This window comes from Polypterus senegalus, chromosome 3, assembly GCF_016835505.1.
Source record: "Polypterus senegalus isolate Bchr_013 chromosome 3, ASM1683550v1, whole genome shotgun sequence".
NCBI lineage: Eukaryota > Metazoa > Chordata > Cladistia > Polypteriformes > Polypteridae > Polypterus > Polypterus senegalus.
In genome coordinates, this window is record NC_053156.1 from 52,997,633 (window position 1) to 53,141,811 (window position 144,179).

At 39.7% G+C, this 144,179-nt stretch overlaps 1 protein-coding gene across 1 annotated transcript; it reads left to right on the forward strand.

The window, feature by feature from the left end:
• Positions 1-15,686: 15,686 nt before the first annotated feature.
• Positions 15,687-81,064, forward strand: rnf167 (ring finger protein 167). The gene is made up of 11 exons (XM_039747200.1): positions 15,687-15,894; positions 28,117-28,205; positions 35,950-36,070; positions 36,401-36,484; positions 51,913-52,035; positions 52,473-52,560; positions 60,137-60,227; positions 61,179-61,284; positions 61,826-61,919; positions 78,012-78,092; positions 79,023-81,064. Exons 3-11 carry the CDS (start codon positions 35,957-35,959, stop codon positions 79,388-79,390), a joined length of 1,149 nt encoding a protein of 382 aa, XP_039603134.1. The 5' UTR covers positions 15,687-15,894; positions 28,117-28,205; positions 35,950-35,956; the 3' UTR covers positions 79,391-81,064.
• Positions 81,065-144,179: the final 63,115 nt, after the last annotated feature.

Consider the following 144,179-nt stretch of genomic DNA (forward strand, 5'->3'; position numbering starts at 1 on the left):
CAGGGAAAGTGCTGAAAGTCAGACCGTGGGCCTTCTGTGGTGGAACTGAACTTGAACACCATCTCTGGCTAGCAGAAGTTAGAGTGCAGAGGTCAGCTGGACAAGAAGAGCAGCCAGATATCTAAATATTAGAAATGAGTAGGTGTAAGGTTGTGGTGCTTTTTGTTAATTTCTTCGTACTCATTTTCTGAAGTTTAAAACTTTCATAATTATTGTTTGTTTTGAATGTATTGACTTGACTGTTTTTCTAATTGTTATTAGGGTTTCATTTTAAACCTCCACAGTGGCATTTTGTTTTTCATGGTTTTTACTATTTTGTTGCTGCAATGCATCTCTTTCCAGAGGTCTTGTCCTGGAAGCTGCATTGCATGATGTCGTCCATGTGACAGTTTATAAGCCAGCTTTACATGTCTGTAGATATCCAAGAGTGTGGATAAAACAATAAAAACTCTAATAAAAGCTTTCTTCTTTGTAGATCTAAGGTTTGGCTATGGCTTCTTTGACTCTGATATCTGATTAGATATTCAATTAGATGTTTAATTGATTTCCTGGTTTGACTTTGTGTTTGTCTGTCTTACTGCTGTTCTCACAGTCCTTTTCTCTTTTGTCTATGTGGCTTGCCATTGTGTTATATAACAGTGAAAAGGTTGTACAAGATGCTTGTGAACACTTCAGAGATCACACCATGGCAACAGGGTTCACCTTTAGGGAAGTTTTACTACTCAGACATTAATTTTTGATGGCTCATGAGAGTTAAAGGAGATTTTCATTTATGTTTCATTTAAGAATCATCTTTGTCACAGATGTTTCTCCTAAGCTCCCTTAGAAAAAATAGCTTTAGACAAAAAAGAGATGTCAGATACAACCGAGGTTAATAGGGGTCAAAACTGAGAATTTGGTTTGAAAACCATGTTGCATTTCATGAGATCTCTTTCTAGTCTTTAATCTCCAGATTTCATATTTTTACTTATTATTGGACTGATGCCTTTATCCAAGGTGGCTTGAAACATTTGATATACTGTACAATCAGGTACATTCTTTTTGTTTTTCCAGTTGGAGCACAGGCAGATGAAGTGTCTTGCTTGAGGTCACACAGTGTAAGTAGTAGGATCTGAACCACAACCTTGGGGCTTGAAACTCAAGATCTTTAACTGTATTTCACCCTGCCTGTCTTTTCTTCTTGAATGAGTATGATCTAATTAGAGCACGGCAATATACGTTAGAGCAACTAATATTGTAAATATGTATTAATCAGATGCAAGGACTACAGTTGTGTGATCACAGTAAAGTGTTTTATTACCACAAACAACTGTCCATACGTTTCACCACATATTACTGAGCACGCAATGCAAATACATTCAGAATGGAAAAATCTGAGCCCATTGTGTGGCTTATGTAAGATCTCTATTGAGACTCAAGAGGAGACACATTAGAGAATGCTGGTGTGTTTTATCTCAGGAGAAAAATCTGACAGGCAAGAGACAAAAGAAAAAGTCTCCATTTTATTTCTTTATGATCTTATTGTTGTCTGGGAGCTATCAAAAATATATTATTTAGATTTCTTTTATGATTTTTCATTCCTATGAGCAGACCTGCATAGCAAGGCCCATGTAAAAGTGAGCCTATTCAAGAAACAAAAAAACACACTGGCCAAAGGAGAGGTCCTTGTTATGCCAGTATAGTACTGTAGGTCTACTAGGCAGCAGTAGTCTGTTGTAATTTTGGAAGCTTAAAAATATTTTACTGTGGTAATACTATTTTTTAATGCACATAAAATGATTTTCGGGGTTTAGAGTAATAGGGAATACTGAATGAATAGTCATTTTCATTGTATATTTTTATGAGCAAAGTTAAAATTTGATGATGTTATGTTTTGTATTTTCCAAAATGCCATGTTGTTCTTTCTGTGGGCACCACCATATTTATGGTAGTATTTGCTAAGATCTGAGTCTAGGTTGCTAAGGCAGAACCACCAGAATTCCGACAGTACTATCTTATATATATGTGTGGAAATGTGTGTGTATGTCTGTTCGGCCTGGAAGTGCGAGGCTACAGCATGAAGCTCAAAGAAATCGATTCTGTCGCCAAAGTGAAACCGACAAGGAAATAGAAATAGAATACTAGCCAATAATACACAAGCGAGGCGAGCACTTCAACAAAACGAAACCTCTGAGGAGAAAGAAACTCGCTTAGCCGCTGATTGACAACAGAGACGAGCACGTCGGCAAAGTGAAACTGACAAGGAAAGAGAACCTTGCTTAGCTGCTAATGCACAACTGATGCAATTGATTGATTGAAGTGCCAGAATCCATGGTTTCTGGGAGCCCATTGCTTTTTACAGCACAGCCTTACACAGCTAGTATAAGATAATAGATAATCCCTGAAAGATTTTACATATGATTTCTGCTGTGTTTCACTAGTGCTTTATGATTTAGTTCACATATTAGGCTTTGTTAATTTGTTAGTAATGATATCCCAGCTTAGACCATGCTTGTTTATTTGCCCATGTAGTCATCACATGGCCTGCTATCAATTCTGCCCAGTGTGTGAAATCCCTTGGCAGAACTAGTTCTTATCATGAGTTTTGAAATAAGCATGAGTATCAGGCAAGTGATACAGCTACGGGGGTTGTTTTGAGAGGCAGAAAAAGAGAGAGACAGAGAAAGACAAGGAGTGCTGTAAACAGGAATTGAGACTTCCTGGTCAACAGATGCCACAAGTGGGCAGCTATTTAGTAGACATGGATACCCAGGAATTTTAGCACTACAGAAGCCTCAGGGTGCAGAACTACAGGGACAATGCAAGCGAGTTAAAGATACTCTAGCATACTTTTACTGTTGCCAAAGAAGGGCCACTCATAATCTCAGAAGTGACACCAAGAAAATAGAGATTCCTAATACCAGAGACTCAATTGACTCTAGAAGAAGGGAAGAAGAGACAATGTGTCTTTTGTAGAAGAAAGACAGAGAGAGAGAGAGTGAGATAGTGATGGGTGGGGAAGGGGGTATTGAAAATGAGAACACTGTTGAGCTCTCTAAATCGGAGAGACATCCCACCAGTAAGACAGGACTACACCGATCACTGTAAGAAGAGAGGGGCTTTATTTAACTTCTGTCTGTTTTCATTTTTTGTGCTTTACTGTACCATGTGAGTTTTATCATTTACTATAAACTCACCACTATCTTTGACTCTTGGCATTATTCCAGGTGTAGAGTGCCACCACAAGTACACTCTCCTTTTGCTGTACACATGCATATAAGGTAAATTCTTAAATATCCTTTGTGGTCCCCGGCCGGGCTCGCCCAGGAGGAGGAGAGGAGGGCTTGTGCCTCCTCCAGACCACAAGGGGTGTCCGTCCTGGTTATGTGGGGGGCCACGGGTACAAGGCTTGGAAGCCCAGCCCTGTAGGGACCCGTGGTCACCGCCAGGCGGTGCCCCGATGCCAGTTTACCCCGTGTGGTCTTTGGCCGGGGATGGAGCCCGGCCGGGACGCCTTGGAGGACCAGAGGAGGGCGTGTGCCTCCTCCAGACTGCGAGGGGGCGTCCGTCCTGGTTATGTGGGGGGCCACGGGTACAGGGCTTGGAAGCCCAGCTCTGTAGGGACCCGTGGCCACCGCCAGGCGGCGCCCCAGTGCCTATTTATCCCGGGAGCCCGGCACTTCCGCCACACCAGGAAGTGGCGGGGGGAAGACGACAGGGGTTACACGGACGGCTTCTGGGTGCGCAGCCGGCACTTCCGCCACACAGGGGTGTGGCCAAGACCAAGTGCCGGGGAGCAGCTGGAGCTCATCCGGGTTCCCATAAAAGGGGCCGCCTCCCTCCAGTCATTGGTGGAAGTCGGGAGGCAGAAGGACGGAGCTTGAGAGAGGACAGGAGGCGGCCAGGAACAAAGGCACAGAGACTGTGGGCCCTGGACTTTGGGGGTTGTGTGAGTGCACGTGACTTTTTATTGTAAATAGTGTAAATAAACGGTGTGTGGGTGCAAAATATGTTGTCCGTCTGTCTGTGCCAGGGCCAGCGTTCACACCTTGTAAGATCATTTTTTGAAATAACATTATTTGAACTCTACCAGAACCACCCAGCACATATCATAATTGTCTTAATATCTAAAAGGGCTCAGAGGCCCCAAGAACCTTTTTCATCTGATGGGTTTTTCTCTTGCCAAACTGGTATGCAGGCAGAGACCTGTCAAAGAAGATTCTGACATTTGACTGCCATGACTGTTATCACTAAAATGATTGAAAACCTCACCCATAGAAGAAATGCAGCAAGTTATCCATGGAACCAATCCTGAGTTGTGTGTAATCTAGGAAACAGCTGTTGGGCTATTAACCTCATTTCAGTGATGTTTCATTTATTCATTCATCCATTCAGTGAATGTTTGTACTGTACATGGTCCTGGAAAAGTAATCACTAGGTTTGACTATCAAACCAGAATTCTAAATCAGGCCAATCTCCCTCCTACCCTGGCTTAACACAGCAGGGGATGCCCTTAGTGGATGCAAAATATCTTACAAATCATTACCAGCATTACATACAATGGGAAAGAACTACTTTGGACTGAAAAGTGCCAATAAGGAGGCACACTAATATGCATGTCCATGGTCAACCAGATTAGATGTCTTTAAACTAGAAAACTAGACTCCATGAAGGAAATGCATATGATATATGTATTAATTGATTACCATTGTTGATTAAAAGAGTTCTGCATTTAAATACTCTGATCAAGACCATCTTCTTGTAGACACTCAATTAATTTTTACTACACAGAGTACAATATTACAAAGAGCTGTTGGAAGGTAACAAGGAATCAATTCAAAGTCATGTGATTACAAGTATAATGATTTCGCAAAAATGAACTTGTGATCATGCAAAGCATTTTGAGAAAATAATATTCTGGTGACTGTATGAGGAAATTAAAAAATGAACTGGGTACTAGTAGAAGTAGCAGTAGTAGCAGCAGTAGTAGCAAGTAGTAGTAGTCTCGTATGAACAGAGTAGAGTGAAATTCTCACTTGCACGTCCAACTAACATTCAAGACATTCATCTCCAGCACTATGAAAAACAGGAATGTTTTAAAATAGATAATTTCATTTTATTGTCACGATTACCAGAGGGTGATCTGGCTTGCAGGATCCTCATTATTGAGGACCCAAGCAGCTGGACCAGGCAAAACGGGCGCCCACGTAACACCTGGCTGCGGTAGGTAGATAGTAATTTCAAGTGGGTGGGACTAGACTGAATGTGTGCCTGGGAGGCTGCCAACAAGGACCCTGAGCTGTTTCATCGTGTGGTGGGTGCAGCAATGCACTGTAACAATGCATGCTACCCAGCCTGACATGATCTAGCACTGCATGCTCAAGCCACTTCCTGGCAGTAGACCATTAATCTAATGTGTCTATTAAAAAATATATAATGAATAATTCATTTACCACAAGGAAAAATGATTAAATTTAATATTATAATGAGAAATAAAATGAAAGGTGAATGAAAACTGGTATAGCAAGAGTGGATGAGGCTTCAGAAGCATCAGGTGTGATGGAATGTGGAAAGCCATGCAAAATGTCTCACTGAAAACAACAGAAGAAGTCTGCAGTTGGATAAGGAGCTGCAGAAGCACAAGGAAGAATGGTAGGGATGGCAATTGAGGAACAGTGTTGCAGAAAATTGCAGAAAACAAAGACAGAATTTGATGAGCAAATCGATAGGAAAATAAAGAAAAGTGCAAGAACCCAAAAGAAAAGTGAGCTGCAGAAAAAGGTAAGAAAGAGAAATGTGTTTAGGATTGCAAAGCAGATGGCAAAAAATCAAATGTGTCAAGTGTGAAGTGCCTAAAAAAATTCTACAGGGAACATCATGATTGTAATGGTATTCATTTTTTTATATGTTGCATAACCTATGTAGTTCATAGTGAAAGCCAAGAAAAAAAATTATTTCATGTTTTCATTCCAAATGATAGAAAAAAGTGTATGATATAATAGAAGCCAATAGTGACCAATTCTATACAATGGCAAACAATGTGAAAAACGACCGTGCAAAACAGAACAAATTCTAATGTTTCTTATGTCGATGTCGCAAAATCGAGCAAAATCGACATGTCTGTTAATCAGTTATATCCTCCAAATGTGTAAAACATATACATTTTTGGTAAAATATTATTAATAGCTACTTCTCTAAAAATCAGTGCACATCGTAGACAGGGAAATGCATTCCCATAATACTGTGTTTTTAACCAATGAAGGAGGGGGATAGGTAGAGCATTATAGAAATGCCTTTCCAGTTTATGATATTCTGTAATTTTTCAGAATGGATTATGTATTTATAGACCTTGAGATTATAGGTTTATAGATCTTGAGAAGGCATTTGAAAGGATACCACAAGAGGTAATGAGGTGGGCATTGAGAAAGTTAAATGTAAATGAAAGTTTGTGTCTGCGGTAATGTGGATGTATGGTGAAGCAAAAACAGAGCAGCAGATGGAGATAGTGAGAGGTTTGAGGTGAGGGTGGGGATACACCAGACATCCATTCTGTACCCATTGGTTTTTGTTTGTGATAGTGATGAGGTGACCAGAGAATTAAATAAAGGACTGCAATGGGAGCTTCTGTATGTGGATTATATCATATTGATGGTAAAATATTAAGCAGAATTGAAGGAGGAGATACTGAAATGGAAAGCTAGATTGGAAACAAAAGGCCTCAAGGAACAATCAAAGTGAAGGGGAAGGAGGTGTGAAAGATTTGGGTGTTTGGCTGTGTTGTTTGTATGGTAGAGATGATGGAAAAACCTCAGCCAGATAATCAAATGCATGAGTTGTCAGAAGTTGGTGTAAAGAGAATGTAGTGGTAAGTGGAACTGTTTTCAGAAAGTGTGTGAGGGGGCTGATGCTGCAAACTTAAATTTAGATCTCAGCAATGGAGTTGCTTTGGAGAAAGTAGGGATGTTCTGCTATATAGGTGACATGCATCGATGATGGGAAGGTGTGTGCGAGTAATTCAAAGAGCTGTTCCTCTTTCTCTCTTCTAAAAGCATTGAAGGTAAGGGCCAATGCCACCATTAAAACTCAGCCACACTGGTTAGCTACAAAATAGTTGGTGGGCACACTAATAGGTTTGGCCTAAGGCTCAAAATAACTTAGCACCGGCACTGGGTATGGTTTATAAAGATTGTGTGAGGAGTAGTAGGGTCTATAGCAATGAGACATGGCTGATGAAAGTGGAACATAATGTAAAGCCAGAAAGAACAGAGATGAGAAAAATGAGATGGATGTGCAGAGTGTTTTAAAGTGAGAGAGCGACGAATGCTGAATTAAAGGAAATATTTGGCATGTTGGCCATAGCTGTTGTGTTGAGGAGAAACAGACTAAGGTGGTTTTATTATGAGGGGCAAAAGGCATAGGATACTTGGTTAAAGAGATGAACCAAGATGGGGGCAGAGGGGCTGAGGCCTAGAGCAAAGTCAAAGAAAAAGTGATTGAACGTTGTTTCAGATGATATGAAAAAAATTCTAAAATATACCCAGGACCACAGAGAAATGCTGAAACATTTTTGGGGCTAACCATCTAATCTGGAAAATACAAATTAAATCATTGATGGAGATGGCTTATTTTTTAGCATTGCCTTATGAACAGTACTGCCACTTGACAACACCAGAAATTAATAGTTTGTGTATGCAAGTTCACCCTTTTCTCTGGGCACTCCTGTTAATACCCACATCCCAAGTCCCAAACATACTAGGTCAACTGCTATGCTCTGCAATGAAGGTCTCACATGACATCTGTCTTGTTTAAAGAATTGTAAAGAAAGAACTGTTATTCTGTGATAGTAAAAGGAAAAATATAAAAGTTCAAAGTTATGCTCAAAAATAGTCAAAGTGCAATTGTCAGAATGTGGTTGAGGTTACATCCCTGGACTCCTCTGTTGACATGTGACATTGATTGGGTGATAGTCATGTGATGGGAGGGACAATGGAGTTAGGCAGCAGCACATCTCTCTAACATTGTGCAATCTGTTTTTGTCAAGGTTTCCTCTCTAGTTCCTTCTCTGATTTTTGAAGTATATTGGTATTTAGTGCCTACTTTTTTGAGATTCTCCTTATGTCATCATTCAAAGAAAACCAATAATGATATAAACAGCCTATCCAGGCAGCATTGGTATGTATTTGCATGGAAAGACCATCTACTGGAAGGAAGCATTCCTTATTTGACCCTTTATAAAATTTTGATGACTACACTTACATTTGAAAATGGATTAAAACTGATGGGTAAATATGAATACATCAAAGAAGCTGTTTCTCATTTTGATGTTGTAGATTTTGTAAAGAGGCATACTTGGGAAGATTGAAATCAAATGTTCAACAGTTTTCAGTTCATCAAGGTGTAATGGTTAATATTGTTAGCTTCAGAGTCCTGGGATCAAAACCCATCCTGGTTACTGTCTGTAAGAACTTTGCACTTTCTTTCTGTTCCTGCCTGGTTTTTCCTACCACATTCCAAACTGCCTATGTATGAATAAGTGTGAGTATGTACATTAATGTGCCTCAAAATAGACTGCCACAATGTCCAAAAGATTTTCCTGCTTTACAATAGGGAATGTCAGAATAGGGACCAGCATGGAAGGACAGATGGATGGCTAATTTGACCATTTCCAATTGCTCTGCCTTTGCTTCAAGAGTTTTAGCACTTTAAACCAGTGATATGCATGGACCCTTTGGTAAGCAGTGGCTTAAAAGGAAATAAGGGGAACCTTACAGGAGAGGACACAAATTTTAATTCTGTGTGTTTTAAATTCACTGGAAATTTGGATGTAACTTTAGGGTCAATATAATATTCACAACCTTGGCAAAAAATATAAGTCCATGATTGCTAATTACAATTTTAAGAAAAGACACTACATCACCTCTACTAAACATATAACTTATCTTAACAAGACATTATTTAAATTAAAGAATTTCCATTTCACAACATGAAATAAGAAATGGACCTTAACAGCAAGTGTTCACATTAGAGCATGTTAAATCAAACTTTATTCACTACATAAAATGCCAATTGAGGGTCAAATATTCAAAATGGTACTAGCACTGATCCACTGGTGCTATACATCATCATTTTGTGCATCAGCAAGGAAAAGGAAAAATTATTATGATCCAAAACCATAAACTATAATGTAAATTGATTTTATATATACAATATGTATTAAGATGTCTCAGCAAGAAAACAAAAACAAACCAATAATAATAATAGTTTTTTTGCTTTCTAGGTGTTTTCAGTTTTTGTTTATTTTAATATCTCTTCCTTTTGGATTCCACGTTTTGGTAGATTGTAATGACTTCATATGTGTTAATATTGATTCCTTTCTCTATCAACAAACTCAGAAGGTCCGGAAGCCATTCTTGCCAATACAATTTTTTGATTTTGGACTTAATTGGAGTGAGCTCGGAAAGGCTTTGTTCAGCAGTTGCTGCTAATACAGGCAATGTGACAGATTTTCAGAAATGGAAACAATTAAATAGCATGAAACTGTTTGCATTTACCTTGTTAGTACTTTTGGCACTATTCTTTGAGCAGGTGTATGCAGAATGAAATACTATCAGCTCTGTTAGTAGATCTGACACAACTGAGCTTGAATGAAAATGAAGAAATCCTAAACTCAAAATTGGCTACACCATTTTCCATTTTAGAGCATGTAGACACGTATGCAAACACTGAAACGCATTGTCACAGACACCTGAAAATTTACAATGATTTGCTTGATTGCAGTGTGTTTGAATTTATAGGGAGATTTATAAATTTCTGAAATCTTCTGAAAGTAAGAAGTGACGCATAAGTTAACTGGAAAAGCTATCTGGTTGACTAGAAAATCAAAGTAAATATGTGCAGCTTGTGCAAATACATTATATCTACTTTCCATGTCATAATCAACCTTAATAAACCTTAATAAAAGGATAAGTGTCTGTGTGTCTCCATTGGGTTGCTATGTCTCTGTCATTCCCATAGATCACAAACACTAATACTGCTCTTCCAATACCATGTCAAATGGCACATAACAGAGACGCATGCATTGCATGGTATACCGCAAACGTTAACACTGAGGTCTACATTGATTATTTAGATTTCAACCTGTCCTAGATGGGTGGCACAGCTAGTGTAATATAAACCAACACAACCAGCACAAAAATATCTATTTCTAAATTCTTAGCCAATGACAATGATTATGATAAACCACATTTTATTTCCATGTGTAATAGTAAACAATAGGCTACCTAAATTTAACAAGGCATGTTGCTTAGCGCTGTTTTTTCTCATTTTTATAATGAAAAATAGTTTGTTCATGGAAGCAATCATTTAGATCCTAATGGGAGAAAAGGGTACTTGGGGCAATAAAGGAAAAAGGGGCAGAAGCCTGAGCCACTGTACTAACCCCTCTGTGCTCTAAGCTAAATTTATAAAACCACATACAGAACAAGGGTTTCCATCATTGCAGGATTGCCTAATGTTAGTGCAATTCCGTGAATTTCAGTGAAAGTCCTATTTTCTAAGATACAAAGAGGAGCCATAAAACACACTATGCCAGTAATAATTCAGATCAACTACAAGTGAACAGGTGATCAATAAGTCAGTAGACACAGGGCCATCCAGCAATAAGCTGGTCTAAAGCATATAGACTTTTGTTTTTTATTTTTTAACTATAGTTTCTGTATTGCCCACGGGAGAAGAAATCAGGGTTCTGCCCTGACCATAGAGGAAGGGATCAGCTTGAGGTATTGTGGGAATTTAAAGGAAGAGTTATTCTAACATTGCAGAAAAAAAGGAAAAAAGATTAGACACACACTATTTCAACTGTATATAGTATGTATCAACAAATGAGGGCTATATATAGATATTTTGTAATGTTTTGACAGTTTTTTTCAGCATGGAAATAATTTTTACCTGTGTTTTCTCTTTTGCAGACAATAAACCAGTCATGGGAAAGTGCAAATCCTGTATAAACAGTTTTGCCTGTGTTATCTGACTCCTTTTAAGATGTCTTGTTTACCATCCTCGTCATTTTTTTTTCATGTCTTATCAGTGCACATCTGAGGCTGGACAAATATTCAGTATGGTTACCTAAAAGATGCACTTGTGTTGTTTGATTATGACATGGTCCTTTAGACTTCATAGGACAGCAAATGCTGGTGCACACTGGAGTTGTTCATGGTCAGTCATGATGGTGATCAGCACCTCCAAATGTAAGATCATGCGTCATTCCTTGACAAAGAGTGACTGGGTTTATAAATATGACATAGAAGTAAATGGCATAGTTTAGTTTCTTTGAGATCATATTTATGACTTAGTGTTGAAGAGACTGTGAGTGTGAAAAAATGAATTTGTCAAACAGTATCTGAGCAGACCAGTAAGCAAAATACTATATGGTGATTGAGAGCATCTGGACATTTTGTACACTGCCTTTGATCTACCAGTCAGTCTTCATTCTCATTGTTAATTTCAAGCTAAGAGTACTGATTGAAACAATGAAATTGTGATTACCTGTGGTCCAAAAGGAGGTTACTTGTATAACATTTGGGAACCAATTGCAAGTGACTGGATAGTTTCTGAGGCTCTCGGGGTTGAAGTGCTCCTCTGTAATAAGGTGAGGTAAATTAAGTGGTTTTAACAGCTAGACCGACTATTCATAAGAGCAAAGCACTGTGGATGAAGTAAGTTATTATGCAGAGCTCTGCCTCTAGATAGTTTGCCATTATACATGTATTTATTAATATTTGGCTCACAACAGCTCCTTCTGCTTTATCATTAATTTCTGTTGCTGCCCCAATTAGCTCTGCGATTCGTCATAATATACAGCAAATTTTTTAAAGACAGATCTGAAGTGTTGTCATTTGCAGTCAGCTCATCTTATGGATTGATCTTTTTTGTGTAGGTGTGACAAAGAGTTACACCTCTCAATTAACCTGAGAGCATCTGAGATTTCCAAGTTAATAACTGAAGATTCCTGGTGGGAACAGAGAAATCTGGTCTGGCCCATTCAACCTTTATTAGGACAACATAACATAATATTCTCAAACCTATTTAATATAACTTTAGTTGAATGGAGGCCAGTGCATATCCTACCAACAACGGGCATAAAGCAGGAATCAGACCTATGTAGGAAGACAGTCTAGAGCACAGGCCCCTCATCTTTACTAAGAGAAGTGGCAAGAAATGCACCTCACCATCGAGGGTGTGCTTCTGTGGGGAGACAGTGTAAAAGAACTCAAATGGAGTGAGCTCACTACAAAGAAGAGACCCCTTTCACAGGCCAGAACCCAAATAGTTATTTGAGCCAATTGAGCTTGATCTTGAGCTAAGTGCCTTTAGTCTAGCATACTCTGTTTAGAGCTGTTGATTAGCTGTGCTTATGATATTTCCATTTGTTAACTAATAGTACAACAATGGTACATTCTTTATTCTATTTTTCTGCTCAGTATCCTGTTGGGAAACTTGACGCCATTGTTCTTCCAAACAATTTTCATGCTCATGAGAAAGATAAAAGAGATACTAGGAAACCTAGAATACAAGGACTAAAGGACTTTGTTATCGTTTTACATGGCCTAGCACAAACCTATACTGTAGAATAGACAGGAGGGTATTGGTGGTCAGTTGGCCTAGGTCTTCAGAACTGTTACTTCATCTAACCTTTTTTATGGCATAACATTATATCCAGCTGTGGAGGTTTCTTTTCTCCATGGATGCCACCAGCTGAGTTTTATGTTTTCCTTCTCCTGTCAACTGGCCATATGTCAACAATACTATTAATGAACATATACTATTAGAATCCTTTGACATCAATCAGTCTGAAATTGCATTTTTTCTACTGTCTGTATAAATTATTCGGTATTTTTATATTTATTATATGAAACCATTACCTGGATTTTTAAACTTCCTGATAGACAGATCACAGGAGGTTTGAGTGGGTGGCCACACTTTGTCATACAATACTCTGAAAACTCAGGGCTGTGTTCTGTGTCTTCTACTGTACTCCCTCTACACAGTAGACTGCATGGCTGCACTTGATTCTAATATCATTATCAAGTTTGCTGATGATACAACTGTGGTAAGCCTGATCTATAACAGCAATGAGCAGGCTTACCTGGATGAAGAGAGTTTGTTGCACTGGTCTAGGGATAATAGTTAGATGAAATACAAGCAAACGTTTTACATATGTGTTTTGGAGCATTTAGATCCTCACCTGTCTACACAGTACAGGTGAAAATGGGCAAAATAGATAGACAGATAAAGAGAAGTGTGTTTGTCTACAGGGTGAACTTTGCTTTTTACAGACGCTCTTTTGGTATAGAAGACACTGGAGAAATCAAAAAACATAATCCTAACAGTCCTGCCAGCTTTGTCCATGTTAGAATAAGCCTTGTGGAGCAGATAGACAACTGCATCCTCCACTCCTGTCTTTGTCTGAGAGGAAAACTGCAGTGGGTCCAGGTGGTCTACCACAAGAGGACTCATATAGTCCAGGACCAGTCTCTCAAAGGTCTTCATGATGTGGGACTTAAATTCTACTTGTCTGTGGTCATTAGGTTAAGAGTGCCTACTTTCTTTGAAACAAGCACAATGCAGGATGTTTCCCATAGCAGTGGCACTTCCTGAAGCCTTAGGGACAGACTGAACAGGTGACAGAGAACACCACAAAAGATGGTCAGCAAGGATAGATAGATAGATAGATAGATAGATAGATAGATAGATAGATAGATAGATAGATAGATAGATAGATAGATAGATAGATACTTTATTAATCCCAAGGGAAAATTCACACCCAAGGGGAAATTCACTTTGGGGAGACTGGAAAAAAGTGGCAGTGGGAGTGAAAATCTATTCAAAAATTGGTTCAAGGTGTTCACTTTGTCCACATCCTCATCTAGCACCTGAGCCCTGGATTGCTTCAGTCCCGTAATTATATGTAGTCCATTCCAGGCTTCCTTCATGTTATTGTGAGTGAGTTTGTTTTCTATTTTAGCTTTGAAAATTTCCTTTCCTTCACTCAGGTTTTTTTTAGCACTACATCCTTCAAAGCCTCTTTTTCACCATGTTTGAATGCTCTCTTTTGCTCTCATTCAGGAGACCATTTAGATCCTTAGTAATCCAATGTTTGTTCATTAGAAAGCAACACATTGTCTTTGATGGTACCAACTGTGTCAACACAGAAGTTAATATACTCTGTGATGTAGTGACAGAGTCCCTCAATATTGCCCCCTGTGACTTGCACAACATTTCCCAGTCTGTCATTTGGAAGCAGTCATTCAGAGTCATTTCAGCCTCCATACTCTACTTCTTCGCTATTCTGGAGGTAACAGATTGCTGTCTAATAACAGGCTTATAGCTGGGAATAAAATAAATCAGGTTATAATTGTTCACACAGGATTAAATAATTAAATAAAATAATACTTTACTTAAAAATGAAAAAGCATAATACTGGGATGTGAAGACATTGTTGTCATCAGGGAACTGTAGAAAACATACCGCTGAGATGTAAAGCATATGAAAAAGAGAAGAAGGAAGTTGATGGGACAGAATAGCATCACATTGAGTACTTTATTGCTATATGGGCAAGGACATAAATAATATCATAAGGTAGTTTGTAATTGCTTTAAATCAATAGGTTTATATTATATAACTCAAAGTTAGATGTATAGAGGATATGGTTCTTATATTATCTCCTCTTCACAGTTTAGTAGGTGGCAGCAATGGTCCTTGCAACCGGTCTGCCAACCACCAGATATTGGAATAGTAGAAGAAGAAGAACAAGGGTTTTCTCTTCCAATTAAGGAAAATTATCTTTAACTGCATATCTGTATATATTACAGAAATAGTGGCCATAGTGTTAGCTTTGCAGTGGATAGAAGATGTAAGGCTAGACACAGCAGAAATGATTTAATAATAGAGATTCATCAGGCAATGTTTAGAATAAGGTATTTAGGAATATATGCAAGTGTCATTATGTGTTCCAGCACATAAAAGTGTTCGTGGAAATGAGGTAATAGACTTTCTCTTTAAAAAGACTCAGAAAAACACCGAAATCTGAAATAGAACTTCTACTAAGAGGTGTTAGTGAAATCCAGAATCACTAAAATTTGCCAAGAAATGAGGGATAAAGATTGTTAAGGGAGACATCTTTACAAGATTCAGAATATTGTTGGGTTAGTATGAGTGAAGTAGGAAAACAGGGGAAAAAAGGGAGAAAATAGGAGAAAAGAAATCGTTTTCACAAGATTGAGGTTAGAACACACAATTCTTAACTCTTACTAGGTAAACAAAATCAGGAATGTGCAGATATTATAATAAAATGCAAACAGTTGACCAAGTATTGCTGCACTGTAAAAGTTATAGATAACTTTGGAAACAACTCCAAGATAATTAGAATTCATTGGGGGTAACACGCTTCACGCTGAGGAACTTATTAAGGTACGAAACTATGAATTCCCGAATTCATAAGAGTGCATTGCAGTATTTACACCTGACAGTGCTGAATCCAGTAATGTGAAAAGTGAAGTGACTTTTTTTCGTCCTACATATTTTGCATCACACTCCAGTCCAGTTGGTGGCGGTAATGCACCTTACGTTAGTGTGTCAACCACCATAATAATAATGAAGAAAACGAAAAGAATAAAGAAAAAAGGCGTTAATCTCGCGCGTTCTCGCGAGACTACTGCTGACTGCCATATTAGTTTGTGACATATTCGTCGTAAACACTGGGCGAGCAGAGGTGTGGTTGATATGCTACTGTGAATCTGTGGATGTATTGCAAGGCGAATCCGAAAAAATTGCCGAGCGTAAGGAGCCGGTAGTCCACTGTTTTACTTTTCGTCCCGGGAAAGGACTTCACGTATCTGCCAAAGGAACAGTCGGCGGGTAAGTGACGAAGGAGTGAAATCCTAGATTTGTGTGTCGATAAGTCAGTGTTGCTCTCGAGTAAGATTTAATCAAGGCCCATGTTTGTTTAAGTGTGTGCGTATTTTAGCGTTGTTGGTGAAAATTACAAATTGTATGTTTAAGCTTGGATATAGTGTACGCTGGTGTCAACAGCTTCGCTTTTGCCACTCTCGGTATTCACACATACGGGGGAAATGTTGAACACATACACTTGATTCTTCTCAATCTTATCAAAAAATGTGTCTCTCTTTTTTGAAGTTTGTTGTACGTTTGTTTTCCAGTCGTAACCACAGTACACCGCTGTCTGCCTCGAGTGTGTTGACACGTGTACCGGTTCATTTTTTTTATGTTTGTTGAAATCTAGAATACACCGTGCCAAAGGTTGTATGTTGGTACGTAACAAGTTCGATGGACTTTGATCTGTGGTTGAATTTCTGTAAAGAATGCGGTTACTTTTGTTTTTCCTGACCACTGAATATCCCAAATGCTTTTTTTGGCATTATGTCAAAATCAAGACCTTTATTACAGTGTGGGTTATTGGTCACTGCCAAGTGACACTTAATGCCGACTGACATACAGCATCCAAATATGGCAAGGAGCTGATTAACATTTGTATTTTTTGGTGTGTTTCCTAAATACACCTTGGTAAGGACATGGGTGCAGAGTTAAGTCGAGATGCCCAACTCAAATTTAATGCCACTCGTTAAAACTGTCAGAGAAAACGTACATTTTTAACATCAGAAGTGTAGTGGCTTTATCAAATGGTAAAATATCAGGCATATAGACAGTAGTCCGTGCTGTCTCTTGAGCAAGTACGGGATATACTTTGAAAATAATAGTTTTACGGGTAAATGGCACGGCGACATTATCCAAGTTTAGTTTGTGAGTATGTAGACTGAACAACTCATTTTACAGCGGCGGTAATATCCTTTTGTTTTGAGATTCTTTTTGTTATTAATTTAATTTTGGGAAATGCAGCTTCAAACTAATGCATTGCCGAAGTTTTTGTTTCCCAAAAATCCAGACATTTGATTTTAAGAAATTTCGTTGCAAAAATTTGTCTTCAGTTCCCTCTAGTTTTTCTCTTTTGGAAATCGTCTTCAAAACTGATTACTATTATTTTTTTTTTCTTTCTGTCAAACTCTGACGCGAATACACTCAGTAGTCTATTGCTGCCATCTGCAGGGTGGAGTTTCACTACTTTTATTTAAGTAAACTAATTCTTTGGCTTTATTAAGTACTGAATAAAGTTTTACATTTTATTTATATAATTTTTTTCTTATGCCTTATTGAATATTGCAGTTTAAAACTTATGCTCACTTTTATTATTTTAGTCGTAACAGTAAGCCACTCAAAGGTAAGTCCCCTTTTTCCAACTAAATTTCAAATGAGAGCTCTTCTTCTGGAATGCAGATTTAGGTTTTTTATATAATACAGGGCCGTACTGACTTCTTACTTTGTGACACTGACATTTAATGCATCTTCAAATATAGTTGGTGTTGGTACTTATTTAACCCACAATATATTTTCAGCTAGGTGATGATGTCCCTTTTTAAACAAAATAAATATTTAGATATGTTTCTAACTTGATTATACAGTATCTCCATTCTTATTAGTGTTTAAGAGCGTTTTCTTTGAAAATCCCATTTTAGTTGGTCATTCTTATCCATGGGCACAGAGATAGATAGAACTTTGTTTGTCTCAAGGGGCAAATTTGGCTTTTCACAAAAGCTTTTAAAAAATAAATACATAAATAGGTAAATAACTAACTAAATAAATATAGATACACACACACTTTGATCTGAATACACAGCAGAATGACTATAAAACAAGTAAATTAAAAAGAGAGAAAACTTCTGACTTCGCTGTCACAGTGAGCCATTATGCAGATATATTGCTGTTGGTATAAAGGAGCCCCAGCAGAAGTTTTGATACACTTCTGAATAATTTGTTGGCTGAAAGTGCACAGTGTTAGTGTGTCACAGTGAGGATGTGCAGTATTGTTCATAATGGCACTCAGTTTTGTTTTAATACCCTCCTTCACTACTACCTCTAGGTGGTCCAGAGTGTGTCCTATAACTGAGCTTGCCCTTTTAATTAACTTGTTGATTTGGCGAGCCTCTCTTAAAGTGCTGTTACCAGCCCAGCACACCACAATGTATAAAATTGCACTGGCTTTTACAGATTAATGGCGAAAGTCAATAACCAGCTCCTTAGTTTTGCTGATTTGACGATGCAGACAGTTCTCTTTGCACCAAGAAACAAAGTTCACCAATCTGACTCCTATACTTTGTCTCATCCCCTTTGTCAGTACACTCCATAAGTACAGAATCATCTGAGAATTTCTGCAAGTGACATGACCTGGTGTTATATTTGTATTTGGAGGTGTAAGGAGAAAAGGAGACAGTAGTGTCCCTTGTGGAGTTCCAGTGTTGCTTACATCTGTATCAGAAACATAGTTCTTGAGTCTCACAAACTGTAATTTGCCTGGTAGTCCATTACCCAATACATTGTAGGCTCATCCACCTGCATATCTCTGAGTTTACCCCTTAACCAGGGATGGCTGGAGAAATCAAAAGACATAATCCTCACAGTGTTGCCGGTTTTGTCCAGGTGAGAATAAGCCTTGTGGAGCAGATGGATAATTGCATCCACTATTCCAGTCTTTGTCCGATAAGCAAACTACAATGGGTCCAGGTGGTTTACCACAAGAGGGTTCTTGTACAATAGTCCAAGACCAGTCTGTCAAAGGCCTTTGCTATGTGAGACATAATGTTCAGTGGCACTTAACATCTCACGGGCCATTGTGTGCTTAGTGGACAGCTGGCTTAAACCTGATAACACCTGACACTGTTTTAATGCTGGACTGACTTGCAAATGCATAATTTGCTCTTTTATCTGTTTCCTGAATTAATTTGTATGTTGAAATCCAGAACATATTTTTCTATTACTTTAACAATAAAGCATATTACCATGTGTTTTGTTTCAATGGAAAAAGCTATTCCAAATTCTGAGGCTAAGAAAGGTGCAAAATAGGTCCACATAATCATACTTTTTTACTTTGCACCTCATTGAGAGGCTAAATGATTGTCTTTACTTCAGTTGAAGAGACAGTGAATCTTAAAGTTTCATTGAATTTCATTATCATAATATTACATGTTGTTAAACAGCAGTAGACTAAATACATTAATATTTAGTCACAGATAACAGATGTTACGTCTGCGATTACTCCTTCCCTACCTTCCCTAGTCTTAGTCTGATGTCTTCTGACAGAAATTTTTTGTAGCAAACATTCTTCAATTTTCTAGCCCACAGAAACAAAAAGTATGCATTAAAATGTACAAATGTATCTGATGATTATTTTTTTAGATTAGTTGAATTGTTAAAAAAAAATATTTGCAATTAAGAATGAAGTGGAACTTTTCACCAGATAAACAGGTTTGTATAACATTTTCAGAAATGTATTTAAAAAAATTAACTAATTGTGGATATTTTAAACAAACTTTAGTTTTTTTATGTAACATTTCTATAATAATACATTGAAAATAAATAGAAATAAAAAACTTTGTAGCCTTCACTCCTGGTTGTTTTTTTTTTGTAAATCTGCAGTAAAGGTTTGAAAGTAGTTCAGCACAATAATCACCATTGTCAGAGTAAAGTGGTCCCAAACTCTGGAAGTCTTAGATCGCACTCGTCTTTTTTGGCACTTGCTTACTATCTGCCTTTTTTCAGATATGTTCAAAACTCAATAAAGAAGTGACACAATTGCGCAGCACAACATACCGCGCTTAATGACATAATTAACTAGTAAGTGAAAGTTATTGTTGCAAACATTTTTAACAACCAGTTGTTATTGATTACGATGATTAGTTTTTGCAGCCTTTCAGCCCTACGGATATGTTACCTATTTTTTGTTTAAGGAATTGACCAGGGACACGCTAACATTTACAAAGAAATGTACATTCCTTCATCACTGTAGTTGCATTGTTACACTTAACAGAAAAAGCAAACATCTTGTTTGTTTTGATTGTTAATTATTGTGCATTTAATTATGTGGAACATTATGATATTTCGATAGTAGGTTAGCTGTGTTTGGTGTAAATAATACATACACAAATAATACACAGCATGATGCTGCCACCGCCATGCTTCACTGTAGGGACTATATTGGACGAGTGATGAGCAGACATTTCCACCCTTCATTTGGGGGGAAAAAAAGTGCGTCTTATGGAGCGAAAAATAAAGTAATCAAGATTGTGATAACAGCTGCCATGTTATTCTAATTGTGAAAAGTGGTGATTACTGTTATACTAGCAAAATACCCGCGCTTTGCAGCGGCGAAGTACTGCCCTAAAAGTTTTATTAAGAAGAAAATTAAACCTTTTTAAACTGAAGGAAAATATACCAATAATTATTTGTTAAGGATCTCTTTGTATACCACATTTTGAGTTCGGCCCTCCGGTTATAATTTGAACAAGCTGTGTGCTGAGCTTACTCTTAAGCATGCAATGTACAGTTGGCCATGTGAAAAGCAATCTTGTCTCAAATCTCACAGCTTGGATTGCTGCTTTAATAATCGGTTTGAGTTTCATGGTTTGTTTCAATTACGACAGTATTTGTAGGACTCGTGTTGAAGTGACATTCAGCATCTGTCAAATGTTGTAAGTATACAGCCAGTTTCATTGATAACTTCACATCCAGCTTTTGAGAGTTTAAACATTCATAAACATCAAAGTGTCCACTACTGAAATCATCACCTGTGAATCTAAGATGTTTAAGAGGCATTGGCGGTTGTCCAAAGGTGTAAAATATTTGGCCATTTCGGTACACTTGAAAGCGATAACCAAACAATTTAGCGGCAGCCATCAACTCACATGCAGATGCATAGGTGAATCTTATAGTGCTCCTGTGTAGTATAATTATCTCCTGTACCATCAGTCCACACCTTGAACCTGTCCCAGTCATTCAATACATAAGACGTAATGTTCCTCCAGATATCAAGAGTGAACCTGATATGGCCGTGCAATATGTACCAAAGAGAATGGAAAAGGTAGGTGCCATCTCCGGGCATGAAAATCACTCGGTAAATGACAGTTGTTTGATCGATGATGATCACCTTGATAGACATGTTAATGCGGGTACGGTTGGAATGATAAAGGAAATGGGTATCTGAACAATGTACAGTAAGTCTAAAATACCTACACAATAACTATAATCGTAATAAATGAACAATAAAACAGCGGAGAAGCCGTGGATTAAATAAAAAGGCTGTAGTTATCAGCAGGGAGGCGTGAATCCCGTAGCGAAGCAAGGAAGGGAATGTAGAGGCTGGAGTGACGGACTGCCTTATATAGGAAGGCAGCCAACAACGTGGGAGGCGTTGGGATGAGGGACCCAATGCCGCCTCACACGGTGACCGAGCTGCAGGCTATGGACGTATATATGTACGTAAGTAGGATTCAGTTAGCGTTGGGAACCCGCGTACCAAATTTCTTGAAGTTGGGCCCATAAGTAACAAAGACTGTTGAAAAGTTCAATATGGCGGCCGACAGTGGCATCATTCCACCGAATTAAGTACCAAATTTCAGCCTTCTACCTATATGGGAAGTTGGAGAATTAGTGACGTTGGAAAATTCAATATGGCGGCTGACAGTGGCGTCATACCACTGAAAAAAGTATGTACATCGGTTTCAGTTAGCGCAGGGAAGCAGGAAGCAAATTTCATGAAGATGGGGCCATGAATAAGAAAGTTCAACATGGCGGACATTGTCGACCGTTATGACCGTTGCGTGTAGAATTACGAAATGAAACCTTCTTAACTTTTTTAAGTAAGCTGTAAGGAAGAAGCCTGCCAAATTTCAGCCTTCTACCTACAAGGGAAGTTGGAGAATTAGTGATGAGTCAGTGAGTCAGTCAGTCAGTGAGGGCTTTGCCTTTTATTAGTATAGATTTAGTAATCCCTCTCAGTAAAGAGAGCAAGTTTTCCCAGTTACAGATAGGTTTAAACAGCAAATGAATGTTGTATTTTGCAAATATGATTAAAAATGCATGAATGAATTTTTAGGAGTCTGTTCCCTAACAACATAATTTAAAAGATGTGATTTTTTTTTTTTTCCTGTACACGCAGCAGCCTTCATAAAAATGAGAAGTATAAGGAACATTGACCCTAAATTGCATGGTGCTTATTTAAATGTTTTAGCAAAATGAATATGTTTTCAGTACTGATGTTGAGCACAGATGCTTATCTACACAAACATACAATGTATACAGCCATCAAAAATTCAGCCACATTGTCCAGTATGTGAATAAAAGCTAGGCAAGCAGCAACATGCCCTAGTAACACTATGGTCCACGACACAGATAACAATTACCTGTTTAAACTATAACATATGTCTGTCTCCAGCAGGCTATCAAAAGCAAAGTCAGATAATCCAAGTAATTGTGTTTTATTTATCAAAAAAACAAGTTTCTTGTTAAAACTATGTGCAACAAAGGACTCTCTATTATGCGATGAGATGTGATCTGAAAGAAAGACAGAGAAACACTTTCACTTCCTGCGACACGATCAAGTCACATCATACTAACATCTGTTGGAAGCATGTTCAGTGCAGTGTATCAAAAGTCTTCTTTAAATAATCCATTAAAACAAGTGAATTAGTGAAGGTTAAAATCCATTAGTAAAAAAACAAGTCTTTTAAAAACAACGCAAACAAGGTTAAAACAATGGCTGGAAGCAGTCTCTTAAAATGCAAAGCATGGTGCCTTCTTCTTTCTACCTGGCGACTCCCCTGCTTCTTCCATCGGGCTTTGCAACAGGGGAGTCACCCTAGCTGCAGGTGCAGCTGCCTTCCACACTGGTCCGGTAGCCCTCCGATCCCTGGCTACATCGGGCTCCATCCGGACCGAGACTTGGGTTCTTTCTCCAGCGGCCAGGGTGCTCACACTTGTGCTAAACCAGCCCAAAACCTCCATAACTGCCGCTGCCTTTAGATGGCCAGTCGTCTTCAATACCGGTCACTCCAGCTCTGTGATCGTTCAGCTGGAGCAACCCATTTCTTCATCATCACGAATTCCCCAGAAAAGATTGGCCACACGTACCACGCCCCCTCGCTAAGCAGCAAGTGTGCCAATTATTTATTTAAAAAGTGGCCTTTTTGACTTGCGCTGTGGACCCACTACACCACACTGTTCAGTCGTTGTACGAGAAAAAAAAACAGTGTGCGATGAAGCCTTGTGGATATGGTTTCTTCAGGAATGTCAAAGAGGTACAGTACATACCTTAGAAATATTTTTCTACATGAAAATGGGTATGCGTCAGATTAACCAGCCAAAACAGCAACCGGGCATGGGTCTAGTCATGAGGTGGCCGGTTAAGAGGGATTGTACTGTACTACAATTCGAAGATGTCCGACAACAGAGTACAGATCATATTCGTGCAAACGGAAATTATTACTAGGGGAAATAACGGAATAGCAAAAAGATCAAATATATGATATAGGTGATATGTCAGAAGACTTGTAGATCGTCTAATTCGTGTTGCCATCAGGGAAAAGTACCATACGCTATGAGAATCAATTACAATTACGACAAGTTTAATTTCGAAAAAACCACAAATTGGTCGGGTGTATATTTATGATCATGGAGAAACGATGCAACATAAATGCGAAAGAGTTAAACGATCTGACGTAATAGTAATTATACAGTAATTAATGGATACAAATCCATACATCCAAAAGTATCGCACTTAACATGAAAGTTATCAACAAAACATGGACAAAGTAGTTATCTTGGATGTCTGAATCTGAAAGATCAGTCACATTTATAATAAACCCACATGTGAGGAATTGTCAGCGATACTTTCAAAAAATGGAGATATCAAAGACAGAGTAGATATTCGTGTATATACAAAGGCAAAGCATGATTCATCTTGTATGTCAAATACATCGCCACATGCTGACCCTGTACTCTTTTTTCCTTTGCTTTTCCCAGATGGCGAAACAGGATGGTCATACAATATGATACAAACACATTCAGAAAAACAAATAACACTCACATAATATTTCGGCTAAAAGTCGCACCAAATCGTCTCTTGTTTATTAAATTGAATCACGCTAAACTTAGAACGGAACATATGCAAGGTCTCATTGATCACGTTCACAATTCAAATATCAATAGGTCTGACCAATTCAAAATAGGTAAAGCAATCCTGTTACCACCATCATCATCATTGTTGTATCATGATGCAGCCAGAACTATCAGTCGGCCAGATTTCTTTAGTACAATGATGTGCAATCTACAATCGCTAGAAATCCGCAGCTTCTTGAGAACAATGCTGCCGGCTACATCGGCTCTGGATATTCCCACTTTTGTAAGTAGATTGTTTTATCAGAAAGTCTTAGTTATATTGAATGAACTCGAAACGGGAATATGCCATTCGTATTAAAACGTTCACACTTTCCTGTGAGTGGCTTTTGCAATGACAATTAACAAGTCACAAGGACAAACATTTGAAAATGTCAGTTTATTTAAAAGAGACAAAGGAACGATATTCACTCACGGCCAGTTATACGTTGCATTATCACACTGTAAGACACTAAGTTCTAAACTAAAAACTGAACATAATGCGTATGTAACAATTCGCATTAAAAAAATACACACTTTAAATTGTATTTCCACAGGACCAAACCCGGGGGTTGGTGAGTGAAGCTTTGGAATTAGTTCAGAAACAGATTTTTGTATGCTTCGAGAGTGATATAATCATACCTGTCAAAAGAATGGAAGATTTGTGTTCATTCCCTGTAATGGGAACTTCTTCAGATGTTTGTCAGTCTTGGCATACATCCATTTTCTAACCAGCATGAACAAGTCATTGTCATGGGCTGAGGTGTCAAGGAGGGGGTCTTGGTTGTTCACCCTGCTCTCATTCACAACTAAGCATATCGGATGGTGGGATCTCGAAGACCTGTCAGTGCTAACAATAGTTGTAGTAAGAAAACTTTGAGAGCAAGATTTAGACAAAGTGGGTGTTTGGCTTTCTTACATTGGTTGCTCCATTTGTTAGTACCAAAATAAAATATATCTAGTGTTTCAGTGCTTTGAAGAACAAGGCACATACATCTCCTTATAAATATGACATATACTGTGTTAACAGAGACATATACACTCATCTGCCACTTTATTAGGTACACCTGTTCATCTACTTGTTAACACAAATATCTAATCAGACTATCACATGGCAGCAACACAGTGCATTTAGGCATGTAGCCATTGTCAAGATGACCTGCTAAAGTTCAAACAGAACATCAGAATGGAGAAGAAAGGTGATTTAAGTGACTTTGAACGTGGCATGGCTGTTGGTGCCAGACAGGCTGGTCTGAGTATTTCAGAAACTGCCGATCTTCTGGGATTTCCATGCACAGCAGTCTCTAGGGTTTAGAGAGAACAGTCTGAAACAGGGAAAATATGCAGTGAGTTGCTGATCTCTGTGTGAAAATTCCTTCTTGAGGTCAGAGGGGAATGGCCAGACTTTTTCGAGCTGATAGAAAGGCAACAGTAACTTAAATAACCACTTGTTACACCGGAGATCTGCAGAGGAGCATCTTTGAACGTGCAACACTTCGAACCTTTAAGCAGATGGGCCACATCAGCAGGAGACCAACCTGGGTCAGCTAAGAACAGGCAACTGAGGCTATAGTTTGCACAGTCTCACCAAAATTGGACAATAGAAGATTAAACAAAAATGTTGCCTGGTCTGAGGAGTCTTGATTTCTGCTGCATCATTCTGCTGCTGGGGTCAGAATTTGGCAACAACACCATGAAAGCATGGACCTAGTGCTGGGCGGTATGACCGAAATTTTATATCACAGTATTTTTTCAAAATTATACCAGTTTCACGGTATTAACTGTATTTTTTTCCTATGAATGAGTGGATGTTAACCAGATTTTCCACTGCAGTAGACTGGCTAAGAATAACCTATTACACTGTCATGAGAATTGTACAAAAAACATTTTAATGTGCACAAAAGTATTAATACAAGTTTGCATGGCCCCATAAATTAATAGTTTTTAAGGAGGGGGGCACTAATGAAGAGAAGGAATTGCATTGCTTGACAGTTGCAGTCAAAATATAGAACCTTTTTATTGAACAAATTTTGCAAACAACTTAAACTCAAATTTTGACAACATATTGGCAACCATCCAAAGAGGCATTTAGACTTAGTAAAATATCCAAAAGTGCTTGTCAAAAGTTGTATTGCGCTGAACATGTCTTAGAAAAGGAATAAATAGTAAATATTTTTTGTAAACCAACTACACTTTCTGTTTATGTTAACAATCTCTGTTCACTGACACGTTAAAGTGACTTTTTAAACAACTTTACCATCATTAAACTGTAAAATATTTAAACTAATAAATGATAATAAAATAAATAGTAGTGCAACCTTCAGTAATAATAATATTACTTCAAAACGAGATTGCACGACCACAAGAGAGTTGATTGGGGTGAGCCGCACCCGATCGTTCTCTATTGCTTCATTGGCTTACTGCGGCATGTGAATAAGGCGCTGCTCCCATGGAAATGTATATTTATGGGCCGGCAGGATAGGGGGAAGCAAAACAGAAAAGATAGAACACAAGGAGGTTAAAGAAGGGAAAAGGCAGTCATAGGAGACGATACAGACACCAGGAAGGTGAAGGCAGCACGAGCTGGGGCTCCTTGAGGGAGAACAGGCTGAGGTGATCTAGGGGCTATTTCATCCCACAGACTAAGCGTGTAGAGTGGGGCGAGTGAAATATAAGACCTCCCAGTGGATCTGAGGAGCGACTGAGTGAGCGCGAAGGAAGACGGGAGGTGTGCCGACCTCGGACGGTCTGGCTGCGCAGTATGGCGGCAGCCAAGACGGGAGTTGGCAGAAAGCAGTTTGTGCCAGCAACGCCCGTAAAGGATGAGCCATGAAGAAAGAAGGTGGTGTGCTGCGATCAGGCGAGGAGAGAGACCGCATTTAAACATCTATTTTAAAAGATTTATTTAATATGGATTTTATCCCCACGTTTCACTGGTTTTATGGATTTGCTATTTATTTGGGTACTGTATTTTTCTGAACACTGCACAATAGACACTTTTGGTTTTACTTTTGACTTTTTTTAACAAAATCACTTGAGCACTATCCTCTATCCCCTGGCTTCAGTGAGATTTCTCAGCTCATCTCGGTCATAACTATCAACGGTGTTGGTTCAACAGACTCCCAAGTGGGAAGAGGGAGTCTGTAGGGGACCGGCATCGTCGCACTATAACACAGTAACCAGGTACATTACACAGTATTGAAAAAAAAATAAAACAAGTACAACTTGGCTTGCAGTATTCTCCAGTAGTATAGAAACAGTATTCACACATTTGAACATAATGGTCCACATCCCAACTTTTAAAACCAAAGTATCTTCAGACAACAGACACTGCACCTTTTTTCGTCAAAAGTTCTTCTGTGTCATCATGTTCAACTTTATCGTCTGCTACATCTTCCGTTTAGGAATGTTATCTGTCAATTCTTACTGCTCAGTACCTCCACTAACGCATGTACTCAGTTGCATGCCTGTTTAGCAGTACAGCAGTGAAAAAGGTCCCCACTTAAACAGTTTCCTGCTGCGCCACATTCCGAATGTTGTTTAGGCTATTTAAACCGGTGTTCCGGTATAAGAAAAATCCATATCATAACAAAAATAAAAAACGATTTTTGGTATGAACCGGTATACCTCCCAGCACTATCGCATATATGTTTTCTAGAAAAGATCTTTAACAAACTGTATATGGTTCCCAGATTTTGATAAATTCATATGTGTTGTTCTCAAATCTTGCACAGTAGCTGATGAAGGGAACAACAGTGTTTGCCTTGTGTGTTTGTTTTCCAGAATACCACAAGAAACATTTGCATCTAAATATGCAGCCAGTGTAGCCTTCAAACTAATAAAATACACTTAAATAAGGTTGTTTTAAAGACTTGTACAATTTTTTACTTTACTCTTAGACACAGAAATACCTTGATTTGCTGTGGTATTTACTTTGAAACATGATAAATAATATGGATGACTTATTCATTGTTATGAGTAATTTAAAGTAATATAACAAAAGCATGGTGGCGTTATAAGAATATTCCTTAAGTTCATTGAAACCAATTGCCATATTTTCTCTTCTTTCTTATTATGCAGTGGTTCGCTTGAAGTCTAGCAGACATTTGGCACCATTGCCAGACAGATGACCAAGCATCTGGAACATCAACTCAGTGTCTGCATTTGAGGTAAAATGTGTTTTATGCCCAACTACAGCTGGGAAGCATGTGCAGTAACAAATGCTAGTGGCTTTATAGTGTGAATATCCAAACCAGATTTTATTTAGGGGTGTGCTATGCTAAACAAAGGACTCTAGTCTTGATTTAAATGCTGAGACAAATGAGGCATTATCTAAAATTGCAAGTGGGTTAAAGTTTGAGACCCTTAGTGCTAAAGATGTCCAAGTTTTAAATTAATTTGAATGTTTATTATTTTACAGAATAAAGTACACTATACAAACTTCTTCAGTCAGTACTGTAAACATGTAAACTGTAAACATTTTAAAATCTTTCGTTCATTCACCACTTCCAAGCGCCATCTTTTTTATTATTTTTGATTGGATAATCTATTAATATTGTCAGTGACCATACAGTCCAGTGGAATGACAAGAGTATAATTTTCCTTAATAAAAGCAGTTTCGACCAGTTAGTTTACCTTTCAGTCTGAGAAAACGGCCAGTGAGCGAGTCTCTTGTATCTACAGTGGATTCAGACCCCTTCACTTTCTACACATTTTATTGTGTTGCAGATTTAATTTTAAATCAATAAATGTGACAATTTTGTCTATTAGTCTACACTATAATAATGACAAAGTGAAACTTGTTCTCAGAAAGTTTTGCAAATTTATTAAAAATCAAAAACTGAAATCTTTCCTTTATGTATATGCTGTGGTACTCCAAATTGTGGTCAGGTGCATCCTGTTTGCTTTAATTATCTTTGATGTGCCTTGCAATTGATTGGAGTCCACAAGTAGCAAACTGAATAGAGTCAACTTCATTTAGAAAGACACACACTTATGTATATAATATCCCACAATTCACACTGCATGCTTGGTTAAAACCAAACCACAAAGTCCCAGGAACTGTCTTTAGATCTCAATAATCAAATTGTGCTGAGGCATAAGTGGAGGCAAGGGTATAAAACCATTTGTAAAGCTATGAGTGTTCGCAGTAGCTCAATGGCCTTGATAATTGTGAAATAATCAGGGTTTTATTGTAGAGCAGCCACTATTGAGTAAAAAGCGTTTAACAGCTAGAGCTGTGCTGATGTCTTAAAGTTTCATATCCTCATTTGAAGGCATCAGCAATGTAGGATACCATTCCAAATCATTATGTCATATGGCCATGAAACTCTTAAAAGGAGATCTGCCTCATCATACGATTCATTTTTTTTTTTTTTAAAGTTGAAATTGCTAATTACATTTACTTACTCAAACGTAACATCCTCAGTTGTTCTCTTTACGCCATCTTCTCAGCAAAAAAGCGTCTCAGCGTGCATTATAGAGAAAAGTGTACCTATCTGTGGCTTGGCTATAGTGCATATTTCCTTTTCTTCTCAAAACAGGCCATAAACCTGAGTGCTGGTTGGTTTTGCAAGCTTGTAGTATGTACAATATGCATGCAGGAAGATGGCACTGAATTAAAAAAAAAAAAATGTGAAGCATTTATATATAATGTAATCAGCTTATTTTTGACTTATTATTTCATGTACAGTACACACTACAATTGCATTCCTATTGTAGTGATCCTCTGTGTGGCTGGAGGAGCTAGAGGAGAAAGCAGGATGGCATGCATTATGGAAATAATAAAAAAGAGATTTATTCTTTAAGATTGCAATAAAGATTAAAAAAAGAATAGTGTCTTTAAGCAATGTTACAGTAAGAAGACAAATGAGCTGTAAGTGTTTACACCGCTGACTGCCACTTGTTCATTCTTATGGTCATGAAGAATGCCCAGAATGCAGCTCTAGTGTTTCATTTGGCCCTAAAGCACAAGGTCCCACAATCATGATTTGCAAACTTTTGCTCGTTTCAGTCCTGTTCATTACTCATTGACCTTTCCAACTCCCGCAACCTTCTCTGACTTCCATCATTGGTTGCAGGGAGTCTAAATGAGCTCAGCCCTCCGTTTCTTTCAGCGGTGCAATGCTGCAAATATACGTGCATATACTCTCTCCATTCAAACTTTGTGCATGACACACTAATCGGGTTGCCTCGCCTCCACTACAGTGCACTCCTGCTAACTAGCTAAGTATAGAAATCTCGAGCAACTCCTACTGCGACTATGAGTGCCTAATAAATTTCCAGAGAGGTTTGCAAGATTACAAAAAAAGCAGCAGCTGCAGTTTAGCACTTGAAGGAAATTCCTGCAAATATTTAAAGCCAATCAACAATGTGTATTTACATTCACGACATGTCTGGCCAATCAGCAATGGATGAGCATGGACCATTAGCTCACCCTTAATGACAAACCCTGATTTGTCTTTGCCAAACAGCATTTAAAGTAAGAGGAAAAAGATTCTCTGGTCTGATGAGACAAAAATCCTTCTTTTTTGGGAAGAACTCTAGACACTAACTGGCGAAGACCAGGCACTACTCATCAACTACCTGATTACCATCTCTACAGTGAAGCATGGTAGTGGCAGCATCATGAAGGTGCTTCTCAACAGCAAGGACAAAGAGACTGGTTTAGACTCGCATGAAGGGTGAATGCAGCCAAATACAGAGAGGTCATTGAAGAAAGCCTCCCCCAGAGAGCAAGTAACCTCAGACTAGAGACAGTTCACATTTCGGCACAACAGTGCTCTGAAGTATACAACCAGCCAAAATTATAACTGATATTTAAGTATACCTGCCGTAATTTTCACTTGATGCTAATGGAGTTCACTCCTGCTCTCTGCACCGATTAAAACTGACTTATGAGGATTCAAGAAGTGAATGGCTAGTTGGAAAATTGAAGCATGCAAAGCCACGCAACATATTTAAAAGTGGGGTCTTTACAAATAACACGGGAATTACTGTTAAGCCATCAGCATGTGCTAACAATCTGCAACAAGCTAGAAAATGTATGCATGGCATTACATTCAAGTGTGTTAGGTGACTAAGTTAACTGATATGAATGTTTGAGCATTTCACTTTTTTTTTTTTACTTCATCCTGCAATCAGTTATCAATTTTTTTTATTTGTTAAATATTTTTGTTAAAATGAGCCGTATTTAAAAATAACAGTGATAATAGATTGCAATTATGTGTTTAGTACACTATATTAAATATGTGCTTTTTATCAGTACTTTACAATACCTTGAAGTTAAAAACATATAACGTTATACAGTTTTCTTAAAAATAACATTTTTGAAAGTGTACACAATATAGTGGTACTCAAAAATTAACTAAAAGAGAAAAATGAATACAAAATGACCAAATATTCTTTTTTTTTTTATTTATTAATTTTATTACAATCAATACATAGCAATCAAGTTTTACAAAAAAGAATTATGCTAAGAACAGATCGATCCCCACCCTTGAGAGAAAGAGCAAGCCAAACGGTGTAAAATTTAAGGCTTGTAAAAAATACCTAAATCAACAAATTCTCTGTGCTTTATAAACTCATTTCAAAATATTACTGATTAGATCCTGCCATGTTTTGAAAAAAGTCTGCACAGATCCTCTAACTGAGTATTTGATTTTTTCCAATTTCAAATAGTATAACACATCGGTTTCCCACTGACTTAAAAGAGGAGAGTTTGGGTTCTTCCAGTTTATCAGAATAAGTCTGCGTGCCAACAGTGTAGTGAATGCAATCACAATTTGTTTGTCTTTCTCCACTTTAAGCCCCTCTGGAACAACCCCAAACACAGCTGTTAATGGGTTAGGAGGGATTGTGAGTCCAAGGCTGTCTGAGAGGTAATTAAAATTTTTTGTCCAGAATAATGTTAATTTGGTGCAGGCCCAGAACATGTGACCTAGTGAGGCTGGGGCTTGGTTGCAACGTTCGCAGGTTGGATCATGCCCTGGAAACATTTTGGAGAGTTTTAGTCGAGACAGATGTGCTCGATATATAATTTTGAGTTGTATAATTGTATGCTTTGCGCATATGGAGCTTGAGTGAATTCTCTGCATTGCTACTTTCCACTCCTTTTCTGATATATTAATTGAGAGGTCATTTTCCCAGTGTCCTCTTGGATCTTTAAAAGGAAGGGATTGTAAAAGGATTTTATATATTGTAGAGATGGAGTCTAACTCCTTGAAATTGAGCAATAATTTTTCCAGCGTGGATGAGGGTGCAAGATGAGGAAAATCTGGAAGGTTCTGTTTAACAAAGTTCCTGATTTGAAGATAGTGAAAGAAATTTGTAGCTGGAATGTTAAATTTGGACTGTAATTGTTCATAGGATGCAAAGACGTTGTCTATATAAAGATCTCTAAGCAAGTTAATTCCAAATTTTTTCCAGATATTAAAAACTGCATATGTTTGTGAGGGTTGAAAGAGGTGGTTCTTTTGCAATGACCAAATATTCTAATAAACTCATTATCGATAGTATCCTTTGAAAGGAGAAAAGCAACTCAGAAAATCAGCCAGCCCACCTGGCGAAACAAACAGCAGCATTGCACAATATTCTTTCCCTGTTTATAACCAGCGTTGAAAACCTAACCATCCCCCAGCCTCGTCCGGTATCATGGCAGTATTTTCCATCTGTTTTTAATCGTGTTTGTTTCACAAGAGGAGACTGCTACACCAGCCCTGCTCTTCTAATTATGCTCTTTACACCACCAGCCCATGGGTCAACAGTGAAATTGAAAAGGTGGAACTGGGTCCCAAAGTAATAAAGGTTGAAAAACACTAATTTAAATAACTAAGAACTTGGAAAGGAACTAATTTATTGTGTAACAGATAACAGTTAAGATATTAATTATAGTCTGAAACTGCACATAAAAAAGCAGGTATAGATAAAAACCATAATGCACGTTCAGTCTGTTGTACATTACACAGTACCACTAAGAAACTCTGTGTGGAGCAAACTTTAGTCTTGCTCTGTCCTTGAGGTTTGTGGCACAGTCTACCTCTTCGTGCACTACAGAAACTATATAGCACTCCATGGTCCCTGTTGCATGCTCAGTAGCAGATCAGCAACAGTTCACTTTCTAAACTTATACAATATTTGTATCATTTTTATTTCACTTTGGGGAGCTGCGCCTTTCCCTTCTATTTAATTAGTTCACACACCTTCAGTGTAGGTTGATGTCTTTTAAATAATATGCAATAGAGCTGTGCAATGTCTTAAAATATTCATATCATTATTTCAAAATATCAATAATTGCCTGTGCGGTTGGGGGTGTGGTTTAATTCACTCATACCTCCTGCTGTGAAGATTGGTGTTTTCATAACTAGTTCACCAAATATTTTTTAACTTTGGTACGAATTCCATGAAAGTCCAGTTCGTTCGTAAATATAAAGATGCCAGTCGCACCCTAGTGTGGACCAAAGCAACCATACTGAGGCTCTTTAAAAAGATTGGTGTTGGTGTAGCACCAAGTTACACCCTGGAGTGATTTGCATGAGGTAAGAATTTGGTTATAATCTTAAATACATGAAATACTGTGCATCATGGATGAAATTGTGCACGCTATGGTAGTCACTCTTAGGCGTTTGTTGTCAGTAATACAGAATCTTATGCACAGAATAATGAGTACAAGTACATGTGTAACACAATTCATGTAAACAATTCACTGAATAACCAGTCAATCAGAGCAAGCCAAGCACCTAATCAGGCTCATCAGTCTTTCAACACATGCAATCAGACTGCAGTTCTAAATTTACTGAAGATCGGGTCTATCAAAACACATGCTGAGGTTGTAAGAGACTAGATCTGTGATTTGACTTAATTGAGGTTATGTTCATGTGGTGGCTACTGGAAAGTAAATTTGTAACTTCATACATTTAAATGAAGCTTACGGGCTACATAAAACTGAAGTACATGCCCTTGGTATTGCTGGCTTTCTTTTCTACATGCACCCATTTCAAACGTGTCCTTTTCATAGGATAGTAGTGCATAATTTTCATTTTGTCTTCCACTTTGTTAATAATAGGTGTTTTGCTTTAGATAAGTAAACCAGATATTTAGGGAAAATAAAACTGTTCACAAACACAGTTGTTAGTGACCTTGGAGGAAAAAATTGTTTCTGCCAATGAAAGAAGCTCACAAAACAACCACTGGATGTTAATATACTTAGTTCACTAAGACTATAATGCACAGTTACTGTTCATCTGCTAAAGTTTACAGGTTACAGAGGATAAAATGGTGACTGTGGCATAGACGGATATTTAATTAAGCAGCCTTATATGGATTTATTTGGGAAAGTCTCAAAAGCCTAATTGCCTTGTTGGGCTTTAAATTAAGCACGTGAAGATAATAAATGGGTGGAATAAATCTAACCCTGCTAATTTTGGAGGATAATGTGCCTAGTTTCCAAAATCCTGTTTTTTATCATAAACTGGAAATGGTTATAAAAGAATATCAAAATTCTTCCATCTTGCAGTTTCTACTGCTGTGAACATCAAGTTCCTGTTAATTTACCATTCTTAGTGATGCCAAGTCAATATCTAGTAGACGTGGAGAAATCACCGATAGAATTGTTTGTAACATACAAAACTGAACACACTTCACTGCTGTTAGGCTGAAGAAAGATTAAGCTAACACTGGAATACTGGTCGACAGGTTCACTATACAGAGCTTTTTGTACAAAATGATCTTTGTATAACAGTTGTGAGAAGCAATTTAAAATGCTGTCAACTGAGGAAACAAAAATTGAATGCAGTTTAATGTAAAAAATGTGCAAAGTCATACATGGGCAAAAGGAATAAATACATGAGGAGGCGCACTGTCCTAAAGGAAGCAACTTTGGAAAAGCATTTAAGGATTTATGTTGACGCAGCATTTTCATCAGGTAAAAAATGCACAAGGAAGCTATTTAAAAATAGTTGTACATACATTATGCTTAGGCTATAATAATGAACTAGCGAGGCCGCATCTGGGATATCGTAGAACTCAAGGACATGTCATACTCTGTTATTCATAGAATTAAGGCAGTTTAGTCTTGATCAAAGGAGACTGTATAGAGGCCCGCTTCAGGTCTTCAGAATTTTAAAGGCATTGATAAAGTGGATCCAGCAGAATTATTTCAAATTAAGAGTGATTCACGAACTCAAGGACTCCAGTGAAGGTTAAGGGCAAGTGCATTTAGGACTGAAGCCAGAAAGATCTTGTTTATGCCAAGAGTTGTGGGATTCTGAAATAAACTACCAAGATGCATAGTTGAGGCAGAAACCTTGATAACCTTTAAGAAGTATCTGTATGAGATTTTGGGACAGCTTAGATATTATTAGCTAAATAAACAAACCCTGTTTGTCAAATGTCTAATGCTCTTACGAACATTCCAACAAAAAGGGTAACATTTGGAGAAAAACAGGCATTGTATTTAAAGAAACTGAATCTGACAAATACTGGATATTTTAGCCACACCATAATCTAAATTTCAGTTATAAGGCCTGAAATATTTCAGATTAATTTGTAGGTGAACTCACAAGACCCAAGAATATTTCTGTAACAAGTGTTTTGGAAGGTGAAGTGGAGGGAAATTTTTTAAGGCAAGAATACAAGGACTCTTAGTTACAAGAAAGCAGCTGTGATTTGTAGCATGGTGACTTTTATAATTGGTTAAATACCTCAATTAAATGGTCATTTTGAAGAAAAAACATTATTTTTAAGTATGTGTCTTCCAATGATTGTATTAACCCCTTTTTACATATAGATTCAATGTTCATTGTGTAATTATTTGATGGAAACTTTTAAACCAGACTGATTATTTTTGGTTGTTACAAGCAGTATTTTTTTTTTTGTTTTGTTGTCACATTAATTTTTACACATTCTCTTTGGAAGGTCACCGATGTCCCCAGGGATAATGCAGTCTTTGGCAGCTCTCAGTGTCTATCTATGCAGTGTTTTCTTGGTTCCATGCTTGCTGGGACCTCTCCCTTATGTTGGAGCTTTTATCTATGCAGTAAGTATTTTCTCACTCTTAATTCATGAGAATTTTTATTTGTAAGCGCTTGACAAATGAATAGCTTTGTATTCAGCTTAAGTTTTCAAGTGATTGTATTTTTGCTTTTTCATCATTGCAGTGTACGTGTGGTATCAGCCATTAGATATACTTTTAATTGTGACAAGCTTCTTTATTGAATGTAATATTCAAACAGACTGAACACGCTTAATAAGGTCTTAACAAAATGAAGGCCTTATTGATAACTTTTTCAAAAATGAACTAAGTGGTCATTAGTTTAAAATTTGAGCTGTCCCTGGCCACTTTTGACTGGAATCTTTTCTTTTGCAGTATTCCAACAACAACAATACCACAATGATATTTGACGACTTGCCTGCTATGTTTGGGAATCAGCTGCCAAAGGATGGCTTAAAAGTAGGCTATAACATTTAATCGAATTATTCACTAGAATGTTGTCATGCTAAGAGAAGAGTTGTAATTTTCCTTGCTCCTGCTAGTGTTGGTGCATTTTAGCTTTCTTAGTATAGAATAGTTTATGAAATTGTACAATAGTCATTTTTTTTAAGCTCACTAAAAGAATGAATGCATCACAATTGTTAAGTAGTGCACAGAAGAGGTAGATGAGGACTCTTCTCCATTATGTTGCTTGATCCTAGCTATCTATACCATTATTTCACTGAACTAACACAATTCTTACATTTGTGTTGAGCAAGACCTTTAGACGTGTATAGTGCAATCTGTGCCTTCTAATTTAAAATTAGATTTAAAAAATGTGCATTGCACATAACTGCAAAATTGGTTTATAGACTGTGTTCTTGAAGACTGTTGAATTTGATATTTAGTATAATACTAATTGTACATTGGGATGTTGTCCCCAGCATCTAAAAAATAATTAATTTGCATTTTCTTAAACCATCTGAAAATTTATACAGAAATATAGACAAAGTGCGAAATGCATGGTGTGATGGGATCTGTGTGCCCTCATAATAAAAGCTGTGCGATGTCTTAAAAGTCCATATCAGTATTGTGGGACCTTGCTGGAGAATAAAAGTACTGGCTTTATATAAAAAAAAACCAATGCCAGGCACCGGTTTAATATATCGTGTAATCACTATTTTTTAGATTTATTATCTCATCTAAACAGTGCAATTACATTTGTCTTTTCCCACAAGCAGTGCTTGAAGTGAAACCAAATTACTGGTAGTATTCCGTTTAATCAGGTCTTGTTCCTTGTTACTTTTATGTAAAGGTCAGTGAGTGAGGGCAGGTGCAGGGGTCTCCTCCTTGGAGGTCCAAGCACTTGTATATTAGTATTTGAAATTGGGTGGGTGGAGAGGGTCCCCAATTCAGGGACTGCTGACAAGGCCAAACAAGAATCACCATGCTGTCCCTTTCCTTGTCTTGCATCTGAATCTTACTGCATAGGTTATAGAAAATATAATACCCAACGGGTAGACTCCAGCTGCCCCGTGACCCTGCCCAGGATAAGCATGTTAGGAAAATGGATGATGAATGAAAAATATTGTACCCACAGTTTCCATCATGCAAATGAGTGCTTCAGGGGATCACATTTAAAAGGAGTGCACCTGCCAAAGTAACACAAGAATTCCAACTTGTGTGGCCACAGTGAGCGATTATTTTAAGGATAATGAGCTACTTAAAACGTCAATGAAAAGAGCGAGAAATCCTGGGCATTCGGAGTCTTTCAGTACTGCAGTGGCAGTTTACCAAAATTATATCTGCTGTGTGTGACACAGTGACCAGACTGCCTTCTCTCAACTTTCACAGTGCACTACTCCTAAACCCAGTAACATCCAACTGCAGAGAGCACAGCCAAATTTCTCCATAGTGTTTCAACCAAATGTCACCACATGTGACCGCAGTTTTTGTACAGAAGTTAAGGTCAGCAGTTAGTATGGATAGCAAAGGAGTCACTTAATGTTAGGGGTTAGTGATTTTAAGGTTAGGGTTCGGTGGTGTTAGCATGTCAATCAATTTGGTTTGTGCCGAATTATAAACTTCTATCACCAATTTGCTAGTTTAGACTTGCTCTCTTCTTCATCTTCCGGTTTGAGTGAATGCTGGCGGGACTGGTCGCCATTGCTCACCGATAACTAGACTGTTGATTTTAGCTATGACTGGTGATTTTGATGGTGATATTGCCATTATTGCTGATATCCGTGCATGGCTGTGTATGCATTAGCTTCAGCCTATCCCCATTTCGAAACTTACCTGGTTTGTTCTCTGGATGCCTGAGCTGCTTGTGGCCTCGCCTACAATCTGGACTGGTAGGATGTTCACCTAGTTTATGTTTGGTGTCTCCTGTCGCTCGCTATCCAACCTGTGACGGGCCTGCTCCAGTACTCGGCTGCTGAGCTTCTTCGATTGCGTCTCCACCAGTCTGTGCCTCTGCTGTCTGTGTTGCATTTCAACCTGGACATCACATTTCTCCCTCGTTGGAGATTTCAAATGGACACCTCGAAAGGAACTAACTCCTTCTGGTCCAGCTCTCGGCACCCTCCACGTAACACAGATTGGAATGCTGACAACAGCGTGTTGCCCAGCCTAACTCGGTTGGCTACCACTGCTGCCAAAGGCGACAGCATCACTGTCAATTTCGGTCCACTGAACATCCGCTCACTCAAGAGCAAGGGGCATCTGATCCAGTATCTCCTCATTGACAGTAAGTTGGACTTTTTTTGTTTAACTTAGACATGGCAGCAACCTCAAGACTTTTCTCAAATTAACACTAGAATTACCAGAGCCTATGAAAAAACTTGTAAATCCGTCCCACCTTAAATCGCTTCTTAAATCCCTTCATACCTCTCCGCCAGCGTCCTTTGTCCTCTAAATGTGCTGATAAAGAGGAGCTAGAAGCAGCCGGCTATTCCATCCTCCCACCAACTTAGAACGTGCACAGACTTCTCTCAGCTCATGCCTTGATTGAGTATCTGGGAGTGAAGTGGAGTTTTAGAGTGGAAATAATAGATCGTTATTTGGAACACACGCATTTCATGTCTGTTCCGTTTCTACAGTAATCTGTGTAAACACATTGTTAAAACAGAAACGTTTTTTATATTCTAGTAGTAGATGACAAAATGTAGGCATAAACTATATATTGTATGAAGCCTGAAGTCCAAATATCAAAGAAACATTTTCACAAAAGGTACAAATATAACACAACAATTGCACTTTTATTCAAAAATATAACTGCAGAAACAAAAAGCCGCCTTAACATGCGACATTGACACCAATTTATTATGACTGCCTCCGTGGCGCAATAGAATCAGTTGCCGACTGGGAATCAAAAGGTTGCGAGTTCGAACCTGCACCACTCCGTTTTGAGAAATAAACTGCTCTTAGTCTTACTATTTTAGAATAAAAGCATACATTTGATTTCAGTCTGTAACAGCCGGTGTAATTTATGATCCTTGTAAAGGTTAGCTCTGTTTTTTTTGTTTTTTTTTTTAAATTCACTTTTCATTCTCTCAGTCGCGTTCAGAATCAATCCATACAACCCCATCAGACACGGCTGTTTTCACATAAAGACGCGCTATAGCTCTGCAGTGTACCACGATGCATACTAATGAACCCCAAAGGGTTCTGACACACAAATGCTGGCGAAGCTGCCTTCTTCGTATCTCACCGTCACTTGATTTTCTTTTTATTCAGTTTTATTGAGTGTTCCTGCCAGTCCCCGCATGTTGCTGTATGCTGTTTCTTATATATACATACTGTGTGTGTGTGTGTGTGTGTGTGTGTATATATATATATATATATATATATATATACACATACATACATACATACAGTGGAACCTCGGTTTAAGAGTGTTCTGCAAGACGAGCAAAAATTTTTAATACATTTTGACTTGATAAACGAGCGATGTCTTGCAATACGAGTAGTATGGATACACTTTGTCTGCTGAGCGTTATGTGATCACAACTGAGCTGATGGTTCTTCTCTTTCTTCTTATCTCGCTCGCTCGCCCAGCGCATCTCTCTCTCTCTCTCTCTCTCTCTCTCTCTCTCTCTCTCTCTCTCATCTCACTTGCCCAGCGCGTCTCTCGCTCGTCCAGCATGTCTGTCTCTCTCTCTCCTTATCTCGCTTGCTCGCCCAGAGAGCTCTCTCTCTCTCTCTCTCTCTCCTTATCTCGCTCGCCCAGCGCATCTCTCTCACTCTCCTTATCTATCTCGCTCGCCCGTCCAGCGTGTCTCTCTCTTTCTCTCTCTCTCTGGCAATAGTCTACTGTTCTCCATCTGAGTCTGTGTGCCTCACTCATATAGTCACATCTGTTTACTACAGCATTGTGACTGTGTGTGTGTGTGTGCGCGCTGTGAAGTGCGAGTCTCCGTCTTGCTCCCCAAAACACGAAGCACGAAAGTCTCAGTACTTTAACACCAGCTTTATTCAGCTTGAGACCGCAACAGCGATGTTATTTATCGTACCAGGATCTTTATAATGTTCCTTGTATGACCCATTGACGACAGGCGCTTATAGCATGTCTGTGATCTTTTTGGATGCGCTTATACAGCGAACTGCTACAGCGCTGGGAGACTGCGATTGCTTTGGGACGCTCTTCCGCGTGTTGTCCCGTTGGGTGGAATCCCACATGAGTTTAGAAACTCACACCAGCCATGATTCTTTACGGTAAAGTGCAGGTTAATTTGTATTATGTATTTTACTTTATATTTTGTATTAATCATTTTTATATGAATAGTTTTGGGTTGTGGAATGAATCATCTGAGTTTCCATTATTTCTTATGGGGAAATTTGCTTTGATATACGAGTGCTTTGGATTGCAAGCATGTTTCCAGAACGAATTATGCTCACAAACCGAGGTTCCACTGTACTAGCAAAATAACCGCGCTTCGCAGCAGAGAAGAAGTAGTGTGTTAAAGAAGTAATGAAAAAGAAAAGGAAACATTTTTGACATTGTCATTAGTGTTGCTGTCATACAGTATATATGCCTGCCTGAATAAGTCACCCTCGCTTCGCTCTTACTTTTTTACCGCTCATTTAATCATGGCTAGTGGCAGATAAATTATAAAATGGAAGGAGGATTACACTGAGTATGGCTTTACCAAAACAATTATTGATGGCAAATCGATTATTCATAAAGCTTGAATTGGTGATCTGTTTTTCTGTGTTAACCTCATATTTTTTCATACTTCTTCTCAAACCAAGGGGGTGCGAGGGTAAAATGAATCGGGAAGCGCTGATCAATGTAATCGGTGTACCAGGAAATCATGCATTGACAAAAGTTCCCCTTTGCTTGTAATGCAAAGAGTGATTAAATGCATTATTTAACGCGTTATGGAGCACATGCATCGAAGCTTCTCAGCTGTGCTTGTGCTAAGAAAAGAAAACATTTTAAAAATAACGTAACACGATTGTCAATTTAACCTTTTGTAAGTAGTGCCTGGAGGATTCAGTGTGGAGAAACTGTAGAGACAGCGTGTGTATTAACTTGTGGATTTTTCTGTGAGTATTTGGTGGCAGTGTGACGAAGTTGCTTCGTAAGATGGCGTTAGCCGCGGAGCTCAGCTCAGAGCGAAATGAGGTGAATGGGAGGGGAGATGATGACGTCACTCCTCCACCCGCCTTAACTGTCAATCCCCCCACAAACACAGTCTCTCGGAATTTGCATAAGCACAGCCTTTGACCAGCAATTTGAACTTAGTTAGAAATTGATCAAAACTGTCGTTTATACCCTGCGTCCTCTCATTAAACTTGTATTCCGCATTGCCGTGGGCATGACAAACGCCAGTGGCAGCCTGTCTATGAACTTAATTTAAACTTTAGGTTTACACCGTGCTTTGTTTCCGAAGTAGCTGCAGGCATGAATATGCTTGTACAGTATGTGTCACTCACTCGCTTCTTATTGTTTCGCTGCCTTCTCAATTGTATAATGCATTTTTTGGTAGGCGGCTTCCCTGCGCTAACCGAAACCAATGTACATACTTATTTCGGTGGTATGACACCACTGTCGGCCGACATATTGAACTTTCCAACGTCTGTGTGTGTGTGTATATATATATATATATATATATATACATACTGCTCAAAAGAATTAAAGGAACACTTTTTAATCAGAGTATAGCATAAAGTCAATGAAACTTATGGGATATTAATCTGGTCAGTTAAGTAGCAGAGGGGTTGTTAATCAGTTTCAGCTGCTGTGGTGTTAATGAAATTAACAACAGATGCACTAGAGAGGCAACAATGAGATGACCCCCAAAACAGGAATGGTTTAACAGGTGGAGGCCACTGACATTTTTCCCTCCTCATCTTTTCTGACTGTTTCTTCACTAGTTTTGCATTTGGCTACAGTCAGTGTCACTACTGGTAGCATGAGGCGATACCTGGACCCTACAGAGGTTGCACAGGTAGTCCAACTTCTCCAGGATGGCACATCAATACGTGTCATTGCCAGAAGGTTTGCTGTGTCTCCCTGCACAGTCTCAAGGGCATGGAGGAGATTCTAGGAGACAAGCAGTTACTCTAGGAGAGCTGGAGAGGGCCATAGAAGGTCCATAACCCATCTGCAGGACCAGTATCTGCTCCTTTGGGCAAGGAGGAACAGGATGAGCACTGCCAGAGCCCTACAAAATGTCCTCCAGCAGGCCACTGGTGTGAATGTCTCTGACCAAACAACCAGAAAGACTTCATGAGGGTGACCCAAGGGCCCCATGTCCTCTAATGGGCCCTGAACTCACTGCCCAGCAGCATGCAGCTCGATTGGCATTCGCCATAGAATACCAGAATTGGCAGATGCACCACTGGTGCCCTGTGCTTTTTACAGATGAGAGCAGGTTCACCCTGAGCACGTGACAGAAGTGAAAGGGTCTGGAGAAGCCATGGAGAACATTATGCTGCCTGTAACATCATTCAGCATGAGCAGTTTGGTGGTGGGTTAATGATTATGGATACCAGCAATATGCTGATGTTCCCACCCATTGTAAAGGACATATCTTGGACATGATCTGCTGCTTTGGTGTTGTCCCTCTCGATCTTACAGCAGATGAACTGACTATAACTGATCATTTTCTCCTTTCATTTAATGCTAAACTTACTTTTTCTATTACTAATCTCCCCCATTTCATATCTTTTCGTAATATTAACTTGAATTTTCTGTCTTCTAGAATTGTTTCCCAAATGGACTTTTATAATTTATCCCCTCCCGAAGAATTGGTCTCCTATTATAACACTGGACTCAATGATATTCAGAATTTTCTCGCTCCGTTAAAAACCAGATCTGTTTATTTTTCTTTTTCTGCCCTCTGGTTTACGCCTGAACTTCGGCTTCTGAAAGCCAAGGGCAGGCAACTAGAATGGTTATATGATAAAACTGGACTCTTTGTTCACAAAGAGATGCATAAAAATCATGTACTTTGTTATAAGGACTGTATAGCTCAAACCAAATCCAACTATTACACTCTGTTAATTTATTGTAATAAAGGTAACACCAAGTCTTTGTTTTCATTACTTAATAATATTGCACAACCTCCAGACACTTTACCATCTCACCTTTACTTGACTGCTTTTTGTAATTCTCTTATGTCCTTTTTTAATGAGAAAATCCAGAGGATACATCAGCACCTCGGTCCATATTCTCTCTGTATTTCCTTTGAACTACACTCGCCTATTCACTCATTTTCCTCTTTCCAGCTTCCCACTTCCTCAGAAATCTCAGATCTCATCTGCAAATCCGAGCCATCCACTTGTCAGCTTGACCCCCTCCCTACAGTTCTGGCAATATCCTAAATATAACATTAGTTTTCACTGTTATGCTGATGACACCCAGCTCTACTTTGCTAGTAAACCCATCTCTTCTTTTCCACCATCTTCACTTATTGACTGCATTGCTGAAATTAAATCCTGGTTTCCTTCAAATTTTATTAAATTAAATAGTAACCTCACCCCTCCATATCTGTCCAACCTCCTTCATGTTGCAATTCCCTCCCGTAACCTTAGATCCTCTTCCTCCATCCATCTGACCGTCCTTCTCTCCCATCTAACCACCATGGGGAGCAGAGTATTCAGCCATTCTGCTCCTAAGCTTTGGCATTTACCACCTACTGAGCATAGAAATATTAAATCATTGTCATCCTTCAAATGTAAACTTAAAACCTATCTGTTTAAAATGGCTTTTTCGCTGTGATTACAGTGGCTTTGTTTGGTTTTAATTTTTATATTTTCTGATGTTTTAAGTTTTGTTTATAATGTGTTTTTTTATTTATTTGTTTGGTATCCTTGAGTTATTAGACAGGTGCCTTGTGTAAATAAAATGTATTATTATTGTGAGGCATGCAAGATTTTAGGGGAAAAAAGTGACTGCTGCATTTTGGCACTTTACGGAAATTTCTACTATTGTTTGGAGCAAATCGAATGTTTATTTACATGGATGATGTGCTTAGCAAATCAGCTATGGGTGACATCATTCACCAGTGGCTCAACCCTAATTATGAATAAACTGGTGTCCTTATTGGGTTTGTGAGAAAATAGTCTCAAATACAAATTCAGATGATTCTGTTTTGCATGCTCTTAGAACTCAAGCTTGTGCTGTGGAAAGGTGACTTTGATGATGATTTGTTAAGCATAACTAAATACTAAAATGAAGGGAAAAAAACTATTTTTTCTTCTTGTAAACAAGTTAGTTGTTCTAAGAAATTTCATCCAAACATTTAACTGCCACTGAAACAAGCATCAACGCAGCTACAAAGAATGAATTGCCAGCTTCTGCTCTCCTGCATAGAAGTGCATGTATTTTGTGAAAGTGACCATTGTATACAATGTTAGTAAAAAGTAAAAGAGGGTATTAAGATTTTTATTTGTAGATTACTCATCTTTATCTAATGTGCTTATCCAATTTAAGATATAAATACTGAGTGATAGTATCCTCAATAGTTTATTGAATATTCTACAGTAGAAGAGTAAGATTTCAGTGTTAAGCCAACACTGATGCAGTGCCAGGACCCCTTGATTACCAGTGGGCATTGTGCAAAGTACGTGCTAAGCATGGATGAGTTAGAAGTAATTAATTTTATTGAAACTTTTTATCTCTATTTCAAGGATGGCACTATTCAGTAAGTGTACATTTTTTAAAAATCATATACAGGTAAAATTCCACTACAACAAACTGCCAGGGACCTAAAAAATATTTTGTTGTAATGAGATTCTGTGTTTGTTTGCTATAGTGCTTTCTTTAACTTGCGTCCAGGTGTTTGCAATCATTTCAGTAGCTTCTTTCGCTTAATTTTAATCTTCTCCTGTCTACAAGTTATGCTGACGAGAATCTTTCTCAGTATTTCCTTGCGATAATACACTTTCAGGGTGCGAATGATGCTCAAATCCAATGGGTGAAGCAATGCTCTGCAATTGAGTGTGAGCAATTCAAAGCGAACATTATCTAAATGCGGAAGCATGTTGTGGGCAGCACAGTTATCAATCAGAAGCCGAATCATCCTTTTCTTCTTCTTCTTCATATTGTGAGGTTTACGAACTCTTTTGGGATCCCCCACCCAACGGCAATGTCACACTGAAGTGTGTACCGAAGAGCAATTGATGCGTCTGTGTAGGATTGTTTGTCCGATGCCGGGGCAGGGCAACAGTGCTGCAGTGAAGTGCCACTGAAGCGAATCCTAAAAGATTGTGGTCGCGCTATAAGTCCTTGTCTTACACCCCAAAACATGAGGCTGAGTCTCAGTACTTTAGCAAAACCAGTTTGTAGCGGGATCTGCCACTCTCCTATAAACAGACACAGCAGTCAGACAGGGATGTGACCAGGTTAGTTGCCAAGTAATACTGTTCCCTGCATTTACAATGTTCTTTGCATCACCCATTGAGATCTTCTCTGTTTGGTTCAGTGAAGAGCTGCAGCAGAGCTGTGAGCCTGCTGTTGCCCCAGCAATGGATAAACAGTTTTCCACAGACGCGGTGATCGCACTTCGGGAAGCTCTTCGGTGTGTTGTCCAGTTGGGGAAGGTCCCAAGAGAGTTTAGAAACCTCACATTTTCATGAATGAGTGCCGCATTAATAGGAATGTTTCTTGAACAAGCATCACTGAACCACATAAAAACTGCTTTTTCGGCGTCTTCAAATGCAGCAGTTCACATACATTTGCAACCCGAGATTTTTCTTCTTTTTTTGCTCGGTCTTTCGAGAAACTTGACAGTGACGATTGCGAAATTCCATATTCACTGGCAACATCTTTTTTTCTTTTTGCTGCAATTGAGACCTGCAAAAATTTAAAGTTTTTTTTTTCCCCTAATATGAACTGTTATCATTTTTTCGTGTCTGCCATTTCTATAGGAGGGTGACATTGAGTTAAATTCCAATGGATGTTTTTCAAATGTTGACAAGCAATAAGCAAAAGGTATCACTGAAAACCGCAATAAAATAATACAAGGAAAGTTTGAAGAAAGAAATTTTTTTTTTACAATATTTCTGTTTGGGGATCATTGTGCAAATGTACACAACTGAGCTGCAACCACATAACTAACTGCTCTGGATGATTCATTCAAGCATTTCAAAGTCACTTCGTTGTAATGAAAGTATCTGATGAATGTACTTCATAGTAACGAGATTTCTATAGACTCGTGTCATATGGGGAAACTGTCGGAACTATAAAAGTACTTTTGTTGTAATGAAAATTTCTTTATAAAGATATTTGTTGTAACAGAATTTTACCTGTACTTTGAAGTCCCAAAACAACTTGGGCATTAATGCACAGCCGTACAGTATTTCAAAGTTGTGTACGTTTCAGTAAACTGTTAAGTCAGTCAGAAGCAATACTGGTACAGTGGGATGCAAAAGTTTGGGCAACCTTGTTAATAGTCATTATTTTCTTGTATAAATCGTTGGTTGTTACGATAAAAAATGTCAGTTAAATATATCATATAGGAGACACACACAGTGATATTTGAGAAGTGAAATGAAGTTTATTGGATTTACAGAAAGTGTGCAATAATTGTTCAAACAAAATCAGGCAGGTGCATAAATTTGGGCACCGTTGTCATTTTATTGATTCCAAAACTTTTAGAACTAATTATTGGGACTCAAATTGGCTTGGTAAGCTCAGTGACCCCTGACCTACATACACAGGTGAATCCTATAATGAGAAAGAATATTTAAGGGGGTTTTTTTATTCACTTTTCATTTTCTCAGTCGTGTTCAGGATCCTTCCCTACCCCCCGCTCATCTGAAAATACTGTTTTGTGCTTTAGTTCTGCAGCGTACTTGTGACTGCATTCTCGTACCAATGCTTGCGAACTGAAGTGCCTGCGTGCACTTTTCGTGGCATTACACGTCTCTTTTTTTGAGCATGCCCGTGTCGCTCAAAACATATGAACATATGTTGGTGTACAAGTATAACAAAACAAGTGCACTTTTATTCTAGACTATAAGTGAAGAAAAAATAAAGCAAGTTACAGTAGGCGGTTGATACGACAGCTTGCGTGGTGCAATGCTAAGAACTGCTGATTTCCGATCCGTGCTTTATAAAATCATCACATTCGAATATTAACAATTCCCACACACCCTTCCTACATTTACGGCATGTGTACTTGTTGCAGTGTACACATCTCTCTGTGCTATGGTTCATATGGACATTGTACATTCTTCCCTATATAAATAACATTGGAGTATAGCGCGTCTCCAAATAAATCACATTGGAGTATAGCGCGTCTCCAAATAAATCACATTTGAGTTATAGCGCGTCTTTATGTGAAAACAGCATTGTCAGATTTTGGGATCGTGAACGCGACTGAGAGAATGGAACTGAATTAAAAAAAAAAAGCTAACCTTTACAATTATCATGCATTTACACTGGCTCTTACAGACTGACTGAAATCAAATGTATTTTTTTTTTTTTCTAAAATAGTTCAGTACTTGCAATATTATTTAAAAACGAACAGCGTCAGATCAGGTTTGAATACACGCTGACGCTGTTACAGAAGGAGTCAGCTTATTCAGTGCAGCAGTTTCAAGCGATAGTACATGCAATATTATTTGAAAACGAACAGCGTCAGATCGGGCGCATATTCAAACCCGATCTGATGCTGTTTGTTTTCAAATAATATTGCATTAGTGCGATGATGTTTTTACAAATATTGTCTCTTTCATTCATCTTGCGGTTTGTAATCAGTGACCACGTGTTTTTTCCCCGATCTTGCCAGTTCGCACATGTTGCTGTATGGTGGTGTTTCTTTTGTACTCCAGGACATGCAGAGGACAGAATAGTACAAAGCAGTAAGTTCAGTGCTATATGCAATCAGACAGACAGACGGACAGGCAGAGAAGGCACTAGATATATAAATAAACAGGGAAGGCACTGTATAATAGATATATAAAAAAACAGCTAAGGGGATAGATATATAGATAGGTAGGAAGGAAAGGCACTCTATGATAGGCAGACAGGGAAGCTCCTATATAATAATAAAATTACTGTTATTACTATATAGATAGACAGGGAGTTCAGGCAGGCAGAACAGCGAAGGTTAAAAATAAATAAATTTTCTCCCCAGCGGGGAATCAAACTCAGATCTCTTGAAGAACAGCAAGTCTGCTGCTCTCTAAGTGACTAAATCTTACCAGTACACCATGGAAGCTGTTGTAAAATTCTTGAACCTTTTATGAAAGTGTTTATTTGCTCTTTGGCTGTCAGGCTTCACACATTTTATAGTTTATGTCTACATTTTGTAACATTTATTACTAAAATATGAAAAAGTTTCTGTTTTAACATTGTGTTTACACAGATCACTGTAGAAACGGAACACACATGAAATGCGTGTGTTCCAAATAACAATCTATTATTTCCACTCTAAAACTCCACTTCACTCCCTGATGATCGAGGCATGAGCTTGGAGAAGTTCGTGCACGTTCTGAGTCGGTGGGGGGATGGAATAGCCGGCTGCTTGCAGTTGTTTTTATCGGCACATTTACAGGACAAAGGAGGCTGGCGGAGAGGTGAGAATGGTTTTAAGAAGCGATTTAAGGTGGGACAGATGTACGAGTTTTTTCGTAGGCTCTGGTAATTCTAGTGTTAAGATGAATGCAATATTACCGTAAAATGATTCTTCCACAACATCTAAACTTGGCAAAATAATAGTTGAAAGATTAGGGTACAAAAGAGAATTTATTTCAGGGTTGTCCATCATGAAATGTCTTATACTGTAAAATCAATTTTTTGGAGAGAAATCTCTAAAGCGCCACATTTTTGTTGTTTTATTTTATATAGTTGACATTAGTGTAACAAATGTTTTTATTTATATACTTTGTACTCACTACTCCACAGCTAGTTGCAGCTCCTTTATTACATGAGCAGAGTAGTAGCTGGTATTTAATTTGGGAACAATAATGCCAAAGAACAATTAGTGACAACAGCTGTTCAAATGAGAATGTTCCCTCTAGTACTAGTTTTTTTTTTCTCCTGAGAGAGTGCTGGAGGCTGCAAAGTATTTTTTTTTGTAAGCTAACCACCTCTTGGAATCATCACCTTGTGCATTTTCATCCAGTGCAGTTTTTGTTGCTGTCTGCTACTGCATTCTGCTAATTGCTCATTTGATATTGACCGTTTTTTTTTTAGTTGAAAGACTTGGTCCTGAATTTTAGTGTCTGTTCACTTTGATGCCCATACACTGTATACATTACAAGTTGGACAACCACTTCTTCAATTTATAAAACATCTGCTTTATCAACTCTGGTGAAACAGAAAATTAAATAAGGATAAGATGCATAAATATCTACAAGCTTAGTTTAATTTAACTGGTGGTAGGCCCACAAAATCATTAGCCCTTTTACCATCCATCCATTATCCAACCCACTATATCCTAACTACAGGGTCACGGGGGTCTGCTGGATGACACATACACACACCAAGCAAATACTAGGGACAATTTAAGATCGCCCTTGTACCGAACCTGCATGTCTTTGGACTGTGGGAGGAAACCAGAGCACCCAGAGGAAACGCACGCAGACATGGGGGAACATGCAAACTCCACACAGGGAGGACCTGGGAAGAGAACCCAGGTCTTCTGACTGCGAGGCAGTAGCGCTACCACTGTGCCACTCGATCTCTTGTACAAAATTTGTTTAGACTCTGGAAATTGCATAAACCATTTCTTACACAAAAGTTGTGATTTATAAAACTGAAACTTGGCTTAAATTTACAAAAAGTTTTGACCACCCATAAGTCCTACACAGGCTTTCTTGGTATTGGCTTTTTAGTTACTTCAGGTGGCAGATTAATGAAGTGAACAGAAAATCTTGTTTAATTGCATATTTCAATGTGTCAGTCACATTCATGTCCGAACATCCATCCTCTAAACCTGTAGTGGAACAAGGATTGCATAATTTGTACATGATGGTTTCTGTAATGTAGGCTCAAATTCAGCACATAACCCCAAGAGATTGGTTGTGGAATGTCTCAGTTATGTCACGTGAATTGATGTACAAAACACTAATAGTATTTAAATGACAGATAATGTGTTTTTGAATTTGTTTGTCTTCATATTTTAATTATGACAAAATAGAAATGTGCCTGTTTTAAAAGGTTAAGAGAATGTATGCATTCCTCATAAAGTTTCATAAATGAATAATAAGAATGGTCTTATTTGCCACTATGCCATTATAAACTCTCATTAACCAGACACAATCAGGGTGATGTTTACCAGAGGTTGTGCCGTTCCAACGTCTAACCACTGTAGTGCTTACTACTGATTAACCTGTTTTGCCAACAGTGTCTTTCAAGCATGTTAAGGAGGATTGTAATGTATAGATAACATTCAAGTTGAAATAAGCTCTGACAAGCTAAATTAGAAACCGTGAAGTAACCTGTAATTGAAACTGTACAGAGTATTTCAGTGGCCTGAGTTTTTGGCGATGTGCACATTCGAGTTGCTTTGAACACGACGGATTATACTATTCATTGATCCATTCATCCACTAAACCCGCTTATCCAGGGCAAGAGCAGCTGGAGCCTACCCTAGCAAGCCTTGGGTGTAGGCAGGGACTACCCTTGGACTGGGCACAAGCACATCTCAGGGTGTGTGTTTTTTTTTTTGTACGCTGTTTATTTAAGTATAGAATCTAAGCAAGGTTTTATACATATTCCAGTAAAACTGCCAACTTATACATGGTAATCTACTTCATCTGAGCTATAATTAAAGATAGTCATTGTGGAAAGCAATGTACTGTTAGTGTGTACTGCTCATTCATCTTGAGCCTACAGCTTTTTCACATTTCAGCCAGAATTTTTTGTTTTACATCTTTTGTTTTGTTGCCGCTTGTTTGGTACATAAAGTATTGCAGGTTGATTTTGTATTGGTACATATGCACATATATAGGGCTATTGGTTTATGCATGTTAATATTTCATTTGATGCCTGCTGTATATTGTACTGCATTCTTAATTGTCACTGCATATTGAATGTTTCAGCCAACAGGGAATTTAATCCATCGTACTGTGCTTGAGTAAAGTGATAGTGAAATGAATTAAATTGCAACGTCTGTTTCCATAGAAAAAATGTTGCTTTCATTGTGGAGCTATGCACCATTTTTGGACAAAGCAAGGCTATTACAGCATTCTAAAGTGTCCCATCTGTCATATTTGCTATTATATAATGTTTTTATCTTGTTTTCTAATGGACGTATCCCAACTACTTTTCTATTCCTTTATATTCTTTCAACCAATAGTATTACTATTTTGTGGTTCAATCTGCAGATATATAAATTCAATTTTTAGATTTAATGCTATGGCATCTGTAGTCAGAAACACTGCACCAAATTTTGTTACAGATCATACATGTCATTATTTCTGTTTATTTGTATATTTTCATACAGGGTTATCTTGTGGATGCGAAACCACTGAATGCTTGTGCACAACTGCATCCACCCCCTACCAGTAATGACACAAGCAAATTTATCGTTCTTATCCAGAGAAATGAATGCAACTTTGACATCAAGGTAAATTCTTGGATTCTGTGGTAATCTCTGTCTTAATCCACGAGTCAAACAAGTAAAAATGCTTAATTTCAATATTCTGGTAAGAATTTATATTTTGACTTTTTCATGTCTTTGATTTAATCAAAAACATCCTCACTACTTTTTTTTAATACAAATGTTGTACATTGCATACATATTTTATCCTAGATTTGTTTAAAAAAAAAAAGTGTAATTCAAGAGACCTTTTTTTTCATGATTTGAGTTAAGTATTTTGTTTTGAGACCAATACATAATTAAAACCATTAAATTATTTTCTTATGCTTTTTAGAGAATGTGAATAAACCTGAATCAAATTTATTTATGTATGTTGTGTAACATTAAAAGAAAATAATTCATTAAACAAACATGCACATCATTTTCATATATGTTTGTCTGTCTTGATTTCTCTATCTTAATAGGTACTGCATGCACAGCAGGCTGGCTACAGCGCAGCCATTGTCTATAATACAGGTTCAGACAAATTATTAACTATGGGGTTCAGTGATGGTAAGTTCTTAGTAATAGTAATTCTCAAATATTTTTACTTCTTATACATTTAGTGATAATTTTGTCTTGCATTATGCAATCTTCTTTTGGTATTTAAATTGATCGTAGAACTGTTTGTAGATAGTCTTTGCTGCTTTAAAATCATGAAAAGATTTATCAATTTCCATTAAGTTTTTCTTCTTCTTTTCCCTGATACCTGTTGTGAATGAATGCGATGGATAAAATATACTGTTTTTAAATTAGTTGGGCACTGACCTTGCTGTAGTACTGATTGCCAATATATTGTTTTTTCAGTACAATTAAGTTATTAAAACTTCATTTATTTATGAATTAAAACATCTCAACAAGTAAAACATTCAAAGTTCAACCAACATTCAGAAAAAGTTTGGATGGCAAGGAAAAAGCATTTACTTTGACTTTTATTTCATTGCAAACAGTATGAACCCAAAATATTTCATGTTTTGTCTGGTCAACTTAATTTCATTTGTTAATATACATTCCTGCATTTCAGGCCTGCAACACACTCCAAAAACTCCAAAAAAAGTTGGGACAATAAAGCATTCACCACTTTGTAATGTCAATGAAATTAAGTTGACCAGGCAAAACATGAAATATTTTGGGTTCCAACTGTCTGCAAATTTATTAATTTGTTTTGTTTGTTTTGCCTTGACCATATCATGCCGACTTTCTGTCCATAAAATTAATATTTAGTATGTTCACCACTTAACATCACATCCCTGCCAAGTTCACAGAGCCATAGAAACCAAAAATAATCCATTATGAGAGCTTTTTATTTTCTAAAGGTGTAAAAATTTTGATACAATAAAAATGAATATCAGACTACCTATGTAGGTGGTCTTCATTATCATATAGATTTGTTTTCATCAGTCATTTGCTATATACTGAGTGAATACATTTTATTTATAAACGAGTTTACTTGTTTAAATTAAGTATACCCATATGGGTAAGTATAAGCATACATATTTGTGCATATTGTAGTGTGAGGATGGACAAGTAATGTGAACCTCCAAGAAAGACAGATGGTATTTAAATCAATAATGTAGCATCAAGATATATGTATACAAAAAAATTAAAATATATTCTCTCAAAAGCAAGGATGTACATAGATTTACAACAAAACAGACTATTGTAGGAATGGAAGAAAACAACCTTCTTTGCCACTCTACCTATCAGTGGGCATCCTGAAAAAAAATCCTGCTGATTCAGTTCTCAAATGTATTACACAAAACCCAAGAGTTAAGGTAAACATCTACATGAATCTCTTGCACTTGGAATCTTTTCTGTGTCATCAGTCTATAAAGAGAAAATATTAAATAAGAGTGGGTTCATGGAAGGCTGGCATATAGAAAACTGCTGCTTTACAAAAAAAGACTGCAGCACATTTCCAGTTTCCAAATAACTACCTGGATGTGCTGTTACTGTATGAAAAAGTTTAACATTGAGAATACAGGTGAACATTTTGAACTAAAGAAGAGCAAGGAAGATGGTAATTGTGTTGAGAATTTTTTGGACCTTTTGCAGACTGCCACACAAGCAACCTGTTAAAGTTAGTGAATTAGTCAGCAGTAGCATTGGCAAGGGATCTAGTTGGACTCTATACATACATACCATGTGTATAATGGCACATCCGTCATCCAGAAAGTGTTACATCTGTTTTTAAAATGCATCCTTGTCTAGAATTGCATAAATAGTTTGCAACCACAAGTTCTCTGGGTAAATAGTGTAAGCTTTAATGTCGTTTTTTGTAAGCAGTCTGCAGTTTTAAATAGGTTACATGTTTGAATTCATATGTGTTCTTATTAGCTTCATGTAATTTTGCTGTGGATATTCAGAATTGGATTGCAAGGTAGTCCTGGTTTTTTGTGCTGGTTGCTACTGGATAAGTCATTCAAGCATCTGGAATTTAAAATGCACTGAACTGTACGAAACCTAGAAAACTGACTGTATTTTTTTTCCTTCTTTCTAAGCCAGATACGTTCATAGAAATACAATGACACTTTTCTACAAGCTAGTGTGTGGTTTTTTTTTTTTTTCAATCTTTTGCTTTGCAGTATGTTACATCAGTTTCAGCAGAGGTCAAGAAGCAGCATGAGGGAGTGGTGTGTGGCACTCCTAACCTAAGAGGATGTCCTCACCTCACTTTACTGTAATTTTCCAGAAGTGGATCATTACTTAGTTTTGTCAAAACTATAACTAACAGATTTTGTAACAGTGCTTTACCAAGGACGCAGTCACATAACCATCTTAGAATGTTCAGTGCTTATTTCAAAAACAGTATTTTTTGCTTTTTTTGTTTGCTTTTATTTTCCTCAACGTTAGAATTACTTTTCTCTTATTCTTCTATTGTAAACTCATAAACCCGGCCGACCTTAAATCCGTTCGCACCTTCTCCATTCAGCATCTTTTGTGTTGTAAATGTGTCGATAAGCCCAAGCAGCCAGCAGCCTGCTATCCCATCCTCCCACCACCGCAGAAACAGCGAAAAAACCTCTCCCAGCTCAAGCCTTGTACAGTCATATGAAAAAGTTTGGGAACCCCTCTTAATTCTTTGGATTTTTGTTTATCATTGGCTGAGCTTTCAAAGTAGCAGCTTCCTTTTAATATATGACATGCCTTATGGAAACAGTAGTATTTCAGCAGTGACATTAAGTTAATTGGATTAACAGAAAGTATGCAATATGCATCATAACAAAATTAGGTGCATAAATTTGGGCACCCCAACAGATATTACATAAATACTTTGCTGAGCCTCCTATTGTGAATATAACAGCCTCTAGACGTCTCCTATAGCCTTTGATGAGTGTCTGGATTCTGGATGGAGATATTTTTGACCATCCTTCCATACAAAATCTCTCTAGTTCAGTTAAATTTGATGGCTGCTGAGCATGGACAGCCTGCTTCAAATCATCCCATAGATTTTCGATGATATTGAAGTCAGGGGTCTGTGACGGCCATTCCAGAACATTGTACTTCTCCCTCTGCATATATGCCTTTGTAGATTTCAAACTGTGCTTTCGGTCATTGTCTTGTTGGAATATCCATCCCCTGTGTAACTTCAACTTTGTGACTGATGCTTGAACATTATCCTGAAGAGTTTGTTGATATTGGGTTGAATTATTCCGACCCTCGACTTGAACAAGGACCCCTTTCCCTAAACTAGCCATACAGCCCCACAGCATGATGGAACCTCCACCAAATTTGACAATAGGTAGCAGGTGTTTTTCTTGGAATATAGTGTTGTTCTTCCACCATACAAAGCGCTTTATGACCAAATAACTCAATTTTTGACTCATCAGTCCAAAGCACTTAGTTCCAAAATTAATCTGGCTTGTCTAAATGAGCATTTGCATACAACAAGCGACTCCGTTTGTGGCATGAGTGCAGAAAGGGCTTCTTACTCATCACCCTGCCATACAGATGTTCTTTGTGCAAATTGCACTGAATTGTAGAACGATGTACAGATACACCATCTGCAGCAAGATGTTCTTGCAGGTCTTTGGAGGTGATCTGTGGGTTGTTTGTAACCATTCTCACAATCCTGCGCATATGCCGCTCCTGTATTTTTCTTGGCCTGCCAGACCTGTGTTTAACAGCAACTGTGCCTGTGGCCTTCCATTTCCTAAATACATTCCTTACAGTTGAAACCGACAGTTTTAAACCTCTGAGAGAGCTTTTTGTAGCCTTCCCCTAAACCATGATACTGAACAATCTTTGTTTTCAGATCTTTTGAGAGTTGCTTTGAGGATCCCATGCTGTCACTCTTCAGAGGAGAGCCAAATGGAAGCACAACTTGCAATTGACCACCTTAAATACCTTTTCTCATGATTGGACACACCTGTCTATGAAGTTCAAGGCTTAATGAGCTAATCCAACCAATTTGGTGTTGCAAGTAATAGTTACATGCATTCAAATCAGCAAAATTACAAAGGGCCCAAATTTTTGCACAGCCAGTTTTTCACATTTGATTTAATTTCATAGGACTAAATACTGCTTCATTAAAAATCTTTGTTTGGAAAATACCCAAGTACTCAGATGTTCCTAGAAAATGAAAGACATACCACTGTTATCTTTTTCGTTGAAAGTAGAGTAAATTATTATGCAGACTGAGAGGGGTTCCCAAACTTTTTCATGTGACTGTATATCAGGGAGTGAGGTACCTGGAGCTGTATAGGCTAAAAAAAATATCATTATTTGGAACACATGCATTTCATGTGTGTTCAGTGTCTACAAAGATCTGTGTAAGTGTAGGATGACGGGAAATGCAAGAAGAAATGTTGAACACATACCTAAAAGACAAACTTTTTTCATGTTTTAGTTCTAACAACAAAATTTTGGCATGAAGTGTATAATGTGTGAAGACTGAAGTCCAAATATCAAATAAGCACTTTCACAAAAGGTACAAATATAACAGAACAAGTGTGCTTTTATTCAAGAGTATACGCGAAGAAAAACAAATCTGCTTAGTGTACTTGGTTGTCGTGACTTCTTTGGTAGTACGGTAAGAACTGCAGATTCCTATTCAAAAGGTCGTGGGTTCAAGCCTTCCCTGTCACAGAATAGGTTTTGAGTAGTGAGCTGCTCTTATTGTTACTTTTATACAATAAAAACATACATTTGATTTGAGTCTGTAACAGACAATGTAAATGTATGATACTTGTAAAGGTTACTGTTTTTTTTTATTCAGTTTTATTCTCCCAGTCGCATTCACGCTCTTCTCCCATCTGAAAATGCAGCTTTCAAATAAAGATATGCTATAGCAGAGGTGAACTCAGATGAGGATGAGGGTTCTACTGTACATCGGAGAAAGAGAACAGAAGCCCTCCCCGCATGAAACATCCTCTCGCATATAAGAATAACGCAGCTGCACCAGCTCTCTATTATAATTATAATATCCCTCTATTATAAAAGGAAGTCCTGGGACGAGACTTTCTTGGAGGTAATTTCAACTCCCTACTGAACTTCCAGCCATGGAAGTAATCAATCAGCTATTGTTCTTGCTATTGCCAATCGGCACAAGGCTACAAAGGACTAATGAAGATCCTTTTACAGTCTTCTTCTGATAAAAAATTTGGAAACACAGCAACAGGCTTCAGTGCAGCATTCACAGACTCAAATATGCTGATATCTTGACGTATGTGAGCCTGTTATCAGCTGTAACGCACCTTATGGCTGATGTCTGTTCTAGAACACCATAACTTTCTAACCTAACACGATCTTGTCATCGCTAAACCATCAAAACTGAACAACAATGCAAAGATTTTCAGCTTTGTTCTCCTTTTTCTTAATCTAATTTTGTTTAAATTTGCAGGCTTTCATGTTTTGTCTTGCTTAAAATAAAAAAAACGGGAAAAACTGACCGATTTTCTTCTTTGGCCAGATTTAAATAACTGGCTAGTAGATTAATAGTTCCTAGTCATTGTGTTAATGGTGCCAAGATCTAGAATTTGTTTATTGCAACCTCAAATATATAAAATTAAAATTGGTTGGAAATGATTGGAGTCATTAGAGGGCATCTTGCAGGAATCAGCCTTGTTTAAACCAAAGACATTTACTTTGATCTTTGTTTTTAAAATGTTTATTACCATGTTAGAAATTTAATAGAACTCCAGACAATTGGAAATAAACTATTGCATTGCAAAAGATCATCTACAACTGGAGAAGATTTCAAACATCTGGCAAAGCCACCCCAGCAAAGTCAGCCCAAAAGCAGAATGCGTGATGTTGAAAGAATGCTCTAACAACCCCAGCATTTCATCGTAGGATGCACAGTTAGCTCTTGCCACTGTTGATGTCAAAGTGCATGAGTCCATTATGTTCAAAGAGGCTGCAAAAATGAAATCTTTGTATGAGGTGTACCAGGCGGAAACCCTTGCTGTCCTGGAAGAACATTGGTACAAGACTGAAGTTTGTCCATGAACACTGTAGACCAGCCCGGCCACAGACGGACAGACAACGAATGTCCCGAATACACATGCTTTATTTTATAGCACAAACCCACAGTGCACAATTAGCAACAATAATGCTCTCAGTCCCTTCTCTCTCTCTCTCTCTCTTTTTCCTCTTCAACCACCTCCTCCTCCTGACTCAGGCTCCTGTCTTCTCCTTCCTAGACTCTGGCCCTGAGTGGAGTGTGGCGGCCTTCTTTATGCTGCACCTGGAAGTGATCCAGGTGCTTCTTGATTAACATTCGGCAGCATTTCCGGGTGTGGCGGAAGTGCTGCATATGGGTTCAGCTCCTCTTCTGGCAGTACTTTCTGTTGTGGCGGAAGTGCTGTCGACCACTGTTCTGGAGCTGTCCAGGCGGTGGCCACGTCCCCCCACAGGGTTGAGCATCCCGGCTTTGTGGGCCCCATGCAACCCAGGAAGGCTGCCCTCTCATGTTCTGGGGGAAAATACTGCCCCTCTCCTGGTCCCTCCCTTCTCCCAGCATCCCGGTGAGGCAATGTTCCCTTACATCTGTCACAACACTTAAGAAAATAACAAAACTTTTGTAACAATGTGCTCAGGACAGACTAGGCAAAGACGAAGTTCTTTGGCCATAGTGCCAGAAGACATGTTTGGCAAAAACCAAACACAGCATTTGACCAAAAAAGCCTGATACTATCTGTAAAGCAGAATAGTGCAAATTTTATGGTTTGGAGCTGCTTTGTTCTATTTTTTTTTTTTTTATTTCTGTTGACGCATATAAATATTGTGATAAATAATATTGGCAAGTTAAACCAATCACATTTCACTAGGGGAAATTCATGTGCACAAATATAATAACTTGGCTAAAGGTTAAGGGATTTTCTGCCTTCATCTGTATCTGTCATTTTTTGTTTTTCCTTTTATTTTTTTATTACACTCCTCTGTTTCCATGCTCTTTGAAATAATTTAAATTATATTCTGAAGTCTATGGTGATGTCACACTAACTTGATGGGCAAAGATTTTGTGTATCTCAAAATAATTGCATTTTTTATAACAATATACATGTGATATAGCGAGTCAGGATACAACCTACAAGTTTAGTTTTGTGCAGTGACAATAACCATAGTCTAGGTGAACGTTAATGGGAAATTCGGTTGATTATTTACATTACAATTTAATAATGGAAAAAATATCATGTACATAGTAAGGTCTAAAAAAAGGCTCAGTGGGAAAACAGAATATTCTTTACAGTTTTTGCTCACTTGTTCTCTATTAAAGGTCTTTTTCTGAAGATATACATAATCTGTGTTGTGTTTACTTTGTATTGCTAAATTTTATCAATTGCTAAATTTGTATAATAGAACTTAAGATGCATTGGATGTGTAGGAATTGATCGTGTGTGTGTTTTTTTCAAGGTCTGCATAGAAGTGTTTAATAGGTTAGTTAATTGAGAACATTTTACGTTTGTTTAAACAAGTTTAATATAGATAAACTGTTTTTTTTTTCCATATGTAAATTTTTCTAATGTATAAAATCTGACCATGCTGCCTTAATCTTTATTTATACAAGATTTAAAAATATCTAAAATTAATGTTGACCTTGGCTTCAATTTAGAAATATTAATGAACACATTCTTTTTTTGTTTAGAGGATATTGTTAAGCAGATTGAAATCCCTTCAGTCTTCATAGGTGCCACTGCAGCAGAATATTTACAACTGTACTTCCTCTACGACAAAGCGTAAGTACCTATACATATGCAAATAAAGCAATGAAAATCAAGCCTGCCTTGTGCATCTTCCTACTTTAAAAATATTTTAAGCACATCATGTTAGTCATTGATCTTTTCCTAGTTTTGCCCTTTAAAATTGAGACTTGACAGTACTATGTGTGTGAAACCCTTTTTATGACATTTACCTACTGCCCTAGAGCCAAAACACCTCTGAAGTGGTAATTAGACATATATAAATGAAAGACCTGTGTGTGTATGGATCGGTGTGCTCTGCTCATGCTCAGCCACAGCCACTAGATGGCACATGCATGCACTTTTAACTTTTTTTGGCATTTGCGTGCACCTCACTTCTCACTACAAAAGACCTGTGCGTGACAAATTCCACCACGTAGCAATGAAGTTGTGCTGATGTCAAAGATGAAGGGAGACAACGTCGAAACAAAGCAAAAACCACTGCTCAATAAAGTAAGTGCAAGTGAAACACCTCAGCAACGGAGGGCAAGGCTTATAGTTTTCACTAAAAGCATTTTCTATCTGGAGGTAATTTCTCCAGGCAAAGGTTAATAGCACTCCTACAGCGAAGATATGGTATCTCCACTGTCGTCTTGCATAAGCCATTTGGGCAGCAAGCACAGTTTGGTCCACTCCTGTGCCCTGGGTAATTCTTAAGAGTTAGCTGACTCCTCTCCATGTTCACAAATATTTGTAAAACTGCCAGGGAGTCTTGGGTTTTTTTTGTTTTGTTTTAGAATTAGCTCTCCCCAATGAATAAATGTATCCATCTTGAATATTCATCTGTGGCCAAGTGTAAATTTAATAATAACGCTGTGACTGCTAAAAGACCAGAGACAACTGACAAATCAATAAAAGCTTTCTTTGCAGATTAACAGTTAAGAATGTTATGGTGTTCTTCATTGAGTGGATCTGCTAAGCAAGTTTGTTTTTGTTTTTTTGGCATAGTGCTCACATTGTTTTGCTTCCGGATTACGCCTTTCCTCTTGGCTTCTACCTCATCCCTTTTACTGGTGTGGTTGCCATCATCATCATCGTCATGTTATCAGTTATGGTTAGTTTCAGATCATCTTTCTTACAATGTTTTCACTACCTGCAAATTCTATGCAACTGCTTGTTTTCTGTACATTTTGAGACTGGTTATAATCACTACTTTTTTATATATGTGAATATAATAAACACCACTGTTTTATATAATCATACTTGTATATCTCATACTTGTGCTTCATAGCAATTAAAGAAATACATCTTTAGTATGTTTTCACAATATACATGTTTATTCCATAATTCCAGTTTTTGTAGTAGTGTAGGTATTTCTGAAACCTTTGCTTTTTGTGCTATAGATACCTGTTCTTTGAAAATGCCATGATTATTGCTTTCTACAAAGTAAAAACATATTCTGACATACCCAGATTTACTCCTTTGTTTTAGCTAACTAAGATGTACTGAAAAAGAGATCCATGGAAATATTTGAATTATGAAATTAAAAATGGCCTTGGTGGGGTGGAGATTGTTTAGGATTTTCATTGTTCTGATGACTGTTGTGTAATACAGTGGGGGTTTGTTTATTTATTTTTTTATAACCTCCTTTGTAGATTGTACGGTGTGTACAGTACCGCAGGAGGCTGAGGAGGAACAGGCTTACTAAAGACCAGCTGAAGAAGATCCCTGTTCATAAATTTAAGAAGGGTATGTAGCTGTTTTAAGTCTGAGACATTTGTCTTTTCTTGTTATTGAAAGGTACAATTGTAATGAGGCATACTAAGAGAAATATTAAATCTTCTATTCATTCGTTTTTAAAGCCAAAGTAATATTTAATGGTAATTTACAGGAATGAATGAGATTTAGTCTCTAGCTAGGTGTCTGATCACTTGTGTCAGGAACTTTGAAAATGGCAAAATGAAGGTTGTTCTACCGGATTTCTGAAATAATAATTTTAAATTGACAACTTTAATTTCGGAAAGGTAGCCTTAAATTAGGGACAAATCAGAAAAAAGGAGTTAGTAATTCAGAAAAATGAAAGTGTCTATTTTAGTGGATATTTGAATTAAAATACAATTAAATTGTCCATTAAGCATTACCTTTATAAATATATCTTCTCTATATACTGTTGCTGCTGCCACTAAAACTAAAACCCCCATTCAGCCCTGTAGTTTGTCCATATTTGAGGGTGTAGGGGGTTTGCACATGACCTTAAGAGGCAATTTCCTACCATCTTTTCACAGTACCAGCTTCCTAACCAGGAAAAGAAAAAGCATCCGTTTGCAGTCAGGTTGCCCAGCCATTACGATGGGCTGTGGAATATCACATACCCAATTTTAAATTAAGTAACATAATACAATAAATAATTTACTAACATTCTGTTCTGTTCATGTTCTGTTTTATGTATTCATTCTAGCTACATCGTTGATTGGATTACATTGTTAATTTACTTTAATAGTAGCCAGGTGTAAACAATGATGTTGTTACTCTTTTTATATATAAAAAAAAAAAAAAGCAACCTGTTATGACTTTGTCTGTAGTTTAAATACAACATAGTGAAAGTCTTATCATTCATGTGCCTTTGAGAAAACAAAACATTCCACTGGGTATTATTTAGAACAATTAGTTTCTCTCAGGTCCACCAGAGGGAGCCTTTCACCACACTTATTTTTTTGTTCTATGGTGCACCCACCAATTGTGCTTCCTGCCCCACCTGTAGATACAACTCTTTTTGTGTTTTTGTAAAGACAAGCAGCAAAGCTAAATCTCTTCTTGTAAGTATGTTTTGAAATATGCTCACAGATAAAACCTGGAATTTAACTATTAGTTTTGTAACACAAATATTTCAGCGCATGGGCTGATTGAGTAATTGGGTAAACAGCTAAAACAATGTTCTGCATGCACTGGAACATTTCACAGCCAAGACTGGTGATGTTGAAATGATCGTTTACACTTCCATATTTAAGGTTGTGGTCCTTAAACTGAAGAGCTATAGCATTTTTCATGTAGGTACATCATTTTGACCTGGTAATTTTAAAAGTAGCTTGCAAGCCGAAAAAGTGTGGGCATCCGTGACATAGATCATTGTAGACACAGAACACACATGAAATGCATGTGTTCCAAATAACGATATAGTATTTATAAAAGGTGTCATTTTGCTTGACTTCTCACTCTATACAACTCTAAGCAACTGACACGCAGGTAAACCAACTTGAGCTGAGAAACGTTTGCGCCGGTGGGGGATGTGATAGCAGACTGCTTGCTGCTTATCAACACATTTAAAGGACAAAAGATGCTGATGGATAGGTGAGAAGCGATTTAAGGTGAGACGGATCTACGAGTTTTTTCGTAGGCTCTGGTAATTCTAGTGTTAACCTGACAGTGAAAATTAAAATATTAAAATGTATTAATAGAAGTAAATCTACTTTCATAGGGCTCAAAATTCATTTTTGAAATTTGGATTCCCTCCTTAAATTTAACACAAAGGGGAGTGTGGGTTGCGTGGGTCATGTTGGGTAGTGAAAGTGTGTTCTGGGGAGGATTTCAACATCCCACAGTTTAAAATGCACTGGGATTTTAATATTTCATGCATTTTTTTATGTCAGTTTATTATTTCTGATGTTTACAGTAATATAGTGCAGTTTATAGAATAGCATAAAGTTGAGTAGTCAAAGCTGTCAGCAAGTCATTCATATAACTTGTTGTTTTTGCAGTTTTATTCTTAAATTTTGCATGTAGAGATTTCCATTCACAATACAGACTTGCTATTGCATTATTAGAGTAATATAAAAAAATCTAAAAATTTAAAGCAGGTTGTGAAAAATAAGTATTTTATATTATATGTATATATATATAACATTTCTGCAGCTTTAAGAGAGCTGAGCAGTCAGCAGAAGGTTGTATGTGTGAAAGAAATTGAAGGTATTTGGTCAAAATATAATTAAAACACTTTTAGCACGCAAGCTTAAGTGGCACAGTAGTACAGACCGATTAACACTGCCACTTTACGGATCCAGTATACTAGGTTTAAATCCAGCATGTGACTGTGTGTGTGTGTGGAGTTCGCATGTTCTCCTTGTTCTTCTTTACTATTTTTATGAATTGGAGTAAGTGGGTTTGAGAAGGACAATTCTATTATTATTATGCCAGTAAACATGTTTGCTTTGAGGTTGCTGTGGACTGTTGCAACAGAGAATGTAAAGAAGAATTGTAGCATAATAGAAAAAGGTGTCTTACAAAGTCCTAATTTTTCTGCTGGATTGTCCTTCTTGACAGAGGTAGAGGGGTGGCAGCCTTCTACAGCTAATGTTCATATTATAGCCGTTGTTCATAATGTTCAAGTGATAAGTACTTTTCAGATTCTGGTTTAAAGCCAGTGAGTCCACTATAAACATTTTAAAGAACTGATAATTGTATGTTTCCTGAAATTTCTCAACACGGACGTAAATCGGCAGGTGCCAGTTTGTCAAATAAAAAAGAGCAAAAAAAATATGATTTCACTGAACAATCCATGTCCGTTTCCCGAATTTATATATTGCTGGTATGCAAAAATATACTACAGCCTGTTTTAAGCCTTCAGTTTAACATAAGTTAAGTTCTAACCCTATTTTAATGAGATTAGTTTTGCACCAGGAAGTGCGGTAAATTATTATCAGAGGACATCTGTAATTTTAGTCCCATCTGAATCTTCGTATCAGTAATATTTGGATTGCATGTTCACATCTCAGTAAAAATTTAGGACACATTTACCTTGTATATAAAGTCTGTAGAAAAATAACCCTCAGTTAATTGGACTAAAATTACAGAGGCCCTTTGGTGATAATCATTACACTCCTTTTTGTACAAGTTAAATAACCAGGGTTGAGGATTGCAGTTGGGTTGGCTAGGTGTTATCCCCTTGAAAGGCAGGCTATAACCAATTTATATTAAAATGCAAGACAATAAGGCTGTTCCCCTTGGAGATCCAGACAGACATTTTGGTTATTGTGGTCTGAACTGATGATACACATACATTAACTTCAGAGAACGAGGAAATACCTGTGCAGAGTACCTGTGTCACTATCCCATTTCAACCCCTTTCTGTTGTAAAACTAATCTTGTTGGATGGTCTGAATTATAAAGGGAAGTTTAAACAAAGGACTCATAAGCCCCATAACTTCATCTTCTGCTGCACACTTGGACAATTTCGCCGAAGTTGCTATATTCCACTACTGCGTGTTCTGGCCCAGAGCAATGGCTCAACAGGAAGGTGACATCCTACATTTTAACAAAAAGTAAAACAGTGGGGAAAAAAAGAAGAAACTGATGTTGATTGCGCCTACAATAAGTACTACCAAATAAAAATGTGCTGGAAATCTCTTCATTAAAATTTAGAATTTGCAGGAATTACCAAGTGTCTGCCCGATACATGCAATCCCACGCTACATTTTAAGCACTAAATCATTTACTGAGTCTTGGCTTGAAGTACCATTGCTAACAATCATACTACTAAATTAAATTATTCCTAAATTGCTGCTGTCGTTCATTCAGTGTTTACTATATTCTGGTCCGACCACTAAATAGTATTTAACCATAATTTTGATATGAAAGTGAACAGCATATTTTAAAGTTAAATGCTTAGACGTTCAATGTACATATACTGCTCAAAAGAATTAAAGGAACACTTTTTAATTAGAGTATAGCATAAAGTCAATGAAACTTATGGGATATTAATCTGGTCAGTTAAGTAGCAGAGGGGGTTGTTAATCAGTTTCAGCTGCTATGGTGTTAATGAAATTAACAACAGATGCACTAGAGGGGCAACAATGAGATGACCCCCAAAACAGGAATGGTTTAACAGGTGGAGGCCACTGACATTTTTCCCTCCTCATCTTATCTGACTGTTTCTTCACTAGTTTTGCATTTGGCTACAGTCAGTGTCACTACTGGTAGCATGAGGCGATACCTGGACCCTACAGAGGTTGCACAGGTAGTCCAACTTCTCCAGGATGGCACATCAATACGTGTCATTGCCAGAAGGTTTGCTGTGTCTCCCTGCACAGTCTCAAGGGCATGGAGGAGATTCTAGGAGACAAGCAGTTACTCTAGGAGAGCTGGAGAGGGCCATAGAAGGTCCATAACCCATCAGCAGGACCAGTATCTGCTCCTTTGGGCAAGGAGGAACAGGATGAGCACTGCCAGAGCCCTACAAAATGACCTCCAGCAGGCCACTGGTGTGAATGTCTCTGACCAAACAACCAGAAAGACTTCATGAGGGTGACCCAAGGGCCCCATGTCCTCTAATGGGCCCTGAGCTCACTGCCCAGCAGCATGCAGCTCGATTGGCATTCGCCATAGAATACCAGAATTGGCAGATGCACCACTGGTGCCCTGTGCTTTTTACAGATGAGAGCAGGTTCACCTTGAGCACGTGACAGAAGTGAAAGGGTCTGGAGAAGCCATGGAGAACTTTATGCTGCCTGTAACATCATTCAGCATGAGCAGTTTGGTGGTGGGTTAATGATTGTCTGGGGAGGCATATCCATGGAGGGTCACACAGACCGCTACAGGCTTGAGAAAGGCACCTTGGCTGCCATTAGGTATCAGGATGAAATCCTTGGACCCATTGTCAGACCCTATGCTGGTACAGTGGCTCCTGGTGCACGACAATTCCTGGCCTCATGTGGTGAGAGTATGCAGGCAGTTCCTGGAGGATGAAGGAATTGATACCATTGACTGGCCACCACACTTTCCTGACCTAAATCCAATAGAACACCTCTGGGACATTATGTTTTGGTCCATCCAATGCCACCAGGTTGCACCTCAGACTGTCCAGGAGCTCAGTGATGTCCTGGTTCCAGATCTGGGAGGAGATCCCCCACAACACCATCTGTCATCTCAGTAGAAGCATGCACCGATGTTGTCAGGCATGTATACAAGAACACAGGGGCCATACAAAGTGCTGCGTACAATTTTGAGTTGCTGCAATTAAATTTTGGCAAAATGGACTAGCCTGCCACATAATTTTTTCACTCTGATTTTTGGGGCGTCTTTGAATTCAGGGCTCTGTAGGTTGATCATTTTCATTTCCATCAAACGATGTGGCATCCTTTCGTTCCTAACACATTACCCAGTCTATATCAGTATAGATATCCAGGAGGATTTCTTTTTCCCATTGAGATCTGATGTGTTTTCAAAGTGTTCCTTTAATTTTTTTGACAGTTTACATGCAAAATTGATAGTAAATTCTCTTAAGATCACTATCCCAAACAATGTTGGGTGATATTAATCCTGATAATATCAGATTGTTTGGAAAATTAAATAAAGGGTGTACCTTTTTATTGTCAAGAAATAAAATTCTACAGTACCAGTTTATATAGTGCAGTTATGGAATTTCTGGATAAGAATGCTGGATACTGCTTTGCTTGTCAATTTCAGCTTCATATAAAATGTTTTCTTTTTGGAACAAGCGGTTATTAAACAAAGATTAAAAAGTTGTACAAGTTCTCCTTTGGTAATAGGGTCTGTTAGAGTGTTAAATTATCTCAAACTCAGTGTTAATTATATATTTTAGTGACACCATTAATAGCAGTTCATCATGAAATATTTTCACAATGCCTCATTTGTATTGGTATACTTTCTGAAGGTAAAAAACTAACTTCTTTACAGAAGTCTTTTTTTATCTAAAATAGTATCTCATTAGTCAGTTAATAAACAGTTACTCATGGGTCTCCATGTCAATACAGCAACAGGAAATTTTTTTATGATACTATAAATGCAGTAACATTATTTTACCACAGTCTATTCACCATACTGTAGCTTTTGTTGTTGAAAGAAAAACATAGACTATTGTCTTATTGACATTTTTTTTTAATTCAGCCTTAAATTGCAGCCTTTCTAAGGGCCACCTTTAAATGAAAAATTGTATAAACAGTTTGTGGTACTAAATTTAACTGTTTATGAAGTGTTTGAGCAGTATACATTACTGTTTCAGTCCTTTCTGTTGAGTATGTCAAAAGTGGGTACACATGGAAAGTGAAATCTAGGAGCATAAAATACAAAAACATGTTTTTTTTTTGTTTTTTTTTTGCATACTGTTGTCATTTTTAATTTTCGATGCACTCTAGTCATTGTTACTTACAGTATAAATAATGCAAGCCTCTTCAGGTCCTGCACTACACACCAGCTGTTTGTACTGACGTTGAATTGTATCCTAGATTTTTTTTTTTTTTTGGTCTCTGTGCACTACAGAATATTTAAAACATAAGAACAACAGGGGGAATAGTTTTTATAAAAAACTAAAAAAAAGGTTAGGGTTACAGATGTAGACTATCAATTTACAGAGTACATTTTAAATAGGCAAGTGTGCTAGCAGTATATGGTTCAGTAAGAGCAAATTCTTTTCTGTTGTCAACAGTTGATTCAGAGGCAGAATTTCTTTCATTGCCAATATGAGTGCTTTCATAGGTTAATTCATGTTTTGACTTGTCTATCCTAAAGGAAACATTTGGTATTTTCACAGTCATGGGATACATTCATTTGGCACGTGAAATTGTTCTCTTAAGTGAAACTTTATTTTTCCATTCATTAAATTTAATCTTGATAATTTTGTATGTTGTGTTTTAAGTGAAATTCATTATCAAGAAACATCTCCCTTATAAAATGGGATCGTCCCCATTCCTGTATTGGAATTTAAAATGCTGCATACTGCATTGAATCAGTAAGGGACATGGTTTCTTGTATTTTCAAACATGTCGTTTCATATATACAGTACTCTTCAAAGTGCAGAGAATAACATGAGAACAAATTAAAATCATAATGGCATCTCCAATTCTGTTTCATAGTTCAACCTTTGCAAACTATGCATTGCGAGGTTGTTATGAAGCTCAAGGTGGATGATCAACTTTATTGATCATCAATTTTTCCCTGGTGACATTTGCAAATGGCAAAGTAAATAAGCGTAACATTGACCAATTATATGAGACTTTTGGGGGCTGTAATAAATCTAACCAGACCCGTGTCATAAAAAAGTGAATGTGTTATTACTGGTACTGGCTTGGATATTAGCTTTCTTTGCTTTTGGAGAATCACCTTGCTTCCTTTGTTTCAGTTGGGTCTCTCAGTTATAATGCTACATCAGGATTTCATCTCCATTTTAATATTTCCTTAGTTTCTCCCAGTACAAATTATTTAGCTTGAGATTCTCCTTGGAACTTTTAGTGCAGTGTTTCATCACTTTCTGGGCACCCATTGTGCATAGGCCTTGCTCATATTTAATTGGCCTTGAAGAATTAATACAGAATGCAGATAACTAATCTATATTGTATCTCATATCTCATGCACATCCATTCTTAAACACTGACAAAAGAAAATGTTGCCACCATAGACAAACTGTAATGGAGAATTGAAGTTAGGTGGTCTTTGAGAGTGAGATGTCCTCACCATGATAGAATTCTTTAATCCATCTCTTGACTTTGGCATGTGAAGGGGATCTAGTACATATTGACTAGGCAGGAATAAATACCCAAAAATGTATTTTTCTCCTATATTACAAATTCAATAAGACAATATGTTCTTTTATGTTTGTTCTGAAACCAAAAACACACAATAAACATCTAATGTTATAAATTTGTAAATCAAATATTTTAGTGCACAGGAGATCATTTGTAGCTATTAATAAAATCATCAGTGTGGAACACTTTTTTCAGGTTCATATTTAGAAGTTTTTGAGCATGGTTTATATTTTTTGAAGTTTTGGAAGGTTCTACCTAAAATACATATTTTAATATCATTGGGGTACATGTTATTCCAAGAGCTTGACTTAGCATTGCAGCAGAGTTTAGTAACAGAAACCAAAGTGCTAAACATCTACCAAATGTCTACATGGTGAGGATAGGGTGAAAAAAGTGTGAAATGTGAGAATTTCAACATGATCGGAGGTGAAAAGCATTTGGTCATTGAAAGCCTAATTAAAACATACAGTTTATATTAATATAGTTTTACATTTTAATTAGTCATCTTTAAAAGGTACTTGTCACTTAAATGGATCTTTCATTTGTGTGCTATTATTACTAGAGACTTTTAATAGTGAATAATACCGAAAGATGGCTGTATGCTTTATGACTCAGCTAGAAAGAAGCAACAGCCTAAGAGATTAGCAAACCAGTGGCTTCCTCCTTAATGTGCATTACCTTGTTTGGATTAAAAGAGCATTTATTGAGTTAAGTTTTATACTCATCTTTTCCATCACAAATAGTCACTGCATTTATAAACTGTAGCTGTGCTTATCCTTGGTAAATTTTAAATTTTGATTAATTTCTATATCTGAATATGAGCTTTTATTTGCAGTGGTTAACCATGTAATTCTGCATTCAGGAGATATGTGCCACTTTAAACTTCCTGGACATAACTTTTCTAGTTAAGTATATTAGATACGTACAGTAATTTAAGGCAAGAAGTACTAGGCAAAAATGAACTAAAGACCGAAAAACAGTAATATTGTTCCAGTCGTTGTCTTGATATTATCACAAGCAAAAGGTATCCTTCAGTGTCTCTTTTCTTGTAAGTAGCTATATTTATTTTCCACATGTTAGTTCTAAAGTGTAGTCATATTTTTATGCTTAGATTCTAGATAATGTAACATAATTTGGAAAGCTACATGTACTTTATAATTTAGTGAACCATTGAGCTGTTTAATAATTGATTTTAGACTGACCTTTGACGTGAGCATTATGGTTTGTTTTTTTATGTAAAATATACAAAAAAAGTGAGTCAAGAACAGTAAGGCACATTTAAGTAAGAGTGTGTGTTGCGTGGCTCATCACATTAATATTTTTGGGGAAGGTTACGTCAGGAGGGGCATCCGGTGTAAAATTTTGCCAAATCAATATACAGACAACAATACAAATTTCCTACCGGATCGGTCGAGCCCCGGGTTAACAACCACCACCACCACCAGTAGCCAACAGGGTGCTGGCGGAAATTGGGCTACCGTTAGTCAAAGAAGAAGATGAAGAAAGGGGAGACATGGCTGGAGGAGAGGATGAATATAAAGAGAGTGGAACTGAGGGTAGGAACTTTGAATGTTGGCAATATGACTGGTAAGGGGAGAGAGTTAGCAGATATGATGGAATGAAGGAAAGTTGATATATTGTGCTTGCAAGAGTCTAAATGGAAGGGGAGTAAGGCCAGGTGGATCGGAGGTGGATATAATGGTGTGGATAGGAGGAGAAATGGGGTAGGAGTTATTCTGAAGGAACAGTATGTCAAGGGTGTTTTGGAGGTGAAAAGAGTGTCAGGCAGAGTAATAATTATGACGCTGGAAATTTGAGGTGTGATGATGAATGATGTCAGTGGATATGCATCCCAAGTTGGGTGTGAAATAGGTGAGAAAGAACATTTTTGGAGTGAGTTGGATTAAGTGATGACCAGTGTACCCAAGGGACAGAAAGTGGTGATTGGAGTGGATTTCAGTGGGCATGTTGGTGAAGGGAACAGTGGAAATGAGGAGGTGATGGGTAGGTATGGTGTCAAGGAGAGGGAATGAAGGAGGACAGAGGATAGTGGATTTTGCCAAAAGGATGAACATGGCTTTGCTGAATATGTATTTTAAGAAGAAGGAGGAACATAGAGGGACGTACAAGAATGGAGGAAGTTGCACACAAGATCAATTACATCCTATGCAGAAGAGTTTATCTGAAGGAGATTGAAGACTGCAAAATGATGGTAGGGGAAAGTGTAGTTAAGCAGCATAGGATGCTGGTCTGTAGGATGACATTGAGAGATCAAGAAGAGGAAGAGAGTAAGGGCAGAGCCAAGGATCAAATGGTGGAAGTTGAAAAAGGAAGACTGCAAGGTTGAGTTTAGGGAGAAGGAGAGATAGGCATTGGATGGCAGTGAAGAGTTACCAGACAGCTGGGAAACTACAGCAGATGTAGTAAGGGTGACAGCAAGAAGGGTGCTTGGCATGACATCTGGACAGAGAAAGGAGGAAAAGGAAACCTGGTGGTGGAATGAGGAAATACAGGAGAGTATACAGAGGAAGAGGATGGCAAAGAAAAAGTGGGATAGTCAGAGAGATGCAGAAAGTAGACAAGAGTACAAGGAGATAAGGCGCAAGGTGAAGAGAGAGGTGGCGAAGGCTAAAGAAAAGGCGTATGATGAGTTGTATGAGAGGTTGGACACTAAGGAGGGAGAAAAGGACCTGTACCGATTGGCTAGACAGAGGGACCAAGCTGGGAAAGATGTGCAGCAGGTTAAGGTGATAAAGGATAAAGATGGAAACATACTCACAAGCGAGGAGAGTGTGTTGAGCAAATGGAAAGAATACTTTGAGAGGCTGATGAATGAAGAGAAAGAGAGAGAGAGAAGAGGTTGGATGATGTGGAGATAATGAATCAGGAAGTGCAATGGATTAGCAAGGAGGAAGTAAGGACAGCTATGAAGAGGATGAAAATGGAAAGGCCGTTGGTCCAGATGACATACCTGTGGAAGCATGGAGGTGTTTAGGAGAGATGGCAGTGGAGTTTTTAACCAGATTGTTTAATGGAATCTTGGAAAGTGAGAGGATGCCTGAGGAGTGGAGAAGTGTACTGGTGCTGATATTTAAGAATAAGGGGATGTGCAGGACTGTAGTAACTACAGGGGAATAAAATTGATGAGCCACAGCATGAAGTTATGGGAAAGAGTAGTGGAAGCTAGGTTAAGAAGTGAGGTGATGATTAGTGAGCAGCAGTATGGTTTCATGCCAAGAAAGAGCACCACAGATGCAATGTTTGCTCTGAGGATGTTGATGGAGAAGTTTAGAGAAGGCCAGAAGGAGTTGCATTGCATCTTTGTGGACCTGGAGGAAGCATATGATAGGGTGACAAGAGAGGAATTGTGGTATTGTATGAGGAAGTTGGGAGTGGCAGAGAAGTATGTAAGAGTTGTACAGGATATGTACGAGGGAAGTGTGACTGTGGTGAGGTCTGCGGTAGGAGCGATGGATGCATTCAAGGTGGAGGTGGGATTACATCAGTGATCGGCTCTCAGCCCTTTCTTATTTGCAATGGTGATGGACTGGTTGACAGACGAGATTAGACAGGAGTCCCCGTGGACTATGATGTTTGCTGATGACATTGTGATTTGTAGCGATAGTAGGGAGCATGTTGAGGAGACCCTGGAGAGGTGGAGATATGCTCTAGAGAGGAGAGGAATGAAGTAGGAACAAGACGGAATACGTGTGTAAATGAGAGGGAGGTCAGTAGAATGGTGAGGATGCAGTTAGTAGAGTTGGCGAAGGTGGATGAGTTTAAATACCTGGGATCAACAGTACAGAGTAATGGGGATTGTGGCAGAGAGGTGAAAAAGAGTGTGCAGGCAGTGTGGAATGGGTGGAGAAGAGTTTCAGGAGTAATTTGTGACAGACGGGTATCAGCAAGAGTGAAAGGGAAGGTCTACAGGACGGTAGTGAGACCAGCTATGTTATATGGGTTGGAGACGGTGGCACTGACCAGAAAGCAGGAGACAGAGCTGGAGGTGTCATAGTTAAAGATGCTGAGATTTGCACTGGGTGTGATTAGGATGAATAGGATTAGAAATGAGTACATTAGAGGGTCAGCTCAAGTTGGACGGTTGGGAAACAGTCAGAGAAATGATATTGCGTTGGTTTGGACATGTGCAGAGGAGAGATGCTGGGTATATTGGGAGAAGGATGCTAAGGATAGAGCTGCCAGGAAAGAGGTAAGGAGGAAGGCCTAAGAGAAGGTTTATGGATGTGGTGAGAGAGGACATGCAGGTGATGGGTGTAACAGAACAAGATGCAGAAAGATATGGAAGATGATGATCCGTTGTGGCAACCCCTAACGGGAGCAGCCGAAAGAGGAAGAAGAAGATAAAAAAAAAAAAATTGAATTATTGTGTTGTGTGCATTGTTTCAGTTTTTCTCATTTTCTTAGGATGAATCTATCTAAAAATGTTGATATTCTAACAGTGTTTGTTCTACAATGGCATAATAGCAAAAATTTTTGCATGCTTCAATTGCATTTTTTTAAGTAAGACAATTGTATTGTCAGATAATGTAAAAGAAATGTGAAATTTGACAGTTTACATTTTGCTTTCGTGCAGTTGCTCTTTGACCTTTTTCATGTTGTGTGTCTTAACTTTCATTACTACAGTTTCTGTTTTGAATTGGGTCACCTGTTTATTTTTTAGCTGGAGAAATTGCATGGTGGTGTTCAATGCAAGTGTATTGAATGATTATGACTTATATATTCAGTCATAGCAACATGATGAGGAGATGTAAGTGTAATACCTAACATCACTGATCCTGGAGGTTCACAGTGGTTGCAGGTTTTTGCTTTAACCAAATTTTTAATTAGAACCCATTTATTTATTACTAAAGTACTGTGTTTTTGGGCCTAGTTTTAGTTACCTTGTTTGTTACAATTCAGAGCCCTTATTTGCCTGTTTTAGTTTTAAGCAGCTGTGTTAAGGTTTTAATTGTTGCCTGTTTTCTTAACCAGCCTTCAGTTAATAATGAGGGTGTAAATGACAAAGGAGCCACAAGCTCTTCAGCTAGCATGCTTCCATTTAGCTGTGTACATGCATTATGAAGTGTCTGTGTCAATATAAATATTCCAGATAATTATATACCAAGTTTCATTGTCTGCAAGTTCTGGCTTCTAATTATTAAACTAGTTGTAATGAAAAACTTCACTGACTGCAGACCTCCAGGACTGGAGTTGAATACCCTGGTCAAGTATATTCTTTGGAAAGAAAGAAACGTCCCTTTTTCAGGACTGTGTATTTCAACAATAATGTTTTAAAAATCCAAATAACTTTACAGATCTTCATTGTAAAGGGTTTAAACAATGTTTTCCATGCATGTTCAATTAACCATAATCAATTAATTAACATGTACCTGTGGAATGGTCGTTAAGACCTTAACAGCTTACAGAAAGTAGGCATTTAAGGCCACAGTTCTAAAAACACAGGACACTAAAGAGACTTGTCTACCGACTGTGAAAAACACCCAAAGAAAGATGCCCAGGGTCCCTGCTCATCTGCGTGAACGTGCATTAGGCATGCTGCAGGGAGGCATGAGGACTGCTGATGTGGCTAGGGCAATAAATTGCCATGTCCTCACTGTGAGACGCCTAAGACAGCGCTACAGGGAGTCAGGAAGGACAGCTGATCATCCTCGCAGTGGAAGAGCCCGGATCTCAATCCCATTGAGCAAGTCTGGGACCTGTTGTATCGCAGGGTGAGGGCTAGGGCCATTCCCCCCAGAAATGTCTATGAACTTCTAGGTGCCTTGGTGGAAGAGTGGGGTAACATCGCACAGCAAGAACTGACAAATCTGGTCCAGTCCATGTGGAGGAGATGCACTGCAGTACTTCAAGCAGCTGGTGGCCACACCAGATACTGACTGGTACTTTTGATTTTGAGCCTCCCTTCATTCAGGGACACATTGTGAAACATTTTTAGTTTATGTCTTATGGTGTTGACTCTTTTAGTGTTCATACAAATATTTACACATTAAGTTTACTGAAAGTAAAAACAGTTGAAAGTCAAAGGACGTTTCTTTTTTTGCTGAGTATATATACACATTATATATAGCCCAATGCATAAGACATTTTCACTGTAGTATCTTCATTTGTTTCTGACCCTGTGCTATTGATGTATGGCTTGCTCAGCTGAGTGTGCTGATCTGGCTTCAGTTATACTATAATTAAACACTGAATAATTATGATTTCATAAAGCCTTTTTATTCTCCGTCCAAAAATCAATACTAAAAACATTAATATATTTAATCAGATTTTTTCAGCTTTAAATACAGTAGTTTGCTCCAAAAATTCTTAGTCTGACAAAAAATAAGAATTTAAACTAAATGTTCACAAATAAGAAGGCTGTTAAAAATACAGGAAATTTTACAGATGTGAGGAGAATATTCTATCAGTCAAGCTAATTTGATTAGGTAATAGATGCCCCAGTATCTCATCTAGATACTTTTAGGAAGCTGACAAGTGCTCTGCTTTAATTTAACAATGTAACAATATAACTTGTAATACTAGGGTGTTGTACCGTGTTCGCTATTATGAATGTAGTGAAAAGTCAAGCAAAATGACACCCTTTATTGGCTAACTAAAAAGTTTACAATATGCAAGCTTTCGAGACAACTCAGGCCCCTTCTTTAGGTAAGAAGTAAACATGATAACATCTTGTCTAAAGTTGCCTTCAAAGCTTGCATATTGTAATCTTTTTAGTTGGCCAATAAAAGGTCTCTCTTTTTTTTTTTTTGGCTTGACTTTTCTCTACAATATAACTTAGTAATTCTTTTCAGATAGCTAATTGTCATATCTGTGGCACCAACTGATTTGCTCACACCTGGAAATAAGGAGGAGGAGGAGGAAGCTGAAAAAATGTGCATGCTGCCACTCAGTGAAGTTGATTTAGTGCCTTATAGCTTCTTACATGAATCTCTGTGAAATTTCACAACCTTTAACAGATCATTTGTTAATGATTACTTTTAGTTCTACATTGATAGACAGTGAGCAGATTAATAATAAAGTTGCCTTTTTCTCGTTTCCTCTTTTTTCTTAGTCTTATGTTTCCACTAGACCTTATATCATATATATTTTTTCAGACTTTTTCCATTTTTGTTTATGTATGCATTTATATGCGTGTGTATATAAAAACAAGCTTACTTTGCTTTGTTCTTCTTTTACTTTAAATGTTTATGAGCAAATAGTTAACAGGATCTTGACTATTTTGCGATTAGGATATTTAAAGAGATAGAGTGTGACCATCATCTCTTTAAAACAACTTGATTTGTATTAGTGTTTTTAATGATTAGAGCTGTGAACTTTTGTTTTACCACCACTTAGTTTGTGGCTTTCTGATAACGTGTGTGCAAGTCTGCCGTGATGCTTTTCATCTTGTTACCCTCCTCACTACTCTTTCATGACCTTAAAAGGCAATCGCAAGCCTTGTGCAAAATCTATGCACTAACTGGTGCTTGCTGTACCTTGAGCTCCTCTTTTGCAGAATGTTAGTTTTAACCACTTCCTTTTTTCAAAGTCACTAGCAGTTTAACTTCCTGTTTTAATGTTCTTTGTGAATGGGTGTGGTTTAACTTTTTTCTCTGCCTTTTCTGTAATAGAAGCTAAAATTTTAAACTTTAGAGACTTTGGCTCAAAACATGTCAATGGCTTGTGAAAGGAAATCAAATTGGCAGCTCTGAATTGCCTCAATTTGGATATGTGTGCATATGCCATATAGTTTGCTGTCTTAAGCCCTTGTGAGTCTAACAAGAAAAATTTAGATCTGAACATTATTGAATGGTGATCCTTTTTTTTTTCCAAGTAATGCATTGGATATGTTACATGTAATAATTCTTTATACTTTTTCTTATAATGGCAAATAAAATGAATACACACCTTTTCTTGCAATATTAAAGTCACTGTACTACATATTGTAGACTGTCTTTAAGATAGTTTTTCAGACAATGCTTTTAATAGAACTTCTTTTTTTTTTATAGATTCATTATGTGGCACAATATTTTGTATCTTTTTTTTTCCATCACAAGCCCCCAGGTTTTCATTGTAATGCCTTGCCACTAAAATAATTTGGCTGAAACTGTGAAACAGTTTTAATTTGATTTCAAAAGCCTGTGTAATCAGTATGTTTAATCAGTCTTTTGGCAGAGTAACTTTGTGATGAAGTTTTTGTTTTAAGGTTTTGCTTTAAACAAAATGTCTAAATTCAAAAGCAGTACACTTTTAGCATATTGGTTATAAATTATACATGTACTGAATATGGTTTATACTTCCACTGCAGGTGACATATATGATGTTTGTGCCATCTGCTTAGAGGAATATGAAGAAGCTGATAAACTGAGAATTCTTCCCTGCTCTCATGGTAAAATCGGTTTATCTGCATGTACTTACTAATTTTGGGCACTTCAGGGTTGCATTGTGGGACTGTAACCAATGAGGAAGGACAGTATACTGTACATCTCAATCATTTTTTTCTGTATTATTCTTGTGAATTTCACTATATCATTATGTTTCATATAGTCTTTTTGGCATGTTTAAGTTTTTTTGTTTCCCTAAACCTTTTTTGGAGAATAAAGAAAAGTCATAGTATTTAATTACACTTCCCTATTTGTAATTATTATCCTCTGTATCATGTTGATCAGAGGATTCCTCCAGACCTTTCTGTCCGTTTTCAGCTTGTTGTGGGATGTTTGGACCATATAGCAAAGTTGGTCGAAGGTTGCCGGTTCGAATCCCCATCACTGCCAAAAAAGATCCTACTCTGCTGGTCCCTTGAGCAAGGCTCTTAACCTTCAATTGCTCCAGGGGCGCTGTACAATAGCTGACCCCAAGGGGTAGGCAAAAAAAAAAGTAATTTCCTTTGGGATTAATAATAATAATAACACTAATAAGCAAGTTAAAACATTAACGTATTGCTGACTTTTTAATGATTGTGTGTGTGTATATAATATAAACAGAGCAATTTTCTTCAGCCTGCAATATGTGATTTTTGTCACTTGTGTAAGGTAACTGTTTATGCCTGCAGTCTGCTGTATAAACAGACTGCCCTGTTCATTCAGTATCCATCCATTAAGTTACCATCCAGTAAGGTGCAGCCTATAAGTTTAATCAAAAGCAATCACATCACATTCCTGTTTTTATGCTTTTATTTACACTGCCAGTTATACTTTTGAGAGTATTTTTTGATATTGTTGCTCTTATAACAGATAATAGATGTCTTTTCTTTGATGTTGTGCTTTGTAATTCAAACTACCTTATTTATTGGTTGTGCTACTTTTTCCTCATTCTGCAGCTTATCATTGCAAGTGTGTGGACCCTTGGCTCACACAGACAAAGAAAACTTGCCCTGTGTGTAAGCAACGTCCTTTCCGCTCAGATGACGATTCTGAATCTGAGGTAGAAGAGGAAAACAGCCCAGAAGTTGGTGGAAGCTCTGAGCGTACTCCTTTGTTAAGCCCGTCCAACCCACCCCTGGGTGGTGGTGTCCATTCCTTTGGCTCCATGGAGGAATCAGATGGTATCATTCCCCAAGATGACTACTATGCATCTGAAAATGAGGACGATTCTGATGGCCAATGCAGCCAGTCAGAAGGAGACACCGTTCAACTTCTAAACCCCTCAGCCAATGAGGAACTATCTAGAAGCCCAATAAACATCTGATGATCACATATATTCTGTTTTAGTACAACTTTTGACTATTGCTTCTACAAATACAACAGTGTGTTTTATGCTTTTCTATTTTTAACAAAAAGCAAAGTGACTCCACTACTTATTACAGCTGCAATAACTACCTTGATGGGTTTTCTAATCTGCTGTATGATCAACTGTAGAAATCTATACTTAGCATCAATATGGTCTTTTGTAATGTACGGATTGTTTACAGGTGTTTTTTTGGGGGGGGGGGGTTGTTAAAGTTTTTTTTTTTAATTCTTAATGTTAATGAAATTTTGTGCTTTAAGTATTTTGTTCTTCACTTTGTAAACAGTTAATGGAATGAGTGGACTAATAGTCTAGAAGGAAGATGCACTTTACCATAAAAAACTAATAATGCAGAAATGTGATAATGCTTAATCTTTATATTTCTTTATTTCTCATTTTTCCAAAGTCAGTTTACCTGATCATGGTCACATTTGTAATGTGATCAAAAGGGATATCTTTAGCTTAATCCAAGCACACACAATTGTTGTGCTATAAATGATAATTTTTAATTTCACAGATAAAATGGATAATTTACCTGTAATTAGTAGACTCCTCAAAGAAAGTCTTTTCAGCTGGTCTGTAGCACCATAGGAAAATTGGATATGTGACTGTTTGATACAGAGAAGGTAGTTTTATTTTTTATTTTTTGTTCCTGTTAATGTATTACTTTTAAAACAGTTTTGCAGGCCCAGAGATATTTTACAGTCCACAAACTATGAATCAGTGCCACCACTAACCAGATATACATGGCAATGAAGAAACTGTTTCAGTATGATTTCAATGACAAATTCCAGTAGATCAGTGTATTTATATAGATCTTTAACTGAAATTTAAATACAGAAACACCTTAACCCTCAAGAGTTTTTAACCCCGGGTAAAGTAAATTTAAAGTAAAAGTGCTCTGTGTTAGCCAGTGAAAATCTGCCTTTAATAATATGATCAGTATTCTTCTTTCTTGTTGAGCTAAGAGTGTTTTTCAGTTGCCTATAAGACATTCAGTTCTTGAAATATAATAACCAAATGTCTTTGCTTTGTCCCCAGATTACTGTACACTACATATATGGGCTCAGTAAAACAATTTCTGGGATTCTTTCCATTAACCTAATTGACAGGTGGTATTTTATTCTTCACCAGTTTGTCCTTTGAGAAACTGACAGTTTTTATGTTTTTGAGTAAAAGCGTTTAATTATTAGCTTTATTAAACAAAACAGTGAAGTGCTGTTAGAAACCCTTATGGTAAATATAAAATTGGGGGTAATCCAAAAAGAAATGAACCACATTGATACTGATGCATATCATGCCTTGCTGTAGGACTATTTTATATGTACATGTATACTGTATATTATCAAAATGGCTATTGTTTTCTCATTCTATTTTTACCTTTGCATACTATTTGGAGAGGGCGGTGTCAGTTGGACCAAATGATTGTACTGTACTGTATCTTGTGCTTTTAGGAGACTTTTTCCCATGCATTCTTATTATATAAAACATTACCAGTTTCTAGCCTGAAACACAGTTTCTCCGTATTTCTGTGTAAGATTTTTTTAAATGGGTCTGTACTACTGTTTCTTTAAAAATTAATGAGATGTCTTATTGTCTGTGCCATGAACGAATAAAATTCTAATTTTACTAGAATTACCCATTCTGTAAAGCATTTTTATAGGCTTTTTTTCCCATTTGTTATTTAAAGATAAGTCCAAATTATCTTTTTGATTGTGTTCTACATTGTACACATTCTGATGATTGTTTAGTTTTTTGTTTTACATGATAATTTCCCTAATACATTTATATTTGTTTAAAATTTTTATTTGTGATTGTAATGTTTCTTCTTTTTATTACAAACTTCTAAATCATAAAAGATTTCTGAATGCTTAATTTATAGTTATAAGCAGTGGAAGAACAAAAGAATCATTGGCTTAACTGATTTTTTGTGACATGGTTTGATAATATCAGTATACATTTTTGATTATTGCTCACCAAATTATACCTATAAACAATATATTATGATACAGGCTATATATTATTACCACGTTTATATTGTAGCATATCAACAGATATCAAAAATATCTCATTTCTGAGTAGAACCGTCTAAGGACAGTTTTGAACAAGTGTAGCAGGACAGGTTACATAAGTTTTCTCCACAAGTGAAGAGCTAGAAAGGTAGCATAACAAAAATATCAATTAGCAGTATGACAGATTTACACAGAGTAGAGGTTTTCATTAACAATTAGACATATTCCCGGAACAGCAGGGTTTTCAATCACTTCTTAAACATGGTGGCATAACTAGAACCTTAGTGGATGAGAATTAGTGTAGCACCTCACCAGTGTCTCCATATACACAGGTGCTTACCCATTGATTACTCTCTTGGTAAACATCAAGGACTGGTACTTGATGTGTGCTGCTTACTGGGAGCCAGTGTAGTGAACTGAACAGTGAAATGATATAAATTTTTCTTAGCTTATTAAATACAAGACGGGCCTTGGCATTTTGGTCCATCTTTACTGACTTGATGGCACATGTCACATTTGGATTACCGCAATTCACTATTAGCAGGAGGACTGACAAGACCAAAGGCTGGACCAGATGTTGTTCTGCATACTAAGTCAGATAAGATCTGATTTTTTTGGATGTTATATAGAGTTAATCTGCACAAATAAGAGACTATTGAAATGTGGTCACAGAAAGATATAGCAGCTGCTCATCAATCACCACCCCAAAGTTACATAGTGACTTGAATTGTGTTAGTAACAGTGAGCCTGGCTGTACAGTGATGAGAAGTTGAGCAGACTAGCTTGCCAGGGTAACAAGAAACTCCATTTTTGCCAGCTTGACCTATAGATGATGGTCCTTCATCCAGGTGGAAACATAACCAAGATACAGAGAATCTAGCTAATACTGTGCTGTCTTCAGGATGAAAAGACTGGTACAGGCTGATATCATCAGCAAAGCACTGATAGGAGAAACTATAGGATTGGATGGTGGGGCCCAGTGAGGTAGTGAAGGAAGAGAAAAGTAGAGAACCCAGCACTAATCTTTAGGGCACCGTTGACATCTATCCATATAAGTACATACTGTATGGTGTGATCTGCCCAAGATGTGGGACTGAAATCTGAGAGCAGTCTCAGTGATGCCAAGGTCAAAGAGGATGGCAAGAAGGATCTCATGGTTGACTGTGTCAAAGACTGAGGAGAGATCTAGAAGGATCAGGACTGATGGCATGTAGGTAGCTGTCGATATACTATAGTAATTACTTCTACTCTCAATACCCATTGAATGTATGTACAGTACATGTACTGTAAAGAATTCAAGTTTCTCTAAATACTGACTTTTGCTTTCCTGTACGACTATTGTGTTTTGTAGGTTTTTCTTCACTTTCCCTTATGCAACAAAGTTATTGTAGTAAATGTTTTGGGGTTTGTTAATGTAAGGTGTTTCCTTTCCATTTAATTTGTTACAGATTTTAACCTTAATGTGATTATTGCAGCAATTGTTTTTACATTTTTTTCAAAAAATAATTTTAGATTTGTTATATATACAGTATGTTTGGTTGTACGTTAAAAATGTGCTTTTTTATAGTCCAGTATATGCACTGTATTTAAAAAAAAAAGTCTGTGGACACCAGACCGTTAACACCTATATGAGCTTGTTTTTACATCCCATTCTAAAACCATTAATACAGAGTTGCAGCAACTGCCCACACACATTTATGGCAATAACAGCCTCCACTCTTCTGGGAAGGCTTTCCAAAAGATTTTGGAAGTGTTCCTATGGGAATTTGTGCCCTTTCTTACAAAAAAGCATTTGTATGATCAGATTCTGCTGTTGGATGAGAAGAGCTAACTTGCGGTCTCAATTCCTGTTCATCACAAGTGTTCTTTAAGGTTGAGGTCAGGGTTCTATGCTACAGTACATTATAGGCTGCTTGAGTTCCTCCATGTCTTTATGAACCTGTTCCTGGACACTGGGGCACATGTCATGATGTAGCAGAAAAGAGGCTTCCCCTAACTGCTGCCTCAAAGTTTGAAATGTACAATTGTTTAAAATGACTTTGTATTCGGTAGCATTAACAGTAGCCCTCACTGGAACCAAGGGGCCCAGCCAACCCTAAGCTACAGCCCTAGACCCTCCATCCCTCCACTATGCAATCCAGAAGGTAGTGTTCTCCTGGCATCTGCCAAATAGTGAAGTGTAATTTATCACTCAAGAGCCCTTTGTTGGGGTGCTTTAAAGCGACCAGCCAACACTTGTCATTATTAAGCCTAGTGGTCTTGCGCATGGAAACCCATTTCATGAAGTTCTCAACTCACTGTTCTTGTGCTGATGTTGCTTCCTCAGACAGTTTGAACTCTGTTGTGAGAGATGGAACAGAGTAGAGGCAATGTTTACACTCCATGTGTTTAAGCGTTTGGCGGCCTCACTTTTGAGTTCATGTGGAGTGTTGTGTGGCTGAGCTGGTGTTGCTCCTATACACTTCCACTTCACAATAACAGTACTTACATCTGACTAGGGCAAGATCTAGCAGATCAGAAATTTCATGCACTGACTTCTAACAAAGGTGGCATAATATGTGTGACCCTTTGTACTGCCAGTGTTTGTGTATGGCTCTATGTTTGATTTTATGCACCTGTTAACAATGGGTGCAGCTGAAATGCCCAAACACCGTCATTTGGAGTTGTGTCCATGCAGTTTTGACCATATAGTGTTTCAGTTTAATCTCATACAATTTACATTATCTAAACAGTCGTCTTCAGCTTTCGGCTGCTCCCATTAGGGGTTGCCACAGTGGATCATCTTTTTCCATATCTTCCTGTTGCTCTGTTACACCCATCACCTGCACGTCTCCTCTTACCACATCCATAAACCTTCTCTTAGACCTTTCGCTTTTCCTCTTGCCTGGCAGCTCTATCCTTCACATCATTTTCCCGGTATACCCAGCATCTCTCCTCTGTACATGTCCAAACCAACACAGTCTCACTTTTCTGTCTCCCAACTGTCCAACCTGAGCTGACCTTCTAATGTACTCGTTTCTAATCTTATCCATCTTCGTCACACCCAGTGCAACTCTTAGCATCTTTAACTGCCACCTCTAGCTCTGTCTCCTGCTTTCTGGTCAGTGCCACAGTGTCCAGCCCACATAACAAAGCTGGTCTCACTACTTTCCTGTAAACCCTCCCTTTCACTCTTGCTGATACCCATCTATCACAAATCACTCCTGACACTCTTCTCTACCCATTCCACCCTGCCTGCACTCTTTTTCACCTCTCCTCCACAATCCCCATTACTCTGTACTGTTGATCCTAAGTATTTAAACTCATCCACCTTCGCCAACTCTACTCCCTGCATCCTCACCATTCCACTGACCTCCCTCTCATTCACACACACACACACACGCGTATTCTGTCTTGGTCCCACTGGCCTTCATTCCTCTCCTCTCTAGAGCATATCTCCACTTCTCCAGGATCTCATCAACCAGCTCCCTACTCTCTCTACAGATCACAATGTCATCAGCAAGCATCATAGTTCACGGGGACACCTGTCTAATCTTATGTGTCAACCTGTCCATCACCATTGCAAATAAGAAAGGGCTCAGAGCCGATCCCTGATGTAATCCCACCTCCACCTTGAATGCATTCGTCACTCCTGCCGCGGACCTCACCACAGTCACACTTCCCTCGTACATATCCTGTACGATAATACTTCTTGCCATTACTGACTTCCTCGTACAGTACCACAGCTCCTCTCTTGTCACCCTGTCATATGCTTTCTCCTGGTCCACAAAGACGCAATGCAACTCCTTCTGGCCTTCTCTGTATTCCTCCATCAACACCCGCAGAGCAAACACTGTATCTGTGGTTCTCTTTCTTGTCATGAAAACATACTGCTGCTCACTAATCATCACCTCACTTCTTAACCTAGCTTCCACTTCTTTCCCAAAACGTCATGCTGTGGCTCATCAGTTTTATCCCCTGTAGTTACTCCAGTTCTGCTTATCCCCCTTATTCTTAAAAATCTGTTACCAATAAACTTCTTCTCCACTCCTCAGGCATCCTCTCACTTTCCAAGATTCCATTAAACAATCTGGTTAAAAATACCACTGCTATCTCTCCTAAACACCTCCATGCTTCCACAGGTATGTCATCTGTACTTCCTCCTTGCTAATACGTTGCACTTCCTGATTCACTATCGGCACATCATCCAACCTTCTCTCTCTGTCATTCTCTTCATTCATCAGCCTCTCAAAGTACTCTTTCCATCTGCTCAACATACCTTGCTTGTGAGTACATTTCCATCTTTATTCTTTATCACCCTAACCTGCTGCACATCTTTCCCAGCTTGGTCCCTTCTGTCTAGCCAATCGGTACAGGTCCTTTTCTCCCTCCTTAGTGTCCAACCTCTCATACAACTTATATGTCTTTTGTTTAGCCTTCGCCACCTCTCTCTTCACCTTGTGCCTTATCTCATTGTGCTCCTGTCTACTTTCTGCATCTCTCTGACTATCCCACTTCTTCACCATTCTCTTTCTCTGTATACTCTCCTGTATTTCCTCATTCCACCACCAGGTCTCCTTTTCCTCCTTCCTCTGTCCAGGTTTCACGTCAAGCACACTTCTTGGTGTCACCCTTACTACTTCTGCTGTAGTTCCCCAGCTGTCTGGTAACTCTTCACTGCCACCCAGTGCCTGTCTCGCCTTGTCTTTAAACTCAACCTTGCAGTCTGTCTTTTTCAACTTCCACCATTTGATCCTTGGCTCTGCCCTCACTCTCCACCTCTTCTTGATCTTCAAAGTCATCCTACACACTGCCATCCTATGCTGCCTAACTACACTTTTCCCTGCCACTACGTTGCAGTCTTCAATCTCCTTCAGATCAACTCTCCTACATAGGATGTAATCTACCTGTGTGCATCTTCCTCCACTCTTGTACGTCACCCTATGTTCCTCCCTCTTCTTAAAATACATATTCACCACAGCCATGTCCATCCTTTTGGCAAAATCCACTATCCTTGGACCTTCTTCATTCCTCATAACTACTCATCATCTCCTCATTTCCTCTGTTCCCTTCACCAACATATCCATTGAAATCTGCTCCATTCACCACTTTCGGTTTCTTGGCTACTCTGTCCATAACTTCATACAACTCACTCTAGAAATCTTCTTTCTCATCCATCACACACCCAACTTGCGGTTCATATGCACTAACATCATTCACCATCAGACCTCCGATTTCCAGCTTCATGATCATTACTCTGTCTGACACTCTCTTCACCTCCAAAACATTCTTGACATACTGTTCCTTCAGAATAACTCCTACCCCACTTCTCCCATCCATACCTTGACAGAACAATTTGAATCCTCCTCCGATCCACCTGACCTTACTCCCCTTCCATTTTGTCTCTTACACGCACAGTATATCAACCTTCCTTCTCTCCATTATATCAGCTGTCTCCCCTTACCAGTCATACTGCCAACATTCAAAGTTTCTACCCTCAGTTCCACTCTCTTTACCTTCCACCTCTCCTCCTGCCTCCGGACACATCTCCCTCCCTCTTCTTTTTCTCCTTCTTCTTTGGCCAACAGTAGCCCAATTTCCACCAGTGCTCTGTTGGCTAATGGTACTGGTGGCGGTCGTGTTAACCCTGGGCTCGACCGATCCGGTATGGAAATCTGTATTGTCTGCATATTGATTTGGCAAAATTTTACACCAGATGTCCTTCCTGACGTAATCCTCCCCATTTATCTGGGCTTGGGACTGGCATGAAGAAACACAATGGATTCTGCATCCCCTGTGGCTGGGTTACAGTATCTAAACAGTAAACAGTAAAAAACATTAAGTTCAGGCAGGATGAACTGATTCTCTTAAGGCTGGTATGTTCAAAATCAGACCTTCACTCTAGTGTTTTGCTTAATGTCTAGTCCCCACTGCCTGATAATATATATATTTACTTTTTTCATATAATTATAGGCCTAATATATTTTCTTTTTTCCTTTACCTGATTGTTTTTTTTTATTTTATTTAATGTTTCCCTTATTTTGGATGTTATTTGTAAGTAATCTCACAACAAGTAGGGGACATTTGTGTTTTTACATATTATGTGTCTTAGCACTTCTTAGAAATGAATTGTTTTAATTTGTTTTAACTGCCAGCAATGCCAGTACATAAAGAAACTTTTGTTAATAATACTGCAAAGCATCAGTTGAAAATGGCCATTAGCTGCAATAGTGACAGATCTTCCTTTTGTTTCAGTAAAGTGTGGCCTTGTTACCCGTTACTGGCACAGTTGTCTATTGCCTCCTCAGCTTCCTTTGTCTTAAAAGACTCTTTGCCACATGCACTGCATCTTTACAAAAAAAAGCTGGACAAGTTTACTGCACTTAGCTAATATATTGTGTCTTAGTCTTCCATTCTGCCTGTTGGAAACCAAATGAAGTTCAAAGAGCTTTTTGAATGTTAGCCTTTACATGCTGGTTGGCAGCTGGGCAGCCCCAGGTACAGGCCATTGATAAGTGTCATTTCTCAGTTGATGTGAAGAATGGATTTCCAGTTGTTTTGTTTTGTTTAACTTTGAAATGAAAAAAGACATGGTCTGCTTTAAATTTAGTGATACTATAAAGTAGTAAAGGGCAATCAACCGCAACGTTAAAACCTCTGACTGGTGGTATGAATAACATCCCATTTACTCTGGCACCTGGCCAGGTGTGGGATACATTAGGCACCAGGTGAAAAGTCAGTCCTCAAAGGTGATAGGATCTGAGCGACTTTGACAAGGGCCAGATGGTGATGGCTAGACTTCTGGGTCAGAGCATCTCCAAAGTGGCAGTGGTTGATACCAACCTCAGGTGATCCAAGGAAGAACAACTGGTGAACCAACAACAGGATCATGGGTTCCCAAGACTCACTGAGCAAAGGCTAGCCCATCTGGTCCAATCCCACAGAAGAGCTACTATGGCACAAATTGCTGAAAAACTTAATGCTGCCCATGAGAGAAAGGTGTCAGAATGCACAGTGCACCACAGTTTACTGCATATGGGCCTGCATAGCCGTAGACTGGTCAGTGTGTCCATGCTGACTCCAGTCCACTGGCAAAAGAGCCTACAATAGGCATGTGAGCATCAGAACTGGACCATGGAGCAATGGAAGAAGGTAGCTTGGTCTGATAAATCACATTTTTGTTGACAGCTGGGTGCATCATTTACCTGGAGAAAAATGTCAGCAGAATGCACAATGGGAGGAAAGCAAGCCAGCACAGGCAGTGTGATGCTTTGGACAAGGTACTGCTGGGAAACCTTGGCTACTGGCTATCATATGAATGTTACTTTGACATGTTCCACCTACCTAAAGATTGTGGCAGACCATGTACAGCCCTTCATGGGAGCAGTATCCTCTGATGGCAGTGGCCTCTTTCAGCAGGATGATTTACCCGGCCCGCACTGCAAAAATGGTTTAAGGAAACATCACAAAGACTACAAAGTGTTGAATCAGCCTTCAGATTCCCACATCTCGATCCGATTGAGCATCTGTGGGATGTGCTGGAAAAACCAGTTCAATCCATGGAGGCCCCACCTCACAACCTGTAGGACTTAAAGGATCTGCTGCTGACATCTTGGTGTCAGATACCAAAGGACACCTTCAGAGGTCTTGTGGATTCTAATCCTCGACAGGTCAGCACTGGTTTGGGGGGCACAAAGGGTACCTGCACAATATTACACAAGTGGTTTTAATGCTGTGGCTAATCAGTGTATATCACACTGCGCTTAGATTTGAAGAGTAACACGTCTTTCCAAATGTCTTTATTTCAGCTAATACTCAGTTTGCAGCGTTAGGATGAAAAAATGAAAGAAGTTAAAGCTCAACTCCATCCATCTTCCAGGAGAGAATGAAAAGAAAAATCCCAGCCAGGCTGATGTACGTATATATCAAACTACTTTTGTAATTTTAAGAGTATATTTCAGTTATGATAAGTCCAGATCCAGATCCGGTAGGATTAATCTCTTCTGAGAGGTTCCATTCACACTGGCAGTGTTTCTGTCACAGGCCATCCCCACTAGGCTTCTAGGGGACATGACTTCTGGCCCTCACTTTATCGACAAAAAACCATTTTATCCAATTGAGCCCGTGGAGGACACTCTCAGCTCATGTTACTAATAAGGCTTCTGACTTTTTCTCCTTAGTAAGTTAATTGAACGTAAGCATTCTGTCACATACAGTATGTTATGTGACACTGCAGCTGATTATGAGAAGAGAGAGAGAAAGATGATTGGGACATCTTTTCGCAAGTATTTATGTGGTAACGAGTGTAACCAGTGTAACAGAATTACCAAGAAATGCCTGACAATACTAAAATGTGCCAAAGTTTCTTCTGAAATTTCTACACCTGCCTGAGTTGCATAAAGTGTGTACAACAAGGTGCTAGTTTAAGCAGTGTGTGTTGATTACATTGCTCGTGAAGCAAGCAGCCTTGTAGTTGTCTTTCACGCACAGCTTTTTTGGCCCCATGGAGGTGCTAGTAATGTCAGAAAATGGGTCACACACTTTAAAGTTCGCAGACATTGCCAGTCATTGCTAAATTAACTAAAACAACCCAGAGAACATGTCAACTAGAGTAATGGCAGCATCCCGCTGTTAATTCAGGGCTGCAGGAGATTTTTAGACTTCTGGGACGGCCGTGTTAATGCTTCCATCAAAGATGTGTCAATTAGACTGGCATGCAGTAATCTCCCAATCATTTTTTATGGAATGTACGATATGCTGATTACTTTTGGTACAACCCTCGTTAAATTTAATCAGACATTTTCTTCGACCTTTGGCTATTTAAGCAAAATATTCATCAAAAGTGGAAGCATAAAAACAGCCTTGTGCTGAATCAGCAGTGGTTTTTACACTTGCAAATAAGGATGTAAATTAAACATTTAGAGAAAAAGTACAAGCAGCACACTTAACACCAGCTAACTATTTTGATTAAAACTGCACAAAATGGAGTAATGATACAGCCCCACAGAAAGCAAACTCTCTGCCATTTCAGATTTTATTCCAATGCTTTTATAAATGAAACGTGAGACTAAAAGAAATGTAGAAGAACATGTGAGTTATGAGTGGTCCTGAGGCAATGCCTGGTCTAATTCACCAAATTTGCAGCTATATGGCACATTACCCAATAGATTTTGCCCACTTTGGGGAAACTTAATGAAGAGTGTTTTATGTTCAAACTTAAATTAATGATCTTAAATTCTTTATTCAGCACATATGAACTAATTGAAAACCTTAGGGCATGCATACATCATATTGCAGCTGTTCATACTTGTGAGCCTTCAGGCAGCACAAGTAAAATATATGGCTTAAGCCTTCTTGTATAAATAGCATTTCTCTTGGTTTTTCATTTCATTTCTTGTAGGTACAGTACAGCAATTACAAATATTTCAGTATATGCCGGTGTCTGAACATGTAGGCATAGTGCCGGTTTGTGATGCACATAAGCCCCCTTATGTGACTTGTGCTGTGTGTTTCAGTTGTTTCTGATCTCAGTTGGGCCGTGTCAATGCTGTTTGCATGTTCTCATGTTTGCTGTGTACCCTGTGATGGACTGGCACTTCATCTGAGGCAGGAGAGAAAGCTTTCTGTCCTGCTTGATCCTGAACCAGACCAGGTGGGAAAGGAAATGGACAAGTGCTGCTGTCAGTTAGTCATTGTCCAGCCCGCTATATCCTAACACAGGGTCACAGGGGTCTGCTGGAGCCAATCAACACAGGGCACAAGGTAGGAACAAATCCCGGGCTGGGTGCCTACCCACCACAGGGCACACCCACACACCAAGCACACACTTGGGACAATATAGAATCCCCAATGCACCTAACCTGCATGTCTTTGGACTGTGGGAGGAAACCCACGCAGATACGGAAAGAACATGCAAACTCCACTCAGGGAGGACCCGGGAAGCAAACCCAGGGACAAGTGCTGCTGTTTGCTGATAAATATGAAGGTAAAGATCTGGTAAGTATGAGCTAGAAAGCTGCATGGAGCTCTCACCAGGAACAATCTGGCTTTCAAGATTAAAGGATGTAAAATTGTTGATCACACATAAATATGGAAATGCATAGCCATACACTCAGTTTTATTTACACCTTCTGTATTTAATGGTGCAGTGTTCACTCATTTATCCCAGAATTGCCTTCATTTGTTAAGTCTTGGTGTTAACAATGTCCCCGAGTTGCAGCGTCATGATGCTCCACCATGCTGGGTCTGAAGTGTAGGTGTAACTTGGCACCTGGTGTTCTATAGGCACTGTGAGGATTATGTTTTTTAATATCTCCAGTGCCTTCAGTACCATCCAGCCATCCCTGTTAAGGGGTAAACTCAGAGATATTTATGTTGGTGAGCTTATGGTGTCCTGGATGATGGACTATCTGTCAGGTAGACCACAATTTGTGAGACTCATGATCTGTGTCTCTGATATTGATGTGAGCAACACTGGAGCACCACAAGAACAGCCTTGTCACCTTTTCTCTAAACTTTGTACACCTCAGACTATAAATATAATATCAGGCTGTGTCATTTGCAGATATTCTTAGATGATTCTTTTTGATAAAGGGGGTAAGACAGAATACAGAGGTCAGGTGGACAAGTTTGTTTCTTAGTGCGAAGAGAATTTTCTGCATCTTAACATCAGCAAAACCAAGGAACTGGTTATTGACTTTCAACACATCAAAGAGTCTCTATGTCCAGTCACTATTCAAGGAGTGGAAATGGAGATGGTCCACTCCTATAAGTACTTGGGGTCCCCATTAATGACAGGTTGGACTGGTCTCAGATCACAGAGGAACTTTAGAAGAAAGGGCAGAGCAGAATACTGCATTCCTTTAATGTTAGTAATGACTACCTTCTATAATTCTGTGATAACCAGTGTGATATTCTACACCAGGGGATGTCAATGGTGGTCCTGGAGGGCCGTAGTAGCTTCAGGTTTTTGTTCCAATTCAGTTTCTTAATGAGAAGTCAATTATTGCTTGTGACATTTTGATGCTTCATTTTAGTGGTCTCACTTGTTAAGGGTCCCCGCCCTTAATTGCTTATTGCAGTCATAAACAGTTGCCTTCACTGTTTGTAATGAATCTTTATTAGCAATAAAATGCAAAGAACTAAGGAGGCAGCAGTTCTCCATCTAACTTCTTTCTGTATACGCCTGTGTGGATTCATCATCCACTATTTGGCTTAATAAAATATTTAAGAGAAAAATGTGACAGACTGAAAATTGTCCAATTGTCCAAGGAAAAAATCTATGAGAAGAACCTAACATTGCAGAGTGAAAAACTATAAAATTAAAATAGGTCTGAGATTGACCAGGGTTGGTTTCTAATTAAGCAATTGGGTTGAAACAAAATCCTGCAACCGCAGTGGCCCTCCAAGAACGACTTTGCCCACCCTATTCTACACAGTGTTGTAAACACCCCCCACAACATTATACCATCTTCTCCAACCTTCATTGTTAACACCTCACTAGATGGAATAATGGTCTGAGGGTTTTCCCCACGTCCTGCTGCTCCCATTTATCACAATTCACCACGTTGTTCTGGTCCTTCGGTGTTTGTCTTCTGTTCTCAGCTACCTCACTTTTCTATTTATTTGGCCACTGTAGCTCATTGACTGACATTCGTTATCCATGACAGTACAAGAGGCTGTGCATTCTAATAGGCCACGTTTGATCTTGACTGATACTTGACCCAAGTTATGGTGGTCTCTGATGGCCTGTTACATCAAGGGTCTGTCTCCAGCTCCAGGCCTTTATATTGGTAGTTGGATACTTCTTAAGTTGAGTCCCTTTCTTGGTAAACACAAGATTCTGTCATGCATGAAAAGCCCAGCCTTGGTGCCATTCAGGATACACTCATGGTCATCAAACCACATTAATTCTCCTCCAGGTTGTAAAAAGTTGGCACAATATTTCAGAAAACTACACATTTATGTTGATGAACTGAATTTACGTAACTAAGATCAGCAGCACAATCTCAAAAAGAAGAGGGTAACACATAAAAAGCAACGTGTGTTAAGCAATCTGATTACTTTTTAAAGTAAGCAGTAAACTAACGCAATGCTTATTTTATTGTAGAGAAAATACTGCCGTTATTATTATTATCCCAGCAGCCTTAGGTGCAAGACAAGTAGCATACATACTGGCAAGCCGGTCGTTTGCAGAGCTCAAAGTCACAACCATGCAGAAGAGTGTGCTGCATGCAGACTGGTAACAGAAACCTATTTATAGGCTTTAATCCAACCATTTGCTCTAAAGACTGTGTGTGGTGCAGCAGACAATGTTCATACCGCATATCATCGGGGGCTCAATTCAAGGAGGAGAAAAGGGGATGAAAGTTTACTTCAGAGCACATGATGGACTAAGCATACTGTATTTATAAAACACAAGAAAATCGATGATTATGTGTAACTCTTAGAATGGTTTAATGACGTTGGAGCGTTTTGCCAAAGGAGATTATTTTATATGTAAACGTTGCTATTTAAGAAAGTGAGTTTCTGCCTTAATGGGGTTATTCACCCTCTCTTGGTTATGAGGTGGCTCTGTGGCTAAGGATCTGTGCTGGTATCTGGAGGGGTGCTGATTTAAAATCCCCTTAATGCTGAACAGGATCTTACACCGTTGGGCAGTTAAGAGAGGATCTTAACCTGAAAATTGCTCCAGGAGTGCAGTGCTGGTCTGGCCTGCCCATCTTTTTATGTTGTCACTGTTGGCTATCACTAGGTAAACTATACATCTGGAGGTTTTTATAAATATCATTACATACTATTTATTATTACTGTTGATTATAATAGCTGCAGATTTTATTTTGCTGTATCTTGACAGATATTTCAGTCTCTCTTTGAATTTGAAACAGGTCCAGATTTGAAACCACAATGTTGTTTGTTCAGTTTCCATTGTGTGTAAACCTGAGCAAGTCACTTAACCTGCTTACTATAAAACAGTTGTAATAAATTGTAAAGTCAGTCACATTCACTATAATAACGCTCTGTGTGAAATAAAGGGGAGTTCACACACAGACTAAACAAATGGATAACACCTAGTGCTGATCAGCAAAATTTGCCATATTGTTTTCATTCAGAATGCACTGTGTTCATTGGTGAACTTGTTCCCCAAATATTTTCCTAGAAATTCGCCATACTGCCAGCTGATAGTTTGCTAGTCCAGCACAACATCACTGAACTGTACCTGCCATGTGCAAAACTTTCATGCATGCGTACTTTACAATCATTACCAACATGACCCACCAGCCAGTCAGTCATTGTCCAACCCGCTACCTCCTAACTACAGGGTCACGGGGGTCTGCTGAAGTCAATCCCAACCAACACAGGGCGCACGGCAGGAACAAATCCCAGGCAGGGCGCCGGCACACACACACACACACACACACACACACACACACACACACACTAGGGACAATTTAGGATCGCCAATGCACCTAACCTGCATGTCTTTGGACTGTGGGAGGAAGCCCATGCAGACACGAGGAGAACATGCAAACTCCACGCAGGGAGGACTCAGAAAGCGAACCTGGGTATCCTCACTGTGAGGCAGCAGCGCTACCACTTCGCCACCCTGACTCACCAGGAAAAAAAATATGAGGTTTAAGTTACTGAGATGCACTGAAACTAAAGCCTCCCCCCAACCCCATCAAAAGCTTGACAGTGTTGTAAAATGTTTTTCTCAACAGCACTCCTTTCTTCCATTTCCATCCTTTCAAGCCTCAGGGCTTTTTTGATTTCCATATTGGGGGTCTTATTGAACGTGAAAAGGTGAAAATGTGTCCCGAAAGGCACAACAGTTGGTAAGCACTGCCAGATTTCCATCCCGCATGCATTTAAAAAAAAAAGAAAAAATCCTGCAGTGGTAAGAGTAACTTAGTGCCACATGGCTAATTATGCATTCAAAATAGCCATGTACCCAGCAAGGATTGCAAAACAAGCCTTAAAGGAGAAAACACAGGACATGCTGTGAAATAATAACAAACAAAAGATTTATTACTATTTACAAAGATCCTCTTTCATTTTAATGGAAGAAGAAAGTGTGAAGCATCTGCAAAGACCTTCAGCTCTGCCCAGAGCTGTGACCACAAACAATGGAAGGAGCCAATCCCACGCGGCCGCAATGTGTGCCTCAGGAATGGAACTCTGTGAGCGCAGTGATCTTTATTTTATTCACTTATTGCTAGCTTGTGGCCGATTGTTGCATTTTGTTTGTGGTATTTGTTCTGTCTGCTTGTTGTTTGAGTCATGGTGAGTACGTCACTTCTCAGATCACATACAGTATTTGTTCACAATAATCAGTTCAGCATAATTGACGGACCTTTCCTTAGTTCTCAAGAACACTTAAAAGGCTGCACCTTTATAATCCACTCAAAACTAGTTCAGGTCTTCCTTAACTTCAATGCATTTTGCAGGCTGAGTTCAGCGAAGTACACCCACATTTCCTGGATTTTGCTCAACTTGAGGTGAAATAAATTCAGAGAGGGTTCGTTTCTCACTAGACAACACAAACTCTTATGTATATGTACTCATAGCTATGGAGTTCTTTATTAAATTAAGGTTTTCACTGACTAGGCCTCACAGGCGTGCCTCTTCACATAGTTAAGTCCAATACTCCACATTTCAGTGTTCTTTAATAATAAAACTGGAGTACAAAGTCAAACTGATGGGAGTTTCTTCATTCCATAGTGGATGATGGAGGCACACGTGTGTCAAAGGTCTACATTGTGGCAAGTTAGGTGGGGATGGCTAGATTTTATGTTTCATATGTAGGTTGCACACAAAGTGCCTGATGTGGACTGCCGGGACTTGAATAACTATACGTGTCAATTAAAAAGATGAAATGAAGCAATAACTACAGCAGGAAGTCTCCCCAAATCAGCCTGCTCCTCTACAGTGCCTTTAGAGGAAGCACACCCAGCCCATCCTGCAGCCCCTGCACCTTATTTCCTTTTTACCAGACGCCTGCAACAACGGAGGTGCCACCTTGAAGACATGACTTCAGATGGCTTTAGCTCAAACAACAGTCCCTGTCACAAGCCAAAACATCACTCGTATGTTGGCATTCCCTCATATTGTGTTGTTCTTGATATTGTTTGTAGCTGAAGGACTCTCATGCCAGTGCTACATCCTTAATCCTCCATTTATTGCACTCATTATGAGTAATTTACAAAGTTTGTAAATGCATTTTACTTGTGAATGTGTTACAGCACTCTGAGGCTGCACTCAGTGAAGAGTGCTATACACAAATACACCAAATTGAACTGAATGATGCCAGTCAGAGCAGCTGGTAAGCACAGTGATATGAATCAGACCAGAGCAGCATTTCCTAATGGCTGAGCTGGATGGTTGTTGAAGGCAAACCATGAAAAGCCTGGTTTAATAATTAGCAGGGCTACATAAGACACTAATAGCATGATATGGTGGGCTCTCCACCATGAGGCATGTGCACCATTCAGCAAGTCTCCCCTGCTGCTCCTAACCCAGCAGAGCCATGATTTCAGAGTTATGCGTGCCGAGGCTATGGAGATTATAGGAAGTGAGAAAAGTTTGGGGGGCAGTTTTCTTTTCTGGGCCAGCTCTGTGAATTCACCTCGTGTTCAGTTCCACCTACACTCTTCACAGAATCACCATTCATTCGGCCAACGCTTGCTTTCTTTACTAACCTAAACTGTAACTTCTACTGTAAGTCATTTCAAAAAAACACATAAAAAAGAGGATGCAAAAAGGCAAGAAAAGCAAACTTGGACGATGACCCCATGCATGGGAATAAAATAAACTTCCCTTTCATGAGAGCCAGTAAATAAGGGAACTGTGGTCATTTAAAGAAATGCACACAGATTCAAAGTGGCCCGCTGTGATTACGAATGTTCTCTCCGGGCTCGGCTCCGGTCCTGATGCTGCCAGTGTTGGCTCCAGATGCCTGCAACCGAAAAAACTGAACAGGGCAGACTTGGTTATCTTGAAATGTTTTTCTTTTCCTTAATCAATGTACTTCAATTAGCAGCAGTTTATAAATGTTCCTTTAAGTAAAAGCTTCATTATGATCAATAGATGTTAAAAAGAAAGAGCTGACAATTAACAATGGCATAAAACTAAAAACCACGCACATAAGACCCATTAACATTTTATTTTTCTTTGCTCACAGTCATCAGTTACTTTTACATTTATATTCCTATCCTATTTATTCTACTATGGTTCAGTCTCAAGATTTTTGCTATATTAGCATATGTCTTAAATCACAGTATATTTTGCTTTCTGATGTAATTGATGACATAAATATCCTCACATAAATATTTTATATATCCTATATTATTAAAATCATAATCTGTTTGTTTGTCTGTTTTCTGATCATGCAGAAACTGTTGAACTGATTTTCACCAAAATGTTGTATGTACGTTACTGTTGATCCAGCTACAAATACAGGCTATATAGCATGTCAAGGAGAAGGGTTTTAACAGACAGGGGGCACCCCAAAAACCAGTGCAGCTGTGGGGGCTACAATTCCTATCAGGCAGCAGCAATGTACTGGGGATGATGGGAGGACACTGTTTGGAAGCAAAGTTTTTGTAAAGGCCAAAGTGTGATCTCATCTTAGAGATGATAGATCAATGTTATGAAAGGCACTATATTAGATAGATAGATAGATAGATCTCTAAAACATCAGATTACAGGTGATGTCTCCTGTAATAATATGGAGACCTGCCGCCCATTCTGTTCAACCCATTTCACATTTATATGTGAAACCAGTGTGAACCAGGAAATACAAAGACATAAAATTCATGATTCCAACACAGCAAGTAGTTACCACAATTATGGAATCCAATCATAACACACAAAGAGCAAATGCTCAGCTCCCCCCACTACATATCAGTGACTTTTCTGATGAAAAGGTCAGCAGCACAAAATTCTTTGGTTGTCTACATAAGTGAGGATCTCTCCTGGACTTTCAATACCACACATTAGGTCAAGAAAGCTCAGCAGAGGTTGCAATTCCTTAGGAGGCTGAAGCGAGTGAGAATCCCTTCTCCCATCCTCACTACCTTCTAACAGGATACTTTTGATAGTGTCCTGATGAGCTGCAGCACATCCAGGATCAGAAACTGCAGTGTGTCTGATAAGAAGACTCCATGCGGTGGGGATGGCTGAGAGGGTTATTGGGGTCTCTCTCCCTTTCACTGAGGGCATTTTTAAGGACAGATGCAAAAAGAAAGCCCTCTGCATTGTGAGAGACCCCTCATACCCCTCTCATGAACTGTTCGATCTCTTGTTGCTATCTGGTAGGAGATATTTCTTCATGAAATCAAGAACAGCCATAATGCTCATTAGCTTCTTTCAGCAGGCAATATGACTGCTAAACTCTTGTTAATATGCACATAACCAGCCATTGTATTTAACTGACAATTTTACATAAGTATTGGTTGGACTTTGTGAATTTTGTGTATTGGTTTACTTTTTAAATTTTTTTTCCTTTCCTTTTTTGCAGTTCTTCCGCACATTGGTCTTACTGTATTTTAGATATGCCTGGAATAACTAATAAAATAATAAAAACTTGAACTTGACTCTTGTTGGTAGGAAGGCAGTGGAGATGATGGATGGAATGCCTGTATTTCAGCCAGTAGCGACAGAAAGGTATTTTTTTTTTCTTACCTCTATACAAATATACCGGGGCAACACCGAGTATGCTGTAATATGGAAGAGCTCCATTAGTAGTCTATGATTCTCATGATAAACACAGGGTTTAAATCCTGGTTACTGGTCCCATTAAGGAGCCACCATGCCACAGTCAAGGTAGGTAGGTACTACACCTACACGTAGGTGTAGTACAATATAAATGTGAACATTTTATGTAAGGTATGGTAACTTATCACTGCCTTTCAAGTTTAAAACACACCTTGGCAAAAATTTCAAAATGCCACCTTAATGAAGTTTTATTTGCATTTTCACACGGCTGGTCCCAGAATTAGAGAAATTGTGATGAGAACAGGCTATTCACCCCAACAAGCTCCTTCATCCTGTTCATCTACATCAGGGGTTCTCAAAGTCGACCCCTGTGGCTGGTTTTTGTTCCAGCAAGCTTGTGTTTTTAATTGAACTCCTGAGCTAATTAAGTGAACTGTTATTTCCCAGAATAAAGAAATTAGAAAACTAAGTTTGGTAAAAATAAATAAATAAAGCAATATATGGGAATAACTATGGTGGGTTGGTGCCCTGCCCAGGGTTTGTTTCCTGCCTTGCGCCCTGTGTTGGCTGGGATTGGCTCCAGTGGACCACCGTGACCCTGTAGTTAGGATATAGCGGGTTGGATAATGGATGGATGGATATATGGGAATAATGTTTTTTTTTTCTTTTTAACAATATTTTCCTCTTGATTTTCATTCTAATTTTCCAGGCATTCTAATTGTTTCATTAATTTACTAAGTAGTGGGTCTGACGCTAAAGTAGTTGCAGCCATTGATTATTCAGTGTGTTGTTTCCCTGGGTGTCTGCTCTGCTCATTTTTAATTGTCATTAATAAGATACAACTAAGGGGGAAAACTGCACAGAGAAAGGGCAAAGTATAATGAAATCAACAAAAGATAGTTGAGCATTTAAGTCAATAGCAAAAGCAGAAATATTTATAAATGTCTTATGTATGTAAAAATCCTGCTGCTGTGTTCTTCTGAAAGTAGAATAAGAGAAGAGGAAAAAAAGTTTGATACTTGTGTGCTAAATGGACGGCATGACAAAGGAAAACAGAAGTGTTTTGACGAATTCATAACATATTTATTGGGATAAAAAAAATTATATGTTATATGGGTTGGAGAGGGTGGCACTGACCAGAAATGAGAAATGAGTACATCAGAGGGTCAGCTCAAGTTGGATGGTTGGGAGACATAGTCAGAGAGGTGAGATTGGGTTGGTTTGGACATGTGCAGAGGAGAGATGCTGGGTATATTAGGAGAAGGATGCTAAGGATAGAGCTGCCAGGCAAGAGAAAAAGAGGAAGGCCTAAGAGAAGGTTTCTGGATGTGGTGAGAGAGGACATGAAGGTGATGGGTGTAACAGAACAAGATGCAGAGGACAGAAAGATATGGAAGAAGATGATCCGCTGTGGCAACCCCTTAAAGGAGCTGCAAAAGAAGAAGAAGAAGAATGGATGAGCACAGTGGATCCAGGCCAGTTGTTACGTTGTTGTGTAATTTGCTTTGCACATTTGCTCCATATCTTTTTCTCCAGGATTCCACCACTTTGGCTTTCCTCGCATGTCTGAAGCACTTGTACATTAAGATTAAATGACAATTTGTGAGTGAGCCTCACAAATGAATTGATGCTCCGTCCACGGTTGAGTCCTTCATTGGACTTAGTGCTGCATTGATTGGCTTGAGCAGCAGCTCTTTTCACAATTTTTATTAAATGAAGAAGATTTGAAAATAATAATAATAATAATAATAATAATTTAATTATTGAGAGAAACAGTCACTTTCTAACCAGCTTAATCTTGAACAGAGTTGTGAGGGTCTGCTGGAGCCTATCCCAGCTAGCATAGGACACAAAGCAGGAATGAACCCTGGACAGGCCGCCAGTCCATCGTAGGGCAAACACACACACACACACATACACCAGCTGCACACTAGGAGAACATGCAAAATCCTTCTAGGAAGGACGCTAACCCTGGTCTCCTTATCGCGAGGCAGCCGCACCACACCCTTTGATAAAAACAGATATTTTTCAAAACAACAGACAGCTGAATGCATTTTGAATAGATTTTATGATGAGATTTTGGGAAATGTGACAGAACCTGCTTTACAGAATACCTCCAGTAATGATGGGCAACATTGACAGAGAAAGACCTCATCAGCCAAAGGGTGATTTTGTGAGCAAGAAGTAATGGGCTTGCACCAGTAGAGCGGCGTTACGCATGCAGGAGCAGGTCGAAATAGTAGCATAAGGACATGTTTAAGTGTGTATGATTTTAGGGAGGTTATGAAGGTTTTGCACAATGAGAATGTTACCAAAGCAGTATTTAGGCCAGGCAGTAGCTTTAAAAACAGAACCTTTGGAGATTTTGTATGGAAATTATCAAGCCACAGCTAAACATACAGAGCTGAGATGCCCTGCATCCCTCACAGATTGTCCTGAGGTGGACTGGCACGTTATCTAGTGCTATCAAGGTGGACTTTGGCTCTGTACAAATCACATGTTACAATGACAACCCAAAAAATGGGCAACATGTTTGCATTTTAGAAAAACAAATATTCCTGGAAGAATAGAAGAATCAAAAAGTTTTGCACAGCCCATGAATCTTGCAGTGGAGAACCATCCACTGAAAAGAGTAACATGGCAGATAGATGAGTGTGTTTGCTTTACTGCTAGTAGTAAATCTGTTTTGTCACCACTGAACAATGACCAATTCTAGATGTCACAAGGCTTGAAAGCTGGATCAAAATGCCCTGTTGAGCTATTTTCTTGATGCTTTGTCACTTTCTTACATATTCTTGTTTGTATTTTTATCATCACTCCTTCTCTGCAGCAGTGGAGGTCTTTATAAGTTTGCACAGCCTTCCTCTTTTTGGATTTGTCTTGTGCAATTTCCTCCAAGCTGGCATTGCTGATATAACTTTTTTTAAGAGCTGTCTCTTGATATATTTCCTTTATGGTGTCAGTTTCCTTTCCCTCCAGGCACAAACACCTTATTTTTTTAATTGTCAAATGTATGATGTGCTTTGAAAAGATGGGAATCATGCATGCTGACTTTATGACCAGTCCATCCAAGCTGAGGGTGGTGACCATGTTATGGCATTGGTCTTGATTCAGTTCCCAGCTTCAAGTGGCCTTCATTACAGGAAGGTGTCAGCAAACATGAAACGGGCTGCAGAACTCTGTGGGCTGTGTGGTCTGATGGATAAAGGCACTGGACCTAAACCACCAGCTGCTGAACTTAACAGATGGCACTGGCCTGCTTGTGATCAAATTGTAATTCCATCCATCCATCCATTGTCTAACCCGCTGAATCCGAATACAGGGTCACGGGGGTCTGCTGGAGCCAATCCCAGCCAACACAGGGCAGGAACCAATCCTGGGCAGGGTGCCAACCCACCGCAGGACACACACCCACACACCAAGCACACACCAGGGCCAATTTAGAATCACCAATCCACCTAACCTGCATGTCTTTGGATTGTGGGAGGAAACCGGAGTGCCGGAGGAAACCCACGCAGACACGGGGAGAACATGCAAACTCCACGCAGGGAGGACCCAGGAAGCGAACCCGGGTCTCCTAACTGCGAGGCAGCAGCGCTACCACTGCGCCACCGTGCCGCCCTCAAATTGTAATTAATATATGTAAACTGTTTCAACGTATCCCAATCTTGTAATGAGTCTGCTCGACACAAATCCTAAACAGTACAATTTACCTGCTCTATAACAATGGCATTTGTATGTTTATCATTTCTATTTCAGTCCTGGGGGACCCCTGTGGCTGCAGGTTTTTGTTACCTATGTGTGCATAATTAGCCATGTGGAGATAAAAATCAAACCTTGAAGGATCCTGACACACTACCCCACTCCCCCAAAAGACAAGAGATTCTATGAAATAATAATAACTAGTCAAAGCCCACCGTAGCATATGGCGGTGTAAGAATAAGAACGGAAAACGGTGAGAAAGAAATTCAGTATAACAAAGGCTTTGGAAACCACCATCGCAGTATAACAAAAATAGAAAGGAGCGAAACCAATGCCAATGGTCGAGAGAGTACCTTCCTCTCTAGCAGGCTACGAAAAACATAGACATATATAGATAGACGTCGCATTCACTGTGTTGCCCTGTCGACACGATAAGTCAGCGCGTCCGTCATACTGCGAGTGGTAAAAGTGCCACTTAAACTAATACAGGTAGACGTGGAAACCGGGTTTTCTGATGAAAAAACAATAACGTTTTAAACAGTATCGTTTACATGCAACAGATTTTGGCGAATCGTTTACATGCAATTATTTATATCCATTTATACACTAAATGCGTGCGTATCCCATAGTCTTAGAGTTGGTGGGTGGGGCTCTGTGAGTTGGCGATCGTGGCTCTCTGCCTTGCGTGTGGTGTAAAGTCAACGTGGCTCAGAGGTGCATGTGGACTTTTGCACAGACCAAAGCGACTGAGGCTGTGTTTGGTGAGTTGTTGCGTGCCTCGAGAGCAACGCTGGACTCGGGAGGACGGTTACAGTTGGTGTGCGTGGCTCTGTCGTGCATATCACGCGAGGCGGTAGGAGGGTTAGAGTTGACAGGTGGTCATGGTCTTAGAGTTGGCGGGTGGGGCTCTGCCTTGCTTGCGCTCAGTGTCTTGCGTGCCCTTAGTGAAGTATATACTGTATATACAGTAGATAATAATAACAAAAGATTTATTACTATGTACAAATCATTTTTATATTTTTGAATAAAGAAAAAGTTCAAAGTATCAGCACAGACAGTTTATAGCCTTCAGCGCGACTTCAAAAAATAGAACAAGCCAGCGGTTTCAATCATGGCACGCCACTTTGAATGTTCTGCCTATAAAAGACCGACATATTTTTTCTGACTTTTGACTACAATTTCTACATTTCCGCTTTGTGTTGACGAAATATATGATTGCACATCTCTGACTGTGTTCTTTCTTCTTTCATCTGCATGGTGGTGCAGCTTTTGGCACTGCTGCCACACAGCTCATGTCACCTTTTTGGCCACAATATTCGGCCCAGTATAGTTTGTAGACATTTTTCCAGCCCTCAGGGACATTTTAAAGATGATTGCACCATTATAATCCAGTCAAATCTAAACAAATGGATTTTGCCAAGTTCAACGATATTCACGAACACTTCAGTGATTTCTCCAAACTCAAGGCGAAGCGAACACCGTGGATTCACTCATCACTAGTGACGACCCTAGTGGGTTGAACATTGAAGTATCTGCAGTCTTTCAATATTCTGTGTCATTTGCCCCTATGTCTGCTCTGCTTGTAATGGTCACTAGTACAACATAACTAAGGGAGCAAACTCCATAGCTAAAGGACAATGGCATACATGTGCGATTAGGGAACAACTTCAGGGCCTGGCTGACTGTATTGCACTCCAAATCAGGGGCTGGTGCTGTCAGTTAATATCTACAGATAGGATGACTGACAGACCCATCACTGATGATGTCACTTCCAGTTTCTGGCAACCTGAACCCACCTCTTTCACTCCTCCGCCATCTTGAGGCCGTCAGTTCTTGACTGGCGTCTGGAAAGGACTACTTGCATTTGTTTTCTGTGTTGTACTTTGCTCTTAGATCTTGTAGTTTTACAGGGATCATTTCAGTGCCACAACCCTTCACTATGAAAAAAATATTTCTACATTTCTTATGAACATTAATCTCATACAATTGCTATTTTCTAAGTGCAGAATGACAGACATTAAACAAGTAAGTGTGGAAGAATAATGTTAGAGTGACATAGCATTCATCTTAAACAAATAGCATGAAGGGTTAATAAATGTCACAAAGCTGTTCAGGCACACCAGGAAACCAGATAAAGGTCAAGTGAAGAATTAAATGCACAATGAAATATAAGAATTGGTTTAGGAAAAATACTGAGATGGTCAAGTAAATAAAGAATGTACCAGAAGAAAGGCTGATGTAATATACAAAATGTACTGAAGGATGAGTAAGAAATCAGCAGATTTCCTATAAACAAGAATGGACAATTGTTACTGTATATGCATAGAAATTTCAAGGGTGGTAACTCAACTTAAAAGGTATAAGAAGAACCAGAAAATAATATAATAGATTTATCTTATATATAAACATCTACACGTGGAAGTGTGTGTGTCTGTCTGGCCCGGAAGTGAGAGGTGGAGTCGGGGTAAGGGCTCCACCTTCGAGGATAGGCCAGTGAGACCAGCATGTCGGTAAAACAAAACCTCCGAAGAAAGTCACTTGCTTAGCCGCTAATACAGGAGTGAGGCGAGCACATCGGCAAAACGGTATCCCTTTCACTTTTCCTCCTGCCACTAATACACAAGTGAGGGGAGCACATTAGCAAAAGGAAACCTCCTAAGAAAGACAAAGTCGCTTAGCCGCTAATACACAACCAATGTGAAAATGGGCAACTCGGCAAAACAAATCCTCCTAGGAGAGAGATGTCCAGAGTAGTTCCTTTTAATTACCTGACATCTCTACATTTCAATTTTTTTTCTGACGATTTCAATAGTTTCTAGGACCCTGGGCTTTTTACAGCACAAGCTTATACAGCTAGTATTTTATATAAATCATTTGGGTGTAAACCAATGAACCAAACCAGAGTAAAATATGTGCATTGATTGACACTGTATGTAAATTGAACAGTTTATAAAATGAACCTCTATTCTTTGTTTTTCTGACCATGCTGTAACAGACTGCTTTTGAAGAATGCTCCCTCCAAGGCATTTTGCCAAGGAGTAAATAAAAGATACAATGAACAGTTTTTCGCATGCTTGATAACTGATTTGTCCTGTTAGGGGATCTTTCTTTCTTTAATAAGATGTTAAATTTCTACCACATAAGAAAACATATGCATAGCCTAACACTCAGGTGCTTTCAAAGGCTTAGTTATCTGGTCTATAAGTTGGAGCTTTTTTACTCTTTCGTGTCATGTCAGCCAAGAGTTTCTTATCACAACTTTGTTTATTATCGTATATACTCACGTATAAGTTGGGTCTTCAAACCTGAAAAATTGATCATAAAATCAGATCCCGACTTATATGACCTTTCAAAAATGCGACACTTAATTTTTTTTTTTTCTTGCTTTCTCCAATCTTGTATCAGTTTCTCAGACTCATCAAATTTTGTTGCAGCAGTGCAGTTACCAATTTCTTTTCCTACTTCAACAACGTTTAATTTAAAACCAGCTTCATAGTTTCTTCTGATCGAATGCTCCATCATAGATAAGGGATGCTGTTACAATAAAGGTGTATGAGGGTGTGAGATACAAAAACAGAAAATAGTGCAAACGTTGCTTCGGAATAGTTTAGGTATTACCATGTGGTCACCTAGGCACAATAGAGAGAGAGAGCGATTAGGAGCACCAGCTGATACAGCGCATTGCCACACCCACATAAAAAAAAAAAGCAGTGTGCTCCGTGGTTACTCTCTCAGGTGGGTGTTAGCATATCATAATCTCTTGGACCAATAGCGTGAGTTTTCCTCATTCGACTTATACACCCGACATTATAAAATACCAGAAATTATACTGTAAAATCAGTTCCGACTTATCCACGAGTATATACAATACATGTTTTTTGTAACAAGGAGTCCTATTCAAAAATAACAGTAATAATAAAATTTATTTGCATGATGAGTAGTGTACGTAAAATATGTATTAACATAATTTTACAGTATAATATGGCTGAAATTGCTTTCATAGTTAAAAGATCCCAACTCAAGTGTGAATAAGCTTCCTGTGCTGTGGTTAGTTGCTGTTGGATGTGGAGGGTCTGTGGCTAAATGTGGTTGAAATTTCTTAAACATAACTTTTTTTCAAAGATGCACACGATGGATGTTGGCTGTATTCTAATATAATGGATAGCGGATTATATTGGCACGTTGTCGATAAATCACAGTGTAAGAGAAATATTGAAACAATATAATCTTTACATAATACAGAAATTAGGTTGTATTTAGTGTAATTGAAACAGTGATCACTGGGGCAGAAAGTGTCAGATATGACATCTTTAAAACAGCTCTACATACAGTAAGTTAACGTTCACTTTTACAGACATGAACATCATGTCACTTGCCCTGTTTGACTTCTAGGAGCAGGAGAGGTAAGCTGCTGTTACTGTGGTTCATGCAAGACACCGCGCAGACACAGAGATGAACGTGGGATGTGGTGGACACAGAAGCCAGACTGCTAGCATGTAACAAGACTCACTGCATGTTCTTGTACAGAAAGGGATGATAATTAACTTGCACTATGATAAATAAATAATATCATTATTAGCATATTAAATAATTAGATACACATCTAATGTCATACCTTTTTTATGTGGTTATACTCGGTTATCTGATCCCACCCCATTCTGTGTCCTTGCATCAGCATGCACAACAGCAGGTGCTTCACAGTTCTGCCATTAGGAGTGTCTGTCAAATGAGTAAAAGAAGAAAATATTAAAAATAAACAAGTTCAAAGAAAAATTGACACAGTAAGAACATAAGAAATTGGACAATCAAGTGGTAACTATTCAACCCATCAAGCCCTTTTGTTTAAGCTGCCCCAATATCTCATCCAGATTCTTCTTAAAGGTTTTCAGGGTTTTTGCTTCAACTCCATGCTTCGGTAGTTTGTTCCAGAGTCCCACAATTCTTTGCATGAAGAAGTGCTTCCTATCTTCAGTCTAAAATGCACTTCCCTTTAATTTTCACTGGTGTCATTCAGTTTGTGATTCACCCTTTAATTTAAACAATTCTGCCTGATCTACTTTATCAATGCCTTTGAGCATTTTAAATACTTGGATTAGGTTCCCACGCCGTCTCCTCAGCTCAAGACTGAACAGGTTTCATTCTCCGAGTCTGTCAGAGGAGGACATGTCCTTAAGTCCTGGGATTCAGTTGGTAGCTCCCTGCACAGCGTCAAGTGCTGCTATGTCATCCTTGTACTGTGGTGACCAGAACTGCACACCATACACCAGAGGTGGTCTCATTAGTGTGTTATTTAGTCTGAGCATAACGTTCCTTGCTTTATATTCAACAGTTTTAATGAATATCCTAACAATTTATTTACCCTTTTAACAGCTTCTGCACATTGCTTAGATGATGAGAACATTAAATCAATATAAACCCTTAAGTCCTTTTCAGAGGTTTAGGACATTATCTCCCATCTTGTATTTATAACTGATGTTCCTTTTGCCCACATTTAGCATTAAACTGCATGTTCCAAGTGTTCGCCCAGTTCTGAAGCTTGTCAAAATCTTTCTGAATTGTTTCTGTTGCCTCCTCAGTGTCTGCCATTCCTCCAATTTTATAATTTTCAGTCAGAAAAAAAATATAGATGGATGGAAGAAAGAGCCTGTGCAAATGAGCTGTTGATATCAGTGGTAAGGGTGGGTGCTCACTTCTCAATCACACTGCTTTACATTCTGTCATGGCTAACCATGTGCAGGACGACAAGAGAATGCTTTGGATGGAACCTTGGTGGGAATGATAATGTGGTTGAGTCAGCCTTAGTCGGGACCTCAACTCTGACTTTTCTACCAGGTGTACATGACTCTCGATGGCATCGCTCAGGGGATCATTGGCCACACAAACCACATTAAGGGTCCAATTTTAATATCACCTGTGAATTTCTCAAGTTAACTAACTATTATGGAATCAATGTCATCATTATAAATCAGACCCAGGACAGACACCTGAGGGTCTCCTCTGATGAACTTAGTGTTGTGTCTGCTACGGAAAAAACACACGAGACCAGTTGCTTCTCCACACTCCAAAAACTCTTTACTCACTCACGTTTTCTTTCAGTGCCATCCTCCAATTGTCACAGGAGCAAATCAACAACCAATCCCCTCTGTGTATTTTAATGACCCTCCCAACGTCACATTTAGTCCATGTGGACTGGTCTCCTCTTATCTGTACGTTTTGTCTCTTGTTGGTTAACCAACTTGAGATCCAGTTTTGTAGGTTACCTCTGATTTCTACAGCTTCTAGTTTCAGGATTACTCTTCGGTGTGGGACTGCATCAAAGGCTTTTTTAGATTCTAAATAAATGATGTTGTGTACTTGGCTTTAGTCAATTTGAGGCTGACATCTCAAACACTGTTTCTCTGTGTTAAAATATTGCAAATTTGCTGATCCAAAATGTATACAGCATGCTCTATTCAAGGTATCTCTACCAAAAATGTCCTGATGAATTTCCCTGAAGAGTCAATGTGCCAATTTCAACCATATTGGTTCATGGAAAGCTAAGTTGGTTTGTGTAGACAGACAGACAGACGTACAGACAGACAGACATGGCTATTGCAGTAGGCGTTTCTTGCATCATGTGCAAACACACCTAAAAAGGACCAGGTAACCAAACAAAGTGGTCAATCAGAGGTCCAATGACTCATTGATTGTAGAACTGGTTAAATGAAAAATCTACAGCCAAGAGGGTCACCAGGACCGAACCTGGAACCACAGGCCAAGGCCATCCTCAGGATTTTGTGAGATTATCTCTGAGGATGTGACTGTTAGGCGTCCATACAATCAGGTACACTGACCAGTGGAGGCCACTGGCAGGATTTCCATAACCGTACATGAGGTCTACAGTAGAGCTCAAGCAATTCTATTGAAGGGACAGTTTCTGCAATTTCAGCTCTCAGAATCCTGCATACATAAAGCAGAGCAGTATGACGATACTAAAAATAAGATCCACTTTACTGAACGCACAAGCAGCTCTTGGAGCTAAACTATTTGCATTAAGCATGCATTTTCAAACTTTCCACTTCCTGCATTGTTTCCAGGGATGTTATTTGAGTATTTTGGTTTTCTTTATTTAGTGCATGCTAATGTAGACCAGTGAGATCCTAATTTAGGTTCTTAGTTTCTTTATGTGTCTAAAAGTGTAAAGCACTTCTTAAAAAGTGATCTTCCCATCTCGTGACTTCTGGACAGCATTTCTAGCTTATTTTTAATATGCTGTGCTTTATTTTATGCTTTGACCAAAGACCTTGCCATTTATACTTGTCATGTTAGTCATGAGTGTACCACTTAACCTCTTGTTGTTTGTCCAGTGCTGTTGATGATTTTGTGCATATTTATATAGTGCCTTGCAGTTCACAATTATAAAGAAGCCATCATCACTAATATTCCAAATATGAGTTCCTGGACAAAGTTAGATATACATAATATTTAACAAACATAGGGGGAAAGGGAGCACATCTGCCCAGACGTAGGTGCACTTTTTATCATTGGTCCAAACCATTTCTTTTTTCTTATCCCAGCAGTATCAGAACAAGGGTGGTCCACCTCAGGGCCCACTCAAACACACCGAAACTCTGACAGGACTGGTTTAGAAACTGTATGTCTTTTGGGGTGTAGAAGGGAAGGGAAAGTACCCAGAAAAAGATACTCGGATACTGGGACAACATGTGAACATCACGTAGGCAATGATCAGGCTCATGATTAAATTTAGCCCAGGATGAAGGACTTAAAACGTTACCAACCAACCCCTTTGGATTTAAAATACTTCTGACATGATCCTTGAATTGCTGAGGCGCCCTTCAGAAGCTCTGCTAAGAAAGAAATGGGCAACTGCCCCATCTTAGATTTTCAACAATGTAAAAACAGTTTTTGTTTTTTTTTTACCAGATGTTCCTTGAAATCTTCATAATCTGGAGTTTCTTAATACTGGAGCAGTAAGAGGAGCAGAAATGACTCTTATCATTATCTTCATGGTGATCAGATTCCAGAACTGATATCAGCAGCTCAGCCCTGACCTATTTTAATTTTAATTCCCCTAATCTGTTGTTTCTATCTCCATATAACTCTGATTTGATCCGCACTCATCTCTGTGAATCATGCTGTTCTAAAAGCAGAACCCACCAAAATGAAAATCTACAGAGCAATTTACATGAATCTACCTAGGCTGGGCGAAAACTGACGTATTTTACAGTATATAATGCATTGCTATCTATCTATCTATCTATCTATCTATCTATCTACAGTGCATATAAATTAGTATGAGTAATGAGTATTACATTTCATATATATATTAATATATAGTATATAATATTCTATATCAGGGGTCCCCAACTCCGGTCCTGGAGGGCCGCAGTGGCTGTAGGTGTTCATTCTAACCCTTTTATTAATTAGTGACCTGTTTTTGCTGCTAATTAACTTCTTTTGAATTAATTGTAATTTAATTGTTTAAGATTTGTTCCCCTGAATATTTTCATCGTTCCCCTGAATTGCTTCATTTCTTTCTTTAAATGGCACCCAAACAGAAATGAAATGAGAACTGAGTGAGCCAACAGAAGACTAAGTAAGTCAGGGCCTCAAACTCCAACTAATTTCATTCCAACCAGTTGCTTAATTAGGCTCTGATTCTTGTCATTAACTAAACCCGTTCTTTAAGTAGCTTTTGAGTAGCTTGTTGCTACTCTCATTGTGCAATAGCAGACATTCTGAAATTATTGATTTTCTCTTCCCTAAGAGCTCTTTTAAAATGTTTTGTGGACCTGAGCAGATCAGCGTTCCTGAGACCTTCATCTTTCTTTATTTTCAGGTATTGTATGATGGACACAGTTTGCTGGTCCTGTCTTGGCTCATTTGTATCTCATTATTGTTTGGCAGCTAATTAAGGAAAAAGAAACAATTAAGAGGTCTGAGTCTTCAAGAGCAAGTCAATTACAATTAATTCAAAAGAAGTTAATTAGCAGTAAAAACAGTTCACGAATTCAGAAAAGGTTTAGAATGAAAACCTGCAGCCATTGTGGTCCTCCAGGACTGGAGTTGAGGAGCCCTGTTCTATCTATCTATCTATCTATCTATCATAGTGCATCATCTCACATCTATTTACAGTGCCTATAAAAATTTTTCAACTCCTTGAAAGTTTTTATATTTTATTATTATATAATATTGAACCAAATTGGATTTAATTTGGCTTTTTTGCCACTGTTTAACAGAAAAAAGCTAAAATGGCAAAGTTGTCTAAATTAATTAAATATAAAACACACAATCACTGAATGAATAAATGAATACTTAAGTATTTATGTCTCTAATATGACACCCTTAAATCATGACTTTTGCAGCCAATTGGTTTCGATGTCACATCACTAGTTCAGTGGATGTCACCTGTCGGGGGTCTCTAGTCATTGTTGTCTAAATTTAGCGCTCTGGAAAGTCAAACTTCTGGTGAGTCCGTATGGTGGCCTAACCTACACAATGAAGATAAAACAACAATTCAGACAACTTCACGAAAAGGTAATTGAAAAGCACAAATCAAAGGATGAAGATAAGAAAATGTCTAAGTCAGTGAAGATCCTTTGGTGTCCAACTAAATCAATCATGAAGAAATGGAAAGAATATGACAGAGGAGTAAATCTGCACGGCAGGCCTTCCACCAAAACTGAGTGATGGCGCAAGAAAAAGACAAGTGAGACCTGTGAGAACTCTGAAGAAGTTACAAGCTACAGTGAGTCAGATTGGTGAGACAGTGCAGACAGCAACTGCTCCCTGGATGATTTTACATGTCACAGTGGCAAAGATTATGGAGTTAATCAGACTGACTCTCGGTTTCTTGGTTGCAATGAATTTTACAACAGGAAGCTCAACCAGACAGGATGACTTTACACGCAAACCCACATGGGGCTCATCTTGTATTGTTTTTAGTCTGCTGGAAGATGCACACGTGAGCACAGGGACATCATGCCCGCTGAACTCTACTCGGGTCAGAGCTCAACCGATGGCCAGGTATCGTGAAGCAGTAACTCTTCCCGTTGTGCCACCTTTTATTTTGGTTATCTTTTCCACCAACTCTCCTTATGATGATGAGCCCTCATGTCTCCTGTCCCTGTGTTGGCTCCTTCTTAGCCCTAACAAATAAGGTGCAAATGGTTTAACAACGTGTACAATAAAAATGAGCAATAAACCTGATAATACTGATAATAAACTCCAATGACTAAAATTTGGAATAAATATAAGCAAGCGACGCGCTACACACGCATCTCATCTTCTGCATAGAGGAGGAGGAGGAATACAAGATGTCAAATTTGAAAGGCCATTAAAAGCAGCAGCTGACCACCGGTTGACTTCACCACGGCGTCCCCCCACCCCAGAAAATTCAATGAAGCCCATTTACAGCAGCGTGGTCAGACTCGTCACGTCTTTGGTGACAGGGGGAAGTACAGATGACTAAGTGGAGCCTCGGTCGACACTGCAGCTTATGAAATGCTCCACAAAACAATACCAGCTTTTAGCAAACCATTCTTAAGGTTTAAATAAAAGGAGTTTCATTTGAAACAGACATGGAACCACTTGTTTCAGAAATAAGACGCCTAAACTTTGCCCTTTCCTTCAGGACTTCCAGTCTTGCACTGTGTGATATGCTGAGTATAGTGGCGGCCATTACTTGCAATCCCATTTTGCATTGGAGATTCAGGGTAGAACATCACCTTGATTTAGATTTTGCAATTTTTACAATTTGCCTAAACATTTTATTAGTGTATTAAATTGCTTGAGCGCTAACAACCTGCTATTTCAATCATTTTGCAGAAGAGCAAAAGAACAAAATAGCAACGCATCTTACACTTCTTATAGTGTAACACCTTTCAGATGGCACATCAAATTGTGTGGCCACTGCCTGAAGCGTTCGTGTTTCAATTACAGCTGGTAATAAGTTAACTTTCTGCAAGCCTAGAAGACATCAGTGACTTATTTACATAACAGGAGGTCAGATAAATCTTGCTGTTGCCCAACACTCCACTTTCATGACAAGGTGCTTGCTTTCACTTCTCTCCGCCATGAAGTCGTGAGCCATAGGAGGCCTTTGCTTCAATACTTCTATTCTTTTTTTTCACTTTCAGCAGTTGGAGGACCGTCGTCAGTGAGGATGTGGTGGGCTGCTGTTTTTTTCTTCTTCTCACTCTTTTTCCTGTCAACAAAGGTTTCACAGTCACACAGAAAATGCAGATCTTGGTGGAGGAGGGGAGGCTCAGAATAGGATGTCACGGTATAAAGTTAGGAAAGACACCCTGATGCAATTCATGAGCCCCAGGAAGTACGCCTCCGATGTAAAGAGGTCTGCACCTACACTACAAAGCATATGCCACACACTTGTACTGAACATGGCGGCCTTGCGTGTTAAGCTATGAGCCCCAGCAAGTCATCTGCTCTCTAGAATTACAAACACTTTCAGTCCAGCTGTCAATTTTCATTCAAACCCATTCATAAATCAGGAGGAGCATTCACTCATCTGTAGTTGAACTGTTGATTTCATTCCACCATTTCTTTATGTCCTTCACATATTTCGAGCATGGTGTTTCTACATGACACACTGACCACTCCATTTACATTTTGTGGCTGCGGTATTTGCTGAAAGAATCTTCTGCCCCTGACTTCTGACATCGGCTCCACTGGCCCTTTAACGTGGCTCTTCTGTAGCCAAAGTATGGGAGAAGTTAGAGTTTTGGGTAATAGGAGCACAGAAACCATACCTAAGTTAGCAGGTATGATGGCAAGAAAACGTAGGTGCACCTTCTGAATTTACCAGGTTTTCCAGGTTAACTGGTCATAAACTGTTATCTGATCTTCATGTAAGTGACAAATGTAGACAAGTACAATATGCTTAAGCTAACAGTCCGTCAGTCAGTCATTATCCAACCCGCTATATCCTAACACAGGGTCATGGGGGTCTACTGGAGCCAATCCCAGCCAACAAAAGGCGCAAGGCAGGAACAAATACCCAGGCAGAGCGCCAGCCCACTGCAGTAAGCTAACAGTACACAAACAAATTGAACAAATCCATCAGACATTCAGAGTGTGCTGTTGAAACAGCAAGTGAACCCTTAGATTTAATAACTGCTAGGACCTCCTTTGGTAGCAACACTTCTAACAAGTGCATCAAACCTCCATAATGTTCAAGAGGAATCGTGGACCATTCTTCATTACAAAATTGCTTAATCTCAGCCATATTCTTAAGATGTCTGGTGTGAACATCTCCCTTGAGGTCATTCCACAGTATCTGTATTGGGTTAAGGTCTGGGCTCTGTCCGGGTCACTCCAAAAGGTGGATTTTTATTGTTTGAAGCCACCCTGTAGTAAAGTTACTTCTATGTTTAGGGTCATTGCATTGCTTTCTGCTGAGCTTCAGCTGGCAGACAGCCACCCTGACATTTTCCTGTAGGACACCTTCAGTGATGATGGCAAGCTGCCAAGGCCCCCATTCAACAAAGCAGGCCCAAATCAGGATGCTCCCTCCACCATACTTCATTGTTGATGTTTATATGTGGGTATGATGTGCCCCTTTTTATGACATACAGAACATACTGCTACATATTCCTCCTGAACAATTCAACCTTAGTTTCATCGGTTCACACAACATTTTCCTACTGGTATTGTTGATTGTCAAGATTGTCTTTGGCAAACTTCAGAGCAGCATCTTCCTACCTGGTATCCACCTTCCACCACGTTTGTTTAATGTTTTGCATGTGATAGGCAAATGAACAGAGTTGTTAGTCTGTCCTAATAATTCCTTCAAGTCTAGATATTACTTTATGGTTCTTTTTTACCTCACTGACCATTTCATGTTGTGCACTGCCTTCCAAGTCAAATTGGCTGGTGCTCACTTCTAAGGAGAGTATCCACAATGTAAAGTTTATCTAGGCCAGTAAGCTTAACAAATATTATAGGTAAATTAAATGAAGGAATTAATAAGGGGAAGAACAGGAGTTTACTGAACAGTCAACATGGATTCAAAAGAGGGAGGTCATGTCTAACTAACATGCTGGAATTTTACAAGGAAGCAACAAAAGGGTAGGATCAAAGTGGAGCATATGATATTATTTACAGTGCATCCAGAAAGTATTCACAGCGCATAACTTTTTCCACATTTTGTTATGTTACAGCCTTATTCCAAAATGGATTAAGTTAATTTTTTCCCTCAGAATTCTACACACAACACCCCATAATGACAAAGTGAAAAAAGTTTACTTGAGGTTTTTGCAAATTTATTAAAAATAAAAAAATTGACAAATCACATGTACATAAGTATTCACAGCCTTTGCCATGAAGCTCAACATTGAGCTCAGGTGCATCCTGTTTTCACTGATCATCCTTGAGATGTTTCTGCAGCTTAATTGGAGTCCACCTGTGGTAAATTCAGTTGATTGGACATGATTTGGAAAGGCACACACCTGTTTATATAAGGTCCCACAGTTGACAGTTCATGTCAGAGCACAAACCAAGGATGAAGTCAAAGGAATTGTCTGTAGACCTCCGAGACAGGATTGTCTCAAGGCACAAATCTGGGGAAGGTTACAGAAAAATTTCTGCTGCTTTGAAGGTCCCAATGAGCACAGTGGCCTCCATCATCCGTAAGTGGAAGAAGTTCGAAACCACCAGGACTCTTCCTAGAGCTGGCCGGCCATCTAAACTGAGCGATCGGGGGAGAAGGGGCTTAGTCAGGGAGGTGACCAAGAACCCGATGGTCACTCTGTCAGAGCTCCAGAGGTCCTCTGAGGAGAGAGGAGAACCTTCCAGAAGGACAACCATCTCTGCAGCAATCCACCAATCAGGCCTGTATGGTAGAGTGGCCAGATGGAAGCCACTCCTTAGTAAAAGGCACATGGCAGCCCGCCTGGAGTTTGCCAAAAGGCACCTGAAGGACTCTTAGACCATGAGAAACAAAATTCTCAGGTCTGATGAGACAAAGATTGAACTCTTTGGTGTGAATGCCAGGCGTAACGTTTGGAGGAAACCAGGCACCGCTCATCACCAGGCCAATACCATCCCTACAGTGAAGCATGGTGGTGGCAACATCATGCTGTCAGGATGTTTTTCAGCAGCAGGAACTGGGAGACTAGTCAGGATAAAGGGAAAGATGACTGCAGCAATGTACAGAGACATTCTGGAAGAAAACCTGCTCCAGAGCGCTCTTGAGCTCAGACTGGGGCGACGGTTCATCTTTCAGCAGGACAACGACCCTAAGCACACAGCCAAGATATCAAAGGAGTGGCTTCAGGATAACTCTGTGAATGTCCTTGAGTGGCCCAGACTTGAATCCGATTGAACATCTCTGGAGAGATCTTAAAATGGCTGTGCACTGACACTTCCCATCCAACCTGATGGAGCTTGAGAGGTGCTGCAAAGAGGAACGGGCGAAACTGGCCAAGGATAGGTGTGCCAAGCTTGTGGCATCATATTCAAAAAGACGGGGCTGTAATTGCTGCCAAAGGTGCATCGACAAAGTATTGAGCAAAGGCTGTGAATACTTGTGTACATGTGATTTCTCAGTTTTTTAATTTTTAATAAATTTGCAAAAACCTCAGGTAAACTTTTTTCACGTTGTCTTTATGGGAGTGTTGTGTGTAGAATTCTGAGGAAAAAAATGAATTTAATCCATTTTGGAATAAGGCTGTAACATAAGAAAATGTGGAAAAAGTGATGTGCTGTGAATACATTCTGGATGCACTGTATCTGGACTTTCAGATAGCATTTGATAAGGTGCCACATGAGAGGTTGGGCATCAAACTAAACGAGGTGAGATTTCAGGATGATGTTTTTAGATGGGTGCAGAATTGGCTCAGACACAGGAAGCAGAGGATGGTGGTGCGAGGAACCTCACCAGAACTGGCCGATGTTAAGAGTGGTGTTCCACAGGGTCAGTGCTAGGGCAGATTTGGAAAGGAATATAAGTAACAAATTGGTTAAGTTTGTAGATGATACCAAACTAGGTGGATTGGCAGATAATCTAGAATCATTATAGTGGAACTTGGGCAGCATACAGGCTTAGGCAGATTTGTGGCAGATGAAAGTTAATGTCAGAAAATGTAAAGTATTACACATAGGAATGTTAGGTATGAATACACAATGGGAGGTCTGAAAATTTAAATTTCAGTTTATGAGAAGGAACATTTATAATGGACTCATCACTATCAACCTCCAACACTTTTTCAGAAGTCATTAAGAAGGCTAACAGAATGTTTGGTTATATGACGCCTTGATGTGTGGAGTACAAGTCTAAGGGGGTTCTTCCCAAGGTTTATAATGCAATGGTGAGGCCTCATCTGGAGTACTGTGTGCAATTTTGGTCTCTCATGGGGGTCTACTGGACCCAATCCCAGCCAAAAAAGGGCGCAAGGCAGGAACAAATACCCGGGCAGAGCGCCAGCCCACTGCAGTAAGCTAACAATACACAAACAAATTGAACAAATCCATCAGACATTCAGAGTGTGCTGTTGAAAAAGCAAGTGAACCCTTAGATTTAATAACTGCTAGGACCTCCTTTGGTAGCAACACTTCTAACAAGTGCATCAAACCTCCATAATGTTCAAGAGGAATCTTGGACCATTCTTCATTACAAAATTGCTTAATCTCAGCCATATTCTTAAGATGTCTGGTGTGAACATCTCACTTGAGGTCATTCCACAGTATCTGTATTGGGTTAAGGTCTGGGCTCTGTCCGGGTCACTCCAAAAGGTGGATTTTTATTGTTTGAAGCCACCCTGTAGTAAAGTTACTTCTATGTTTAGGGTCATTGCATTGCGTTCTGCTGAGCTTCAGCTGGCAGACAGCCACCCTGACATTTTCCTGTAGGACACCTTCAGTGATGATGGCAAGCTGCCAAGGCCCCCATTCAACAAAGCAGGCCCAAATCAGGATGCTCCCTCCACCATACTTCATTGTTGATGTTTATATGTGGGTATGATGTGCCCCTTTTTATGACATACAGAACATACTGCTACATATTCCTCCTGAACAATTCAACCTTAGTTTCATCGGTTCACACAACATTTTCCTACTGGTATTGTTGATTGTCAAGATTGTCTTTGGCAAACTTCAGAGCAGCATCTTCCTACCTGGTATCCACCTTCCACCACGTTTGTTTAATGTTTTGCATGTGATAGGCAAATGAACAGAGTTGTTAGTCTGTCCTAATAATTCCTTCAAGTCTAGATATTACTTTATGGTTTTTTTTTACCTCACTGACCATTTCATGTTGTGCCTTTCAAGTCAAATTGACTGGTGCTCACTTCTAAGGAGAGTATCCACAATGTAAAGTTTATCTAACTGTGGACTGACAAAGATCTAAACTCTTTGAAATCACTTTGTAACACTTTCCAGCTCTATTCAAATTTATTATTTATTAATTATTCAAATAATTGTTGATCACAGATCTACTGAGATCTCCTTTTTGCAAGGCACACCACATCAGCAGGTGCTTCTTGTAAACAGGTCAGTTCAGATTGGGGAGCATGCACTGCTACAGCATGTTCCCACACCCACCAGATGACAAAACAGCTCAGGATCCCATTTGGTTAACCCCCAGCCAGACATGCAGTCCAGTCCTGCCTTTCAGAAATGACCATCTATCTACCACAGCCAGGTGTTATGCGGGCATCCCCTTGGCCTGGTACAGCCATTCAAGTCCTCAACAATCAACCTCAGGGAATTGCACCACATGGCCATAGTGTTGTAACTGACGATTCTACACACTGCAGGTAATGTGCCTCATTGGGGCTCTGTAAGCAACCACTTGTTCCTTACAAATTCAAACCAGTGGTACGCAAGGGTTCTCTGAAGAGACACAGTACCGAAGGAGTCCAGTCTTTGTCTCAAGTCGCTGGACGGCGTCCATGCCTCACAACAATAGCATAACAGGAAGCATCACGACTCCAAAGACTTGGACCTTCATCCTTTTGCTCAAATATCGGGAGCGCCACACACCCCTTTTCCAGCAACCTCATGACCCCCAATGCTCTACCAATCCATCTACTGATTTCATAGGAAGAGTTACCAGAGACATGAATGTCACTGCCAAGGTAAGTAAACCTCTCGACAAGGGCGACACTCTTTCCACAAACAGACACACTGCTGATGGCTGTACCCAAGAGGTCATTAAAGGCCTGGATCTTGTTTTTTATCCAGGACACTCGCAAGCCCAGACACTCAGACTCCTCATTTGAGAGCCACAATTAGAGCCTCCATTGACTCTGTGACAGTATTGACGGCAAAGTCAAAATTAGTGAATCTCACTTCACCAACAGATGTCCATATAAATAGCAAACTCGTAATGCTTTGAGTCTTTTTTTAATGGTCAAAATAGCTCTAAACCACACCTTCAATTTGTTCTCATTGACTGGACTCCAAGATTTGCCAACACCCGACTCCTGTTAGCTTTTGATGAAGTTGTTACCTATAGTTTCACATACTTTGTCCAACCTACACTGTAAATGTTTGAATGATGTATTTAATATGTACAAAAACAATACAATAATTTGTGCATCATTAGTTAAACCAGATTATGTTTATTCAGACAAATTAGACATATTTAAATGAAAGACCTCACACAAATGCTCAACCACAGCCACTAGAAGGGGCACACATGCACTTTTACATTATTTCAGCGCTTGCATGCACCTCACTTCTCACTGCGAAAGTCCTGTGAGCAGCAAACACTGCCGTGTAACGACAACGTTGTGCTGATGACACAAATGAAGACATAACGTCAAAATGAAGCAAAAGCTTCGGCTCAACAATGTGCAAGCGAAACACCTCAGGAACGGAGGGCAAGGCTTGAAGATAAAGATTAATAGGACTCAAATGCCAGTACAGTGATCCCTCGCTACATCGTGGTTCGACTTTCGTGGCTTCACTCCATCGCGGATTTTAAATGTAAGCATATCTAAATATATATCACGGATTTTTCGCTGGTTGACAGAATTCTGTGTACATTGGGTCTTTTAATTTATGCTACACGCTTCCTCAGTTTGTTTACCCAGTTGATTTCATACAAGGGACGCTATTGGCAGATGGCTGAGAAGCTACCCAATCAGAGCACATATTACGTATTAAATAAAACTCTTCAATGATATACGATATGCTTCCCGTGCGGTGCTTCGCACACTTAAAAGCTCTAACAGCCCGTATTGATTTTTCATTGTTTGCTTTTCTCTGCCTCTCTCACTCTCTCTGGCATTCTCTGCTCCTGACCGGAGGGGATGTGAGCAGAGGGGCTGTTTGCTTAGAAGATACGGACACTCCTCTAAAAAATGCTGAAAGACTACCTTCACATTGATCCCTTCATTGCGGCCGCTTTATCGGTGGTGCTTCGCATACATAAAAGCCCAACAGCCCTATTGATTTTTGATTGTTTACTTTTCTCTCTCTCTATGACATTCTCCGCTCCTGACGCGCACTCCTTTGAAGAGGAGGATATGTTTGCATTCTTTTAACTGTGAGAAAGAACTGTCATCTCTGTCTTGTCATGAAGCACAGTTTAGACTTTTGACTAAAGGGTGTTATTTCATGTCTAGAGGGCTCTAATAATGTTAAAAAACATATTTAGAAGGTTGTAAACAGGTTTTCAATGCTCTAACTGCGAAAATATTACATTTATAAATAAAGAATCCTCCTTTGTGGAAATTCATTTATCTGTCTGGAGCGGATCAACCGCTATAAATGAGGGTTTACTGTATAACTGTGCGGAGAATATTTATAAACAGTGTGGGAGAGTTTCGAAGGGCTGAAAATATATAAAAATAACCATACAAACATATGGTTTCTACTTCGCGGATTTTCACCTATTGCGGGGGGTTCTGGAACACAACCCCCGCGATCGAGGAGGGATTACTGTAATACAGCTAAGATATGGTATCTCCTGTGTCTTGCTAGTGGGGTAGCAATCAAAGGTAGGTACATATCCTCTGTCCCTGGTAATTCTTAGGAGTTAGGTGACGCCTCTCCACGTTCACAAATACAGTAAAACTGCTAGGGTGTCTTCGGGTTGTTTTGTGTTCTGAAGACCACACACATTTAGTGTATACATAAATCAGGTCATTTCTAAAGGGCTCACATACTGATTTGTGTTTTCTATTAAATAAAATGAGGTTATGTATTTTAATACATTCTTGATTATCATAATGCCAGGGAGTGGTGGAATACTGCATGGTGGCTGAACGCGTGTTTCACTGGACTCTGTACCGTGAGAATACTTTGAAGTAGCAGAAGAGTTCATCTGAACCGAAATGCTACTAAGTATTCCATCCAAAATGAACTTATATGATAGTCAAAGCCTTTCCTATCCCCATTTGCAGAAATGTGTCTTTCACTTGATGCTAGAGTGGACAATTTTAGGTGATAGTAGAGATTTGTTTCCCATTTTCCTCTTGTAATTTCATTACTCTTCAAGCATGGCTTGCAAACTGATCTCCTGAAACTGCATTTAGTGTAATCCCTCCACTCAGTAATGGTCCTTTTGGAGACTCAACCAACCTTTTTCATGTTGAGAAGCAGAGTGAGTGACATAGTGGTTGGTGATGCTATCTGAAAACTCTCGAGTATCTGATACAAATCTTGGTCGTCATTGAACTTGCACATTCTCCATTACTCTGGCATCCCTTGCTGCATCTCGAAGGTTTATGTCCTACGTTGGCTGGCAATCTAAATTGTACTTATTTGTGGCAAAGAATTTAGAATTAACAAATAATTCACTTTTATAAAGAACATCACTCCTATGAGCTTTGAATGGCTAAGGATCACACAGTGAGTTGGATGTAGAAACTGAAATTTGGAAATAAGAAACACCATCTCCATCTCAGCCTGTTCAGCTCCATGTCATTCCAGTGAGTCCTCCAAGTTCAACGCAACAGATCAGTATAGCTTGGCTCATTAGCATTAGCACTTACCAAGTAGTACGTAGCTTTTGGATAACAATCAATGACCATAAAATCTCTGCTGACTGTGTTGCAGTAATCTCCTGTTCATGCAGATCTGAAAAGATCAGACCATATCTGAAATAGGATGCGACTGAACTGTTTGTCCTGGCATTGATCGCATTGTGGCTTAACTGCTGTAATTCCTTGATGGCAGGTCTACTGACATATGATATGTAGTTTAAGGTTTAAGGTTTCTTTATTTAGACATGTTTACATATTTAGTTTGATATTCTATTAACTTTGAACTTCTGCAATCTTAGTGTTACTGGATCTCAGTGCGGCATTTGACACAGTGGACTATGGGGTTCTGTTAAAACGGCTTGATGATGAAGTAAGCATTCAAGGCTGTGCACTGAAATGGTTCAAATCCTACCTTAAAGGTAGATCTATGTCTGTTAACACAGTTGGGAATTTTCTTCTCAGCTCCTCTCACACAAAGCGTCTCACAAGGTTCTATCCTGACTCCCCTTCTATTTTTCCTTTATCTGCTTTCCTTGAGGGCCATCTTTTACAAACACAATGTCGTGGATCATTGTTATGCTGTTGATACGCAGCTGTACTTCAAAGTTCATCCTGACAACACTTCATCTGTAAAAAAGCTGTTGAAATGCTTTAAGGATATTGACTATTGGATAGCACAAAATTTCTTACAATTAAACGAAAATAAAACAGAGGCCATTATTTTTGGTCTGCAGTTGAAATCGGCACTCAGTTAGGCTCCTTGGCAGCAATGATTCATGATGATGTCAGAAATCTAGCTATCATCTTCGAGTCGTCAATACGTTTTGAAAAACAAACGGTAGTAAAGTCCAGTTTTTACCAACTGAGGCAAATTTCTAAACTAAAATCTTTTCTTTCACCTAAGGTTGTGGAAACAGTCATTTATGGCTTTATTGTATCTCGGCTAGATTAATGTAACTCCTTATATGTGGGATTGACAAAATCTGCTCTGTCGTGTCTTCATCTGGTTCAAACCGCAGCATCGAGATTTTTAGTTGGGTCGAGAAAAAAAGGACCATATCTCCCCATTTTAGACTGGCTACTGGTGAGGTGTCCATTCATTTTAAAATCTTGTTGTTTGTTTTTAAAGCCTTGCATGGTCTCCCTCCAAAATACATCTGTGACCTCCTTCACCCCTACTGTAGAGCATTGAAGTCAACTCGTCAACTACTCCTTGTAGTTCCAAAATCTCGGCTGAAGTCGAGGGGAGACAGAGCTTTCTCCGTTGTTGCTTCTAGGCTTTGGAATGGCCTACCTTTCCACCTCAGGTCTTCATCGTCTATCGAGGTTTTTAAAAGTCAGTTTAAGACCTACTTGTTTTCTTCCAAGTTTCACATTGTGTGAGATGGGATTGTGGGAAATGTTATAATTGGTTGTATTATTAATCTGCTTCTGTATGATTGTTTGCATTGTGTTTATTTTAATGCTTCTTTGTGCAACACTTTGGCGCAACCTCTGTTGTTTTAAATGTGCTTTTATAAATAAATAATCTAATCTAATCTAGTACTGCAGATAAGGTGAAAGAGCAGTCAAGGAAGAGTTGAAGTGCATCAGTAATATTAAGAGGAATTAAAATATACAGACCGTGAAATAGCAGATGCTCTAAACTCACATTTTTCTGAAGCTTTGACATGTGAGGAAGTGGATAACCTCCCAGCAGTAGAAGGGACTGCTAAGGAAGTACTGAGTGATTCGAAAATTGTAGAAGGAGAAGTGCTGCTCAGATTAAACAGGCTGAAATCAAACAAACCAGCAGGACCAGGTAATATTTATCCTCGAGTTCTCAACAAGGTTAGCGAGTACAAGTAAACCTTTGGCTCATATTTTTGATAATACCTGCACTCTGAGGGCCTACAGAATGGAGGCTAGCAAATATGGCGCCATTATATAAAAATGATGACCAGATAGACCCAAAAAATACAGGCCAGTAAGCTTACAAATATTATAGGTAAATAACAATGAAGGAATTAATAAGGGGAACAACAGGAGTTTACTGAACAGTCAGCATGGGTTCAGAAGAGGGAGATCATGTCTAACCAACATGCTGGAATTTTACGAGGAAGCAACCAAAGGGTACGATCAAAGTGGAGTATATGATATTATTTATCTGGACTTTCAGAAAGCATTTGATCAGGTGCCACATGAGAGGTTGGGCATCAAACTAAAAGAAGTGGCCGTTCAAGATGATGTTTTTAGATGGGTGCAGAATTGGCTCAGACACAGGAAGCAGAGGGTGATGGTGCGAGGAGCTTCATCAGAACTGGCCGATGTTAAGAGTGGTGTTCCACAGGGTCAGTGCTAGGGCAGATTTGGAAAGGAATATAAGTAACAAGTTGGTTAAGTTTGTAGATGATACCAAACTAGGTGGATTGGCAGATAATCTAGAATCATTATAGTGGAACTTGGGCAGCATACAGGCTTAGGCAGATTTGTGGCAGATGAAAGTTAATGTCAGAAAATGTAAAGTATTACACATAGGAATGTTAGGTATGAATACACAATGGGAAGTCTGAAAATTGAAATTTCAGTTTATGAGAAGGAACTTGCAGTTATAATGGACTCATCACTATCAACCTCCAACACTTTTTCAGAAGTCATTAAGAAGGCTAACAGAATGTTTGGTTATATGACGCCTTGACGTGTGGAGTACAAGTCCAAGGGGGTTCTTCTCAACCTTTATAATGCAATGGTGAGGCCTCATCTGGAGTACTCTGTGCAATTTTGGTCTCCAGGCTACAAAATGGATGTAGCACCACTAGAGAAAGTCTAGAAAACAACAATAACAACAGTAACATTTATTTCTATAGCACATTTTCATACAAATGCTGTAGCTCAAAGTGCTTTACATGATGAAGAAAGAGAAAAAAGACAAAATAAATAATTAAAATTAGGGAACACTAATTCACATAGAATAAAAGTAAGGTCCGATGGTCAGGGAGAACAGAAAAATAAAAATAAAATCTGCAGGGGTTCCGAGGCCACGAGACCACCCAGCCCCCTCTAGGCATTCTACCTAACATAAATGTCCTCAATCAGTCCTAGGACTTTAGGGACCTTCAAATCACAGCTTGATGTTATTTTGGAGGAATTAACTGGATAGGACTGGCGAGTTTTGTTGGGCTGAATGGCCTGATCTCTTTAAGATTGTTCAAATGTTGTAATGCATTCCAGGTGCTTCACAATTCTGCAGCACATCTCCTATTCAACCAGCTAAGATCGGCCCATGTCACTCCTCTTCTCCAGTCACTCCGTTGGCTCCCAGCAGCAGCACCCATCAAGTTCCAGGCAGGACAGTCAGTAGTTCACACCTACAGCTCCCTCCTTTAGTGCTATGCCCCTTTATTATACTCATATCTGGTAAAGAATGGCATCTGCCAATACCACTTCCACATGGTATCATAATTTCAGTCTTTTTATGTGTGTTTCCTAGCTGGTAGGATTAGCTGCTTACGTTCATCCATATGGATGACTCCCCACTTTGTTTAAGAGAAGTCTGAAGACTCTCCTCTTCTGGGAACACTTTACTAATTGCTAGTAGTTTCTTCTTTTTTGTTAACTCATCTTGTGGTTTTGGTTGGTTTACTGGTAGCTTACAAATTATACTTAGAGCTCTTATCACTTGTTTTGGTCAATTTTGTAAGCTAGCCTTGTAACACTGATTTCTTAAACAGACCAGAAGCCTAAACTGATCTCTATTCAGTTATGTTGACCTCATTTCTTAGTCAAAAGTTTGGGCTGTTTCAGACGTCTTCCATTTGTAAATGATGTAGAAATGTGCACAGCCTTTAACCTTCAATGCTGCAGATTTGTAGTCTGACACTATCCTGTGCTAAGCTCTGGAGGCAACTTCTTCAACTTGGTGGCTTGGTTTTTGTTCACCTGTGGGACCTTCTACAAACAGAGGTGTGTGCCTTTCCTGATCATGTCTGATCAAGTGAACTGACTGGGTGTAGAAGGTGTAGAAATATCTCAACGATGATCAATAGAATGGGATGCACTTGAGCCAGATTTCAAGTGTTATAGCAAAGGGCCTGAATACTTGTACCAATGAGATATTTCAGTGTTTTATTTTTAACAAATGTAAGAAAATACCTAAAATTTGTTTTTTGCTTTGCCATTCTGGGGTACTGAGTGTTGTTTGAAGAGAAAAAAATGAATTTAACTCTTTGAGGGCTGAATATTTTTTCCAAAAAACATAGTTTTCTGAAAAGCAATAGCTTCACACAGAAATCAACATGAAACATCTGTTGCTGCATGCTGTGGCTGCCAGTTTGCCAAGAACATGTGGCAGGCATGTTGCCAGGCTGTCTTCGCTTGGCTGAGGCAACAGCAGCAGCAGTCACCATCACAGTGCATTGCAATCTGATTTCTAAGTGGCAGTCCTCCCAAGCAAACATTGCCACAGGCATGCCAGCTACATGAACCTGTTCAGCACCACGATTAGCTGGGGACTAGTCAGCTGAAGCTGGAACCTCACATTCATTTTCGATTGCTTGTATCATCAAGTCATAGTCCAATTCAGAGTAAATAGGCAAAATGTCGTCCACAAAGTATGTTGCTTTACGTATCCACTTCTCTCTCACCAGATGTCATTGCCATTTTTGGCGTTGTTTGAGCCTTGCTACTCATGGGAGAGCAGGAAATCTCAGTCAAAACCAATGAAAGCCAACTTTCCTTCTAGCAACGAGAGTCCAACTAAAACATAACAGTTGGTTTTGTTACAGTTTACAGTTGATTACCATAATCAACTCCTCCTTTTGACAAAATTTGACATCAGCCTTGAAAGAGCTAAATGGTTTAAGCAGTGTCACAAACATGCACTTGAGAGACAGTTTATGGGCTCAAATATGCGGTTGGCGCTGTCCACTAACTCTTTCTCCTCTCTCCCATCAGACCAGCAGAAGAACCCTCAACCTAAAGCCACTTTTGATCCTCAGAAGACAACCACCTGTATCTCTTCTTATGAAGATCCCACCTCCTTCTGATGTAATCTCTGGGTCCCAGAATACCATTCTCCTAATTACATCATTTCCCATCTAGCAACTATATATGGCAGCCATTTTTTGTTTTCTTCAGTTCTGTTTTGAATTCCTGTCTATAAAGAACTGATTACATCAACTTCTGTATGGACATTGTAGTTCCAGTAAGAACAGTACGCTGCTATGCTAACAACAAGCCATGGGTTACAAGTGACATCAAGGGCCTTTTGAACCAGAAGAAAAGGGCTTTTAAAGGTGGTGATCAGCATGAGTTCAAGCGTGCAGAAGGAACTCGAGTCCAGCTCAGGGCGGCGAAAGAGCAGTACAGGAGAAAGCTGGAGCAGAAGTTGCAGAACAACAGCATGAAGGAAGTGTGGGATGGGATGAAGATTATCACTGGCTGCAGCTCGAAGCGGGGTGCCGCCATCGAGACAGACATGGAGAGAGCAAACCAAATGAACAACTTCTTTAATAGGTTTGATCACAGTAACCCACTCTCACCTCGGAGTACTGCATCCTCCAACCATCCTTCTGCTGATACCAGCATAGGTGAGACATCCCCACCCACAATTACAGCAGCGCATGTGAGCAGAGAGCTGAGAAGACTTCGTGCCAGCAAAGCAGTGGGTCCAGATGGTGTACCGCCATGACTGCTGAAGGCATGTGCGTTGGAACTGGGAGTCCTCTACAGCGCATCTTCAACCTGAGCCTGGAACAGGGGAGAGTCCCAAGGCTTTGGAAAACATCTTGTATCACCCCTGTCCCAAAGGTATCACGTCCTAGTGAGCTGAATGACTTCCGGCCTGTTGCTCTGACGTCACATCTGATGAAGACCATGGAGCGGCTGCTGCTTCACCACCTGAGGCCACAGGTCTGCCACGCCATCGACCCTCTGCAGTTCGCATACCAGGAGAAGGTGGGAGCGGAGGATGCCATCATCTATATGCTACACCGATCCCTCTCCCACCTGGACAGAGGCAGTGGTGCTGTAAGAATTATGTTTTTGGATTTCTCTAGCGCCTTCAACACCATCCAACCTCTGCTCCTTAGAGACAAGCTGACTGAGATGGGAGTAGACTCACACCTGGTGGCATGGATTGTGGACTATCTTACAGACAGACCTCAATATGTGCGTCTTGGGAACTGCAGGTCTGACATTGTGTTCAGCAATACAGGGCCGCAGGGGACTGTACTTTCTCCGGTCCTGTTCAATCTATATACATCAGACTTCCAATATGACTCGGAGTCCTGCCACGTGCAAATGTTCGCTGATGACACTGCTATTGTGGGCTGCATCAGGAGTGGGCAGGAGGAGGAGTACAGGAAGCTAATCAAAGACTTTGTTAAACCACTTACATCTTAACACCAGCAAAACCAAGGAGCTGGTGGTGGATTTTAGGAGGCCTAGGCCCCTCATGGACCCTGTGATCCACATATTACTAAAATAAATCTCCTATAAAGGGTTGCTTTTTAACCTCAAAAAAATGAATGCCAATGTAAATATATTAATAATCAACAAATAGATAGATAGATAGATAGATAGATAGATAGATAGATAGATAGATAGATAGATAGATATAGTAACTTCCATATCTATTTATCAAGGACACAGTGTCTTTCATATCTATCTATCTATCTATCTATCTATCTATCTATCTATCTATCTATCTATCTATCTATCTATCTATCTATGTGTCATTAATAATAACCGTTTCTATCTATCTATCTATCTATCTATCTATCTATGTGTCATTGATAATAACCGTTTCTATCTATCTATCTATCTATCTATCTATCTATCTATCTATCTATCTATCTATCTATCTATGTATCTAAGGTAATCTTTCTTGCACATCACATACCCTTAAACAGAGAAACATTCTGCATTATATAAGTTACGAATTAGTTTACTGTTTCAAATTTAGTTTGAGGTCATTGTATGCAGTATTTTCCATTTTTACATGCCAGGTAGCCAGTTCTGTTGGTAAAACAAGTAGCTACTTAAATGGCCACAAAATCGTATGCGTGTCCGGCTGCCCGCTTTTAATGCTTGAATTTCCAGCAAATCCTCAACCAGGCATCACATACATCACTGTGACAAACAAAAACGTGTCTGATGAAGTAAATACACAAATAAAATGCTGAACTTCCCATCCATCCATCATTTTCTAACACCATGTACCCAGAAAAAGAAATGCAGGGAAGCTGGGGGCTAACTCTGCAAGTTTTGAGGGGGCAAAAGCAGGACGCCAGTCCATCGTCGGGTGAACACTCAGAACACCTGAATATAACGCCATGCGCACATTTTCTAAACTGTTTAAAAATAAGAAACTGTTCATTTTGCCACAAATATAATAGGCAAACAACCCAAAAGAAAGAAAACATGTTTTCTGTCAATCTAGCATTGGAACTTGTATACTTTTCCACAACTTCAAAGTTTTAAAAGTGTTATTGTGAAATTTAATGTTATATTGTAACTTTTTATTACAACCAATTTATGATACATTGCTTGAGACATGATGTTCATGCATTATCCAACCCGCTATATCCCAACTACAGGGTCACGGGGGTCTGCTGGAGCCAATCCCAACCAACAAAGGGTGTAAGGTGCAACAAAAAAATCAATTGATCGGTAAGCATTTCAGCATGGCAGGTTGCTTTGAAAAGCAAACAGGACGACTAGCTATACATCAGACTTCCTGTCCAGGCTCAGCTCTGCCATATCTAGCAAGTCATTTTTACTTCATATGGGACCTCAAATAACCCCTTGACTCTGCCTAAATTGTTCCCGTCAGGCTGTAGTCTGCGCTCCTCTGACCATTAATAGGGATTCCTGCACTGTCAACTAAGTTGCCTTTCTGTTTTATACTGTAGTACATTTAATTTTGTGCACAATGCCTGTTTAGCTTAAAAGGATGTTAAACCTTACATCACCCACTCCTGCATAGACCTGGCGTAACATAATAATAAATGATCAGAGGCTCCTTAACTACTGGGCAGATCTGACACTCTGCATGTTTCAGGAGCCCAGGCATCCCTCTGATTCCCTATATAGGGAAAGACACCATATAATTTAGATAGATAGATAGATAGATAGATAGATAGATAGATAGATAGATAGATAGATAGATAGATAGATAGATAGATAGATAGATAGATAGATAGATAGATAGATAGATATGACTTTAATTGTTTTGTGGCGGAAATTTGGCTTTTGAAAGGAGCTAAATAAATTTCTATATTGTGGTGGACGGCTGGGACACCTCGACCATGGAAGGACCAGGGGAAAAAGTATTTTCAAGTTTGGGAGGAAATGGACGAAGCTCATCAGTAGAAGTGGAGGTGAATGCACTGTCTGAGGGAAGGGACTGTGCTGTATGGACTGTTTCTTGTAGGTAAACCATGTGCTGTGTGGTAATTAGTGTCCTGCCTGTCTGTGTCAGGGTTGGTTAGATAGATAGATAGATAGATAGATAGATAGATAGATAGATAGATAGATAGATAGATAGATAGATAGATAGATAGATAGATAGATAGATAGATAGATAGATAGATAGATAGATACTTTATTAATCCCAAGGGGAAATTCACAAGGGTGTTAGGGTTAGGGTGGCTGTGCACGCTCTTGGGCATCACAATACACAAACACACACACACTGTGGTCTGAATGCACACCGGAATGACTGAAAAGAACAAAAATTAAAAACAAAAGAAACTTTCTGACTTGGCTGTCCAAGGCCCTGTGAGACATCGCAGCTTTTCTTGATACATTTCTGGTGAATAATTTGTTTGCTGAAAGTCCTCATTGTTACTGTGTCAGCGAGAGGATGTGCAGCATTGTTCATAATGGCACTCAGTTTTGCTTTAATTCCTACCTCCTCTACTTCTTGCAGGGGGCCCATACTGTGTCTCATAACTAAGCTTGCCCTTTTTTGAATTAGCTTCTTGATCCAGTGAGCCTCTCTTGAAGTGATGGTACCAACCCAGCACACCACAGAGCAAAAAACCACACTGGCCATGACAGAGTTGTAAATGTGCAGGATGTCACTTCCCACATTAAAGATAACAAAAAAGGGTCTGCTCTGTCCTTTCTTATATTGTTCCTCTGTGTTATGAGACCAGTCCAGCCTGCCACTGATGTGCAGCAAACAACAATAACCAGTTCCTTGTTTTGTCTGAGGTTGAGTTGCAAACAATGCAGAAAAGTCAGGACCCCCGACTCTTATACTCTACCTCATCCCCTATCAATAAACCCCATTAGTGCGAAATCATCTGAATATTTCTGCAAGTCACATGATCCGGTGTTACATTTATGGTCCGAGGTGTGCATATAGTTAAGAGAATAGGAGGCAGGAGAGTTTCTTGTGGTACGCCAGTACTGCTCACATCCACATTAGAGACGCAGTCCTTGAGCTCAAAGACTGCAGTCTGCATTAGGTGAAGAGGCACCTGCCTTCTTTGGAACAGGAACAATGCAGGATGTTCTCCTCAGGAGCAGCACTTTTTGTAGCCTTAGTGACAAACTGAGGACACCACAAAGCCGGTCAGGTCAGCACACTTAAGAACTCAAGCACTGACTCCATCAGGTCCGATGGCTTTGCCTGTCTGCAGGCTCCTCAGTTGTCTCCTCACTGGGTTTTCAGTTATGGAGAACCTATTATGATGGTCAGAGGTGGACTCGTCACTAGCAGTTTCTTTATTCATAACAATTGCATGCTACTTTGTACATTGAATTTTATGTCGTTTTCTCCTGATTACACTTTTACATTTCCTTATTTTCATTTTGTTCTTTGGGATTTTACTGAATTGTCCTTATTCCTAGAAAGAGCTGATCTTATGGTGAGAACTTGTGCGTCGTTTGCCTGAGTACCTGCAGATATTTTGAAACTGGGTCTTAAATAAAAATGTTTCTACATTGGCGTATTTTTTTGTATTTAAATTAACACTTTATTGAAAGAGATAATGACTTTGTTGGCAGAAATGGAATTACGCTAGCAGTCAATAGTTCTGAGCAAGGAAATGTGGACAGACAAGGGAATGAAAGTTTGGGTCCCTCAAATATATGCACGAGAATTTGAAACTGATAAGGATGAACCACGTGAATTGCAAAGGGAGATTAATAAGTGGAACAGTTATCAAAAGTAGGAATTTTAATGGCTATCATTAAAAAAGACAAACTGAAAGTTCTGAGAAATGAACTATAAAATAAGAGAATGCAAAAATGTTACCAGGATGGAGGCGAAAGTTCAAAATACTGAAAAGTCAAAAGGGAAGCAATTGCCAAAAAGCCGGTACATTATCAAAAACTTGCAGTCTTTACATTTATATAGTGCTTTACTCACTTCTCAAAGCGCTCTCCACGCAGGGAGGACCCAGGGAGGAAACTCACAATCTTCTTACTGTAAAGCAGCAGTGCTTTAAAAAATTAGCACATCATTATCAACAAATTGAAGTAAAAAAAGCGAGCAGAAGGCTCTAAAACAAAACTATAAGTCTTTCCCTAACTAATCCTGAATGAAAGCAAAAAGAATTTTTTTAATAGAGTGTTTTAGCTATTAATCTGGAGGCCACTTGTTACTGCGTCATCATCTGAAATACTGGTGACGTAATGACCAAACAGGCAGTGATGGCACATCCTCCTGACTGGTAATGGCCCAGCAACAGTAAACAATATGGTCACAGCCATCAAAAAAGTTCCTCAAAATAGTGGCAAACAAACAAAAACATTCAAAAACAAAATGGTGCTGCAATGATGTCAAAAATATCACTTTAATATTTTATAACAATCAAAACATTGATCATAAAAAATCAACCAAAACCAACTGAGAATTAATCTTTGGGCATTGCAGTGCGCATGAATTGGGAACGTCCATGTGACATTTTTAAGGTAAGGACTCACAAACTGGTATCTGAAGGAGTATGGTTGCTCCCACTATCTTCTCCTTCACCCACAAGCCCTGACAGCAAATTCTGCTGACATCACTTCCAGTTCAGCCCAGATGTCTCCGCCTCTTTCACCACATAGGCTGTGTAAAGAATGGAACTGCCAGAAGTCGACGCTCATTCTCAAACCAGATTCCAAAGAGCATGGGGCACCAAAAAACTCTAAGAGATAAAGCCTGAGAATAGAGACACCATCGGACAGGCAAGATCCACAATTATTTTCTCTCGCTTCAGACGTTTTATTTTTTAGTATAGTTTGCCCACATTAAACTGGGTACCAGCTGGTCACCAACCCTTTACCATCTCCATCTTGTTCTTTCATATATGACAGCATAAAAAAATAAGATTCATAAGAAAATGATGGGGTTGTTTTTGAGAGGAAAATGTCCCTATTAGCGTTAAAGTCTGTTGCTGCAGTGACCTGGGGCAAATGTCAAGCCAGTGCTTGAAAAAGGAACTGAGTGAAACAGGAGAGGGACAAAGCCAGAAAAGGACAGAAAAGCCAGTGAGCCAAAACCAGTACATGATTTAAAAAGGTCCTGAACTAACATCCCTTTCCCAATCTACATTAATTATACAATGTTCTGTGAAGTTTTATTTTAATCCAAAAGTTTAGGCATAAAACTATATATGGCACCAACTTAAACACAATCTACACCATGACGGCACGTGTAATGCTAGTCACATGCTCAGCAACTCAGCTATCATGATCATCATGTCTATCTGACGTGACGTGAAGTTAATAACACTGATTATCATGTACAACCACACCTGTCAAGAGGTGAGATATATGAACCTGCAAGTGAACAGTCAGTTCTTAAAAGTGATGTGTTAGAAGCAGGAAGACTAAGCAGCTGTGAAGATCTGAAAAACTTTTGACAAGGACCTAATTGTGATGGCTTGACCTCTCAGTCAGACTCTCTCCAAAATGACTTGTGTAGTGTTTCCAGTATGCAGTAGTTAGTACCTACCTACAATGGTCAAAGGAAGGACAACTGGTGAACCAGAGACAGGCTCATGGGCGCCGAAGGCTCATTGATGCATGTGGAGAGCAAAAGCTAACCTGTCTGGTCCAATCCAACAGAAGAACTATGGTAGCACAATTTGATGAAAAACATAATGCTGGCCATGAGAGAAAGGTATCAGAGCATAAAGTGCTTTGCAGCTTGCTACACGTATGGGGCTGGACAGCCGATGATGCTGACCACTCTCCACCACCAAAAGTGCATACAATGGGCATGTGAGCACCAGAACTGGACGACAGAGAAATGGAAGAAGGTGGCTTGATCTGATAAATTAGGTTTTCTTTTAGATCATTTGTGTGTCATTTACCTGGGGGAAGATATCTCAAAAGAAGATATCAGTAGAAGGCAGGCCGGCAGAGACAGTATAATACTCTGGGCAATGTTCTGCTGAAAAACTTTGGGTCTTGCTTTTCATAAGGATGTTACATTAACACATACCACCTAACTAAAGATTGTGGCAGACCAGGTATGCCCTTCATGTCAATGGTATTCTCTGATGACAGTGGCCTCTTTCTATGTGCCCTGCCACACTACAAAATTTTTCCAGAAATAATTTGAGGAACATGATGAAGAGTTCAAGGTGTTGATTTGTCCTCCAAATTCTCCAAATCTCAATCCCGTTGAGCATTTTTGGGATGTGCCGAAAAAACAAGTGCGATCCTTGGAGGCCACACCTCGCAGTTTACAAGACTTAAACAATCTGCTACTAACGTCTTTGTGTGAAGTACTACACCTTCAGAGGTCTTGTGGAGTGCACACTTTGATGGCTCAGAGCTGCTTTGGTTGCACAAAGGGGTCCTGAACAGTATTAGGCAGAGGGTTTTAATGTTGTGGCTGATTGATGTATTTATGGGCAAAGCGTACATTTTTAGTTGGTACAGTTGCCCAGATTTCCGTTCTCAATTGATCATTGTGGGTCAAGGTGAAGTCATCAGGTCAGTTGAGATAAGTAGATAGAAACTACAGTTACAGTTAATTATTAAATGTACACAGTAGAATGACATTCTTACTTGCATGTTTTCCACAGACTAGTAACTGTACTGTAGTATGATATAAATGGCAAACAATGAAAACAAACACAGCAGAATGCATAATATGCAACATCAAATGATATATTAAAATAACACATTCAGTGATCTGTTTGAGTGGCTGTTGAGTAGCCTTTCAACCTGAAGGACTTGAATCTTGTGCTGCTAGTGGTTCTGAATGGAGAAGGGCATGATAGCTGATAATCTTCACGTGTAAGGAATTAGATAACCTCCCAGTGGTAAAAGGGATTACTAAGGAGGTACAGAGTGATTTGGAAATTGTAGAGGGAGAAGTGATGCTCAGATTAAACAGGCTAAAATCAAACAAATCATCAGGACCAGGATAATATTTATCCTTAATGTCTTATGAAGTGTAGGAAATTATTCTCACACAAGACAAAAATAAAGAGTTGGGGAATTGTCCCTACAGTTGTACTTGAAAGTTTGTGAATCCTTTAGAATTTTCTATATTTCTGCATAAATATGACCTAAAACATCATCAGATTTTCACTCAAGTCCTAAAAGTAGATAAAGAGAAATCAGTTAAATAAATGAAACAAAAATATTATACTTTTATTTATTAAGGAAAATTATTGAATATTACATATTTGTGAACCTTTGCCTGGAGATGACACTGTTCAGTGGATGCAGTGGATTCTTCATGATTGACAGGAGTTTGCTTAGTGCCCGTCGCTCTGCCACAGATGTTAAACTGTCCAACTTTACTCCTACAATAGAGCCTGCCTTCTTAACAAGTTTGTCCAGGCGTGAGGCATCTTTCGTCTTTATGCTGCCACCCCAGCACACCACCGTGTAGAAGAGGGCACTCGCCACAACCGTCTGGTAGAACATCTGCAGCATCTTATTGTCCAGTCCAATTTGTCATCCAGCTTCACTCCCAGGTATTTATAGGTCTGTACCCTCTGCACACAGTCTCCTCTGATGATCACGGGATCCATGAGGGGCCTGGGCCTCCTAAAATCCACCACCAGCTCCTTGGTCTTGCTGGTGTTAAGGTGTAAGTGGTTTGAGTCGCACCATTTAACAAAGTCTTTGATTAACTTCCTGTACTCCTCCTCCTGCCCACTCCTGATGCAGCCCACAATAGCAGTGTCGTCAGCGAACTTTTGCACGTGGCAGGACTCCGAGTCGTATTGGAAGTCTGATGTATATAGATTGAACAGGACCGGAGAAAGTACAGTCCCCTACGTCGCTCCTGTGTTGCTGTGTTGTTCCCTCCCACCCATAATTATAGCAGCCCAGGTAAGCAGACACCTGAGGAGACTTTGTGCCAGTAAAGCAGTAGGTCCAGATGGAGTATCACCACGACTGCTGAAGGCCTGTGTGTTGGAGCTCTACAGCACATCTTCAACCTGAGCCTGGAACAGGGGAGAGTCCCAAGGCTTTGGAAAACATCTTGCATCATCCCAGTCCCAAAGGTATCACGTCTTAGTGAGCTGAATGACTTCTGGCCTGTCACCCTGACATCACATGTCATGAAGACCATGGAGCGGCTGCTGCTTCACCACCTGAGGCCACAGGTCCGCCAAGACCTTGACAATCTGAAGTTCGCATATCAGGAGAAGGAGGGAGCGAAGGATGCCATCATCTACATGCTACACCGATCCCTCTCCCACTTGGACAGAGGCAGTGGTGCAGTAAGAATTATGTTTCTGGACTTCTCTAGCACTTTCAACACCATCCAACATCAGCTAACAGAGATGGGAGTAGATTCATACGTGGTGGCATGGATCATGGACTATCTTACAGAAAGACCTCAGTATGTGCGTCTCGGGAACTGCATATCAGCAGAACAGGAGAGCTGGATGATAAATTAGACTGGACTTCCAATACTAATGCTCTGTGCAAGAAAGGTCAGAGCCGACTATACTTCTTTACTTCTTTAGAAGGTTGGCGTCCTTCAACATCTGCAATAAGATGCTCCAGATGTTCTACCAGATGGTTGTGGCGAGGGCCCTCTTCTACGCGGTGGTGTGCTGGGGAGGCAGCATAATATCTATCTATCTATCTATCTATTGTCACACACGTGTGCATGGGAAGCAGCTGAAGGGCTTAGACAATACTGTTTATACATCTGCCCGGGGGGGGCGAGGCACGCTGACGCTCTTTCTGAGTTCTCTGCAGGTCTTACCCGGGAAATCCCACCAGGAGCCGCCATTTCCAGGAAGGACACACCACCTCGGTTCCGGCCCCAAGAATGAGGTCACTTCCGGTTCCGGCCCCAAGGGTGATGTCACTTCCAGTTCCGGCCCAGAGGACGACATCATTTCCGCCCTCTGAGCTATAAAGCTCACTGCCTTTGCTTAGGCAGGCAGTTCTGTCTTGGACTCTGTTGTGTAAACAACTGTTTTGAAAATGCCTCAAATTCTATTGCAGCCGGGAAACCGCATTAAACGGGTGGCTGCCCCAAACCTTTCCACGTCTCTGGTCTCCAGTTATTACAGTGGCGCAGTCGGCAGGATGGTGTCCCGAAGAACCCGGGACACGGACCTTCAAGGAACCAGGTGGGTGAGTACCGGGGCCGAGTTTCGGGGCAGGGAGTGCGCGGAGGGTCAGGAAGGACGCGGTGCAGGCTCTGCTCCACGAGCATAACCCGGGGCTACCAACCCATCTCGTGGAGAAGGTAGAGGGGACCCACAGGCGTGGGCTGGCTTCTGGGGAAAACACACGAGTGGCTCAGTATGCTCTTCTGGGTAGGAAAGCCGAGCTGCCCATCGGGACCAAGGTCCCTGTTAACGATGGGCTGTCCCCAGGCCGGCAGGTAAAGAATATAATAGACTGGGAGTTTAACCCAACAAAGGGCTGTCAGAGCAGGCTATGGCTCTCTGGCAACAGGTGGGTGAGTGGCTACGGCCATTTGATTTGACCCCCTTGCAAATAGTGCAGCAAGTGGCCTGTTTTTTGCTGCTACAGCGAATACCCCAGGAATTTGCCCAGCCGGCCTGGGGAGAATTCCATTCCTGGACGAGCTGCTACAGCTCTTGCAACCCAGAGGCGGCTGTGAAACCGGGAGGGCAGACCAGCCGCTCTGTGGACTACCGGGAGTTATGTCCTACAAAGCAGTCCCTTCCGCAATCCAGAGCCTGTTCGAAGTCGCCGGGCCGTCTGGCTTGCGACCTGTCGGGAACAAGGCGGACCGTAGGGGACAATGGCGGGGTTGTTTGTGTGCCCTTAGCAATCCCTGGCGGATAAACATACGGGAGAGCTTATTATTAATGGACATATGGTAACAGCGCTGTTTGATTCCGGCAGTAGCGGGTCTGTCGTTGCTCGCCGTTTTGTTCTACCGCAACAATGGATTAAGAAAAAGACCAGTCTAAAATGTATACACGGAGATATCCGCTCGTACAATACCGCCCGGTGTTACGTATGTCTCGGAGGAACCCTTCGCGGCTTACGTGGCGGTACACCGGATCCTCCGTTTCCGTAATCCTCGGGCGGGACTGGTCTGACAGTAACCGTGGTAGTTTAGAAAGCATTCCCCGAAAAGCTTTTGGCCTCGTTATAGATGATAAAGACTCATCTCAAGCTGCTTCCACACCGTGTAATCAGCCGACAGGGAGTGGGGCGGTAGGCCAAGAGAGTGACGAAGATACTCCCGGACCGTCGCGGGCTACTACGTCATCCACTAGCGCCCGGCAGCGAGGAGGATTCTCCGCCCCTTGAGGTCAGACGGACCCGCTCTCTGAGTTGCACTTTCAGTTTAGAGCGACTCCGGCTTCTTTCAAGAGAACAGTGGAATGACGACTCTCTGAAGCACATAAAGAATGCAGTGGTTCTCGTTAACGCCAGCGACGCATTTGCCCATGCCACAGGGACCTCACTTTGTCATGGATAATGAATTATTGTATCGGGTTGCTGAACATGAGGGAAGGTCCGGAAGTTGTTGCTAGTCCAGCGGACCTACGGCGGCAGGTTTGCGAGTTAGCCACTCTCACCTTCTTGGAGGCCATCTCGGCTCCGATAAAACATTAGAGCGCATTAAGCTCCGTTTTTGGCGGGGATTAATGAGGAGGTTCGCGCTTTTGCATTTCCTGCCGGAGTGTCAACTGCGGCAAATTCCTAGGAAGGACCGTGCTCCTCTGATTCCCCTTCCCCTTATTGACGTTCCCTTTGACAGGATTGGGGTGGATATAGTAGGACCCCTGGAGCCCTCAGCCGAGGATATAAATATATACTCGTCCTCGTGGATTATGCAACCCGATTCCCTGAAGCCGTTCCATTGCGCTCGGCTACCACTAAAAATATTGCACGGGAACTAGTAGGAGTCTTTTCACGGTGGGCATTCCTAGAAGTCCTGACGGACCAAGGAACGCCTTTCACCTCGGAAACGTTCAAGGAGACTGCCAAGTTACTGAAAATAAAGCATTTAAAAACCTCGGTGTATCATCCTCAAACCGATGGGCTAGTGGAGAGATTCAATCAAACTCTCAAGCAAATGCTACGTAAGGTAGTCAGCAAGGATGGGAGGAATTGGGACCAACTCCTCCCCCTGTCCTCTTTGCCTACGGGAAGTCCCTCAAGCCTCTACGGGTTCTCTCCCTTTGAATTACTATACGGAAGACAGCCCGGGGCTTATTAGATATTTTAAAGAGGGCTGGGAAGGGGAGGCACAGCCCTCCACTAACATTTTGGAGTATATCGCCCAATTGCGCGATAGATTTGATGTAATAAGACCTATACTAAAAGTCATATCGAGGAGGCACAATCAGCACAGGCCGCCTGTATGACCGTGTACGACTCTCCGGGAGTTCCAACCGGGGATCGCGTCATGGTATTGGTTCCTACTTCACACTCTAAACTGCTCGCACATTGGCTAGGCCCCTCTGAAATTAAGGAGAGGAAGGGATTGGTCGACTATTTGGTGAAACAGCCCAATCGCCGACCAGCTGAGCGAATATATCATGTAAACCTGCTGAAACCGTGGAAGGAGAGGGATCCCGATCCCTCCTCCGGACAGCCCTGCTCTCTCTTGCGGAAGTAAGTGCCCTTAATTTGTGAACAGCTATCTCCCAGACAGAGACAGGAGCTCGAAGCAGCTATCCGCTCAGTCCCAGAGGTGGTAAGTGAACAGCCAGGTCGGACCTCTCTGATTGCGCGCGACATAGTGACTGACCGGGGTGATCGTCCGTGGCGACCCTACAGACTCCGGAGGCAAAGAAAGTAGAAGTGGAACTGGAAATCAAGCGAATGCTGGCACTAGGAGTGATCGAGGAAAGTAGTAGTCCCTGGTCCAGCCCCATCGTCTTGATTGCTAAGCCTGGCGGCAGTTGGAGGTTTTGCAATGACTTCCGTCGGCTCAACCAAGTTTCCGATTTGATGCTTATCCCATGCCTCGTGGATGACCTCCTCGAGACTGGGACCAGCCAAATTCTTGACTACACTTGACATGACAAAGGGGTACTGGCAGGTTCCTTTAGCGGAGTCCGAAGGAAAAACGCGTTTAGCACTCCTAGCGGACACTGGCAGTATCGTGTCCTTCCATTGGGTTACACGGGCCTGCGACTTTTCAGCGTCTGGTGGACAAAGTGCTCCGGCCCCATAACTCGTTCTGTGCTGCCTATCTGGATGGCGTTGTCATCTATTCCAGCACCTGGAAGGAGCACATACAGCAGGTCACAGCAGTATTACGGACATTGGGAGAGGCGGGCTCGCATCAACCCCAAGAAATGTTACTTGGGTTGAGAGAAGCCAAATATTTGGGCTACCTAGTGGGCGGGGTACTGTGAGGCCACAGTGTTCCAAGTTGCAAGCCATAATGGCCTGGCCCGTCCCAAACCAAGCGGCAAGTCCAATCCTTTCTCGGTTTGGCGGGTACTACCGCCGGTTTGTGCCTCGTTTCTCCGAGAGCGCCCTTGACCGACTTGACAAAGAAAAGAGCTCCTAATACGGTGGTATGGTCTGATAAAGCGGGGGCTGCATTCAGTGACTTAAAAAGGGCTCTGACTTCAGCACCTATCTTAATCTCCCCTAACTTCTCTCCCTTTTGTCCTCCAGGCGGACGCCGGACACAGGCTTGGGAGCCGTGTTGAGCCAAAGCGTCGGCGGTGTTGAACACCCGTTATGTACCTGAGCGGAAACTGTTGGACGGGAGACCAGGTACGCGGCGGTGGAGAAGGAGGCTCTGGCGATCAAATGGGCGGTGACGCAGCTGCGGTACTACCTCTTGGGTCGCGTGTTCACTCTGGTGACGGATCATGCGCCTTTAAAGTGGATGGCCCTTCACAGGGAGTCGAATCCGCGGGTCACGAGGTGGTTTCTTGACCTGCAGCAGTACAAATATACGCTCGTTCATCGACAGGGGTCCCTTCATGCCAACGCCGATGCCCTCTCCCGGGCCCACGACCTCTCGGTGCAGGTCGCCCGACCCCACGGCTCTGGGCTGAGGGGAGTCTTGTCACACTGCGTGTGCATGGGAAGCAGCTGAAGGGCTTAGACAATACTGTTTATACATCTGCCCAGGGGGGGGCGAGGCACGCTGACGCTCTTTCTGAGTTCTCTGCAGGTCTTACCCGGGAAATCCCACCAGGAGCCGCCATTTCCAGGAAGGACACACCACCTCCGGTTCCGGCCCCAAGAATGAGGTCACTTCTGGTTCCGGCCCCCAGGGTGATGTCACTTCCAGTTCCGGCCCAGAGGACGACATCATTTCCGCCCTCTGAGCTATAAAGCTCACTGCCTTTGCTTAGGCAGGCAGTTCTGTCTTGGACTCTGTTGTATAAACAACTGTTTTTGAAAATGCCTCAAATTCTATTGCAGCCGGGAAACCGCATTAAACGGGTGGCTGCCCCAAACCTTTCCACGTCTCTGGTCTCCAGTTATTACACTATCTATCTATCTATCTATCTATCTATCTATCTATCTATCTATCTATCTATCTATCTAAAAAAGAAGGACGTCTCACGCCTGGACAAACTGGTGAGGAAGGCAGGCTCTATTGTAGGCACGGAGCTGGACAGTTTGACATCCATGGCAGAGCAACGAACGCTGAACAGGCTCCTGTCAATCATGGAGAATCCATTGCATCCACTGAACAAGATCATCTCCAGACAGAGGAGCAGCTTCAGCAACACACTGCTGTCACTGCCCTGCTCCGCTGACAGACTGAGGAGATCCTTCAATTCCACCCAGGGGGATGGGTAAACGTTAACATTATACACAGTTATGGTCTGTTATACCTGCCTTGCACTCTCCACCTTGCATTTTTGAACTTGCACTGCATTTTTATCTCTTTAATTAATATTGTTTATATCAGTATGCTGATGCTGGAGTATGTGAATGTCCCCTTGGGGATTAATAAAGTATCTATCTATCTATCTATCTATCTATCTATCTATCTATCTATCTATCTATCTATCTATCTATCTATCTATCTATCCCTAACCCTAACTTGAAAGCTTCTTTTTACTTCAGCCCCCTAACCTGGGCTTCTCATCAAAGTCACCCAAGGCCTGGAGACTCAGCACTTCTTGTGCAAATGTGCTGAAATGTTTCACCACCAAGTCACGCAACTGCATGCCCACAGAGGGCTGATAAACTCTGTTCATTTCAACATGAAAGCTCAGGCCACCGCTAACATGATTACTGTCACATGCTTCCTGTGGCAGACAGATCACTATAGAAGCGTCCCATTATGTGTGACTTGACTTGAATGCATGTGTGACTCCACCCAGGAGATTAAACTGCTCAACACACTAATTATCTCGTCAGGTTTGCATCTTTCTAAAAGGTGCAGATCTCTTTGAGGAGGCAAACATTTTACAAATTATGGTGCGTTTTTTGCAGATTATTTTTTTAGCGCCATTTATTTTCACATTTAGAAGATGTTTTTTTTTTAATGGCATGAAGAGATGGACAGGTCAGTGCTGCGGCCTCCTGGTCTGATTTACTGTGATGTTAGTGACTTGTGATGGACTGCTTGCCCTTCCAGTTCATAAAGCAAGATTAACATGTGGACAATGTGGCGGTGTATCTGCTACGTTGCTCCTGGGTTTGAATCCCATGCCATTGTTGCTGTGGTTCTCATCATGTTTAAGCACATTGTCTCCTGGTGCTCCACTTCTCCTGCTACATCCCCAAACACGTGTGTGCTGAGCGAACTGCCAAACACAAAGTGGCCCCGTGTCTGTGAGTGGGCAGCCAAGCAGTGGGCCGGTTCCTGTCTTGTACCTGACGCTGTCGTAATGGAGTTGGATTAGGCGGGTTTGAGAATGTGAAATGACTAACACCAGCCAGATGTGCCAAGGATACCAAGAAATAATGACACCTCGAAACATACAAACAAAATCTCATATTACTAAAGACAAATAAAAACAAAGAAGTTTTTTCAACAGACCGAAGCCTTGAGAAGCAGATTTT

What these genes read in the sequence shown, in the direction of transcription:
- rnf167 (XM_039747200.1), top strand. Translation starts at nt 35,957, where the DNA reads ATGTCCCCAGGGATAATGCAGTCTTTGGCAGCTCTCAGTGTCTATCTA. An exon ending in AACTATGGGGTTCAGTGATG is followed by an intron (nt 52,561 to 60,136) that starts GTAAGTTCTTAG and finishes TTTTTTGTTTAG; the next exon opens with AGGATATTGTTAAGCAGATT. An exon ending in TGTTCATAAATTTAAGAAGG is followed by an intron (nt 61,920 to 78,011) that starts GTATGTAGCTGT and finishes CTTCCACTGCAG; the next exon opens with GTGACATATATGATGTTTGT.